We start from the raw sequence: 131,633 nt of genomic DNA, 5'->3' as shown, positions 1-131,633 counted from the left end.
GGCTGTTGTCAGCCCCAGTGGCTAACAAAGGGGGGGGCACAGCTGGGTGCACCATTGCCAGGTGGCCAGCAGGAGCGTATGTTTTCCATATGTCAATGGTGGGGAGGGGAAGCGCTGTGAAGCCAGGTAAAAGGAGGAGAGGGACAGGATTGTAAAGGATGGGTTAGAGCAGATGCAGGGCTGTAAGGTAGTAGGAAGGGTGGTTTGGGGGAGGAACGAAGCTGATAGGGGTGGAGCAGATCCCAGAGCAGGAAGTGTCTTCTGTGTGGCTCTCTCCTCCCTTCTGCTGGGTGTACATCTAGATCTAGCTTTCTGGGGAGACTCACTGGAGCAGGAAACAGTGGGCCAGATTCATCAAGAGATACGACGGCGGATCTCCTGATCCGCCGTAGTATCTGTGAGAGCCGACGGTCGGATCTGTGAGATCCCACGGTCGGAGCTATGCGACTGATTCATAACAATCAGTTCTGCATAGATCTCCCTTAGATCCGACTGGTGTAAGTGACTTACACCAGTCGAATCTTAGGCTGTAATCTCCCGCCGGCCGCTAGGTGTCGTGGCTTTTTTTTACACGTCGCATATGCAAATGAGGAGAACCGCCGATTCACGTCCGTACGCCCGCCCGTCGCTCTTTTTCAACGTCGTTTGCGTTCGGCTTTTTCCGGCGGATAGCTACCCCTGCTATATGAGGGGTAGCTAATGTCAAGTATGGCCGACGTTCCCGCGTCGAGTTTCAAATTTGTTACATTGTTTGCGTAAGTCCGTCGGGAATACGGATGGCCGTAAGTAACCTAGCCGCCGAAAACAATGACACCCTAGCGACGTCATTTGGAGCATGCGCACTGGGCTTTTTCGCCGGCGGCGCATGCGCAGTTAAATCGGCGCGGGAACGCGCCTGATTTAAATTGTACACTCCCCCTAGCCGCGGAATTTGCATTCTGCCGGGGGGGTGTTAGGATCCGACGGTGCAATTTGCGAGGTAAGTGCTTTATGAATCATGCACTAGCCTCGCTAAATTGCACCGGCGGATCGTAAAACACGTAGATCTAGCGGATCTAAAGATCCGCTGATCTACATGAATCTGGCCCAGTGTCTCTTAATGGGCTCAGCAATGGCCCCCGAGCAGGACATCACCTTGCAGAGTTCCCCCTGGCCGCTGCAGCCCCCCCTCCTCTGAGTCAGGTCTGGCCAGCCTGACAGCCCCCTACTTCCTGGACAGCCGGTGTGGCCACCTATTAGTGCTCATCAATTATTATTATTATAATACAGGATTTATATAGCGCCAACAGTTTGTGCAGGACTTTACAACATGGGGGCAGACAGTACAGTTACAATACAATTTAATACAAGAGGGATCAGAGGGCCCTGATCGTTAGAGCTTACAATCAATGCTTCCTTATCAGTGCAGCGTCATCGGTGCTCCCATCAGTGCAGCCTCATTAGTATCATGTCAGTGCCGTCTCATCAGTATCCTGTCAGTGTAGTCTCATCAGTGCCCCTACCAGGGCAGTCTCATCAGAGCTCCTATCAGTGCAGCTTCATCAGTATTCTGTCGGGGCAGCCTGGTCGATGCCCCTATAGGTGCAGCCTCGTCGTTGCCCCTATCGGTGCAGCCCAGTGGCGGCTGGTGCTGAATACCACCACCAATACCACCAGCAGAAAGCTCTATCTGTCTCAAAAAAACGGAAAAAAAATCATTTGGTTAAAGTGTTGCATGTCCATGCAATTGTCATTCAAAGTATGACAGCGCTGAAAATTGACCTGTGTGGGAAGGGGATGAAAGTAACCAGTAGGCAAAAAGTTAAATAAAACTGTCTCTTAACTTTTTTAGCTGGCTCCTAGATTCAAAGCAAATTTGTCAAGCCCTGCCTTAAAGAGGAGTTTATGTAAGGCCTTTCCAGACTGGTAGTTTACAGTTTGATGGAAAAGCTAGTTCTAAAGGCTTCTGTTGGTCAATGGAGGAGCAGTAGAGAAGGGGGCCTGTCTTAGTGATGCACTTTAAAAATTATTTTGTCCTTGGCACCCAGGACTGTCAGCTTCAAGATCCCATTGGCAGCATCTGCATCATATGGTGGAACCATGGGCAAAAACAGACATGGCAAGCTTTCAAGTAGACGAACCACTATCCACTAGGTTTCTGGGTAATGAGAATAGACCGCTGGCCACAACTTGCCCAGTATGCAATTGAGCTGCTGGGCTGCCGTGCATCCAGTGTGCTTTCTGAACGGGCATTCAGTACTGCCGGAGGTTTAGTGACAGTTAAAAGAGCGCATCTATCTACAGACTGACATCACATGAATGGGGTGGGATCACTTACATTACAAGGTGGTCTTGCCCTTGCCTATATAACAGCTGTCACAGGCAAGAGACAGCAGTCGTTGAGAGGCCTCCCATCGAGGCAAAGCTTTTTTCTATTTTTTGGGTCCGTCGGGCGGCGTGATGGAAATTGCGGGACACTTTTTTTTTTTTTTTATAGAGGAATTGGCAAACACTGTCTGTCTTTGTTTTTTCTTGGGTTGCGGTCCAAACCCGGGTCAGGTGACACCACTTAGTTAGGGTGGGGAGAGCCCTGGCAGCTCCCTATGGCAGTTTTTTCTTTCAGACAGATCACCCCCTGTGCTGCGGCAGCAATGGTCTGGTCTGTGTTTTCCTCTTAGCTCCTCCCACCACTGCTCGGCTGCCCAGCCAGGCTGTGTGCTGTGAGAAGAGGGAGGGGTGTTTGTCTGCCTCCCTGAGCTGGTCTGATAACGTGGAAGGGGGAGTCTGCTGTGCCCACCACCACCTCTAATGTACTAACTCACTGCTTTTACTTTAAAGGGTGATTCAGTGATTGAAGTGCAATCATTTTCAATACAATTTACGTGAGAGTAATCTTTTGATTTGACTTTACTTGCTTGCTGTTTCATATTTTGCTTGTTTTTCCAATGCCGTTTAGAAAATGCCCCTTATAGTGGTGATCAGGGATTGTGAGCAGAACCTTTTATACCACTAGTGTGAGACTATAGGTAGCATGAAGTAATTGTGTTCATCCTGATGGGATAAGATCTTCTGGTGCCCAGGGGGAAAATGACAAACTGTCCCCCATATTACAGTAGTTTATTGCAAATTAGTCATGAGCATGTTTTGAACGCAGTGTGGAAAACGCACATAGAAAATGGATTTCCTGTACCAGCTTCTGGTATGAAAGAGCCCTTAAAGGGGTTGTAAAGGTTAAAAAAAAAAATCCCTAAATAGCTTTCTTTACCTTAGTGCAGTCCTCCTTCACTTACCTCATCCTTCCATTTTGCTTTTAAATGTACTTATTTCTTCTGAGAAATCCTCACTTCCTGTTCTTCTGTCTGTAAGTACACACCGTAATCATAGTTGCCAACATTGCAAAAAAAAAACGGGACCCTTTTTTGCATGTAGGTGGAGCCTTGTTATAATTAGGGGCGGGGCATTCATTTGTGGGCGTGGTATAGCGTAATAGAAAAATGCGGTGCGAAAAATAGGCATGGTTTACATGGGATAGTGTGTCCCACATCAGAGTTCCCCCCCCCCCACATTTGTGTCCCACATCAGAGTCCCCCCCCCATTTGTCAACCCCCTCCACACTTGTGTCATCAGAGTCCCCTCCACACTTGTGTCATCAGAGCCCCTCCACACTTGTGCCCCCCCCCGCACATTCCTTTCCCCACTATCGCCTGCTATAGATCTGTGTGCATAGCTTACCGGCCAAGTTAGAAGCCCCGCGACTCCCGCAACTCGACCAGAGACCGTACCTGCACTAAGTCTGATGACTCTGCAGGCCGGATAAAAGCACATAGCGGGCCGGATGATCAATCGTACCTCGGGGACCCATGAACTTTGCAGACCCATGAACTAGGTGGCGGCAGCGGCGGGTAGAGGAAGATCGCATCCCATCCACATGTTCAGTGGATATCGGGGAGGGGCCGCCAAAAGTGAGAAGCCTATTGGCTGCCCCTCTCCTCTACACTGAACACAAGAGGACTATAGGAAACAACACAGTGGCGGCGGTGGCCATTTTGGTGTAGCCGTTGCCGTTTTTTGGCAAAAACATTTTTGAATTTCCCGGGACAAAGTCTTGGGACAAAAACAATCCGGGACAAGGGTCCTAAATCCGTGAATGTCCCGGGAAATCCGGGACTGTTGGCAACTATGCGTAATGTGAGGCTTTCTCCCTGGTGTGTAGAAAGCCTCTTGAGGGGGGTGGGGGCGGGCAGGCAAGTCAGGACACTCTCTACTTTGCAGATAGAGAAAGGAGCTGTGTGTTAGTGGGCGTCCTAACACTCCTGCTCGCCCCCTCCCCCCTCAAGAGGCTTTCTCCACACCAGGAAGAAAGCCTTGCATTACTGTGTGGAGTTACAGACAGAAGAACAGTAAGTGAGGATTTCTCAGAAGAAATAAGGACATTTAAAAGCAAAATCGAAGGATGAGGTAAGTGAATGAGGACTGCACTAAGGTAAAGGAAGCTATTTAGGGACATTTTTTTTTTTACCTTTACAACCCCTTTAATTTACCGTAAATCAGATATCACTCACACATTTTAACAGTATTTTGTTTAGTAGTGCCAATGCTCCCATAATTAGATTTTATTCCTGTTCTACGGATACATAATATGCTGTATATGCCATATATTTGCAGCAAGGCACATGGAAATGAAGCAGGAGTAAAATAAGCCCATTTGTTAATAACCCCCAGCAATGATTTCAGTGGATGCAATATTACCCCCACAGCAATAGTGTCAATGGGGGTTGTGCAATGTAAAGGGATCCAGAGGTGTGGGGGCTGTGTAATGTAAAGGGATCCAGAGGTATGGGGGCTGTGTAATGTAAAGGGATTCTTCCTACATTTCACCAGCAGTTATAGATGCAGTGCTATAGATTTCCCTTAGGTTGCGTATTTTTTTCTGCATTTTCTGGAAGCGCATCAAAAGTCTGCATCTTTGACACACATTCAGAAATAAGGAAAATATATTCTTTTTTTGTGGGGGGTGACACTATGTTTTTTTTATTTTGTCATGGAGTATCCCTTAAAATCTATACCAGACCCGAAGAGCCTGCTATGGACTTTGGAGGGTACCCCATGCTGTTTTTTTTTCTTCTGTCATAGGGTTCCCCTTAATCACTTCAATGCACTGTATATATTGTCTACGCTGAATGCACTGTGTGTATGTGTATGTGTGTGTGTATATATATATATATATATATATATATATATATATATATATATACATACACAGGGGTCAAGTCCTGGGGAAAAAAGTGTGGGAACTCCCACCCAAGATCCACTCCCCCACAAAAAAAATGATACGCTCATATGCATATATATTTCACACCCCTTTACATTACACAACACCCTGCTTCACTGGACCCCCTTTACATTACACTGCACCCTGCACTTCTGGACCCCTTTTACATTACACCCCTTTACATTACACTGCACCTCTGGACCCCTTTACATTACACAGCCCTTGTACCTCTGGACCCCTTTACATTACACAGCACCCTGCACTTCTGGACCCCTTTACATTACACAGCACCATGCACCCCTTTACATTACACAGCACCCTGCACCACTGGACCGCTTTACATTACACAGCACCCTGCACCACTGGACCCCTTTACATTACACAGGGGTGGAGAGAGAGAGAGAGGGGGGTTGTGAGAGAGAGAGAGAGAGGGGGGTCAGAGAGAGAGAGGGGGGTCAGAGAGAGAGAGAGGGGTCAGAGAGAGAGAGAGGGGGGAGGGGTCAGAGAGAGAGAGAGAGAGGGGGGGGTCAGAGAGAATATTTGCCTAAAAGTCTTGAGGATCATCAAGATGTTTTTTGGGAAATGTGAGATGAGCCTTTGTGCTCTTTTTGGTCAGCAGTGGCTTTGACCTTGGAACTCTTCCATGGATGCTATTTTTGCCCAGTCTGGCTTATTGTTGAATAATGAACACTGATCTTACCTGAGGGAAGTAAGCTTGCAGTTCTTTAGATAGTGTTTTGGGTTCTTTTATGGCCTTCTGTATGTGTTGTCGTCATGCTCTTGGAGTAATTTTTGTAGGCCGACCACTCCTGGGAAGGTTCACCACTGTTCCAAGTTATCTCCATTTGTAGATAATGGCTCTTCCCATGGTTCACTGGAGTTCCAAAGCCTTAGAAATGGCTTTGAAACCCTTCCTAGACCGATACATGTACATTACTTTGTTTCTAATCTGTTCTTGTTTTTTTTAGATTGTGGCATGATGTGTGGCTTTTTGTGATCTGTTAGCATGCTTCACTTTGTGAGACAGCTTTTATTTATGTAATTTTCTTGATTCAACAGGTCTGGCTGCAATCAGGCCTGGGTGTGGCAAGTGAAATTTAACTCAGCTTTCCAAAAAATTGTGCTTAATCTCAGTTCATTCATGATTCAGCATTGGAGGGGTCAACTACTTTTTCACATAGGGCCAGGCAGGTTTGAACAGCTTTTTTCCCTTTTATAAATGAAATAATAATTTAAAAAGTGCATCTTGGATTGACTTGGGTTATCTTTGTGTAATATTAAAATGTATTTGATGATCTAAGTCATTTAAGTCTGAGAAATATGCAAAACAAAAAACTGTATTTACCTAGAAAAATGGTGACTTGTTCAATACTTTTTGAAAAATATTCTGAATTCTGTCACATAACACACCAAGTAATTATGGTGTAAACACATTAAATAACAATTTAATGCAATTGTATAAATTCATATAATAACAACAAAGATACATAAAAAACATATGTATTGAATACTATCCCTAGTCTGCCAGAAGATGGAGCTATGGTCACAATATTAGAGAGAGAGAGAGACAGGGAAATACACTTGTAACAATCTAAATGGACTGTAATAAGTAATAAGTTTATCCTACAAAAAGTTTTTATTCTTTTAAATTAAAATATACAGTATGTATTAAACAAAAGGTAGAAATCTGACAAATAGCACCATGAGTACTGTAATTTACCATATATAACTGGTATAATAATATCAACAAAGGGTCTATATGATCCCACAAATATACACACAATAAAATATTATGGGTTTCTTATATACAGCTAGAGGAGGTATAGTTTTATTGTGTGTATTTTCTTAGTGGGATCATAAAGATCCCTTGGTAATAGCAGGTGGTCCAGTTATATATATATCGTATTTATCGCGGTATAACGCGCTCCCGCGTATACCGCGTACCCCTAAAGTTGCCCCCAAAATTCCTGTAAAAAAAAAGTTATATGATTTTATTACTTACAGTTTTGGTGTCTTCCCAGCGTCCGGCATCCGTCTCCGGCCTCGATGGTGTCCTCCCGGCTTCTCCAGCGCGCGCCTCAAGTCGAGTCCCCGCTTCCCGCGCTCAGTTCGAACGCCTCCGCCGACATATACCGAGTGCAGTACACTCGGGTACATTCTGCAAGGCTCGGCGTCGCTCGCGCTCTGTGACGTTTATGCGTGAGCACGAGCGAAGCCGAGACTAGCCGAATGTACCCGAGTGTACTGCACTCGGTATATGTCGGCGCAGGATTTCAACCTGAGCGCGGGAAGCGGCTATCGGCGTATATCGCGCACCCACGATTTTCCCCTTATTTTAAGGGGAAAATAGTGCGCGATATACGCCGATAAATACGGTATATATATATGTGTATATATATGATGATATCTAGAGGACGAAATGTGTTGGTTGGCTTTAGGCACATGCAGTTTCGGTGGAGTATATATCTATGCACAAGTCACGTAATGTAATATTTGTTGTTTGCACAGAAGCGTCAAAGTGGTTGTAAGTCTCAATTTTTTCTGCTGGCTGGCTGCCTGTTCGGCTATCTGCCGGAGTAATTTCTGACAGCTAATGCTTACTCCGTGAGATTGAGTTGGGCGGTCTGAAGCTCCAGCACACAGCCCTTACACATTGAGCCACGGGGTGCGTTAACAGTAAAGCACTGCTAGTTTTAGGGTCACTTTACCGTTGTTTTAGCTGTGCTATTTGGCCGCTAGCGGGGAGCTTTTAAGTCCCACTAACGGTGAAGCAAAGGGTTAATAGCGCCCGAAAAGCAGCGCTTTGGCAGCAGTGCTCATTCATTTCAATCCAATCCAAAGATGCTGCTTGCATGACTTTTTCTAATGTCCTTCAAGCGCACTGCTCCAGTGTGAAAGCACTTGGGCTTTCACACAGGGGCTGCAGAGAAGGCATTTTCCTGGTGCTTTACAGGTGCTATTTATGGGCCTTTAGCGCCTGAAAAACACCTCCAGTGTGAAAGGGGTCTAACAGACTCAGATGTTCATCTTTCCCTGTGTATTTGTGTGAATGGGAGTAGTGTTTCTTACCTGCACCCCTTTTCTCAGAGTACGCTCACTTCTCCTTTCTGAGCTGTGCAGTGTGTGACATCATATTCCACCCGCAATTCAAAAAATGAAAATTGTCAGGCTCAGTTTTGAGCAACGTATTATTGATGCACATAAAAAAAAGCATCTAAAATGCTTTATGCTCCTGTGATGATTTGGGGTATTTTAGCTAGTTGGTAGTGCCAAACAGTAAGTCCAGTCCACTCCACTCCACAAAGTTTGTTTTAAGGCTTTCTCTGTCCACTTTTATTGAAGAAAGTAAAGATTCACAGCAGAATAATTTCTCTTGCAGGGGTTCTCACCATTAATATGTCAAAACAAACAGTACTCCACCTTGTGGCTCTTCTCTGCAATGTCTCAGCTTAGGTACCTCGCCTTGTTCCTCTGGTCTTTCAAACACACATAGGTAGATTCACAAAGAGTTAGGCCGGCTTATCAGTAGATAAGCCGACCTAACTCTGAATCTACGCCGGCGTTTGTTTAAGTGTATTCTCAAACAGAGATACACTTAAACAAAGCTAAGATAGGCCGGCTTGCACCGTTCTATCTTAGCTTGCAATGTTTCTGTTGGCCGCTAGATGGCGCTTCCATTGCGGCCGGCGTATATTATGTAAATGAGGGGATACGCCGATTCACGAACGTACGCCAGGCCTACACCGTCGCATTACGTCGTTTCCGTAAGGGATAGGCCGCCTAAAGTTATTCCACCTATGAGGTGGAATAACAATGTTAAGTATGGCCGCCGCGAGGTTCGAATTGTTTACGTTGTTTGCGCAAGTCGTCCACGAATCGGGATTTACGTAGTTTACGTACACGTCGAAATCAATAGGCCCGTACGGCGTACTTAGCCGCAATGCGCACTGGGAAATGTAGTCGCCCGGCGCATGCGCAGTGTCCAAAAACGTCAAAAAACGTGAGGTCAAGCCTCATTTCAATACAACACGCCCCCCTCCTAGTCATTTGAATTAGGCGCCCTTACACCCGCTCGTTTGAGGCTACGCCGCCGTAGATTAGCAGGTAAGTAGATTGTGAATCACTACTAGCCTAACTAATTTACGGCGGTGTAGCCTAAACAGGCTAGGCTGCGCCGTCCTAAATGTAATCCTATGTACGTGAATCTACCTAATTGTCCCTAGTGCTTATGCAGTAAAGGCTGAACCTTCTTCAGCTCTGACAGTACAGAGTACCATGCTCCTAACAGCTTCCTTGCACAAACTGACCCCCTAGGGAGTATGGGGCCACTAACCTCTACTCCCAACTCTAACATAAGCCCAGTGCACACCTGGCTCATTAGTGTGCCTGTCTTCTGCAAAACATGGCCTAAACGGCCAAAATAAACCGTGGCACAGGCTCGCCCCTCTACACTTCACGTAATTCTAAGCTAGTCTTTGTAAGGGTTTAAGGTTTTGAAGCTAGGGTCCTTCCTTAACTGTTACATATGGTTGTAAGGGGTAAGAGTTTCAGAGTCAGTGTTATTTCACTTGATTTTTAGTAGAATTCTAAAAAGGCCTTACACACATAATCTCTTGTAGTTTTTATCTCTGAACAAAAGATTATGCATGTGGAACATTCCTTACTAATTACTAGAAATGTATCTTTCCTTGTTTTCACAGGTGTTGTTTTTATATAGTCTATTACATGTGAGACATTCCTTATTAATTGCTAGAACTGTATTATATTTTTTATCTATCTTGTACTAGGAACGTTTCCTCCCTTTTTCAATTATATTATGCAGCTGTTGTTTTTTACTTACTAAGCCTTTTTAATGAATAGAAGGTCTGTTTTTAACGAGTAAGTCATAATAACTTATCTTTACAAAAACACGTAGTATTTGTATTAACCAATCACATATTGCCAACATAATAATTCTTTTTTTCTTACCCAAATTAATGTATTTCTTTCCCTCCCCTTTTTTGTAATGCATATAATTGTTTTAAGATTATCAGTAAAGTCACAGAATGATTTCAGATACACCGTGTTCCTGTCTTTACTATTCCTGTACTGAAATCTCTCTCAACGGGGGCCACCCGAACAAACACACTGGGGTGTTATTTAACTCAGGAAAAGAATACTACTGCATATGCATGCTTTCTTCAAATGTAATTATTTATCCAAATGCATTTATTTCAGGTGTGTCAACTTAGTTTTATGCAGAGACTAGATGTTCATCTTCTGGATTAGGACCCATAGCCGAAATTGATGACTGAAATAAAAAAAAAAACACATTTTGGTAATTATTTTGTATTCTTCATCATAACATGGAAAAATAGGTTTACTCATAATGAATAATAATAATGAAATAGGGTGGTTGGGGTTTTAAAAATGTATAAGCAGTAAAAGCAAAAATGTACACTACAGTTTTTTATAGGCTACCCAGTGTTAATGCGGCGGTGGAGACTCAGCTCCTTGCACAGATAAGGCTGCAAGGTTGCAAATGGTTACTACCTTGATGGAATGGTTTAGTCACTTCAATACCGGGCACTTTTACCCCCTTCCTGCCCAGGCAAAATTTTCGGGTTTCAGCGCTGTGGCACTTTGAATGACAACTGCGTGGTCATGCAACACTATACACATATGACATTTCTATTAAAAAAAAGTTCACACAAATAGAGCTTTCTTTTGGTGAGATTTAATCACCACCAGGTTTTTTATTTTATATTCTAACAAAAAAAGGGCAAAAATTTTGAAAAACAAAAAAAAAAAGTTTTTCTTAGTTACTGTTATAAAAAAAATCTTCAGAAGTTTAAGCCAAATTTTATTTTTCTACATTTCTTTGGTGAAACTAACCCAAATCAGTATATATTATTTAGTCTGTAGGAAAGTCATAGTCCACAAACTATGGTATATATCTGAAAATTGATCAATCCTGATTAGGGATGAGCTCGATGTTCGGGTTGAACAAAAGTTCAACTCGAACATTCGCCCTTTTACTGAACATTATGGGGCGTTTGCGGCAAATTCGGAACGCCCCATAATGCACTGCTAAATCTATCTGGTGGTGTACAGTGCAGCCGTAGAGCAGTTGCTACTACACCTACAATTTATAATAAAAATGCCATAAAACTATCCCCTATTTTGTAAATGCTATAAATTTTGCGCAAACCAATCGATAAACGCTTATTGCGTTTTCTTTTTACCAAAAATAGGTAGAAGAATACATATCGGCCTAAACTGAGAAAAAAAAAGTTTTTTATATCTTTTTTGGGGATATTTATTATAGCAAAAAGTTAAAAATATTGCATTTTTTTTTCAAAATTGTCGCTCTATTTTTGTTTATAGCGCAAAAAAATAAAAACCGCAGAGGTGATCAAATGCCACCAAAAGAAAGCTCTATTTGTGGGGAAAAAAAAGACGCCAATTTTGTTTGGGAGCCACGTCGCATGACCGTGCAATTGTCAGTTAAAGCGACGCAGTGCCGAATCGCAAAAAGGGTCAAGGTCCTTAACCTGCATAATGGTCCGGGTCTTAACCAGTTAAAGAAAAAAAGGAGACAACAATCACTTTAAGGAAAATCCAAGTGTGATACTACAAATTACACTGGGAAGATTGCCACCAAGCAGAACTAGTCACCTCTGCTTATGGTAGGATGGCTACATAGGGAAAACCGTGCAGCAAGAAAAAAGTTTGCTACTGATAAGACAGCTGCTAAAAGTTACCCAAACCCAATCTTCATGCTTGAGCATCACCTGTCTGCATTTTAAGAAGCATACATTTGTGTGTGAATCCACCAGTTTTGTTTCCTGTGATCCTTCCCTTGGATTAATTTGAGCTGAGATGTGCTCATATTGTCTTGGCCACATTCACATGGGTTACAAGAGGGAATAGTCATCTGCAGTTTGTGTTATCAGGGCCAGATTACTGACAAGGCCAGCGAGGCGGCAGTGGGGGCAGGGGCGGCGCCAGTTGTAACACACAGCGGAAGACTGCTGTGTCACGGAACTCACTGTGAAAAGTTTGGGCGAGCTGTAACAAAAGTCCCGCCCTCCTCCTAGACCAGCTAGTGTGATAGAGGCAGTGTTTTGTCTATCACACAAGCTGGTCTAGGAGGAGGGTGGGACTTTTATCACAGCACGCCCAAACTTTTCACAGTGAGCTCCGTGACACAGCAGGAGCAGGAGATGCCCGATGTGTGTAATGCACACACTGACTGGTGAAGCTACATTGTTTGGCACAGTAAGGCTGCAATGATGGTGAGGGGGGCTGTAATGATGGTGAGGGGGGCTGCAATGAGGGCACAGTAAGACAGCAATGATGGTGAGGGAGGCTGCAATGAGGGCACAGTAAGGTAGCAGTGATGGTGAGGCTGCAATGAGGACATGGTAAGGCTGCAATGATGGTGAGGCGACAATGATGGGCACGGTAAGGCAGCAATGATGGGCACGGGTTGGGGGACTTTCAGTTTATTTTTGGCGGGGGGGCAGCATTGAAGGACCCGGTTTTGGGGCGGCAAAGGGAGTAAATCCGGGCCTGTGTGTTATAGCAACATGCAAACAGTCGATTAGTTGCAGCCAGTCTATGTGTTGGCAGACTCTGCACACTGTCTGTGTCCAGGGTGTTGTATACATTTTTTTAAGATGTATTCAATATGTATTGTCAGTGTTTTTACCAGTGTTAGTTCCACTTGCGGCTCGCTCACAAGAGCGAACCGGCACTGGTGAAGGACCATTGGTAGTGAAGAGTTTCCGGTGGACATGGAGAGGTGTCCACTCCGCAAAGATATGTCTGCCAGCAAGAGCCCCTGCGTTATGTGCAGACGTTCATTTGGGAGGTATATATTCGCCCTGCGAAGACATTATCGGTTTGATAGCTATCACCCTTTCGGAGGGATGCGCTCATGTCTCTCTATGTGTCTGATCAGCACATGAAGGGACCGTGACGTGTACCTGCAGATAGTCTTGCGTCCATAGTAATGGTAGTATAATCCGGTCATGCATTGTTCTCTAAATAATTCAGAATAAAGATTTGCACCAATGGTAGTAGCGGGAGTGTGTGTGTGCGTTTGGTTGGGACAGCATTCACGATTTCTGAGGCGCCAATCTCACTACATGTGGGTCCCTTTGTTAAACTGTAGAGCAAAGTATACAGATACAAAGAGCGGGAAATTGTACATACTGCCCTGCACAGAAATGACCAGACACTCCCTAGTCATTGTCCTTTTCGATTATACACCTGTCTTCATTGGTTGAGTTTTGTGTAACACCTACTGTTTGAAGGAATGTCTGGGCTTGATTGGCTGAATTAAATAACAACCAAGCCTCAATTGTTATCCCTGTACAACTTAGCTCCTATTGTCATGCAGGACTGTCTGAGGAGCTTGCAATACGATAACAGCTGCTGTGTCTGTTTTACTTGGGAAACACGAATGCACTCGCAGTGCATTACACAAAAGAGCTGAAAAGTGCGCTTATTAGCTCAAGAGAAATTGATTACGCGTAGCATATATATAATTTAATACAACAAGGGTCGGCCAGAGGCTCTATTTGCATGTAACTACTAACAGTCGCTGCTGTTCACATACAGATTCCTAAAATATATGTAAACCCTCAGTTTAAAATAGAAATGAAAGGCAAAACATTTGTCTATATGTATATAAAAAAACATTATAAATACCCTTTTTTCCTCTTTTTTTCTTTTTTCTTTTTCTCTTATGTTCCCTGATGAAGACCTTTACATGTCTGCTGCTGGGCTTAACTTTACGCCGGACGTACAACTTACGCGCACCTCTCGTAGCCTGCGTCGGGCGGGCGCAGGTTCGTGAATCGCCGTATTTTCCTAATTTGCATATTTGAATGGCTGATCAATGGCAGAGCCACCATGCAGCCAGCGTAAATGTGCGGCCACCCTACGCCGGCGTAGACAAGTTACATCAGCGGGATTAAGCCTGTTTTTAGGCGTATCTTAGTTTGTGGGTATGGCGCACAGATACGATGGCGCATATTTGCACTTATGCGGCGTATCTGGAGATACGTCGACGCAAGTGCTTTGTGAATTCGGGCCTATATATTGTGACAGGAAGTCAGGTAAATCTGGGGGTGTTGTCACAGACGGGAGATTGCTGTGTGATAAGAAAAATCAAAAAGACTATTGTTTTCTGCTGGAAGACCAGCAGTGTCTGCCCAGCAGTAGGCTGTGCAAGACTCCATAGGTAGGTTCCTGTGTTGTGAAGGTAGACGGCCCAAGTGGCCAGGGTTTATTTTATGTTTTTTGTTTTGTTTTGTTTATGCTGTTTGGATGCTTGCACTTGTTTCCAGCAATATGGAAGAATAAACCATAACCCTTGTTTTTTCAGCCACCACGGCTGCCTCTCTGTATAATTCAGTGTGTAGTGATCCCACTCAGGAGGCCACACACCCCCGCTACCAAGCTAACCCCTTACAATATTTTAGTAATGGGTTTTGCGATTTTTTACACCACACAGTATGTGCTCAGCCATTTTTCAAATGCAATTTGTTTGGAGAAAATGAATTTTGTTGCACACAAATACAATATAATAATAATATCATATAATACCCAATATTTTGGTAAAATGTAAAAAATGATGTTACATAGCGTAAACAGATACCTAACATGTCACGTTTTAAAATTGCATTTGCCAGTGGAATGGTGGCAAACCACGATACCTAAAATTCTCCATAGGAGACACTGTTAAGATATGCGTGTGAGATTTACCTATGCATTTGCATTTATGAAAACAATTGGAAGAAGAGAAACTATCTAGAGGCTAATCCTGAAAGCCCTTGCCACATCCCAAAAATACTTGAAAGAGATAGAGGGAGTGCCCTAGGGATAGTATGGGCAGCGGGTTCTGCTGTGACCACAATCCATATTCGACTTGATGTCTAGAAATATATTGTGTGTTGCACCTTTTAGTAGCTGTATATTTATATCTTTGCTTTGTTTGTGCTTTTAGATGTTTATGTGCATATTTTTCTACATGGAATAAAGTGTATATATTTTTACATACTCCCTGTACCATTTCTCTGTCCATCCTGTTACGGTCCCTTGCCCATACTATCCCTGGGGAACTCCCTCTATTTCTTTTATGCATTTGCATTTTCACATTAGCCCCAAATTTCTTATCTGGCCTCCAATGCAGCCAATCTTGCACAGATCAGTCTGATCGGCTGCTTTCCTGGCAGCTAATGGGCAGATAAACCGAGAGGCATAACCAGAAGTTACGACATCATTGTCCCTCCCGGTTTATGGGGTCAAAGACAGGGAGGAACAATGCCAGTTCCTCTCTCTCTCTCTCTCTCTGTGCTGTGCAGCTGTTGTCGATGGCCGCAGTGCTCCTGGACTCCAAAATTGAATGAGAGAGCCTAGGGAAGGTGGCGGCGGAGGGAGTGTCCGAATCTTCTTCCCCCACCCACAAAAGTGAACAGCCACTCAAATCACTTCTGCCTCACAGGGAATTGCCAGTTGAAAATACTGATACCGAAGTGATACCTGCAGCTGCAGGCATCATCCCAGTATAACCACTGCAAACCGAGGACATTGAGATTGAGAGAGTTTAGGTCCAACTTAAGACAATATAATCAAACAGAAATTAAAAAATGCTAATTCCCCAAATGTATTTCTATACATTTTTCTGTGAATCATTTATGAAGTACTTACCGTGGCAACTATGCAGCAAGTTCCAAGGCAGACCACGACTATAGTAATACATGCAAGGATGTATTCTACTATTAAGATTCCAAATGCAAATTTATATACAGTATCATCACAGTCTCTAGGGTTGACGTCGTAGATTGAAAACACCCAGACACTTCCTAGAATGGAAAATAAAGTATTAGATCTGTACACATTTTGCTTTCACAAATGGAAATATTTGGTTCTACAATGGGATTCTAGAACAAAACACAGCCAACCAAACATTCAGAATCTATATCTATATTTAGAGATAGATAGATAGATAGATAGATAGATAGATAGATAGATAGATAGATAGATAGATAGATAGATCTATATATACAGTTGCAAGAATGATATGGATTTCTGCACAAATTGGTCATAAAATGTGATCTTATCTTCATCTAAGTCACAACAATAGACAATCACAGTCTGCTTAAACTAATAACACACAAAAAATTAAAGGTTACCATGTTTTTATTGAACACGCCATGTAAACATTCACAGTGCAGGTGGAAAAATATGTGAACCCCTAGACTAATGACATCTCCAAGAGCTAATTGGAGTGAGGTGTTAGCCAACTGGAGTCCAATCAATGAGATGAGATTGGAGGTGTTGGTTACAGCTACCCTGCCCTGTAAAAAACACACACCAGTTCTGGGTTTGCTTTTCACAAGAAGCATTGCCTGATGTGAATGATGCCTTGCACAAAAGAGCTCTCAGAAGTCCTAAGATTAACCACTTCCCTACCGGCCCATAGTAAAATGACGTCCACAAAGAACTTCTGCCGTTCAGAGTGGACGTCATGTGACGTCCTGGGCTTTCCGGGTGGTTATCTGAATGATGCCTGCAGCTAGAGGCATCATTCAGATATCCTTCTAAACTGCCGGCGATTCTGCACAACGTAAGAACGATCATAGCGGCGGTTCCGCCGCTAGATCGTTCTTACAGGCGGCGGGAGGGGACATCCCCCCCCTCCCGCCGCCATCCGGTGCTTCTCCGGGCTCTCCCGTGCCATCGGGGGCCCGGAGAACGAATCGTCCGGCGCTCGCAGGAAGCATAGAGATGACTGGTGACCAGATGGTCACCAGTCATCTCTATGACCGTCGGAGGACCCGGGCGCGATGTGATGACGTCACGCCCGGGTCCCCGTAAGTAAACAAAGCCGCGATTGCGGCTGCTAAGCAACCACAAGCATGAGATCGGTGAATTTTTTTTCACCGATCTCATGGTTTCCAGCCTGGGGGAGAGATGCAGGGTCTTATTGACCCCGCATCTCTCCATAAAGAGTACCTGTCACACACATTCCTATTACAAGGGATGTTTACATTCCTTGTAATAGGAATAAAAGTGATAAAAAAAAAAAAAAAATTAAAAAAAAAAGTGTAAAAAAAGAAATAAATATATATAAAAAAAAAAGAAATAAAAATTAATTTTTTTAACGCCCCTGTCCCCGGTAGCTTGCGCGCAGAAGCGAACGCACACGCAAGTCCCGCCGACATATGTAAACGCCGTTTAAACCACATATGTGAGGTATCGCCGCGTGCGTTAGAGTGCCAGCAACAATTCTAGCACTAGATCTCCTCTGTAAATCTAAACTGGTAACCTGTAAAAAATTTCAAATCGTTGCCTATGGAGATTTTTAAGTACCGAAGTTTGGCGCCATTCCATGAGTGTGCGCAATTTTAAAGCGTGACATGTTAGGTATCTATTTACTCGGTGTAACATCATATTTCATATTTTACAAAAAAATTGGGCTAACTTTACTGTTTTTAAAATTTTTTAATTCATGAAACAATTTTTTTCCCAAAAAAAGGCGTTTGAAAAATTATTGCGCAAATACCGTGCAAGATAAAAGGTTTCAATGAACGTCGTTTTATTCCCTAGGGTGTCTGCTAAAAAAACATATATAATGTTTGGGGGTTCTGCGTAATTTTCTAGCAAAAAAATTATGATTTGTACATGTAGGAGAGAAGTGCCAGAATAGGCCTGGTATGGAAGTGTGTATAACTGCCCGGTATGGAAGAGGTTAAGAATTGTTGACTTGCATAAAGCTGGAAAGGTTTAAAAAAAAGTGTCTCCAAAAGCCTTGCTGTTCATCAGTCCATGGTAAGACAAATTGTCTATAAATGGAGAAAGTTCAGCACTGCTGCTACTCTCCCTAGGAGTGGCCATCCTGTAAAGATGACTACAAAAGCACAGCGCAGACTGCTCAATAAGGTGAAGAAGAATCCTAGAGTGTCAGCTAAAGACATACAAAAGTCTCTGGCATATGCTAACATCCCTGTTAGCAAATCTACCATACGTAAAACACTAAGCAAGAATGGATTTCATGGGAGGATACCACAGAGGAAGCCACTGCTGTCCAAAAAAAATATTGCTGCACGTTTACAGTTTGCACAAGAGCACCTGGATGTTCCACAGCAGTACTGACAAAATATTCTGTGGACAGATGAAACCAAAGTTGAGTTGTTTGGAAGAAACACACAACACAATGTGTGGAGAAGAAGAGGCACAGCACACCAACATCAAAACATCATCCCAACTGTGAAGTATGGTGGTGGGGGCATCATGGTTTGGGGGATGCTTTGCTGCATCAGGGCCTAGACGAATTGCTATCATCGAAGGAAAAATAAATTACCATGTTTATCAAGACATTTTGCAGGAGAACTTAAGGCCATCTGTCCACCAGCTGAAGCTCAACAGAAGATGGGTTTTGAAACAGGACAACAACCCAAAGCATAAAGTAAACCAACAACAGAATGGCTTAAACAGAAGAAAATATGCCTTCTGGAGTGGCCCAGTCAGAGTCCTGACCTCAACCCGATTGGGATGCTGTTGCATGACCTCAAGAAAACGATTCACACCAGACATCCCAAGAATATTGCTGACCTGAAACAGTTCTGTAAAGAGGAATGGTCAAGAATTACTCCTGACCGTTGTGCACGTCTGATCTGCAACTGCAGGAAACGTTTGGTTGAAGTTATTGCTGCCAAAGGAGGTTCGACCAGTTATTAAATCCAAGGGTTCACATACTTTTTCCACCTGCACTGTGAATGTTTACATGGTGTTTTCAATAAAAACATGGTAACATTTAATTCTTTGTGTGTTATTAGTTTAAGCAGACTGTGATTGTCTATTGTTGTGACTTAGATGAAGATCAGATCACATTTTATGACCAATTTGTGCAGAAATCCATATCAATCCAAAAGGGTTCACATACTTTTTCTTGCAACTGTATATATTGTAAGGGGTTAGCTCGGTAGTGGGGTGTGTGACCTCCTGAGTGGGTTCACTACACACTGAATTATACAGAGAGGCAGCCGTGGGTGGTTGAAAAACAAGGGTTATGGTTTATTCTTCCATATTGCTGGAAACAAGTGCAAGCATCAAAACAGCATAAACAAAATAAAACCTAAAATAAACCCTGGCCACTTGGGCCGTCTACCTTCACAACACAGGAACCTACCTATGTAGTCTGGCACAGCCTACTGCTGGTCTTCCAGCAGAAAACAATAGTCTATTTGATTTTCTTATCACACAGCAAAGATATCCACTTCACCTTCAGAAGTCTTCCTCAGCTCACTGCTCTCCTTAACTCAAAAAGCCTCAGGATGCAGCATTGAGTAGTAATCCTCTGGACAATTTATAGAGGCGTTAATTTCCTCATTCTGAACAGCTGAAGCTAACCAACGTCCTTAAACCTTTCTGGCTACGTCTGCAGCCGATACCCGATAGTAATTGGTGAATTTTCTAAAGAAGGCAGAAATGTATCTCCCGTCTGTGACAACACCCCCAGATTTACCTGATTTCCTGTCACATAACCCCCCCCTCTTGTTTCAACCCTAGGGTGGGGACACAGGTTGCCAGGCACGCATGTACTCGGGACAAACCATCTGCATTCCCCATTTTAATACCGGGCGATGTGTTACCACAAAACTAAATTCCTGAAGGGCCAGGAACCACCTATTTATTCTCCTATTGGTCTCCTTGTTTTGTGCCATCCACTTCAATGGGGCATGATCTGTCACCAGTTCAAACTGTCTACCCACGAGGTAGTACTGGAGAGAATCCAAAGCCCATTTCACTGCCAAACACTCTCTCAATGGTGGCATAATTCTCCTCATGGGCCTTCAACTTTCGGCTGAGGTAACAGGGTGTTCCTCTCCCCTAAATAACCTGAATAACCTGGGACAGTACAGCTCCTAACCCCACATTTGGCGCATCTGTCTGAACCACAAAGTCCCGTGAAAAATCAGGCGAATTTAAAACTGGCTGACTACATAAGGCCTGTTTTAAAGCCTGAAAAGCTGTTTCTGCTTCGGGAGTCCATTTGGTCATGACAGACTCCTTCCTTTTGGTCAAATTGGTCAGGGGAGCAGCCTGTGAGGCAAAATGGGGGATAAAACTGCGATAATAACCTGCGATCCCCAAAAAAAGGAACCTGTTTCTTATTGGCGGGACGTGGCCAATCCTGAATAGCCTCAACTTTGTTTATCTGGGGCTTGATTAGACCTCTTCCAATGGTATACCCCAGATACTACGCCTCTTTGTCATGGAAGCATGAATCAGACGTACAAAACAGATAAATGAATATGAAGACTTTATTGGAAACCAAACAGCAAGGTCAAAGTCCACATTGATGATCGAAACAGCCAGAAGAGTCGTCCAACGGTGCCAGGGTCGATAGCCAGGGATGGGAGTCAGCCAAGCCAGAGTCTGTAGCCAGAGACAGGGTGAAACGAAGCCGGGAATCAGGAACCAGAAGGGACGTCCGTAGCTGGGTCGGTGACCAGGAGCAGGCAGCACGATCACAGAAGAAGTAACAGACAAAAGGCCCAAGCGAGGAACTGCTGCAGCTCCTGTCATATATATATGCTGGGAAGCCAGCTCCTCCCAGTGGGAAGGAGGAGCCGCAGTGTGGGGCAGGTTACAAGAACCCTATGAAGCAAGATGGCTGCCAGCACATGTCAGTGATGAGAAGCTTGCAGAAAGGTAAGACCATGACAGTACCTCCCCCTCAAGGGCCCCTCCTCCGCGGCGCGAAATACGGCTTCTGGGGAAAGCGCGCCTGGAAGGCTCGGAGGAGGACAGGAGCATGGACATCTGCGGAAGGAACCCAGGAACGCTCCTCTGGACCATACCCACGCCAGTGGACCAAGAACTGCAACCGGCCACGGACCAATCGTGAGTCCAGGATATCGCTCACCTCATATTCTTCATGATCGCCCACCTGGACAGGACGAGGCCGAGGAACCGAGGAGGTGAAGCGATTGCATATTAGTGGTTTCAACAGGGAAACGTGAAACACATTGGAAACCCGCATTCCAGGTGGAAGCGCGAGGGCATAGGCAATAGTGTTGCTCACGAATATTCGTATTGCGAATATTCGGCTCGAATATGGCATATTCGAGTATTCGCGAATATATCGAATTTCGCGGCCAATATTCGCTATTCCGAATATTCGCATTTTTTCAATTTTATTTTTAAAACAGATCACATCCTAGTGATCTCCATCGACGTCTAAAAGCATTGCTGGTATGATTAGAGACACTGGGCCGAGTAGCTGAAGCGATCATTTTATATTGCCGAATATTCGCAATGCGAATATTCGGCAATAGGAATATTGCGCGATTATTTTCTCCGCCCTTCTTTTGCATCAGAGCCAATCAGAGTTCTCCTACCACAGTTGTCGAAATTCCGCAATCAATTTCGTATTTGCGAAATTTCGATAATATATCACGAATATTCGATTTCAGCATGAGCCAATCAGAGTTCTCCTACCGCACTTGTCGAAATTTTGCAATTATTTTCGCATTCGCAAAAATTTCATTTGGATAAAATATCACGAATATTCGATTTTTGCGAATATTTCTCGAATATTCGGCTATATATTCGTGATATATCGCGAAATCGAATATGGCGTATTCCGCTCAACACTACTGGGTTCACCCTGCGGAGCACACGGAAGGGACCAACAAAGCGAGGAGCCAGCTTGGGAGTAGACACTCGGAGTTTGAGATTGTGAGTGGACAACCATACACGATCTCCGACCTGGTAGGAAGGAGCAGGCAACCGTATGCGATCAGCCTGGAGTTTCTGGCGCTGCGCAGAGACCCTGAGGGACCTCTGGATCTGTACCCATGAAGCACGTAGGGCAGAAAGGTGGTTCTCCACAGCCGGAACATCTTGGGGGAGAATGACTCCGGTAATACGGCAGGTTGGAATCCATAATTGGCCATGAAGGGAGACATCCTAGAGGAAGAGTTAACCGCTGTGTTCCTGGCAAACTCAGCCCATGGCAGAAGGTCAACCCAATTGTCCTGATGATTGGAGACATAGCAACAAAGAAATTGCTCCAGGGCTTAATTGGATCGCTCTGCGGCCCCATTGGACTGAGGGTGGTAAGCCGAGGAGAAGGAGAGTCGAATACCCAACTGAGAGCAAAAGGCACGCCAGAACCTGGACACAAACTGACTCCCTCGATCCGAAACTATCTCCTTAGGCAAACCGTGCAACCGGAAGACCTCCCTGGCGAAAACCCTGGCCAATTCCTGTGCAGTGGGTAACTTCTTGAATGGAACACAGTGGCACATTTTGGAGAACCGATCCACAATCATGAGAATGACCGTATGGCCTCGGGACACAGGAAGGTCCACAATGAAGTCCATCCCTAGGTGTGACAATGGGCGCTCCCCATTGTTAATGGGCTGTAGAAGTCCCAACGAAAGGTGCAGCGGGGGATTTATTCTGGGCACAAACAGAGCATGCCGCTACATACGCGGCAATGTCAGACCGTAGAGAAGGCCACCAGAACAAACGTGAGACAGCCCAGGGCAGCTGATTCTTTCCAGGATGCCCCGCGGTCTTGGAGTTATGGTAGGTTCGCAACAACCGGGTGCGCAACTCCTCAGGCACGAAGCACCTACCATTGGGTCTCCCGGAGGGAGCACCGGATTGAGCCGCCAGAATATGCTCTCCAAGAGGAGATGTCAAGCTGGTGCGGATGGCGGCCAGGATCTGATTAGGAGGTATGACCGAAGTCGGTATCGAATCCTCCTTGGACGGTTCGGAGTATTGACGTGATAAGGCATCCGCCCTGATGTTCTTGGAACGGGTAAGTAGGAGACCACGTAATTAAAGCGTGACAGGAACAGAGCCCATCTGGCCTGACGGGGTGTCAATCTCTTGGCCTCCGAAAGGTACGTCAGATTCTTGTGGTCCGTCAGGATGAGAACCGGAACCACAGAACCCTCGAGCAGATGTGTTATACCTGAAGGGTTTCACATGTACTGGCACTTTAAGGCTGGCTCCACCCAGCAGTGATGACAAGGGTCAAGGGATATAGTAGCCATCTTAGAGAGACCACATGTAAGAAGCAGAGATATGTATTGTCCTGAGATGCATGTTGCAGTGTACAGGCTGTACTGAATAAACATCCATTGTTCCAGCCCAGAGTCTTGTGTCCCTCACAACACAGAGGATATAACAGTGGCGACGAGGATGGGATTTACAAAGTGTCTATCAGTCTGAGAGAGAGACAAAGACATTGTGGATTGTCACCTGGATAAAAGCAATCACAGATCCCAGCAGGAAAATGTCATTAATCGGGACATTAAGTGAGTTTGAGGGAGAACAGACATCCTGGAGTTCCTGGGTTGAGAGACTGGAACAGTATTTCAGTGCAAATGACATCCCAGACAACAGGCAAGTAGCAGTGTTTCTGACAGTGGTTGGGGCCAAGACATATGACACTCTTAGAGATCTGCTTTCCCCTGTAAAACCAGCAGCTAAGACATTGGCAGAGCTGCTGACACTGCTAGAGGATCACTTCCAGCCTAAACCATTAGAGATTGCAGAAAGATTTTGCTTCTATCAGAGGCAGCAACAGACAGGTGAAGAGATTAAAGTTTATGTGCTCGCCCTTCGCAGACTAGCCTCTACCTGCTCTTTTGGGGACTACCTACCTACTGCACTGAGATATAAGTTTGTTATGGGACTGAATTGTGAGTCAACACAAAAGAGACTGTTAACAGAGAAAGACCTTACCCTTACAAAGGCAATTGAGATAGCTTCAGTGATGGAAATGGCTGTGAAAGATACAGAGGAATTGAACCCCCAGAGCAGAAGGGAAGAGGTGAAGCAGGAAGTTTTCAGAACAGTAGTCAAGCCAACTGTCGCAAACTGGAACTACAGACCCCCACCAAGCCGGGAGTCAGCTTGCTACCGTTGTGGCAATACAGACCATGACCACAAAGTCTGCCGGTTTAAGGATCAGACCTGTCATAATTGCGGTAGGACCGGCCATCTGAAACGAGTTTGCCGTAGCAAGAAGGTGCGAGATAAACAACCTCTGAACCCCAAGACTAAGACATATATGGTGGGAAGATATACATCATCATCTGAGTCAGAGGATGAGCACGTGCTCCACAGGTTAGACATACATCATATGCATTCAGCACCCTCCGCAATGACTGTAGATGTAACCGTTGAGGGAAAGAAACTCAGGATGGATGTAGACACAGGAGCAGCAGTTTCAGTTATCACCCAGAAACAATGGAGACAACTTCAGACCCGAAAAACTGTCCGCCCAACACCAATCAAACTGCAGACATACTCAAAGCAGATACTCCACCCACTGGGTTACGCAAAAGTAAAGGTATTGTACAAGGGTCAGACAAAGAGACTGCCATTATATATCCTAGAAAATGGGGGACCCCCTCTCTTTGGGAGAGACTGGATTGCTCACTTTGGTATGCCAGACATCGCCATAAGTCCCTGTAACACCGTTACAATTCCATTAGGAGATAATGAGGGATGGGTGGTGTCCCTGAAGCAGCGGTTCCCAAAGATTTTTGATGACCAGTTGGGAAAAATAAAGCATGACTGTGTGAGACTCAAGCTGAAACCCAACGCTCAGCCTAAGTTCTTCAAAGCTCGGACAGTACCTTTCGCACTCCGAGCAGGTGTGGAAGCAGAACTAAGTCGGCTGGAGGAACAAGGTGTCATCTCAAAGGTAGAGCACAGTGAGTGGGCATCACCAGTTGTACCGGTAAAGAAATCGAATGGGGACTTGCGCATTTGTGGCGATTTCCGCATGGCACTGAACTCTCAACTACCCAGAGTAGATGACATTTTTGCCTCTCTTGCAGGAGGTCAAAAGTTCACCAAGCTTGATCTCAAACAAGCATATTTACAATTTGAGGTCCATCCTTCTTCCCGCAAGTTTCTGACCATCAACACCCACAAGGGACTGTATCAATATAATCGGATGGTGTTTGGGGTAGCCTCTGCCCCAGCCATTTGGCAACGAAAAATGGACGAGATTTTGGCGGACATTCCTTTCACTCAGTGCCTGCTAGATGACATGCTCATTACAGGACGGACCGACCAGGAACACAAGCAGAATGTGGAGCTTGTGTTGGCGAGACTCCAAGAACAGGGTCTGAAAGTGAACTTAGCAAAATGCCAATTCATGGTGCCTAAATTGGAGTTTTGTGGCCACCTTGTGGATGCAGAAGGTATACACACCACGGAAGCCAAGGTTGATGCTTTAGTCAAAGCTCCAGCCCCAACCAACGTCCAGCAGCTGCGATCATACCTTGGCTTGCTGAACTATTACCACAAATTTCTGCCAGATCTGGCACACACCTTGTTTCCGTTGAACAAGCTTTTGGAGAAACACTCCAGATGGGACTGGTCGGCTGCATGCCAACGTGCTTTTGAAGTTTCTAAGCGGAAGCTGTTGGCGTCACGCATGCTCGTGCACTATGACCTCCAGAAGCCTCTCACCTTGGCTTGTGATGCCTCACCCTATGGTCTGGGGGCGGTACTATCTCACATCTTACCAGATGGGTCAGAAAAACCAGTGGCATTTGCCTCCAGGTCTTTGACAAAAGCAGAAAGCAATTACTCACACATTGACAAAGAGGCTCTTGCGCTGATATGGGCAATTAAGAAGTTTCATCTTTACCTGTATGGTAGGGAATTCACCATACTGACGGACCATAAACCACTCCTTCAGATCTTTAGCCCTGACAAAGGCATCTCCCAGACTACTGCGGCCCGCCTCCAACGCTATGCCCTATTCTTGGGGGCATACAGCTACAAAATTCAGTATCGTGGTCATGATGCCAATGCTAATGCGGACGCTATGTCCCGACTGACAGGGAGGTCCATGGACTCTTCTCCACCGGTCAAGAGTTGTCGTTACACCAGCCTGTCCTTCTTGTCTTCTGGGGAGATAGCAGCCCATACAAACAAGGATACCTTTCTGAAAACCATACTCTCCTGGGTACGTTCCGGTTGGCCTGCAACTGTCACACAGGAGTATGAACCTTATTTCCGTAGGCGTATGGAATTAACTGTGGCTGGCAACTGTGTTTTATGGGGAGACCGAGTGATCATTCCACAGACCCTCCGGAGACACATTCTGGACTTGCTACATACTGGTCATCCCGGGAGCACACGTATGAAACAAAAGGCCAGAGGCTATGTGTGGTGGCCAAACCTAGACTCAGATATCACAACATATGTGAATGCTTGTGCTGGATGTGCACAAACGGCAAGAGACCCTCCTCGAGGGTGCGTCCAGCCCTGGACTTGGCCCACGGTTCCTTGGTTTCGCCTACACTTGGACTTTGCTGGCCCGATCAGAGGACACACCTTCTTGATCATAGTGGACGCCCATTCAAAGTGGCCTGAGGTCATTCCTGTTACTCAGCCAACGACTAAGGCAACGGTTTCCATACTGTTACATCTCGCTGCTACGTTTGGATACCCCAGAGAAATTGTCACAGACAACGGTGCACAATTCACCAGTCAGGAGTTTCAGCGTTTCCTAGCTGCCCACAACATCAAGCACAAGTTGACCGCACCTTACCACCCGGCTACAAATGGTCAAGCAGAGCGGTTTGTGCAGACTTTTAAACGCTATTTCAAAGCTACAGTGGCTGCAAGTAAACAACAGTCCCTGTCACCCCAGCAGCTGGACTCCTTCCTTTCTGCTTACAGAAACACACCACATGCAACCACTGGGAAAACTCCAGCAGAACTCCTTCTGGGGCGGCAGCCATGGACTGTTTTGGATATGCTCCGCCCTCAAACAGTCCAGGAACATGTACTACAGTCCCAAGACAAGATGGTCCAACACAATGAGCTCCCCCGATTCACAGCCCAACAAAAGGTATGGGCCCGATCTTATGGGGCTTCCAACACCCATTGGCTTCCTGCTGTCATTGCAGAGACCTTGGGACCCAAGATGTACAAGGTACGCCTGGAAGATGGTTCCATTTGCAGACGTCATGCGGACCAACTGCGTCCTCATTCTCAACTGCCCGAATCCCTGATGCCGGCTGAACCATCAGTGTCTCAAGGATCGGCTCCCAGCGAATCAGGATGCACAGAGACTGATGATTGTGGGGACTCTGAACTTTTGAACTCGTCTCCAACAGAGCCCTCTAGCTCTGGTCCGGAGGTCTGTTTACCCTCTGAGCTGGGGGATCCCTTCTTGGCCCCGCCGGTACCCATTCCGGCCAGCCCTGTTTCCTCCGGTCCAGAATCGCTGGATGCCCGGCCTCAACGACACTGTCGCCCTCCTGACCGGTTTCAGTTGCAAGAGCGGTTACGAGACTTTCGACGGGGCCGACGGAAGTGATCCGATGACATATTAACCCTGCAACGGTTCCTGGAAGCTTGAAGTCCCATAATTCTCCTGTGTTTGGAGGACTGTTATTGGACAGCTATCAGTTAATGTTTTGTGCCTGTTATTGTTTTGTTGTGTTTTTTTTTTTGTTTTTGTTTTTGTTTTTTTTAGGGATGGATGGAAGGTGTTATACCTGAAGGGTTTCACATGTACTGGCACTTTAAGGCTGGCTCCACCCAGCAGTGATGACAAGGGTCAAGGGATATAGTAGCCATCTTAGAGAGACCACATGTAAGAAGCAGAGATATGTATTGTCCTGAGATGCATGTTGCAGTGTACAGGCTGTACTGAATAAACATCCATTGTTCCAGCCCAGAGTCTTGTGTCCCTCACAACACAGAGGATATAACAAGATGCCTCCATTCTTTGAGAGCCTGCACGATAGCTAACAACTCTCTGTCGCCAATCTGGTAGTTGCATTCCACGGGAGACAGCTTCCTGGAGTAGAACCCACAGGGAAGCAGAGGGCCCTCTGGTGTCCGACGCTGAGACAGAAGGGCGCCTACTCCCGTCTCAGACGCATCCTCAAGGACGAAGGGCAACCCAGGATTGGGATGAGACAGTATAGGAGCCGAGGCAAAGGCTGATTTTAGAGCCTCAAAAGCCAGGATGGCCTCGGCCGGCCAATCATGGGAATTACTGCCCTTCCTGGTCAGATCCGTGAGAGGCTTGGCCAGCATGGAGAAGTCCCTGATGAACTTCCGATAATAATTGGCGAAGCCCAAAAAGCGCTGCAGGGAATGAAGACCAGTGGGCTGTGGCCACTGTAGGACTGCCGAAACCTTCTCAGGGTCCATGGAGAACCCCTCCGTGGAAATGATGTAACCTAAGAAGGTTACCTGGGACCGGTGAAATTCGCATTTCTCGAGCTTACAGAAAAGCTTGTTCTCTCGCGACCGTTGCAACACTCGCTTGACGTCCAGGATGTGGACCTCCATGGATTCAGAGTATACCAAGATATCGTCCAAATAGACCACTACACACTGCTGCAAGAGGTCACGAAAAACATCATTGATAAATTCCTGAAAGACTGCGGGCGCATTGCACAACCCAAAGGGCATAACCAGGGATTCGTAATGACCGGTCCTGGTGTTGAACGCGGTCTTCCACTCATCACCCTCCTTGATTCTTACAAGGTTATATGCAGCCCTCAGGTCGAGTTTGGTAAAGACCGTTGCCCCCTTGAGACGGTCGAACAACTCGGAAATCAACGCAATCGGGTATGCATTCTTGATCGTAATGCTATTTAGGCCCCTGTAGTTGATGCAAGGCCTCAATTCTCCACCCTTCTTCTTTACAAAGAAAAATCCAGCCCCCGCTGGAGAGGAGGATTTGCGAATGTGCCCCCGGGAAAGCGCCTCTCTCACGTACTCCTCCATGGCTTCATTCTCAGCAACCGAGAGTGGATATACCCTGCCACGAGGAGGAATGGCACCAGGTTGTAAATCTATGGCACAAATCGTAAGGGCGGTGCGGAGGCAGGGCACCAGCGCGCACCTTATCGAATACATCTAGGTACTCCCTGTATTCAGAGGGCAACACGGAGTCCGAGGAGGCGCACAACACCTTGACAGGCCCATGGATGCAACTAGCCCCACACTGTGGGGACCACGAGAGGATCTCGGCCGATCTCTAGTCGAAAGTCGGATTATGCCTCTGGAGCCAGGGGTACCCCAAGACCACCGAGTAGTGAGGAGACGAAATTACTTGAAGGCAGACCGATTCCCTGTGAACGGCCCCAATGGCTATCTCCACAGGAAGGGTCTCATGAGTCACCTGCGGCGGCTGAAGGGGTCTGCCGTCAATCGCCTCAAGAACCAGCGGAGAAGCTCGAGCCTGCAGAGGAATGGAGTTTGCGGCAGCAAATCTACTGTCGATGAAAAGGCCACCAGCACACAAATCCACCAACGCCTGGGCCGCCACCGAGCCCCCGGCCCAGGAGAGGACAACGGTGAGCAATGGTTTCTCAGCACGGAAAACCGGGGACGAAGAAACACCCAAGATCTGTCCCCGACAGGATCTCAGGTGCGAGCGTTTCCCGGACGGTTTGGACATGACAACCGAAAATGCCCACTGAGACCGCAGTACATGCAACGACCCTCACGTCTCCGAAGTGCCCTCTCCCCCTCAGACAGGCGAGCAAACCCCAGCTGCATGGGCTCACCCCCAGACACGTCAACCCCAGGAGGCGTGGGAGGAGAGGGAGGCACGGGTGGGACCGCAAACGTAGGCGCCAATCTGTTGAGAGGCCTCCGCAGGCTCTCCTTAAAGGAAGGTCCCTCCCTGAGTTTGGTGTCAATCAATATCAGGAAAGAAATGAGAGCCTCGAGCTCCACGGGTAGGTCTTTAGCCGCAATCTCATCTTTCAAGGTGTCCGAGAGACCATGGGAGAAGGCAGCCAGCAGAGCCTCATTATTCCAGCCCACCTCTGCTGCCAGGGTATGAAACTCAATGGCGTATTCGGCTACCGATCGTGAACCCTGTCTGATGGACATGAGGAGCTTCGCAGCAGAGGCAGAGCAAGCCGGCACATCGAAAGCCCTCCGAAGAGAAGCAACAAAACCGGAAAACTCGGCAACCACCGGATTGTTGTTCTCCCATAAAGGACTTGCCCAGGCCAAGGCCTTGTCCGAGAGCAGCGAGATCAGGAAGCCCACCTTCGATCTCTCAGTGGGGAAAGCATGTGGCAGCAATTCGAAATAAATGCCCACTTGGTTAAGGAAGCCTCGGCACTGAGTTGGCTCACCCCCAAAGCGCTGTGGGAGGGGGGCAGAACCAGTCATACCCCGAGACACCACAGGCGCAACAACGGGTGCCGGGGTAGACTCTGGCGCAACAACCGGAGCGGCAGTAGGAGCGGTAACCGGAGCGACAATCTGCCTATCAGCAGCAGGAGCGAGATGAGCAGTGTGTGCAAGCAGGGTTTGCAACGCCTGAGCGAACTGACCCAGCAGGCGGTCCTGCTGATCAAGTCTGGCAACCAGCATGGGTAGTGAGGATGGCCCTGTACCGTCAGGATTCATGGCTTGGGCCTAATGTCATGGAAGCATGAATCAGACGTACAAAACAGATAAATGAATAAGAAGACTTTATTGGAAACCAAACAGCAAGGTCAAAGTCCACATTGATGATCGAAACAGCCAGAAGAGTCGTCCAATGGTGCCAGGGTCGATAGCCAGGGATGGGAGTCAGCCAAGCCGGAGTCTGTAGCCAGAGACGGGGTGAAACGAAGCCAGGAATCAGGAACCAGAAGGGACGTCCGTAGCTGGGTCGGTGACCAGGAGCAGGCAGCACGATCACAGAAGGAGTAACAGACAAAAGGCCCAAGCGAGGAACTGCTGCAGCTGCCGTCATATATATATATGCTGGGAAGCCAGCTCCTCCCAGTGGGAAGGAGGAGCCGCAGTGTGGGGCAGGTTACAAGAACCCCATGAAGCAAGATGGCTGCCAGCACATGTCAGTGATGAGAAGCCTGCAGAGAGGTAAGACCATGACACTCTTCTAACCCAAGGGTAAATTTTTTTTGGATTGGCTGTAAACCCGGCTTCCCAGATGGAATCCAACACAGCCTGAACTTTTGGTAAGTGTGAGTCCCAATCCTCACTGTGGATGACCACATCATCGAGGTATGCAGCAGCATACCCTCTCTGTGCACCTCGAGGTCATCAAACCCTATCGGCCGCTGTTCCTCTTCTGAGGTAGCCGGCTCCTCCCTAGGGACTGGTGTTTCACCTGCTAAGACTGACAACGGAAACTCAGGAGAATCCTCACAGTTAGAGGATTCTGGAGTAGATGGTTCAGGCTCAGAAGAACCACTTACTGGGGAATCTGGGCAATCCCAGAGTTTCCAGAACTTTGGGAAATCCCTTCCCACAATGGAGTCATGTGGCAGTTGGGGAACTAGACCCACTTGTTGACATAAGTTACCGAGGGAGGTTTCAAAGGAAACCATAGTCACCGGATATTCTCGAGTGTCCCCATGTACACAAACTACAGCCATTTTCCTAGGATGTAAGGTTTTTCCCACCACTAGATCACTTTTCACTAAGGTGACCAGGCTACCTGAATCCAACAATACCACAACATCTTTACCATCTAAGCACATTCTACATAAAGGTTTCTCATTCCCCTTTACTGCAGTGCATGTGGTTGCAAAAAGGGACTGTCGTCTCTGTCAGAAAGTCACACTGCATGGGTTCATCAACCGCTGGGCAAACCGCTGCTACATGTCCCTCTTCCCGGCAACGGTAACAAATCATCCTTCTGGTCCTCTCTTGTGGGATGGGTCTTCCAGGCCGCTCTCGCCAACCACTAGCAGTGGTTCCGATAATACCTCTAGTTGTTCTTTGGTAATAAGTGGCTTACCCGAAAAGTCGGTATGTTACTGGCCTGACTCCCAACCTCGGCCTGCTGTCTCTGAAGCTGTTTCACGATGGCCTCCATTTGCTGCTGGTGTCTCTGTTCCAAGCATGCAATGCTCTCTTGGTGAGCTTGTTGTTGAGCTGCAATGCTCTCTTGGTCAGCTTGTTGTTGCGCTGCAAGGCTCCGCTGCAAACCTGCATTTGTCTGCTGTTGATTTGCATTTGCTATAGCCAGCTGCTTCAGTATCTCCTCCATTTTGGGTTTACTTTAACTGCCCGCGGCACTCCACCATGTGTAAGGGGTTAGCTCGGTAGAGGGGTGTGTGACCTCCTGAGTGGGTTCACTACACACTGAATTATACAGTGAGGCAGCCGTGGGTGGTTGAAAAACAAGGGTTATGGTTTATTCTTCCATATTGCTGGAAACAAGTGCAAGCATCAAAACAGCATAAAATAAACCCTGGCCACTTGGGCGGCCGTCTACCTTCACAAAACAGCCTACTGCTGGGCAGACACTGCTGGTCTTCCAGCAGAAAACAATAGTCTTTTTGATTTTCTTATCACACAGCAAAGATATCAACTACCACTTCACCTTCAGAAGTCTTCCTTAGCTCACTGCTCTCCTTAACTCAACAAGCCTCAGGATGCAGCATTGAGTAGTAATCCTCTGGACAATTTATAGAGGCGTTAATTTCCTCATTCTGAACAGCTGAAGCTATCCAACGTCCTTAAACCTTTCTGGCTACTTCTGCAGCCGACACCCGATAGTAATTGGTGAATTTTCTAAAGAAGGCAGAAATGTATCTCCCCCAGATTTACCTGACTTCCTGTCACAATATATATATTATATATATTTGCATCCACGTTTATACCCCAATGGTATAAAAAATGGTAATATGTTTTCCTGGCTTTACCCCTGCCATAAACACACATACACATACCTGGTACTAAGATCTTTGAATTTCTTCAATGTCCCTCATGGTACTGAGCTTCCTGCTAGGTAACAATCTCTATTACTGCAACTCCCTCCTTGTTGGCTTACGTTTACATCTAGACTATCCCTCATTCAGCCTATATTGAATGCTGCTTGCAGACTTATTCACCTTACCAACCTTTCAGTGTCTACCACCTCTCTCTGCCAATTCTCTGGTCTGGCTTCTGCTCTTCTAATAAATTTCTAATTACTAACACAAACATATAAAATTATCCACAACTCTGCCCTCAGGTACATCACCAATCTTATCTAAAAATATCACCCAAACTGTACCCATCACTCCTCTCAAGACTTTCTGCTTTCTTCTAACCCCCTCCATGTTGACCTCCAGGACTTCTCCAGAGCCTCTTCCATCCTCTGGAAATCCCTACCCCAATTGGCTGTCTTCTGTGTTCTATCACTTCAAGAAAGCCTGTTTCACCTAAAAACGTCTTTTACATTCTCCATAAAATCATCCTTCACAGTTTTTAACTTTTATATCACTTGATTTACCCTTTTAAGGTTGGGGCCCACTGATCCTTGCAGTCATTTTTACAGTGACGAAAATGAAAAGTATAGCACATTTCCGTCCACTGACTAATACTATGACGAAAATCAAATCCATATTTGTTAACAAATTAAATGGGATGAAAATGACAAGGAGGGACGTTTATCCTCATGGACTAACATTTCGGTTTTCACAGAAGCTTTGCCTGCTTCCGCTCCCAGCATGGAAGCAATCGGCTGTGCCCGCAACTGCCAGAGACCAGAGCAGCACTGTGCATAACAGACAGCCAGGCCTCCCGAGTCCAGGAGAGACTGTCCCACTCCCAGGTCTCGATTCATGAGATGACCGCCAGCCAGGCACCCACGTCCAAAGCAGAGTACAGAGCAGAGCAGACTGTGAGTGTGTAGTACATTTCAATTACAGCAGGCTGGAGGCTTCTCCTCAGACCACCATTCAGCACTGTGTGTGCATTACAAAGGCCTCCTCTGACCAGTGGCATCCCGGGCACTGTGCATTACAGGCCATCAGACCTGAGACCACCATTCTGCACTATGCAGCATTACAGGCCTCCACAGACCACCGTCCAGAGCACTGTGCAGCATTACTGGCCTCCTCAAACCACTGTCCAGAGCACTGTGCAGCATCACAGGCCTCCTTAGACCGCCCGGCTAAATCTGTATCTGAGTTTGTTCAAACCTTAATACCATAAATAATAACAACATGATATTAGATTTTTAGTAAAAAATTTGTTTGAAAGTTTTTGAGAAATGCTTAAAAAATATATTACAATTTAACTAAACCCCTTTGATTTTACTTGACTAAAATGCACTGGAGATTTTCATAGACTAAAATACAATGACTAAAATGTAACGAAAATGGCATTTTAGTCAAAGACTATGACTAAAACTAAAACACTTGCAGAAGACTAAAATGGGACTAAAACTAAAATGCTTATTTAGTCCTAAGACTGCCAAAATGAACACCTTAACCCTTGTACTGTAACCGTACAGTCTCCCTTTATTTTGTAAGGCACTGTTCAAACTTGACATATAAAAATCATATATTATATTAACAGAAATAATCAGGGATGGAATAGTCAGACTGTGGTCTCTATATTATAATATAAAATGGGCCTAAGTCAGGGGTGCCCAACCAGTGGCCCGGGGGCCACATGTGGCCCGTGGAGCCCTCTGATGTGGCCCGCGACCTCCTGCTCTGGGATGGCTGGTTGGCAAGCCCAGATTTCAGGTTGCCGACTTGCCAGCTGAGAGCATCGGTGTTGTAAATGAAGCCGGTGGTAGAGGAAGCAAGTGGCTTTTCAGAAAGTGCACCACACCTGCAGGATATAATAGACATCTATAGCAAAGTGCAGCTAATCGGCGGGAAAACCACAGGTACACTGCGCCGCAATAGATCATAGACCATCAGTGTAAAAGCAGCCTTATGTCCCTTTCACATGATCGGTCCAACCCAATTGGACCCTCCATTTACCTCTATGGAGCGGCAGATGTAAACAGACTTTTGTCCATTTACACCTGCCTACCTCCAATTCGATCTGCTAAAAAAAAAATCAGAAGTGGATCTGCCCCTCCTATCTGATTGGATCGGAGGGCCCATAGAGTAGATTGGCTGTGTCTGTGTCTGCTTTTCATATGCAGACTGGACACAGACCTGTCATCTGCCCACTCCGCTCACTGTGGCCCGCGACTGGTTACTAAGTCGCTTAAGTGGCCCTCGGCCTTCAAAAGGATGGGCACCCCTGGCCTAAGTCAACAGACTATAACCTAGTGTTGATGATGACATTAGTTTGACATCAATTCAAGACTATTTTGAGGTCAGTCATTTACTGACAGGTGCACTTGACCTGCAGTTGGCCACCTTCTGGTCTGCAAAGAGTTGTGGGTTAATGCATGTGGTATCTGGTTTGCTTTATGGAATTGTTTGCTTTTTTCATTGTTTATTTATGTTAGGAAAGAGACCCACATGGGCCGCAACGGCAAAAAAAAAGGTATAAAAAAACAAACAAAAAACTGGCATATAGACACAAACATAACTCTATATACCCTGCTATGACATCAGGGACAGTACAGTCAGCGTAGGAATACAGCCATGTATGCAAAAACAATATACAACATAATGTATTTCCACTTCGCCTCCGGTGTATCCTATATCTGGTCTTGGTCTACTGCCCTGTAGTGTGGTCAGGAACAAAGGATGTTCTCCCCTCTTGGAGAGATCGTGTTTGTGCCATCAGCATGGTGAGGTGTGATAGTGCAGCCCCGTGGGTTCCGTCATGTCCTTTTCATTTTTCTATATGTCTCCCCAGCTTGGGAGCCAGAAAAATATAAAAGGGGGGAGAGACATAGTCTAGAAATGGAAAGAAGGGAGAAGACGGGGAAGGGGGTGGGACAAGAGGGATGGGAGTGCATGTACCCACAAGCTGCTCTGCAGTGCCTGGCCCTTATCCAAGAATATGAAAATGTTCTACAGTTGCCAGGTTTTGGAGAATGTCTCCTGTCTATTTTGCGCTGTTAGGATGAGATCTTCCATAGGTTTAATGTCTTCCACCTTTTTGAGCCACTGGGCAACAGTCGGTGGTAGAGGGGACTTCCAATGAAGTGGGAAGCACGCTTTAGCAGCATCCAGTAGGTGGCGAATCACAGACTTTTTGTGAACCCTATCAGGAATTGTGGACGTATTGAGTAAGAAGAATGCTGGGTCATCAGGAATGGTGTGGTCTGTGAATTTCTGTGTCGTTTCCCTGACCACTCGCCAGAAGTGTGCTAGTCTAGGACATGACCAGAAGATGTGAACCAGGGTTCCCTTGTCTTCCAGGCAGCGCCAACAAAGATCAGACTTCGTCCGAAAGAGCTTGTGTAAAAGCGTTGGGGTCCTATACCACCGCGATAATAGCTTGTAGTTGGTCTCCTGAATTTTGGCGCATATGGAGGACTTGTGTGTATATCGGAGTATGTGTTGTCTCTTGGTGGCGTTGAACCAACAGTCCAACTCCCTTTCCCATTTTAGAAGTCCCGGGGGCACAAAGTCAGTAGGAGGTGTGTTCAGAAGATCGTAAGTCAGGGAGAGCGTGTGGGCCTGTATTCCTGTTGCGATACAAAGGTCTTCTAGCGGGGTGAGTGGTAGGCTACTGTCCACCGGGGGCGGCCTAGAGTGAAGAAAATTACTCAGTTGAAGCGCTCTTAGGAAGTCCAGACGGAACGTGCCTGAGGGGTCAGTGAGCTCCGTGATAGTTTTCCAACGTCCACCAAAACTAAAATGAGAGGTTTGGTGCAGGCCCGACTCACTCAGACCCCGAAAGACCGCATCCTGCATGCCCGGTGCAAACTGAGGATTTCCCAGTATGGGACACAGAGGGGAGTTCGGTGTAGACTGAGATGACCGAGAGAGGAGTCGAGAGCAGACTCTCAAAGAGGCTCTGATCAGTGGGTGGCGTTTGAGTTCGGCTGACAGCGCTGAATAGCACCATGGAGCACCACTCAGGGGGACCGCACTCTGAGCCTGCTCTGGTTGAGTCCAGAGCTTGGTCTCCCGATGTCAGCACCAATCAATATGTCTCCCTAGATGTACTGCCTGGTAATATGCACGTACATCCGGTTGTGCAAGCCCCTGTGTAGTTTGTGGAGGGTGAGCAATTTGTGCGCGAGCCGGGGTCTTTTCTTGGCCCATACAAATAAATACATTTTTTTTTTAATTTATTGTTAATTTTACTTACATTTTACTAGTTTGATACTTTCTTTTTACATGTATTTTTTATTTTTTGATCACTTTTATTCCTATTACAAGGAAACATCTCTTGTAATAGAAATATGACAGGTCCTCTTTACAGTGCTATCTAAGGTCAATAAGTCCCCAGATCTCCTCTAGGCTGGGAAGCCTGAAATAAAAAAAAATGTTTTTCAAATGCAGAGCCTGGGCATGACGTCATAACATTGCGCGCGGCCTCTGAACGACCATACAGACTCCGGGAACCATCTGGCCCACCGGAAATCTCTATCGTCAGCATCCGGCACCAGCATATCATCATCATCATCATACGAACGAAGGGGGATGCTCTCTCCTGACACGTTCCTCTGTTATCAGCCAGATTACTCCAAAAAAACACATCAGATAAAAGCAGCCTAAAATTTCTTTCCGGGGAGGTTGCTATAAATACTGTAGATTAGCAGGGAGCTGGCCCTGTTACAAAACATCTCTGAGAGTCTGCCTATGTCCAGAGGCGGTATGTGCCTTTCCTCCAATCAGCAATTTCAGCTATATTGGCTGTATGCCCGGACATCACACTCTGTGTTAAACAAGTTGGCTTTTTTTTAACCTATGGTTAAATAACCTATGGGGCCCACACACGATTGGTTTGGACGGATAAAAAGGGTCCATCAGACCGTTGTCCTCTGGTTAACCTATAGTGTGTACGAGGCCTTAGTAGGCACAACCATTGGTTAAAAATCTATGCATGGTCAGAATCAAGTCAACGCATGCTTGGAAGCATTGAACTTCGTTTTTTTCAGCGCGTTGTTGTGTTTTACGTCACCGCGTTCTGACACGATCGTTTTTTTAACCGATGGTGTGTAGGCACGACGGACCATCAGTCAGCTTCATCGGTTAACCTATGACAACGGTCCATCAGACCGTTCTCATCGGATGGACTGATCGTGTGTACGAGGCTTTAGTGTATCATCTGAGGGTGTTCACTTCACTGGATGTATGGAGGGTTTACATCCACTTTAAGGTTTTTCACCTTCATGCATTCTTTGCATGAAGGTGAAAAACCTTCTGTGCTGCAGCTCCACCCCAGACCCCCCCCCCCCCCTTTTTTTTTTCTTACCTTAGCCTGATCCGATTCAGCGATGTGCATGAGTACAGTGGTTCCAGCTACGGTTGTTCTCTACATTGGACAGATTGGTATGTTTGTTTGTTTTTAAATAAAAATAACAAAGGTTTAGTATCACTTTCAGTTTGGGGGGGGGGGGTCCTCAAACCTCATTATATTCACATGTGACAGGAGACAAATTTCCCTATGGAAGGAGAAAGGGGAGCTGTCCTATGTGGACAGTATGTAAAATTCTTGTGTGGAAACAAAGGTGGCCACCTTCGGAGTATCACACATTAATCCCAGGACCACCATTGTGTCTGAATGTTTTAGATCTGCAGCCTAATGCCCCATACACAGGATCACTTTTTGTGATGAAAAAAAATGACATTTTTAAAAACGTCATTTAAAATGACCGTGTGTGGGCTAAACATCATTTTTTGTCTTCTGAAAAACGACCAAAAAAAATTTCGAACATGCTTCAATTTTTTAAGTCATTTTTTAAAATGTAATTTTTTGTGACATAAAAAATTATCGTGTGTGGGCAAAAACAACGTTTTAAACCCGCACATGCCCAGAAGCAAGTTATGAGACGGGAGGAAAAACTACCATTCATAATGGAGTAAGCACATTCATCACGCTGTAACAGACAAAAAAGCACGAATCGTCTTTTACTAACAAGTAACCAGCTAAAAGCAGCCTCAAGGCGAATAGAACTTCCCCTTTAGAGTGCCGTCACTTTGTTCATCATTTTTCAAAAACGATGGTGTGCGGGCAACATCATTTTTAATGATGAAGTTGGAAAATTTTCATTTTTTTTCATGATAATAAATTACATTTTTGTTTTTCATCACAAAAAGTGATCGTGTGTACGCGGCATTAGCCTTTGTTTTTTTCATGGTCAAAAAGTCCTTGCTAACTTGGTATCCAGGATGTGTTGCAGGCCCTGAGCCAATGTCGCCTTGATTATTAAAGGGGTTGTAAAGGTCCCTCAGCAGTGCTCTTGGCTCCTCCTCTTCTCGAGTGCCCCCACAGAGAGACACTTTCCATGGGGGCACTAATACGGGTCCTGATGCTATCAATCATTTCAAAGAATACCCGAGATAGCGGCTGGTGCTGCTGTGCTTGTCCCAGTCACTGGAACAATCGGGTTCAAGTAAGTAAAAGGGGGGCTCTGGGGGACTGCTGCACTACAGAAACCCTTTAAAAGGGATTGTAAAGGTTTGTTTTTTATTTTCTAAATAGGTTCCTTTAAGCTAGTGAATTGTTGGTTCACTTACCTTTTCCTTTGATTTCCCTTCTAAATGTTTTTTTTCTTTGTCTGAATTTCTCCTCAGTAAGCTTGCCTCCATCATCCATGGGGGTTAGTCAACCAGAACAGCTTACTGAGGAGAAACAGGAAGTGAGAAATTCAAACAAAGAAATCAAAAAACATTTAGAAGGGAAATGGAAGGAAAAGGTTAGTGAACGAACAATGCACTAGCCTAAAGGAACCTATTTAGAAAAAAAAAAAAAAACTTTTACAACCCCTTTAAGCTATCAAGGTTCCAATGGTACCTTGGTTCAGAGCTCTGTCAGAAACTAGATTTTTGGTATACACTGTGGGACCTGTGTTCAACTCAAAGGGGAAATGCCATAAACTGATTACTTATTGCAAAGCATAGAAAATGTTGGTATAATATGGGAAAAACAAGGATGTGTAAATGAACATCTCATATATCTACCAAGGTCAGAAAATCTTTGTTGCAGAGATCACCACTGAATTTCATTTAAATTATGGCATACAGACAAAAGCATTGAGCGCCTTGAAATCCAGGATGGGACAGACCGATCAGTCTCGTTTTAATACTATGAATACGTTTAAATAAAAACCCCAGCATTTTCTGGGCAAAAAGCCTCTGTAATGTCTTAAACTCAGTCACAGATCAGTGAAAAAGGAAGATTTAACCACTTCCATACAAGGCACTTATACACCTTCCCGCCCAGACCAATTTTTAGCTTTCAGCGCTGTTGCACTTTGAATGACAATTGCGCGGTCATGCTACACTGTACCCAAACTAAATTTTTATAATTTTGTACCCACAAATAGAGCTTTCTTTTGGTGGTATTTGATCACCTCTGGGATATTTATTTTCTGCAAAAAAAAAAAAAAAAATGATCGAAAATTTAGAAAAAAAACGTTTTTTTTTTGGTTTCTATTATAAAACATTGTAAATAAGTACGTTTTCTCCTTCACTAATGGGCACTGGTGGTACTGCACTGACGGGCACTGATAAGGCGGCACTGATGGACACCGATGAGGTGGCACTGATGTGGTGGCATTGATGGGCACTAATATGCAGCACTGATGGGCGGCATGGATAGGCGGCATGGATGGGCTTAGATAGGCGGCACGGATAGGTGGCACGGCTGGGCACGGATAGGCGGCATGGATGGGCACGGATAAGCGGCATGGATAGGCGGCACGGATGGGCACTGATAGGCGGCACGGATGGGCACTGATAGGCGACACGGATGGGCATAGATGGGAACTATTGTATGTGTTTTACTAATGGATGCCAATCAGTGCCAAACAATGCCTGCCAATCAGTGATGCCCATTGTGGGCACTGATTGGCATCCATTGCGGCACTGATTGGCATCCATTTTTTGTGTCCTCATCCCTGGTGGTCTAGGGTGGCATACCTTTATTTTTATTTTTTTAATCCCTGGTGGTCCAGTGGGCATCCCTGGTGGTCCAGTGGGCATCCTCGGGGGGGCTGTGCTGATAATCGATCAGCACAAACCCCCCCCCCTGTCACAGGAGCAGCCGATCGACTCTCCTCTACTCGCGTCTGACAGACGCAAGTGAGGAAAAGCTGATTACCGGCTTTTCCTGTTTACATCGTTATCAGCCGTGATTGGACACGGCTGATCACGTGGTAAAGAGTCTCCGTGAGAGACTCTTTACCTTGATCGGTGTTGCGGGGGGGCCAGACTGACACCCTGCAACACCGATCGCCGCGAGTGGGCGCGCAGCGGCTCAGAATCCTGAGGACGTCATATGACATCCAGTCAGGATTCTACAACCATTTTGCTGACGTCAATATGTCATTGGCGGGCGGCAAGTGGTTAAAGTGAAAAACCTATCTAGGAGGAAATAATACACTGTGTCTTATATCCTGTAGATGTTACTTCCCTCGACCAACCATCTAGAATGAAATGCCCACTGTGACCTCGAATAATGCAGGGACCTGGAAAAAAAACTCCTGGAATTGTCAGTTTCTGAAGAAACGTCAGCCAAAGATTTATTTTCAACTAGCTGAATACCCGGCGTTGCCCGGTCTTCCTATCTTAACCTTTTGGGGAGGAAAATCATAGTAATATAAATATACCCATCTTTTATATAAGGGTGTAGGTAAGGGTTAATTTAACTGTTATATATTTTTATTTGGCTATATAAGTAATATGTGTACCAGGTATTATTGAAATATCTCCAGGCGTACAGAAGTTATGTGGGAACATACATTTCCCATTGATTTGCATGGGACTTTAAACAAAAACCCTGACCCTCACAAATGGGGGTAGTTAAGGGATAAATTAACTGTCCTATAGTTTAAGTGGACATATAAGTAACATGTGACCAAGTGTTATCGAAATATCTACAGCCGTTTGGAAGTTATGAAGTAACATGTATTTCCCATAGAGTTGAATGGGACTTTAAAGGAAAACCCCGACCATGGCAAATGGGGGTGGGTAAGGGTTAAACCACCTATCCTATGTTTGTTGCTGACATATAAGTAACATGTGTGCCAAGTTTCATGTTAATATCTTTAGCCGTTTGGACGTGATGCTGGAACATACATACATACATACATACACACACACGTTGAGTTTTATATATATAGATGGAGTGGGGCTTAGTGGCATTGAGGGCAGAGAAGGTAAGAATTTACTAGCTTCTTACAAGCACATCTTTTGTTTGAACCCTCACTTTGGTGACAGGTCACTTTAAAATAAAATGTATAAATTTGGACAATAATAAGTACCAAAAAATAAAAATTTGCTATGGCAATACAGAAGGCTGTCTAACACTTCTGGGACTGTCAGGTTGTCCAGTGGGGGATGCATTTTCTGGTTCCCCTTGAAGGCTTCAATGTCACTACAAGACACCTTGGTAATTTAGTAGACAACTGGAGAAACCACAATGCCCAGGGGAGGACACACTATATGACAAATGTGAAAATACTGAAAAGTGGTTCCTGTAACTTTTAAAAACGGTGAATATTAGAATAGCTGACACAAAAGAGGGTCTGTTCCATGTTGGATATGTCTACTCTTTTCCATGAAATATGGGAACCGTGGATGAAATTTATGGGAATATCTTTTATCCCATAAAGGCTGTGGTGATATTTATATCCTTAGGACGATGTTGTTCGTTGGCAGGCAGGCTGCCATCTCTTTTTCCTTTTACTTTCCCCTGATCTTCTTTTTTTTTTTTTTTTTTTCTTTTCTTCTCTTTTTTCTCTTCTTTTCATTGATTGTTATTTGATTTGATAATTTTGTTTTTTACACGAGGATAACATCCTTGTTATTTCTCATTCTCAGAGTGTTATGTTTAGAAAAAAAAAAGATATATATAAACATTTGTATTAGCCTATGTTTGGGTTATCAAAAGATTCCACCAAATTTTTGGGGATATTAGGTATGTTAAGGGTTTTGAAAATATATATTTACAGATACTGGTGGGTATTGGTGATAATTTTTGGAGGGAGGGAAGGGGGATTGAAAGGATTGCTTAACCTCTTGGACACAGACTGTTCCCAGTGGGGGTGTCAGAGAGGTCTTTGTTATCCAGAAATCCTGTCCTTTATTCGTTCCGGGAAATCAGACCCAGTACACACATGGGGTTTTTTATTGTGTGACAACAATAAGCCTAAGGAATTATATAGTATATGGAAATATCCTTTTATTTATTTAATTATAAATTATTGGTTATACCTAGCTTTTCTTTTTAACTATTACAATCTGTTATACTCTCACCGTATGGTGATAGCATATGATATGGCTGTATATGATAGTCAGTTTCTATGATAAGACCATCTTCTATGTAAAGCAATGCATTGGATTTATTATTTACTGTGTATTACTGAATTGTATACTGCTGTTATAGTACAAATGTATGTACTTTTATTGAAAATAAACATAAATTTGAATGAAAAAAAAGAATAGCTGACACCCAGAAAAGTGTGCATTCAATATATTCTTTAACAGCGTAACTCTGCTTACATTTTTTTATTCTAGTAGCATCATTACTTTAAAACAAGCTATATACATTTCTATAAAATGTGCAAAAAAAAAATGAGAATATACACACATCAATGTTATCTGCAGGAGAATATTGCAATGTTTTAACGATTTTAAATGCAAAAAAAAAAGTATCTGCTTTTTGCTTAATGCTCAACTCCAGACAAATTATTTAATTTTGCTTTGGAAAGAGTGTAGAAAGGTTGGAATCCTTATTGTCAAGAGATGAGATCTATCCAACCTGACACATTTTTAGTAAATGGTTAGGGTGGGAAATTCTTGCAATACTTTAATTACTGTCTGTGCTATTCTGCTTCAGTGACAAACTCACCCCTCATTTTTGTCTTCTGGTGTCACAAAGACAGTGAAGAAAAATCCCTCGAGTGGGGTCATGGACATCAAGGAAAGGTACAAAAATGTTAGTTCTTCCCCGTTCTCGCTTCAAAATTAAAAAATAGCTGGAGTTAGGCTTTAAGGAGAAATTGCAGTTATGCAAGGGCTCAAGGGATTTGGAAGACTGTTAAGTACAACTTATGTACTTATATTTTACTTTATCACACAGCATATCTTTCATACATATACCTGTAATGAACCAACACAGTGAAAAGAGACCCAGAATTCTCCCCACGGTATGCATTGCCTTCTCAGAGACAAACTTCAATGGCATGAGCACAAATCCAACTAGATAAACTGCCCCAGCCACTATAAGGAAAATGGGGATATTGGGGTCAATGCTGCATTTATCGATGTATACGGCCCCTGTTGGCAAGACAGAATACATAAATCACACACTGTCTATAAAACGAGCAATACAATTGTTTCTATTTGTAATTAAAAACAAATTATATATTTAAATTACCTATGACAATCATAGCTATGTTGAGTGGTGTGAAGATTACCAAAGTGCATATCTGTAAACCTGAAATTGTATCAAATGACATGTTAATTGTGGACAATTATATCACAAAGCTAATAAACTGGAAAAAAAAGTTAGCTTATTCTAACCATGAGTTTGTTTTTATTTAAAGGGAAACAAACTGTGCTAATAAAAGGAAAATAAAAAATACAATCCGGATAAAGCAGCAGCTTAATGTGAGATATACACTGTAACGGGGTCACTTTGGGTGTGGGGTTTGTGCAACTCTGCTAACCTTGGAGAGCTCTGGAAACTCCGTGCCCAGCTTCCCCAACCCTTCTTAGGCCTAGTACACACGACCCGACATGTCCGATGAAAACGGTCCACACCATCAGACCAAATTCCCCGCGGACAGAATATGTGGTGACGACGCGGTGACATGGCGGCGACGATGGCGCGGCGACGTGCGCGAACCCGGAAGTTCAATGCTTCCACGCATGCGTCGAATCACTTTGACACCATGCGCGGGTTCTCGGGCCAGCGGACATGTCCGATGAGTCGTACTGACCATCGGACATGTCCGACAGACAGGCTTCCAGCGGACATGCTAATAAACTTTTGTCCGCTGCAAACCTGTCCGCTCGGCCAGGAATCCGGTCCGGTAGGCCCTACACACGGTCGGACATGTCTACGGAAACTGGTCCGCGGACCAGTTTCAGCAGACATGTTCGGTCGTGTGTACGAGGCCTTATGTGTAAATCACCCTGTGTCTCTAATAGGGGCACAGGGTGAATGAGAACCTCACTATGATCAGTGCTAGTCAGACTCAATGTTGTGTGTGTGTGTATATATATATATATATATTGTGCGTTGTCTCATGCTGTTGTGGACCCTTTGCTGTGGTTGTTTGGGGTGTGACTGTATTCTTTTGTTCTATTGTGTCTGTCTGCCTCAACTATTATGGGATGTGTAAGTGTGTTTGCTGTGATTAAAGAGGGAGGGAGACTCCTCCAACAACCCCCTGCTGATAAGACTGTTTACTGATGTGAAGTTTGAACACACCGGACCTGTGTGTCCATTGTCATTGGACAGTTTAACCCGCCCTGTTTTCTAAGGGTGGGGGGAAGTGTTTTGAAGTGGGATATCTGTGTAACATGTGCTTGAATAAAGTAGTCTGCTGGTTTTTACTCTACACTGTGTTGCGACTGGTGACTGGGTGGGCTAAAGAGTCCTGAATAGTGCTGGTCCTGGACAGAGGAAGCATTGACGGCAGACATAGTCCTGGGTTTGTCACAATGGGTTGGCAGCAGCGGGATCGTGCTTCCTGGCTGTGAAGACACCCAAAACTCCACCTTATTTCCAAGATCGGGATAGCAGACTTCAGTCACCCCAGCGGAGATATGGCTCTGACATCAGAGTTCCTGGGGCTACTGCAGATCGTCCTTTCAGCATACAACAGGTTTGTATCTGTGGATAAATACCTGGAGGCCAGGCAGCAGATTCGGGTAAGACACTGGATTAGAGTCCTCCTGGTATGCAACAGAGCAAGTGCTTTCCAACCCCAGAACAGCAGGCCAGTGAACAATGGGAGTTACGGATCCAATTCCTCTGAGAGAGGCCCCAGGGGCAATGGGTGACTGAGTTGGACAGGCTGGTCCAGCAGGAGATAGAGCTGGACAATCGATATAGGGGTCTGGAATGGCACGCGGAAGTGGAATATTTAGGGGAGACAACAGAATGCTCTCTGGAGGGATATTGAAAATATTAATTGTATCAAAACACAGAGTGGTCCTGTGGATACAGAGAAAATAAACAGTGCCACGTCCTATAAATGTAACTACCTTAAACTTTGGTGAATACAGTCGTGGATTTTCCAAGGTTTATTCTTATAGAATTATATTTTGTCTACTCTCTCTCAGGCATATTACCTATCTCCCCAATCCAGGATACACCAGCATTCTCACTTTTATGGCTCCCTTTTATCAGGAATGGGCTGAATGGTTGAAAAAATCTTCATTTATTCATTGTCCTTATCTGAGAACTGATTTCCTCACCTATCTACATTTATATTAATTTCCTTCCCTGGCCCTCCATTGTTTTAGGAACCATCTACAATATTGGTGAGTGTTATTACCAGAGAACTCTCTGGTTTACCCATTATATATATTGGTTGATGCCTCCGTACTGGTATTTATACCATCCCTTTTATGCTTTCCATTTTAGGTATTTTTCAGTTCTGTGTAGTCCTTTGAGACAAGACCATTACCCACTGTATCCCCTAGCAAGCTTGTTTGTTGCCTGTCCAGATACGTAATCGGCTGTTTTTAAACTGCATCATAGATCTTACTTTAATTAGTAAGTTCTATTCACTGTCACTTCGCTTCCATGCCCCATTCATCAATATATTATTTGGTTTGATTGTCAGTATGTTCCTTCATAGTTTGTTACATCCCTCCACTAGGGTCTTATTACTATTTTTCTAGGTCATTATCAGCTTTTTTCCCCCTTTCCTCCTCCCCCTATTCTCTCCTTCCCTCAGTCTTTTTATACACTCAACATTCCCCCCCCCTTCTTTTGTATGATGCAAACAGATCCTTAAGTACATTTACCCTTCTCTTTTAGGGATACCTAGCTTTCACTTATTAACACTAATTGGATCATGATATATACGTTCCCCTCGTTTTTTGGTTGATCTGATCCATTCCTGACCAGATATGGGCATCTGGGTCATTATTTAATATCATATTGTTTATGTATATTAATATTTTTTTTTTATTCATATTTATTTTTATGTGTATTTTCTATTCATTTATGTTTTTCTTTCCCATTTTTTGTTAGTCAACTCTAAAGCCCCTGAAGAAGCGCATAAGAGTGCGTAACATGTAGAGCAAGTATTTGAACATCCCTTCCTCGCTCTTCTGTAAACCTAACCACACTCTTGGACTGATTATTACGATGGAATAATTACTATTTATTTTCCAGGTCTCCGTGAAGTTTACTGATGGTTATTTACAGTAGCGGTATTTTAAATCCATTTCTTGTAAAAAATAAAAATAAGAAAAAACATGCATAATTGATTGTGCCATTTAAACCTGGGGTGATTATTGGCTTTTAGTCAAAAAATCCATCTACTTTGTTGTTGAAGTATAACATTGTCAAAATGAACATGAAGGGCACAGAAAGGCCATTTAGGCATCTTTTTGTGACCAAAAATTACATGGTGTGCCCCTGGCAGTGGCGGCTGGTGCTCAAATTTTTTGGGGGGGCGTAAACAAACGAACAAAAAAACATCAATTGCAGCCTCACTGTGCCCATCAAATGCAGCCACTGTGCCCATCAATAGTCTCCACTGTGCCATCAAACGCAGCCACTGTGCCACCAATTGTCGCCACTGTGCCATTAATTGTCGCCACTGTGCCATGCCATCAATTGTCGCCACTGTGCAATGCCATCAATTGTCGCCACTGTGCCATCAATTGTCGCCACTGTGCCATCAATTGTCACCACTGTGCCATGCCATCATTTGTCACCACTGTGCCATGCCATCAATTGTCACCACTGTGCCATGCCATCAATTGTTGCCACTGTGCCATCAAACGCAGCCACTGTGCCATGCCATCAATTGTCACCACTGTGCCATGCCATCAATTGTCACCACTGTGCCATGCCATCAATTGTCACCACTGTGCCATGCCATCAATTGCCACCAGTTTGCCCCCACAAAAACCGCCAGTTTGCCCCCCCCCCCCCCACCCGGCATTTACCATTCTCGGGTCAGCCATCCTCCTCCAGACCCCAACACTCCCTCGATGTCTTCTCCCGACCTTCGATGTCGCTTCAGCCAATCTGGTTACCTGTAACCAGACCCGGTGAACCTGATTGACTGAGAGGCGTGTGGCTGTGTGCCCTATGGTTAACTATTTGGAAGTATATATACTTAGTGGGCGGCATCGTGCAATGCATGAATGTATGTATTGATTGATGGGTGCAGGAGATAGAGGGGGCGTCGCTCCTGTGCCCACTATGGACGCACCGCCACTGGCCCCTGGTGATCTAAGATTACCAGATGCAACATCTGGCATGTGGTCAAAAACTAGTACTTTGTTTTACTGAAATAATACCTAGCACGTTCACTTTTGATAAGATATATTACACCCTCTACGTTACAGTTACCACAAAGTGAAGTCTTGATAATTTATTGATTGGGTAGTTGGCAAGTGAACTAGTGATCTGATATAGACACAATTGCTGCTTCTCTGTGCACCCTTAATTTTGAACATCTGATGAAATTATATATTTATAGCATATACGGCTTACTTAATCTTTTACAGATGGAACTTATTGAAAAATCACGACAGGGTCAAATTGAGTAATTTTAGAATTTTGTTTCTTTCTACAACCAAAGCCATTTGGAAATAAAAAGTTATAATTAGGCAATTTTCACTTCCCTCCTCTCGTTCTTTTTTTTTTTTTTAAGCAGAGCTAAACCCAGAACTGTTGCCCAAAACAGTTACAATCAAAAAATGCCATAAATGCTGACTGTCAAAGTTGCTCGTGCTCCCAAGTGAATTGTTAAGTCATTAAATGTCTGGTGTCATAAATGATCAAATGTGCAGCACCGTGGCAACTGCAAGTCAAAAAGGTGCCAACATGGCAGTTTCCTTGCCCGTAAAGGATAGGATGGTTTATTTCTCCTTTTAAGAATGAATCTGTTATTTTGGGAAGCCACAACCCTTTTGCTTTAATCAAATGCTTATCTTTTATCCTTTGTTTCAAATGGCTGCAAAGTGAATCTGCCTCTCTTTTGGCATATTCAAAACGTGTTCAATTTCTAGTGATTTTTAATACTGTCTATCCAGAATATTGCATATAATTGCCTCCACATGTGCATTCTCTGCATACCAGATCCTGTTTCCAACTGTTGGACTTTTATATTGCGTAGTGGACAGATTGCCATCTCTTTCCTTATAATTAATATCCAGAAAGAATATGTTCTTATTTAAATTAAGGGTACATTTTATATTCTGTGTATTGTTGTTGAGGGTCTGAAAATCCATGCAAAACATAATTTGCACCATTCTACAAAATGTCATCTGTGTGCCTGTGTCAAAAAAGAGTGTGGCATGTGTATATAGACAAAGCCTCATGGCATTCATAAAAATTGGAGGAAATTGTGTAGAGGGACATTTGAATTGTGTTTGTTGTGCTGCACATGGGCTTTGAACATTGTCTATGACTTCCTGTTTTTCCCTCATCCCACAATTACATCAAATTTGTTGAGACCCCCAAACACAATACATAGAATCCCCTACTTTCAATGGGAATGACATATCTTTTGGAGGATATTTCAGTCTCATTGAGCACACAAAGATAAGCATTTGAATAAAGCACAAAAAAACGACTGACTTCCTTTGGTGACAGTTTCATCCTGAAAAAGAACAGAGTGATGCAAGGTCTGAAGAGGAAGTAAAATGACCAGTTGGAACTTTTTCCCATCAACAAATGTAAATCTTGTAACCTGATCTTAATTTCAGAACTATATTCTGATTTCTAAAGTTATTTTATTTAATCTTGCCCTCACATATCGAAGAGCTCCATCTTTTAAAAAAAGTAATTCATGATCATTACAAATACAAGACATAGATGTCCATATCTCAATACTGGTCAACTTATCAACTTATCAAGGTCTCGATTTTTTGATAACTGTAATACAACTTAACAAAGGTGAATGTGATAAATATTATGTTGGCAAAACAAAGCGTTGGTTTAAAAGAAGAACTTTAGACCGCCTGTTGGATGTTGCATCTGGTAATCTTGGATCTCTAGTTGCAATGCAATTGCATTTGAACGTGCGTTGAATTGCGTTGAACGTGTGTCTGGCTGGGCGTACGTTATGTTCACGGCGTACGCAGTGATCCGGCGTAGCTTAGGCAGTTGTGCCGGCGTGGTTGTGAGCAGGTGCATGGGTGTGCTGTGCTTGCGTCCACGTCACGGCGCATGCGCAGTTCGTGATACGTACCTGTCTGGCGCTCGGCCCAGCATTTGCATGGGGTCACGCCTCATTTGCATGGGTTCACGCCCACTTCCACCTACGCCGACATGCGCCTTCGAAACCCACATTGGCGCAGCGTTGGGAGCACTGGCTTGCTGAATGCAATGCTTGCCTCTCTGCGCTGCGTTGGCGTAGCGTACAGTGTTTGCTCTACGGCGGCGTAATGTGCGCCTTGCTCTCTGTGAATCTGGGCCTTAGTGTGCAAAGATTGCCTGAGAAAAGCTTCTGACACTAGCTCCTGAGGAAGTGCAGTAGCAGTGAATTTTAAACCTTCCAGCACTGGTGGCCAGTGGTTACTTGCCTGATCACACAATTTCATGCTGTTCTTTCTCTCCCCAAAAAAGCAGGTACTCTCATTACTTCATTGCTTAGATCAGGAGTGGGGAACCTGCGGCCCGCGGGCCGCTTGCGGCCCGCAAAATCATTCCATCCGGCCCCCTCCCGCAGCCGCAAGTTCCGTTTCCGTTAATGTCCGTTATAGGACAAGATTCCCCATAAAAAAAGCCATGACCGCGTCGGCTTTAAACTGCGCAGTTTCCCGGCGCTGCCCGAGTCCCGAGCTGAGCCTCCGATCCTGTTTCCCCCCCCCCCCCCAGGCCCAGGGGGCGGCCGCGGATACGACAGAGGTGGCGATGCGAGTGATGTCATCACGCATCCCGCCAGGCGCGCCAAACTTTAAAAATAGTCACGAGAGGGAATGGATGGATGGAGCAGTCTTGCCTTCTTGGTGCCGGCTCCAGGCGGTGGTCTATCCGGACTCCAGACAGCCCTGTGACAGCCCAGCAGCTGCCCAGGCATCCACAGCAGAAACGGACCAGACCAGCTCATGGCAAGCCAAGCCTGCATTCTCAGACTTCCTTGCCTCAAGGTAATAAAGGAGCTGGTAGTGGTGGCAGGACTCAGGAGGTGATGGCGGTGGTGGCAGAAGGATATGGTTATAGTGGCAGGAGGAGCTGGTGAGGGCAGGAGCTGGTGAGGGCAGGAGGTGATGGTGGCAGGAAGAGCTGGTGGTGGCAGGAGGTGAAGGGAGCTGCTGGTAGCAGGAGGTGGTGGTGGCAGGAGGAGCTTTTGGCAGGAGCTGGTGATGGTGGCAGTAGGTGACGGTGGTGGCAGAAGGAGCTGGTGATGATGGCAGGAGCTGGTGATGGTGGCAGAAGGAGCTGGTGATGGTGGCAGGATGAGCTTGTGGCAGGTGATGGTGGCAGGAGCTGGTGGGGCAGGAGGTGGCAGGAGCTGGTGGGGCAGGAGGTGGCAGGAGCTGGTGGGGCAGGAGGTGGCAGGAGCTGGTGGGACAGGAGGTGGCAGAAGCTGGTGGGGCAGGAGGTGGCAGGAGCTGTTGGGGGCAGGAGGTGATGGTAGGGACATGAGCTGGTGGTGGCAGGAGCTGGTGATGGTGGCAGGAGGAGCTATGGAGGACAGGAGCTGGTGAGGGCAGGAGGTGATGGTGGCAGGAAGAGCTGGTGGTGGCAGGAGGTGGAGGGAGCTGCTGGTGGCAGGAGGAGCTTTTGGCAGGAGCTGGTGATGGTGGCAGAATGAGCTGGTGATGGTGGCAGGAGCTGGAGATGGTGGCAGGAGGAGCTGGTGATGGTGGCAGGAGGAGCTTGTGGCAGGTGATGGTGGCAGGAGCTGGTGGGGCAGGAGGTGGCAGGAGCTGGTGGGGCAGGAGGTGGCAGGAGCTGGTGGGACAGGAGGTGGCAGGAGCTGGTGGGGCAGGAGGTGGCAGGAGCTGGTGGGGGCAGGAGGTAATGGTGGCAGGAGGTGGCAAGAGCTGGTGGTGGCAGGAGGATCTGGTAGGGACATGAGCTGGTGGTGGCAGGAGCTGGTGATGGTGGCAGGAGGAGCTATGGAGGACAGGAGCTGGTGAGGGCAGGAGGTGATAGTGGCAGGAGGAGCTTCTGGCCGGAGCTGGTGATGGTGGCAGAATGAGCTGGTGATGGTGGCAGGAGCTGGAGATGGTGATGGTGGCAGGAGCTGGTGGGGCAGGAGGTGAAGGTGGCAAGAGCTGGTGGTGGCAGAAGGAGCTGGTAGGGACATGAGCTGGTGGTGACAGAAGGAGCTGGTGATGATGGCAGGAGGAGTTTTGGAGGACAGGAGCTGGTGAGGGCAGGAGGTGATGGTGGCAGGAGCTGGTGGTGGCAGGAGGAGCTTCTGGCCGGAGCTGGTGATGGTGTCAGTAGGTGACGGTGGTGGCAGAAGGAGCTGGAGATGGTGATGTTGGCAGGAGCTGGTGGGGCAGGAGGTGGCAGGAGCTGGTGGGGGCAGGAGGTGATGGTGGCAGAAGGTGGCAAGAGCTGGTGGTGGCAGAAGAAGCTGGCTGAGGCAAGGTTAATGACCACTACTGTGTATTATAAAAAAAAACAGGTAAAATATGGTTTTGAGTTATTTTAAATGAGCCATGCTTGCCATCTGACTTGCATTGGTGCTGCCCTCTGTTCATGTGTTCCCAAAGTGGCACCCTCACTGTGAAAGTGCATAAAATTGGAGTATGAACTGTATGCGAATTAACCACTTAAGCCCCGGACCATTATGCAGGTTAAGGACCTTGCCCCTTTTTGCAATTCGGCACTGCGTCGCTTTAACTGACATTTTGTACGGCCCCCGAATGATGTTACAAAAATCCAAATGGCCCTTGGCAGAAAAAAGGTTCCCCACCCCTGGCTTAGATGAACAGAGCATTTCAGCACCCCGCTGTGGCTCTGCAAAGTTCCCCCAGGTGTCCAATGGGTGGACCAATCCAGGACATGGCAAGCCTCACATAGAGAGCTGCTGGACTGCATGTTGGGCACCAGGGATTTAGATTCCTTAAATCTGACTATTTCAAAATGGCCTTTAGGCTGGATTAAAATCTGCTGAATATTATGATCGTTACATTCTGGTTTGAAATATGTATAACAAATATGAAAGGTCAGTGAGAATATCTACACACAAATCCATTTTCTTGTCCAAGCCACTACGATCGAGCCAATCTTGCTTGCCGATCACGGACCAGCCCATATGGACATTTAAACATAGTGGCTGCAAGGACCTGGTCTTGGAGGCTTAATGGTACACTGTTAAAGGACGCTATTACTATAAATGGGGCACTCCAGGGCCTAGAAGAATATTTCAGTCAGAATGATCAACCTAATACGTCCCCGACAGTACTGTGGGAGGCGCACAATTTTTTTATAAGAGGAATATTTCTTAAACATGGAGCGAGGATGAAGAAACTGAGAAAATTATCTTGCTACTTTTTAGAATTCGAAAACTTGAGGCAATACATAAAAAAACACTTGCTTTACCAGACACAGACAGAATTACTCACCTTACGTAAGCAGTATAATCAAATTGTAAATGTAGAAGTGAGAGAAAAATTGTGCCGATAAAAGCAGACCATTATGAGTACGGAAATAAACCTGGGGTTCTCCTAGCTAGGGCTCTAAAAGGGTCACAAATTAAACCGCATATCACTTAAATTAAGTCTAAATCCGGCACTAAGTTGTCAGGCTCAGAGTCAATAGCCCAGGAACTGATTTTTTTTACCACAAGCTTTATAATCTCCATAATACTCAAAATCAGCAATGTACATCTCGGGCAGACTTGATATCTGCTTTTTTGTCATCCGCAGGTATGCCTTCCCTCTCGTCAGAGGTAATTGAGGGAATGGATGTTCCCATAACAAAGAAAGAATTGGTCACAGCGATAGATTCTTCTAAATTAGAGAAGGCCCCGGGCCCAGACGGGCTAAATCTTTATTTCAAAACCTTTCAGGATGTTCTCTCTCCCTATTTTTTACGTGCCTACAATTCTATTTCAGATAACTGTAAGTTAACAGACGATGCCTTGAGGGCTCATTATATGGTCATCCCTAAGCAGGACCAAGACCACAATGTGGGAATTATTGGCCCATAGCACTCTTAAATGCCAATTTAAAAATATTTTCTAAAGTCATAGGCCCAGATTCAAGAAGCTATTGCGCCCGCGCAACCATAGGTTGCGCGGCGCAATAGCTGTTTTGCTCCCGCATAGCGAATGCCCCTGATTCAGGAACATCGCTACGCGGACTGCAGCCTAGGATATGACAGACATAAGCCTCCTTATGCCTTCATATCTCAGGCTGCATTCTTGCGTTGGCCGCTAGGGGGCGCGGCCATTGTGATCGGCGTATAGTATGCAAATTGCATACTACCACCGATTCACAAAAGTTGCGCGGGCCCTGCGCACGCAAGGTACGGAGTTTCCGTACAGCGACTTTAGCGTAAGGCTGCTCCTACTCATAGTAGGAGCAGCCAATGCTAAAGTATAGCCGCCCTTCCAGCTCGTGAAATTTAAATTTCACGTCGTTTACGTAAGTGATTCGTGAATGGTGCTGGACGCCATTCACGTTCACTTAGAAGCAAATGACGTCCTTGCGACGTCATTTGCCGCAATGCACGTCGGGAAAGTTTCCCGACGGAGCATGCGCTGTTCGCTCGGCGCGGGAGCGAGCCTAATTTAAATGATTCCCGCCCCCGGCGGGATCATTTACATTAGGCGCCCTTACGCAGGGCTAATTAGCATAGCGCCCGCGCAATTTACGTAGCTACTGCTCCGTGAATCGCGGGCAAATCGAAATATTTGCGTGGGCGCAGAGAAAAATCTTTGCTCTTTGCCCAAGCAAATATTGCGCGGATCTACCTGAATCTGGGCCACAGCAAATAGGCTATTGCCATATATTCCCCATCTTGTCCACACAGATCAGGCAGGTTTTATCCCTCAGAGAGAGGCCAGGGATAATACTATAAGGGCAATAGATCTGATCCACTCTGCCCAATCAGAGGCCCGACCCTTTTTACTTTTATTAACAGATGCTGAAAAGGCCTTTGATCGGGTAGATTGGCAGTTCTTACGATCCACCCTTAGACATATAGGCCTGGGGTTACGAATGCAGACCTGGATCCATGCATTATACACTGGCCCTACAGCCGCTGTGTTGGTGAACGGGACCCGATTAGAGTATTTTACTTTGTCCAACGGGACGAGACAGGGCTGCCCTCTTTCCCCATTAATTTTTGTGTTAACCCTAGAACTTTTTCTGTGTAAAGTTAGATCAGAACCCCCGATTAGTGGAATACAGGTATTAAGCATGGAGCATAAAATCGTAGCGTTTGCAGATGATCTTTTATTTTTTCTCACTGACCCAGAGGTCTTGCTACCACGTTTATTTCAATGTTTCGCTCAGTATAAGGACGTCTCTAATTTTTCTATAAATGATTCTAAAAGTGAGGCGATGAGTATCCTTCTTCCTGCAGAGTACATCAAAAAGCTACAAGGTCTTTTTCGGTTATAATGGATCCAGTCTTTTGAAATATCTGGGGGTTAAATTAACACCGGATACAGGTTCACTATACGAGATTAATTTCTATCCTTTACCAACTAAAATACGATCACATCTCCAACTTTGGCAAACTCTTACCCTCACGTGGTTCGGGAGGTGTAATGCATTTAAGACAGTGCTCCTACAGATTCTATATCTAATGCAAGCGCTTCCTATTAAACTATCCCAAGCATTTTTTCCTTCGTGTCCGACACTGTTGCTTAAATTTCTGGAATTTTTTGGAATAATAAAGTCGCAAACTCTGTTACTCATTGTTAGTTCTGCCTAAATCCCAGGGGGGCATCGGTTTACCCGACTTGATCTCATACTATCGGGCCCTACATTTGTCTAGAATAGTGTCATGGTGTACTTCCTCGCAGACCAAACCCTGGGTACAAGTAGAACAACAAGCCTCGCTTTGTCTGTGCTTCCTTGGGTCACTCATAAATACTGTCAGAGTTTAAAGAAGCATCCTACAATTAAGGCTACTATTACAGTTCTTACTCAAACATTGTTAATAAAGGGCCTCTCTTCTAATCCATCCCCATTAACACCAGTGATCCAGAATCCAGATTTCACGCCAGGGCTTGACAACAAACAGCTCCGGGGTTTGGTAGGACAGGGCATAACTAGTTACATGCATTTTGCTACACCTCAGGGATGGAAGTCTACACAAGAACTATCTATTCTCTCACTGCCCCCCTTGAGTCCCTGGTCAGCATTTCATTTGGCACATTATTTAAAGTCTATACCGGACGGAATTGTATGTAAGGCCATTGACACCCTTCGAGCCCCTATGTGCGGAGGGAAAATATGTACCACATCTGCTGTCATTTTTGTATAAACTGATTATTTAGCCTCTAGAAGGCCACGTCCCCTTTGAACATACGACACTGGAAGGAGGACCTCCAAATCTCTTTCACAAGCATGCAAATTAAAAGGATTATATCATTGACACATAAATCTTCAATAGCAAGTCGCTTTAAGAACAGGACTACAAGTTGCTAGTCAGGCGGTCTAGGGTCCCGGCCCTACTTAATAAACTCTATCCGCAAATTTCCAGCCTATGTTGACATTGTAAGAAAGCGCCAGGGACAATACATATATTTTTGTTGTACTGTCAAATATTATATCCCCAATATTGTATACCATTGTCAGGTTTCAGTAGTAATGAGCCATTACTGTAGAACATCAACATGGGATTCCCTGCAGTCTAATCCCCAACCTGTTTCTTCACCAGGGCCCCTAATGGACTTGCAGCAAGCTGGAACCAGGTTGCGGCCCCAAGGTACGCCCAGCTGACAATACGGATACAACTCGCCTATTCGTAGTACAGATGGCAGGAGACTGAAGAGGATCCAGGAAATGAGATGAGGTCAGGAAGGGCAGCAGACAAGTACATATGGAAGACCAAGCTGGGGACAGTACATGGGAAGTATTCAGACACTGAATGCACAAAACACTAGGCAAACAGGAGTTCTGAGAAACAGGCAGTTGCTCGGGCAACCTGGGCTGCACTGAGTATGTCTACATCTAGGGAAGTAGACTGGGAGACGACCAAGGAAGTGATAGAAGGGAAAATTATATAAATCCATAGTAGAGCATGCGACGCCCACCTGTGAATAGTGAAGCCAGCAGCACATGTGGATGGAATCACAGATCTAGCAGAACCACTGCAGCAAGGAGGTAAGATGTTCACAAATGTTGCAGGCTGCACTGTGACCCAGAAACATCACAGAGCCACTCATGGCTCTGGAAGGATCCTGACAATAATGTCAAGCTTCACACAGATGCCTGATTAGCAGCTGACTCAGCCTCTCAGCATGCCACTGAGAGCCTGAGCCAACCGCTTTTGCCCCAGCCCTGTGCTCCACTGAGTGCTGGAGGGGCAGAGCAGAGAGAGGTGACTTACAGTCAACGCTCTTTACCCAGAGTGGTTCTCAGGCTTAAAGACAGTATCCATAGAGTTGAGTGTAGGTGTTTGTTTTTTTTTTGCATTCTCATACTTCTCCTTCAGGCTTTCTATTACATACTCCTGAATTTGTAGGATATGTAGTTACTTTGAAATATTTAACTGTACACATTTACATACTTCTGAATGCTGTATTCTGTACAGTGTACAGTACATTCCATACAATTAGGCAATGTGCATTAGAAGCTTTATTGTCCTGACTGCTGCACTTTGCAATCTGTGCTGCACATAACATATTCCTTACCAAAGTGTTCAATGTCACTTGCTGGTTGCTTAGGAGTCCCCAAACATGTTATCATCACCCTATAAAGTCAATAAAAATTGTATGTCATCTGATGTTTATGGATACCTTACACATACAGGTGAAACTCGAAAGGAATACGACATTTGAAGCTCATGTCCAGGATCCGTCTGTTTGTGGTGGCTCTTGATGCACTGACTCCAGTCTCAGTCCATTCCTTGTGAAAGTCCCCAACACTATTGAATGGCCTTTTTCTGACAATCCTCTCCAGGCTGCGGTCATTCTTACTGCTTGTGCACCTTTTTCTTCCACACTTTTCCCTTCCACATAACTTTGTATTAATGTGCTTTGATACAGCACTTTGGGAAAATCCAACTTCTTTGCAATTACTTTTTGAGGCTTTCCCTCATTATGGAGGGTGTCGATGATGTCTTTCTGCACAACTGTCAGGTCAGCAGTCTTTCCCATGATTGTGATTCCTACTGAACCAAACTGAGAGACCATTTAAAGGCTCAGGAACCCTTTGCAGGTGTTATGGCTTAATTAGCTGATTAGAGTGGGTCACTTTGAGCCTAGAATATTGCACCTTTTCACAATATTCAAATTTTCTGAGATTGTGGATTTGGGGTTTACATGAGCTGTAAGCTAGGCATGTGCAAAAGGGAAAATTTTGTTTTGTTTTGTTTTGTTTCGTTTTATTTCGTTATTTAATTATTTTCGTTAAGTTAGGTTCGTTACATGTGTTAAATTCGTTTTCGGAATTCCTTCGTTTTCGAACGAATTTCGAAAAATCCGGTCGAATTCGAAAATATTTTGACCGGATTCAAAAACAAATAGTCTCTTTTCGAATATAATTTGTTTTCAAATTCGATTCGATTTTTTTTCGAATTCCGATCGAATTTCGTCCGCGGGTTTTCGATTCGGAATCGAAAACGTTCGTTCGGATTCGGTAAATTCATTAATATTGCAATTCGGGAATTCGTATGCATCCGAATGTCCGAATAATGAAAAATGTGTCCGAAAATGTGTACGAAATGCACATCATCACAATTATGAAAAATCACGGCTTGAACTATCTTGCTTTACATGTAATGCGTCTATCTCATATATTAGTTTCACATTTTAAGTTGCATTCGTGAAATAAATGAACTTTTGCACAATATTCAAATTTTTCAAGTTTCACCTGCATGTGGGAATTTAAATAGCTGCCTTGATCACTTCTGCTTTGTAACCCTTACCATATCAGGATTCAGCAATGACTGAGGGATCTAAGTAGTATACCAATTTGTGGTTTTCTTTGTTTATGGTATCCTAGAATGTGCTGAGATGTTTTGTACTTATCAAAGTCTGTTAGCAGATAAATAATCTGTCACTTTTACTTACCTGTGGAGTGTGTATTAGGAGATGGAGAATCAGACATAGTGAGGATTTCTGAAAGAAATGTATGATGAAAATAATAAATATGACTTGCTTAAATAGCCACTTTATTTTGGACTGTATGTTATACTTTTCTTTAAAGTGATTGTAGTCAGAAGATTTTTTAACTTCATGCATCCCAAAAATTGAACTTCCGCTTTAAGGGAAGGTGACCCCCTGACATGCAACATTTGGCATGTAATTTATTTGGGGGGGGGGTTCCAGCTCCCACTTCCTCCTGGGGCACCGCGGCGCTGGAAGGAAGTTCACCTCTCCCCCCTCCCTCTCATCAATCATCTGGGACACATCACAGGTCCCAGATGATTGCCCAGCCAATCACGACGCGCAATGCGGTTTGCGAATGCTCAGTGCGTGCCCGGCTGTAAAGCCACGGCCGGGGCACCCACAGTCACGATGCCGGTGCTGCAGAGAGGAGGGGGAGACGAGCGGGGCTTTGTACGCCTGCATCTCTGGAACCTGAGACAGGTGACTTTTTGTAGCTGCTGACTTTTATATTGGTGGAACTCTGCTTTAAGATAAAAAGCCTTCTGTGTGCAGCAGCCGCCCCAGCACCCCCTTATACTTACCTGAGCCCCCTTTTTATCCAGCATTGTCCAGGACTGCCTCAACCATCCAGGATTCCCCTCCTGACTGGCTGAGGCACAGCAACAGCACCATTGGCTCCAACTGCTGTCAACCAAAGTCAGTTAGCCAATCAGGAGAGAGGGGGCGGGGCCAAATCAGAGCTCTGTGTCTGAATAGACACACGGAGCTGTGACTCGGCTCGGTTACCCCAAAGCAAGCTGCTTGCTTTTGGGGCACTCGACACGAGGGAGGGGGGCTGAAGAGGTACCCGAGAAGAGGAGGATCCAGGCTGCTCTGTGCAAAATAATTTCACAAGGCAGGTAAGTACACTCACTACTATGAAAAAGGATAAGGACACAAAAGGATGGGGGAAAGTGCTGCTCACCCCTAAATAGATAATGAAAAAGGACAGGTTCCCCAGTGGGGTTTTTAGGCAGCAAAAATTGTTATTTAGTGTAGAAAATTACAAAGGCGTACCAATAGTTTGTAAAAAAGTAGAAAGAATATTTTAATAAGTAGAAAAAATTTGATTGTAAAACAATGAGCTCTGGTACAGTTTAACATTGAGAACACATACATATGACGATATAGCATCAAAATTACATGACATTGATCAACATGATTGGCTGATCTTCAAGTCAAATTGTTCCTGACGCGTTTCGACCCCTACATATGGGTCTTCTTCGGAGGAAAAGATATATGATGCAAACTATAACAGAAAATAAATATATAGTAATGGGATACATAATGCATAGTACAGTCTGAATAGACATATATTTTAAATTTTAAAGTGTATAGTTACCAACTCACAGATTGTGTTTCTCAGTTCTATTTGGACCAGAGTATGATTAGAATCCTGAGGATCCCTGATAGCTTGTCTCCATACGGGTGGTTTGTGCCCCCACAAGAGTCCTCAGAAATGCCCCTCATAGGTGGCCTACAGGAACCCACAGTGTGAATGGGAAGGATTCCAGGTCCAGCCAGGGAGCGTGGGCCGGGCAGGTGGACAGGGGGCCCAGCAAAGCAGTTGCCTGAGTGGTGCCTATTTAGGAATTCAAATATAGAATGGTATAAATACCAAGTTTAAATATAATTTTGAAATGTAGAAGTAATAAATTATATAGATAGGTGGCGCTAGACTTGCACATACAACCCATTATGATAGTATGTATGTAAAGACATGTATCTAAAATGGAACTACCATATGAGATTTAATTATATAGGTGCATAAGAAAAATTCTATAGTATAAGGAAATTCGGAGTATAAGGGGTGGTGAAACGTAATTATAGTTTATGATGTAAAATACAATGTAAGTTAGAGTACCAAAAGTATGTTGGTATAATGTGTAGTAATAAAAATTATTATTGGGTGAGAATAAATTAGTTGCGAGTGTGTGATGTGTATGTGTGGATGAAGGTATGAGAAAAAAAAAAAAAACGTGATAGAAAGTAATAAGTAAGATAAAAATGGGTAAATAAGTGAATAAGATAAAGATGTGTAAGAATGATAAAAGATGATAGAAAACTATGGGTTGGAAAGTGATTGGGTCACCCAATCACTTTCCAACCCATAGTTTTCTATCATCTTTTATCATTCTTACACATCTTTATCTTATTCACTTATTTACCCATTTTTATCTTACTTATTACTTTCTATCACGTTTTTTTTTTTTTTTTCTCATACCTTCATCCACACATACACATCACACACTCGCAACTAATTTATTCTCACCCAATAATAATTTTTATTACTACACATTATACCAACATACTTTTGGTACTCTAACTTACATTGTATTTTACATCATAAACTATAATTACGTTTCACCACCCCTTATACTCCGAATTTCCTTATACTATAGAATTTTTCTTATGCACCTATATAATTAAATCTCATATGGTAGTTCCATTTTAGATACATGTCTTTACATACATACTATCATAATGGGTTGTATGTGCAAGTCTAGCGCCACCTATCTATATAGTTTATTACTTCTACATTTCAAAATTATATTTAAACTTGGTATTTATACCATTCTATATTTGAATTCCTAAATAGGCACTACTCAGGCAACTGCTTTGCTGGGCCCCCTGTCCACCTGCCCGGCCCACGCTCCCTGGCTGGACCTGGAATCCTTCCCATTCATACTGTGGGTTCCTGTAGGCCACCTATGAGGGGCATTTCTGAGGACTCTTGTGGGGGCACAAACCACCCGTATGGAGACAAGCTATCAGAGATCCTCAGGATTCTAATCCTACTCTGGTCCAAATAGAACTGAGAAACACAATCTGTGAGTTGGTAACTATACACTTTAAAATTTAAAATATATGTCTATTCAGACTGTACTATGCATTATGTATCCCATTACTATATATTTATTTTCTGTTATAGTTTGCATCATATATCTTTTCCTCCGAAGAAGACCCATATGTAGGGGTCGAAACGCGTCAGGAACAATTTGACTTGAAGATCAGCCAATCATGTTGATCAATGTCATGTAATTTTGATGCTATATCGTCATATGTATGTGTTCTCAATGTTAAACTGTACCAGAGCTCATTGTTTTACAATCAACAATTTTTTCTACTTATTAAAATATTCTTTCTACTTTTTTACAAACTATTGGTACGCCTTTGTAATTTTCTACACCAAATAACAATTTTTGCTGCCTAAAAACCCCACTGGGGAACCTGTCCTTTTTCAGTACACTCACTACTTTACTTTGTAGCAAAGTTTCATTTTTTTCAGTGTTGTCTCATGAAAAGATATAATAAAATATTTGCAAAAATGTGAGGGGTGTACTCACTTTTGTGAGATACTGTACATATAGCCAGTACCTCGGAACTGATCTATTTTTATATATATATATATATATATATATATATATATATATATATATATATATATATACCATACTTTGTAGACTAACTTTTACAGACTAAATACACTGCTTTGGGTTATTTTTTACCAAAGACATGTAGCAGAATACATTTTTGCATACATTTATGAAGAAATTTGAATTTATTTGATATGTTTTATAAAAGAAAGTAGAAAATGTTGTTTGTTTTTAATCTTTTTTGTTTACAAAATAAATTATATTAAAAAAAAAACAGTGGTGATCAAATGCCACCAAAAGAAAGTTATTTTTCCGTTAAAAAAAATATAAATTTCAGATGGGTACATTGTTGCATGACCAAGCACTTCCCAATTAAAGTAGCATAGTGCTGAGTAGAAAAAAATGTCCTGGTCATGAAGAGGGTAAAACCTTCCTATGGACAAGTGGTTAAACTTTCAGTACATAAAAAAGAATGCTGTTGCTAATGGAACTATCATTCATACCCCACTTCAGTCTCCTGGGACTCCACAGCAATAGGAATAGAAAATAACTTTGCAGAGCAGCTAATACTTCTGTCACAAAGTGAATAGAGTGCACTGGATTCTACCCTGACTACAACTGCATTTACCATAGAGGAGAGTCTAGAGCACAAGTGTCAAACACAAGGCCCACGGGCTGAATCCGGTCCACCATGCCCTCGCAACCAGGGCATTTTTTCAGCCCCAAACTCTGCACTCTGTGCCTAGGGCACTGGTATGGTTTGTGGTCGAGTTCCTGCACTTATGCTCTGAGAAAAAAAGCCACAGACACTGTACACATATATTCTTACAGAAACAATAGGCCTTTGACGTAAGACATTCATGCTGATGCGGCCCACAATGAAATTGAGTTTGACACCCCTGGTCTAGGAGTTGGGTGGTATTCATGAAGGGGTTCAACTCAGCTGAATCTTGCACCCAGGTCTCTTCCCCAGATACTAGCAGATGCAGGGAGATGCAATAGGACCCCTGGTGACTAGTGAGAAAACGAATGCCCGGTACACACGATCCGATCATCGAACGAATGATCATCTGTTTTTTTTGTATGCTAATCTCACGTCAAATCTGATGAGTTTACTAAAGTCACGAAAATTCTCGTACGACAGAATAAACAATCGGAAGTGATGTCATGTGTTGTACTGCATTTGTATTGCATTTTCGAACGACAGCTGTACTGATTAAACAAAAATCGTACCATCTGGCATCGTACAAAAAAATATTCTGTGCATGTCCGATAGAATAATATTTGATGAACTGTCCTGATTGGCTCTCGAAAGCTCTGTACTAATGATCCGATTATCGTACGATTGTTTCAAAAGCGGCATTTTTTGTGCGATTTTCGGATCGTGTGTACGGGGCATAAGGAAGCTGCTGAGAGCACCAAAAAGATGTTCAGAAGTGTTTGGCTGCAAGGGGTTGAAGGAGTAGATTTCAGCAAACAGAGGGTATCAGCAGTAGCTGTGGCCAGCTAGGCTCCAAGCAGCAGAGTATGGAGAACGGAGCAAACCCAGAATAACTGTAGGGATAGCTGTTCCCAGCTGCAAGGGTTTAAAGGACCTGAGTTTGGCAAACAGAGGAATAGAGCTGGCGACCATAAGTGATAGGTAGATCGTACCAGGAACAATGCCTGTGATCAGGAGCAACAGGTGGAGCATATCAGAATCAATGCCTGCAGCCAGGAACGACAAGCATTGATACCCGCATTGGTCCTGATAACAAGGACCTTAGACTGCCAGAGTGTAGGGGAGAAGAGGCTGCAGGAACGGTCTAATAGGGCCAGATTCAGAAAGAGATACGACGGTGTATCTCCTGATACGCCGTTGTATCTCTGAGTTCTGCCGGTCGTATCTATGCGACTGATTCAGAGAATCAATTACGCATAGATATTCCTAAGATCCGCCAGGTGTAAGTGTCTTACACCGTCGGATCTTAGGCTGCAATTCCAGGCCGGCCGCTAGGTGGCGTTTCGTTTTTTTTACGCGACGAATATGCAAATGAAGAGTTACTCCGATTCAAAAACGAACGCCCGCCCGGCGCTTTTTTTTACGTCGTTTGCGTTCGGCTTTTTCCGGCGTATAGTTACCCCTGGGTCTATGAGACGCAGCCAATGTTAAGTATGGCCATCGTTCCCGCGCTGAGTTTTGAAATTTTTACGTCGTTTGCGTAAGTCGTTCGCGAATACGGATGGACGTAATTTACGTTCACGACGAAAGCAATGACGTCCTTGCGACGTCATTTAGAGAAATGCACACTGGGAGATTTTACGGACGGCGCATGCGCCGTTCAAGTAAAACATCAAAAACGCGGGGTCAAGGGAAATTTAAATAAAACACGCCCCCCTACATCCCCATTTGAATTACGCGGCCTTACGCCGCAACACATACGCCACGCCGCTCTAACTAAGGGCGCGAGTTCTTTGTGAATAAAGAACTTGCGCCCAAAGTTAGAGCGGCGTAGCGTATCGGAGATAAGTTACATGGGCCGGACAGATACGCCAATGTATCTGAATCCGGCCCATAGTGCGTAGGAGACTCTCAGTCCCCTAGGCATAAATGAGCAGGCAAAACGTACAGTGCCAGCACAGCCCCACTGCAAAGAAGATCTCAACTTTAGGAAAATAATCTATGAAAACAAAAAAAAAATGAATGTGCTAGATTAGGTGTGTGGGGCCTCACAGAGGCAAGAATGGTCATAAAAGCTAAAAGTAGTTATTTAAACCCAAAATAACACAAAATACTTTATCAGCGTACGCTATTACGCTGTATAACAGGATTATGCATTTCATGTACAGTATATAAGAAACCAGCTTTTTAGAAAGGAAAGCAAATATAACACTATGCAATCGATGTTTCATTATGATTTGTCAGATTGTTGTAGAGGGATGGCATGTTATTAGAAATACATTCTAATTCAACTATTAACAAGATTATTTTTCTTGTTCCAATGTTTCTGATTTTAAATAGTAGAAATTAAAGTGAAAATATACTATAAACTATATGTGAATAACAGAGTAGATGTCATGATGCTGTCTGTCTAGTAGAGTGTTTCTCTCCCCTCTGATTTTGTAAACCGTTAGATGCCTATAAAGACAAATCATCTTTGATACTTACGTTTAGTTATGAGTTGTTTCTCTGCTTCATCAGTTAATCACATCCACTTCCTTTTGTTCTGTCATTATATATATCTTTGGCTTACCCAGGGACCTCCTTCTCACTGCAACAAACTGAATTAAAAAGTGAAAGTACATCTAAAGCCAAAACTTTTTTCAGGAGCCTTGTGAGTACCGACAACCAAGGAGCCAAAGACAGTTAACCCCCTCTTGTGCTTTAAGTCAGCTGAGGGTTCACACAAAGAGAACACTGGCTAGTGTTCTTAGAACTTTGTCCAGGACCAGGACTGTCCACTACTTTACTAAGGGACATTGCTAAGTTCTGCAATCAGTGTGCTGCTGCTATGAAGAAGTCTGTATCTGCCTTCTTAACCACTTAAGCCCCGGACCATTTTGTTGCTAAATGCCCAGGCCAGGTTTTGCGATTCGGCACTGCGTCGCTTTAACAGACAATTGCGCGGTCGTGCGACGTGGCTCCCAAACAAAATTGGCGTCCTTTTTTCCCCACAAATAGAGCTTTCTTTTGGTGGTATTTGATCACCTCTGCGGTTTTTATTTTTTGCGCTATAAAAAAAAATAGAGCAACAATTTTGAAAAAAATGCAATATTTTTTACTTTTTCCTGTAATAAATATCCCCCAAAAACATATATAACATTTTTTTCCCTCAGTTTAGGCCGATACGTATTCTTCTACCTATTTTTGGTAAAAAAAAAATCGCAATAAGTGTTTATCGATTGGTTTGTGCAAATTTTATAGCGTTTACAAAATAGGGGATAGTTTTTTGGCATTTTTATAATTTTTTTTTTTTTTACTACTATTGGCGGCGATCAGCGATTTTTTTAGTGACTGCGACATTATGGCAGACACTCCGGACAATTTTGACACATTTTTGGGACCATTGTCATTTTCACAGCAAAAAATGCATTTAAATTGCATTGTTTATTGTAAAAATGACAGTTGCAGTTTGGGAGTTAACCACAGGGGGCGCTGTAGGAGTTAGGGTTCACCTAGTGTGTGTTTACAACTGTAGGGGGGTGTGGCTGTAGGACTGATGTCATCGATCTAGTCTCCCTATAAAAGGGATCACTCGATCGATGCAGCCGCCACAGTGAAGCACGGGGAAGCCGTGTTTACATACGGCTCTCCCCGTTCTTCAGCTCCGGGGAGCGATTTCGACGGGGCGGCTATCAACAAATAGCTGTGCCGTCGTCCCGTCCCACAGGAATCCGTCCGCCGCACGCAGCGGAGGGGGTCCCGATCGGACCCCCGAACCGCTAGAAGGCGGGGACGTATATATACGCCCATCTGCCTGTACGTGCCATTCTGTGGGCGTAAATAGGCGTGCGGCGGGCGTTAAATGGTTAAAGTGGTTGTAAACCCTCTGTGGTAAGTTACACCTACAGGTAAGCCTAGATTAAGGCTTACCTGTAGGTGTTTGCAATATCTCCTAAACCCACATGGTTTAGGAGATTTTTTCCAAAAGGAATACACCGTGGTCTACGGCGCTGCGCAACGTAGACAACAGCACAGGCGCAATGAGAATGACGGTTTTCTCAATGGCTAATGCCGGCTTTGCCATCTCCTGCGCGCATGCGCGAAGTGATGTCTTTGCCGCTCCGGCCAATCACAGCGTAGCCTTCAGGAGAAATGTCTGCGGCCGGAGGGGGAGACAAGGACGGCTTCGGGGGCTTCGATCTAAGGTTAGTAATTCATAATGAGCTAATATGATAGTCATACTAGCTCATTATGCCTTTTTCTTGCAGGTTTTTATTTTTATTTTTTTTAATTTTGGGGTTTACAACTGCTTTATAGGACTTCAGCCAAGTTTCACTAGAAAAGGAAGTTAGAGTGTGAATAGTTCAGTTTGGCATATACCACTACAATATATCCCTTCCCTATCCAAGTTCTCCAATAAAACAACAAAATAAAACCCCTAGACTGGTCATTGTAGACATTGAGCAGAAGTGTGTGTGTGTGCACTTGGCTGTGTGAATCTACCTTGCACTTGGCTGCTGAGCAAACGTGGCAAAATACAAACGGCTCCTGTGGGGGTAGTGCTACACTTACAATGGCAAGACTTGACATACAGCGAAGGATTACAGTCTTTACTGATACACTTTGGTATGGTATCTACATAGAGATGTCAAATTTCTGGAAGTTTTGGAAAAACTGAAAAAAATGGAGACACAAGAAAACTTACCCAAGCTCTACCACTATATTGGAAGGTGTATGAGTGGAGTTGGTGCACTGACCAAGTCGTTCACTGCAAATCCATAGTAGAAAAGATAAGCCGAGAACCCAGTAGCTTCTTCATTCAAAGGATTTTTATTTTAGTACAACAGCGGTCACAGGATCCAATACAATTACTAACACATTTCGGACAAAGCCTTCCTCACATTGGTAACATTAAAACCAAACTTATATAATAAAGAGGCTCCCATTGAAACGAGGAGGCGGTACAATGTTAATTGAGAATCATTAGGTTGATCAACATCACTTGTGGATAGACCACCTGAGGGAGAAAAGATAAAGTGGGAGAAAAGACATTCAGAAAAAAGAAAGAAGGTATTAACCCTATGCATACCAAATAAAACATTAAACATTTCTAAAAAAGGTTTGCAATAAATTCTGTTATTCATTCCCAATGGGGTCCTGGTATTAAGGGTACAAATCCATCAAACTTCTCTGAACTCTGAAGCAGGGCGTGATGTGTCTTTAAAGGGGTTGTAAAGGAATTTATTTTTTCCCTAATTAGCTTCCTTTACCTTAGTGCAGTCCTCCTTCACTTACCTCATCCTTCCATTTTGCTTTTAAATGTCCTTATTTCTTCTGAGAAATCCTCACTTCCTGTTCTTCTTTCTGTAACTACACACCGTAATGCAAGGCTTTCTCCCTGGTGTTGCAAGTCAGGACACTCTCTACTTTGCAGATAGAGCAAGGAGCTGTGTGATAGTGGGCATCCTGACACTCCTGCTCGCCCACTCCCCCCTCAAGAGGCTTTCTCCACACCAGGAAGAAAACCTTGCATTACGGTGTGTAGTTACAGACAGAAGAACAGTAAGTGAGCATATAAGGACATTTAAAAGCAAAATCGAAGGATGAGGTAAGTGAAGGAGGACTGCACTAAGGTAAAGGAAGCTATTTAGGGGGGACATTTTTTTCCTTTACAACCCCTTTAAACCTGTTCTAAGCCAAAAAAAAGAAAAACAATCAAGATTCCCTGCATGTACTGTTCTAAAGTGATAAGATACATTAGACATATTCTTAGCATTCAGGTTAAATTTGTCATTATAGTGTTTTCCGATATCCTGACTCTCAATGGATGATGGTACAACCTATGTACTGCATCCGAAAAGCACTGTACTCAATAATGTAAATCACGTATTTAGAGTTACAATTGATATCATTTTGGAGGGAATGTGCCTTTCCGGTAGAAAAAGATGTTACTGTTTTGCTTTTTTGTGTCTGCAACACTGTTTACACGTATTGGAACCTCACCGATACGATCCTCTGACACTCAACCATGTATTGGAAGTCTGTGAAGTGCAAGAGCAGAAGAGGCTAGGAGAGAGGAGGAATCCCAAAGTAGATGCCCTCCTGTTGAAAAATGACATCCCTGTTGGAGAATATTATAAAGTGTTTTGTCTGTATACAAAATAGGAAGACACTGTCTAACAATGCTCATGATTCCATTATATTGCATATAATAGGTGGCTACAAAATGAACCGCTCTACTGTGTGATGAGGATGTTTGGTTGTTTTACCATCTGCTGTTTACCGATAAGATTATCACGATCTCTCCTCTCTGCCAAACTCTTGGGATTTCCCGTTGGGAATGAATAACAGAATGGATGTGAACCTTTTTTTAAAATGATTGTTTTATTTGGTATCCTTATGGTTAATAACATGTCTTTTTTCTGAATGTCTTTTCTCCCACTTTTAGACTATCTACAAGTAATGTTAATCAATTTATTTAATCTTAATTAAGATCGTACCACCTCTTCTTTTCAATGCGGCCGCTTTACTATATAAGGTTGGTTTTAATGTTACCAATGTATGCTATGAGGAAGGCTTTGGCTGAAACACGTTAGAATTTTATTGGATCCTGTCACCGCTGTTGTGCTAAAATTAAAAATCCTTTAAATGAAGAAGCTACTGGTTTGCCAGTTTATTTTTTCTACTATGAAAAAATATGTTTTTTATGAAAAAATTAAAATTTTCAGTAAAGTAGCTTTACAATTCTTTTTTTTTTTTTTTGTTCAATACGTTTTTTAATGGAAAAACAATAGAAGTACATGCCAACAAAAAAACTGCAATAAAACATACATACATACATACATACATATATTCCGAAACCTCAGGTTACAGCAGATGACAGGATACAGCAGATGAATAGATTGTGGTATTATGCGGTCAAAAGATGATATTGTCTGTAGCTTACTATGCAGAATACATGTGTCCTGCTACATGTGGCCTGTTAGTTGCATCCATGACACAGGAAGTACAATCACAGGAAGAAAGGGTGGAACATTACATACAAAGGAAGTGTGTCATACATCAGGGAAAAGACATGGAAAAAAACAAGTGCATTACCACATGGCAGCATGTGAACTAAATATAAACATCCATAGAAAAATGGTTCAGGGAAACAATCTATAACAATCTATATAAATTCTATGCCCCATTGGGATGACACACTCCAAGTCTGGCATGGTAAATGTCACTGTATACATCAAAACGGTAGTTATGCAACTGCAAATAACAGTGCAATTTGCTTTGATGACCAGAAAGACATAAAAAGAACATGCATATAATGCAATAACAATAACTCTTAATTTAAGGCTTCAAGTTATGTCAACTAAAGTTCAAGACACTTTCTTCTTAAAGTCACGGGTAGGATCCAGCTGCGTAAGAAAACAAGTTCATTCTCCAAAGGGGAAGAGCAGAATAAGTTCCGTGATAGGTCTGATGAAAGTCTTTACAGTCCCTTGTCTTGAAACCTTTACCTCCACCTTGCGTACCTTACCGTCATCACTAGCAACCCTCTTTACAATAAGTCCCATGGGCCATTCGATTCTTTCAGCTTGCTGGTCCTTAAGCAGAACGAGATCTCCAACTTGTATGTTAGGGTTCAGGCGTTGCCATTTCCTGTGTCCTTGCAGAGTAGAAAGATACTCCATCTTCCAACGATTCCAGAAGCAGTTGGCGAGGTGTTGTACTCCTTTCCACTATTCATAGCACAGATTTCCTAATTTAAAGTTTCCAGGTGGAACAGGAACGGACCCAAGATTCTGGGTAAGAAGAGTAGCTGGGGTAAGGATAGTTGGGGTCTCTGGATCTTTGTCAGGTTCTAGAAGACTGAAGACATCAGCTGTGGTTTCTTCTGAAGGATCCAGCAGGAATTCAGGACCTGTTAACCAAGAAGAATTTGTAAAGCCTCTTGCAGACACTGGCCTGGTGGCATGATCTGCAGGGTAAAATTCCAATTCCATAATGCCATTGTTCAGGTTTTAGATGATTTCCTAATTCTCTCTACACGGTTGCTTACATAGACATAGAAACGTTTAGTCTGGTTGTATATGTAGCCCAGAACAACTTTGCTGTCTGTGTGGAATTTGATGTCATCCATCTGAATGTCTAGCTCATGCAGTATGAAGTCTGCTATTTCTACAGCTAGCACAGTCCCACAAAGTTCAAGCCAGGGAATCGTGTGTTCAGGTTTAGGTGCTAACTTGGCTTTCCCAAACAGAAACCCTATGTGGGCTTGATTAGAAGAGTCTCTTACCTTGAGGTAAGCGACAGCTGCTATGGCCTCAGTAGATGCATCTGAGAAGATGTGAAGTTCATTCCTCTGACTTGTAGCAAAGGAGGCAGAAGTGTAGCAGTGTGGTATACGGATTCCATCTAAGGCATGTAGAGATTGTTTCCAAGACTCCCACTTTGAAAGCTGGTCTATTGGTAGTGGAGCATCCCAATCTTTAATAGTTTCTGAGAGCTTTCTAAGTAAGGATTTACCTTGTATTTAAACCCTGTGGCACGATCGCCAGGTTGAAAGGCTTTCATAACAGCAACACTATTTGAGGCAATCTTGTGTAGTCTGAGGTTGGCCTCAGAACGCATACCTTGTGTACTTTGAAGCAGGTCTATGTCTTTTTCATCTGTTGGCAAAGATTTAAGTCCATCGTCCACATAGAAGTCCCTCTCAACGAAGTGTCGAGCATCCACACCATACTTCTTTTCTCCATCAAGGGCAGTCATTCGTAAACCGTATGTTGCAACAGTGGATGAGGCACTATTTCAGTATTCAATCATCTCATTGTCCATGTTGTTGTCATGGTGACACAGAAACCTTAGGAAGTTCCTATGGTTATCACGTACAATGAAGCAATGAAACATTTGTTCAATGTCAGCAGTTATGGTTATGGCAACTGGCTATCTTATAAACCTCATAAGTTCACCTACAAGGTTGTTGGTTAGGTTCGGACCAGTGAGAAGAACGTCGTTCAGGGATGCCCCTTGATGCTTGGCATTGGAGTCAAGTACTACCCTGATTTGCTTTGGCTTACGTGGCTAATACACTCCGAAGAAAGGTAGATACCAGCACTCATCGTGTCTTTTATATTGGTGTAGCTGGTGTGGCGTGATCATTGTCAAAGATCCTTTTTATAAAGGTGATGAAATGGTTCTTTATTTCAGGCCTGTTCTTTAGAGTTTGCTGAAATGGGTTGAATCTGGATAGAGCCTGTTCACGATTGGTTGGGAGTTTAACCCTTGTAGCACGAAGATGTAATAGTGCAACCCGGCTGTAATGCCCTGTACACACGATCGGTTCGTCTGATGAAAACAGACCGTTTTCATCGGACGAACCGACCATGTGTGGGCCCCATCGTTTTTTTTTCACATCGGTGAAAAAAAATATAACCTGTTTAAAAATTTTCTAATGGTTAAAAAACCGATAGAAAAAAAAACGATTGTGTGTGGGGAAATCCATTGGTCAAAAAAACACGCATGCTCAGAATCAAGTCGACGCATGCTCAGAAGCGTTGAACATAAATTTTCTCAGCACGTCGTAGTGTTTTACGTCACCGCGTTGGACACGATCGGATTTTTAACTGATGGTGTGTAGGCAAGACTGATGAAAGTCAGCTTCATCGGATATCTGATGAAAAAATCCATCGGTCCGTTTTCATCGGATGAACCGATCGTGTGTACGTGGCCATTAGACTCATCCTGGAAGAATTCTTTGTCCATTATTTTGATGAACTATCTGGGCCAGATTCATGTAGCACTTACACCGTTTTTTTGGGAGATGCGCGGCATAAGTGCAGATTTGCGCCGGCGGATCGCTGCGCCGTATCCAGAGAACCAGGTTACGCCTCCAAATAGACTTCATCGCCTCGGTGTAACATTTCCACGCCGGCGCGGCGTTGGCGCAGATTTACGCTGGTCGGATCTGGCGCGGCCATGGTTTTTGTGTTTTAAATATGCAAATGAGGTTGTTGGGCCGATTCATCAACTTAAGCTTGACCGGCGCAGGCTACTCCTGGTGCACGGAACTGAAAATTCCGGCGCCAAGTTACCCCTCATAAAAGCAGGGGTAACTTTGCACCAGACTTGCACAGGTCAGCTGGAGAGCAGCTAAAGCAGCAGCGTTACAGACGAGCTGAGCAACAACACTTGCTGGACAGCTGTGGTCCTTGCACTATTGCGTCGACGGGCACGTAGAAGGGCACGGGAGAGGATATTCCGCACGCGCATTGACGTCTTTGCCATGGGGGAATTGGAGGTGTATCGCACCTACAGATTCAGCCGTGAAGTCATCCTGGAATTAACCAGAATCCTGCAGGATGACATCACCAGCCCAACACACCGCATACATGCAGTGCAGCCACTGGTGAAGGTCCTGGCAACCCTGCATTTCCTGGTCACTGGATCTTTTCAAAGAACAAGTGGATTGTCGGCTGGGATGCCACAATCCACCATGAGCAGATGTGTGCACCAGGTTATCCCTGCAATCCTGAGACGCATGGCCAACCAAATCATAAAACCCACCCAGGAGGTCCAGCGGCTGAAGACAATGAGAGATTTCTACCAAATTGACAGATTCCCACGCACCGTGGGGGCCATTGATTGCACCCATGTGGCACTACAGCCCCCCCATGACATGGAGCACATATACTGCAATCGCAAGCATTGGCATTCAATAAATGTACAGGTGATTGCCGATGCCCAATGCCTCATATGGCACGTCCGTGCCAAACACCCCGGGTCCTGTCATGACAGCTTCATATACCGTCAAAGCGACATCCCTACAGAATTTGAACAGAACGTGTACAGGAACAGCTGGCTAGTTGGTGAGTGACATGGGTGTCAGGTATGACTGTCCCCCCCCATGATGCAGACATCACGAGGGGCACATGCATGACTAACATCCTCCTGTCTTTTCCCTTCCAGGTGACGCGGCATATGCACTGGGACCCCATATGATGACTCCATTCCGGAACCCCCAGACCCCAGGAGAGAGAAGATACAATGAAGCACACGCACGTACCCGTGGAGTGGTGGAACGCACATTTGGCCTCCTAAAGTCCCGTTTCCGGTGCCTGGATAAGTCTGGGGGTACCCTGTTGTATTCCCCAAACTTTGTGTGCCAGATCATCGGGGCATGTTGCATGCTTCACAACTTCGCCATGAGAAGAGGCCTGGAGATTGACATACGTGATGACCTGACCCCCGGTCCACATAATCCCCCCCTGCCAGAGGCTACCCCGTCTGCTGATGGAAGAGCAGTCAGGACACGCCTCGTGGAAGGCTTCTTTTCACGTTAAACACCCACATTAATCATGGCACAATGATAATGCACGCATGTACACCACTGTGGTCCCTAGCACATACACCCCACATCCACATTCAATTGGATTAGACCGAAGTACCCCCCATGGTACTAGGGAGCAGCAACGCCGCGCCAAGGCTCCAATTATGTTGCTGTACATTCATACACCTTTCACACGGGTCGTGGGGATCACTTCTCCCCAACGACTGAGGGTAACAAACCTTAATGGCAGGAGTGTCACCCCCCCCCACATTCACACACCATTCACACTGAAGCCTGCACTACCCCCCGTGTGCAGGAAAAAAAAAAGACTCATAACCTGAGTATACAATAAATAAAAAAGAATCATAACCTGAGTATACAATAAATAAAAAAGACTCATAACCTGAGTAAAAAATAAATAGTCCAAAAAATCAACGGCCCTGGCGTGGGCTCTTTCTTGTCCCTAGGGTTTTGGGGCGCTGTTGCCTGGTGCGAGCCGGGGCTGGTGGGGCAGGTGGAGCTAGGAGGGCTGGTGGTGGAACCTCCCCCAGTCTCTCCAAAGCTGCCTGCCTGCCCTCCATTGCCACAGCTAGCCGGTGGAGGTACCTATTGGTGGTAGCCTGCATCCGCAGCCGGCGGGTGGTAGTGCTTCGCTGCTGGAGCCGTGTCAGCCTCCCCTCCTCTCTGACAGCACCTGCCAGGCTCCGGACCTCAGCAACCAGCTGAGATGTGGTGTCCTGCAGGTCCCCCAGACAGGACAGAAGGGCTGCCCCGTTCCCCACAACGTCCTGCAGGCTCTCATTGATGTGCCGACTCTGCCCAGCCTGCTGCGTAACAGCCTCCTTCACTGCCACAGTGCAGGCAGCCTGGCTCTCGGCAGAGGACGCCAGGCTAGCTGCGACCCGTGTCAGATCCCCCGCTAGAGTCCCAATGTGGCAGGTCTGCCTGGTTTGGTCCCTTGCAAGATTTAACTCCAGCTGATCAGGGACTCCCCTCGTTTTTTTTAAAGCCTTCCTCGGGGCAGGAGCGGCTTGAGGCCGGGTGGAGGGGCTGGCCCTGGAGGGGCTGGGGTCCCGTGAGGGGCTGGCCCTGGAGGGGCTGAGGTCCCGTGAGGGGCTGGCCCTTTAGGGGCTGAGGTCCCGTGAGGGGCTGGCCCTGGAGGGGCTGAGGTCCCGTGAGGGGGAATCCCTGATAGGGATTGAGAGCCCTGAGGGGGAAACTCTCATGAGGGGGAGGCTTGGGAGGGGGAAGGAATGGGGGTCTCCACCAATAAATAAAAAGTCTCCTCCTCTACCACGACCTGCTCCTCCTCCACTTCCTCTATCACAGACGTAGGGGCAGTCTCCACCCTGGATGTGGTGGGTTGCCCTGCAGCCGATGATGGCCCAGCTCCATCCTGCACATCTGTGGAGGACACAAAACATTCAGATGTTGGTGGACCCACACACTTGACACTTCTTCCCTCCCCCCCACACACACTTACCTCTCCTCAAGGGCTGATCCCCAGAATCAAAGCCCTCCAGGCCCTCCACCAGCTCCCTAGCCAGGAACCTGGCCACAACAAGGTCCTCCGCTGTCAGGGTGATCCTTCTGGCTGGTCCTCCTCCTGTTCCACTGGCATGCTTTTTGTTGGCCACCAATTTTTCTTTTACTAAGCGACGCAAATCATTTATTTTCTTCCGGATGTGCTTTGGCTCCCTCTCCGCCACCCCCAAAGCATTCACCTGCGCTGTGATCTCCGCATAAATTCTGAGTTTGTCAGCCTTGCCAGTGTAGGCACTCTGTGGCCCATAGAGGCGGTCCCCATGTTGGGAGAGGCCCTCAATAATTACAGCCCTCTCCTCTGGGCTGAAATTGGTCATCCGCCCACCTGAGGATTCCTGATCAGCCATAACTGCCCCACCACACTGCAAACGACCTAGCTTGGAAAAAAAAAGCTTCAGTACATTTGCACCTGCAGGGCGGAAGTCTGGGCTGATTTATGGACTGGGCATTGGTAGTGGGCCGGCGTAGCTCAGGGGTCACGCCGGGGCGCAGTTCTGAGCATGTGCAGATTGGGGCATTTACCCCTGGATGTCACTGCGCATGCGCGGTCTAAGATGCGCCCCGGCGTGACCCCTGCGCCACGGTCGGCACTTCATTAGCATAGGGTGACTCCCATTTGGCCTTACCCCGCCTTACGCCGTCTAACATCCGCCCCGCTGGCCCATCTTACACAGAAAATTTTTGGTGAATCACCTAACTGCCTCTCCGCGCTGGACCGGCGTAGTCTAAAAATAATGCGCTACGCCGGTCCAAATCTGCGCCATTGTACATGAATCTGGCCCACAGTCTTCAACTGACAAGGCTACTTTGTTAAAATATATACCAAAAAAATGGCGCTTTGTGGGGAAAAGAACATATAAACCAACAACTGCCCCCTTTAAAGTGAACAAATCACTAAACTGTGTAGAATTATAAAGAATAAGGTGCTTTACATGTTCATGTGAAAAACTGGCACAAAGAAAAACAGTGCAGCAAACTTAAATGTGCATATAAATGAAAAAATAAGCAAGCATAAAGTCCATTAGCTAGATTCACAAAGGCCGCCCTAACTTTGCGGCGGCGTAGTGTATCGTGTTTACACTACGCTGCCGTAAGTTAGCGAGGCAAGTACATGATTCACAAAGTACTTGCCTGCTAAGTTACGGCGGTGTAGCGTAAATCGGGCGGGCGTAAGCGCGGCTAATTCAAATTTGGCTGAGGGGGCGTGTTTTATGTTAATGGAGGGTGACCTGACGTGATTGACGTATTTTATGAACGGCGCATGCGCCGTCCGTGTACATATCCCAGTGTGCATTGCGGCAAAGTACGCCGCACGGTCGTATTGGTTTCAACGTGGACGTAAATTACGTCCAGCCCTATTCACGGACGACTTACGCAAACGACGTAAAATTTTCAAATTTCGACGCGGGAACGACGGCCATACTTAACATTACTATTCCAGCTATTTGATGGAATAACTTTAGGCTTGAAAGTGCGTTGCGTAAACGGCGTATCTTTACTGCGTCGGCAAGCGTACGTTCGTGAATCGGCGTATCTACTCATTTACATATTCTAGGCCGACCGCAATGGAAGCGCCACCTAGCGGTCAGCCTAAAAAGTACACTTTAGGATACGACGGTGTAAGACACTTACGCCGCTCGTATCTGAGCCTAATTTAAGCGTATCTGGTTTCCCGAATACACTTAAATTTGCGTCGGTGCAGATTCAGACTGATACGCCAGTCTTTCTGAATCCACTTACATAAGTGAATAAATCCCAAGACCAAAATGGAATGCTCTGAGATAAAACTTCTAGATCTTCCACCACGAATGCTCAGTATGAAGATGGCCACTCACCAGAGCTGTTTGACCCCTTTTTACAGGACGGTCAAAAGACGCTTTGGGAACACCAGATTGGTTACGCTTATGGCATAAATCCACTCCAATGTCCACTCAGGAAGGGGATAGAATGTAAAAAATTACTTCACAGGAGACGCGAATAAAAGTCTCATAGTGTAGTAATTTTTTTAAAAAGTAAAAACAACAGCAATAATGGCAGTTACACTCGCATGTTGTAGTGCTTGGTCTGGCACTAGATGTACACAGCGTGTGAGTCAGCTGATCCCTGGGGGTGGCGTGCTTTCCATTTCTCACTCTGAAGGGCAAAGCCTGATGTGGGGTATCAAATATGGACCCGGAAATGATGGATCCTCTGCTCCAACATATGTTTCACCGTGATTGGACTTCCTGAAGCTTTACTTTATAAAGCTATTTTGTTGTCATCGCTTGTAGTACAAAACACTGTGGTGCCTAGGTTTTCATCACAAAGGTTAGGAGTGACATCAGGTACTTGGATGATTCTTCATAATGGCGAGGGCACTGTTTGAAGTGGGATGCACATCCATTTCCTAACATGTATGTTTTGAAGGAGTGGATCTTGGATGGCATACGCATTCTATCCAAGCATACGTCGCCCATGATTACCCAACCTAGATTACGTTTTTGTGCGTAAGGGGCATCATCAGGTCCATTGCACTGCTTACGTACTTTATGTACTCTGAGAATGTCTCTTCCTAGCAATACCAAGATTTCAGCATTCATGTCCATTATAAGAATCTCATTAACAAGGTGCCTTAAGTGAGGATGGTGATATGCAGCCTCTGGAGTAGGAATTTCTTCCCTTTCATCTGGTATCTGGTCACACTCAACTAATGTTGGTAGGGGTATGCCCTCTCCCTTACTGATATGAGAGACCATGAACCCATCAGCCCTTCTGCCAAAGGTCTCTTCACGACCAGAACAGGTTCTGAGAGTATACAGTGATGCATGTCCATCTATACCAAAGATCTCAAAGAATTTAGGCTTAACCAGGGATCTATTGCTCTGTTCATCTATTATGGCATACATCCTAATAGCTTCCTCAGGTTGGCCCTTTGGGTATATCTTGACTAGGCATATCTTAGCACAGCATTTGTGATCTAAGTCTTCTCCACAGACTTCTGTTCATGCAAAAGAAACCTTAGTTGTGGCTGGAGCATGACCTTGTTGCTCCCCGCCTTGACTTGAAACAGTGAATTGTGGGCCCACAATTGTGGGTCTCTACTGTATTCTGTGCACTTGATAACAACTTTACAGTCTTTAGCAAAATAACAAGCACAGCACCTGTAGCATATTCCAAGTTTCTGAAGAAACTCCCTGCGCTCTTGTAACGTCTTTGCCCTAAACCCACAACATTTCTTTAGGGGGTAAATAGGGCTTCTTGTGAATAGGGCACCGATAATTAGGGTCTTTATCTCTGTCATCACAATCTCTCTGGTGAGCAGGAGAAGATACAGGTGTTGAGATGTCTGTCCTTTTGATTGATTGATTGATTGATTTTAATATTTCTTTACAGCGCCACATACACCCTGAAGGGTGTGTCTAAGCGCTGGAAGGAGGTCCGCTGGTCTATTCTGGACCAAAAAGCAATCCAAGAGAAGAAAGAAAAAAGACTTCGTAGACGAACTGATGGCTCGTGTACATAAATAAAAAGAGAAACCATATAAAGTATCAACAATAAAAACAAACGGTAGCAAGGGGGTTTGGAGTGAGGGGGACATAGGGTGAGGGAAGGAGGGGCCAGGTCAGTTTAATTAGGCGTGGTCATAATCAACTTGCCCCAAAGAGGAAGGTTTTAAGAGCCTTTCTGAAGGTAATAAGAACAGTGTACTTCCTCAAAGACAACGGGAGAAGGTTCCAAAGCGAGGCGGCTCTGGCTCTGAAAGATCGGCCACCAAACGAAATCAACCTTACTAGAGGGATGACAGCAAAGTCCTGATCGGCCGATCTCAGTGCCCTGGGGGGGTGGTAATGTATGGCCATGTTATTAATGAACAGTGGGCCATGTTGTTTGAAGGCCCTGAACATAACACACAAAGCCTTGAATTCAATCCTCCTTGCGCATGGGAGCCAATGAAGTAGTCTGAGAACGGGTGATATATTGTCCCATCTTGAGGTCCCCGTAATCAACCTAGCTGCCTGGTTCTGCACCAGCTGCAGCTTGGAGAGCCATTTAGTAGGGAGTCCAAGGTATACCACATTGCAAAAGTCAAGACGTGAGATGACTAAGGCCTGTACTAGTGTATTTCTGTGTGTTTGGGAGAGCAGATGTTTTACCCGTCGCAGCATCCGAAGATAGTAAAGGGCATTCTTGGTACAATTCCTCACCTGTGGAATCCATGAAAGTTTATTGTCAAATATGACGCCCAGGTTTCTTACTTGGCTGGATGGAGTGGGGCACGGGCCCATTGATACGGGCCACTCTGCAAGCAGGTTTAAACTTTGTGTTGGACCTGTAAGAAGTACCTCAGTTTTAGATACGTTCAGGGCCAAACGATTGTCCTTCATCCATGTCTGGATAGATGAGAGGCAGCAGGAAAGAAGGTGGGCTGCCGTGGGGTTGAGAGCATCACTGGCCACAATTTGTATGTCGTCAGCGTATACCTGAGTGGCCAATCCCCATGAAGAGATGATATCTACCACGGGCCTCACATAGCAATTAAACAGCCACGGTGAAATTGCCGAGCCCTGAGGGACCCCGCAGAGAAGGGGCACCCTCGCTGACCTAAATGGGCCCAATATTACTTGGAATGTTCTGCCTGTCAGGAAATTGCGTATCCAAGTAAGGGGTACGCCTGTAATATAGAACTCGTCCTGCAGCCGAGCCAGGAGGATCTTGTGGCTGACAGTATCGAAAGCCGCGGAGAGGTCAAGCAGTACCAAGGCCGCCGACCCCCCCGCGTCTCTCGACTCCAGCAGCCTTTCTCTAGTGGCCAGGATGGATAGCTCGATCCCTCTTTTGGGCCTAAACCCCGATTGAGCATCGTGAAAGAGATTTTGTAATTCACAATGTGCTTGAAGTTGCATAAGAGCCTCATGTTCCACCAGCTTAGCCAGAAAGCATAGTCCTGAAATGGGGCGGTAGTTGGACATAACTTTGGCATCCAGCGTGCTTTTTTTCAAGATTGGTGTGACCAGGGCATGTTTCCAGTTATCTGGAAACTCTCCAGTTGTCAAAGAGAGGTTAACCATGATCAGAATCTCATCGATGACTGTGTTGATGTTATCCTTAAGCAACCATGCTGGGCAGGTGTCATCGGCATAATAAGAGGGTTTTAGATGTTTAATGGAGCTGAAGAGCTGAGTTTTCGTTACTGGCTGAAAGGAGCAAAAGGGAATGATGTGATTGGGCCGGTTGATCTTAATAGTGAGGTTTGCTGAGGGGACAAGGACTGGGGGACCTAGGCCAGCTTGGATGTCACAAACTTTGTTGACAAAGGCCTCAAGTAGATTGTCACATAGAGCTTGAGAATGGACAATTTGTTGGGAGGCCAGTGGTGGATTAAACAGCTCCTTACTGATTTTAAATAGTTCCGCTTGGCTATTGGCCGCTAATTCGATGCGGGATGCTAGGGCTATTCTCTTATGCTTCCTTACTAACTGGAAGTAAGCACGGGCCTGTATTCTATAGAGGATTTTATTAGCCTTAGTTTTATTTTTTTGCCATTTCCTTTCTAGCTTCCGGCAGTTATTTTTGAAGGTGGCTAATTTGGGGGTGTACCAACGATTGGATTTGTACATTTTTGGCCTGAAGTTCGATTGGGTGAAGGGTGCCACTATGTCCAGCATGGCCTTAAGTTTACCATCAAAAGCATTGAGTTTCTCATCTAACTGCTTGATGCTTTCCTCGAAGTCGTCAGGTAAAGCCTCATAGCTGTCTTTCTCAAGAGGGTGTGTGTAGGATTCGAGGTTCGAATAAGTATTGTGGAATAAATCAGGTGTGATTTTTTTCAAATTTCTGTACGGGAGGGAGGGTTGCATAAGGGCTCCTTTTGGTTTATCCGTGGTGTTTAGGGTAAGAATTTGAAATTGCACTAGGTAATGATCAGACCAGACCACTTGCTTGATTGTGGGAATGGTGGATTCTCCCACTGCCGAGAATACTGCATCAAGCAGATGCCCCTTTTCATGTGTATGTTCCCTTACTATCTGTTTGAGGCCTAAGCTGTCCATGTCTGCTAAAATCTCTTGAGCTGATAGATCGAGAGGGTCCTCAAACCAAAGGTTGAGGTCACCCATGACAATTAATGAAGGGTATTTAGTAGCACAGTCGGTAATAAGGGTCATGAACTCGCTAATAAAGCGGGAATCATAGCCTGGTGGACGGTATATGATAATTACCAACATGGAGTTTGTAACCTTTGTACTGCATTTAATTGTCAGATGTTCAAAAGATGGTATAGTATGTGAGGGGATCACAGTACAGGTAAGCTCCTCCCGATGGACCAATGCCACCCCCCCACCTTTTTTAGTGGGTCTGCTGTTAGATGTGATATTATATCCCTCGGGAAGGAGTTCGTCAATTATGTCTAGACAGCCTGGTACAAACCAAGTTTCCGTAATGGCTAGAAGGTCCAGCCCTGTTTCCAAGATAACATCGTAAATTTCCGTTGCGTGCTTGTTAGCGGACCTGGCGTTGATCAAGCCAGTGCAGAGACCCTGCTTCGACCCAGTGGGCCTACCGAGAGACATCCTTGATTTTTTAACAATATGTAACATTTGACATATGTCAATGATGTCAGGGTGTAGGGTAGTTATCGGATTAATTAATTCAAGTAGGCGATCTTTAGTGTAGAATAAGTGTTGAGACTTGATGGCCCCCCTACCTGTAGGACTGATACACAGCCTGGGCGGAGATGTTATCGTGAGTGGAGCAAGCTTCCTGGCCCTGGTCCGAGCCGTCCGGGCCCGGACGGGCACAGACGGGCTTGCCTCGTGCGCGCCTCCGGCGCGCACCCGGCGCGCCTGCCGCGCGCCCGCGGGGCGCGGGGCGTCCATGTCTGAAGAGCAACCCATGGGTGGGCGGGGCCTAGCCAGCCGGTCAATCAGCACACTGGAGGAAGGGTTGCCGGGTGTTGCCGTAGCAAGTGCAGGGTCACAGAAAGTCACAGAGAGCAAAAACGCACAGCTGTGCAAAACAATCCAGCAGGCTATTTAGGAACAGCAGATCGGAGCAGCAGATCAGCAGCACAGTCCTTCACTTCCTGGGTAGGGGGCGCGGGGCGTCCATGTCTGAAGAGCAACCCATGGGTGGGCGGGGCCTAGCCAGCCGGTCAATCAGCACACTGGAGGAAGGGTTGCCGGGTGTTGCCGTAGCAAGTGCAGGGTCACAGAAAGTCACAGAGAGCAAAAACGCACAGCTGTGCAAAACAATCCAGCAGGCTATTTAGGAACAGCAGATCGGAGCAGCAGATCAGCAGCACAGTCCTTCACTTCCTGGGTAGGGGGCGCGGGGCGTCCATGTCTGAAGAGCAACCCATGGGTGGGCGGGGCCTAGCCAGCCGGTCAATCAGCACACTGGAGGAGGGGTTGCCGGGTGTTGCCGTAGCAAGTGCAGGGTCACAGAAAGTCACAGAGAGCAAAAACGCACAGCTGTGCAAAACAATCCAGCAGGCTATTTAGGAACAGCAGATCGGAGCAGCAGATCAGCAGCACAGTCCTTCACTTCCTGGATAGGGGGCGCGGGGCGTCCATGTCTGAAGAGCAACCCATGGGTGGGCGGGGCCTAGCCAGCCGGTCAATCAGCACACTGGAGGAGGGGTTGCCGGGTGTTGCCGTAGCAAGTGCAGGGTCACAGAAAGTCACAGAGAGCAAAAACGCACAGCTGTGCAAAACAATCCAGCAGGCTATTTAGGAACAGCAGATCGGAGCAGCAGATCAGCAGCACAGTCCTTCACTTCCTGGGTAGGGGGCGCGGGGCGTCCATGTCTGAAGAGCAACCCATGGGTGGGCGGGGCCTAGCCAGCCGGTCAATCAGCACACTGGAGGAGGGGTTGCCGGGTGTTGCCGTAGCAAGTGCAGGGTCACAGAAAGTCACAGAGAGCAAAAACGCACAGCTGTGCAAAACAATCCAGCAGGCTATTTAGGAACAGCAGATCGGAGCAGCAGATCAGCAGCACAGTCCTTCACTTCCTGGGTAGGGGGCGCGGGGCGTCCATGTCTGAAGAGCAACCCATGGGTGGGCGGGGCCTAGCCAGCCGGTCAATCAGCACACTGGAGGAGGGGTTGCCGGGTGTTGCCGTAGCAAGTGCAGGGTCACAGAAAGTCACAGAGAGCAAAAACGCACAGCTGTGCAAAACAATCCAGCAGGCTATTTAGGAACAGCAGATCGGAGCAGCAGATCAGCAGCACAGTCCTTCACTTCCTGGGTAGGGGGCGCGGATAGATATTGCTCTATTAAAGTCTCTACGTTTAGCTGCTGTGTTATCATACTGTAACGGAACGTCCCGCACTCCGCTTGAGTGCTTGCGTCATATACCACTTGCTATCAGTCTGGATATAGATATCAGATATTCCAGCTTATCGGAATCTGGAATCCCCCTTTAAAAAGGGGGCCACCAGATCTTCCCCCATGTGAATGAGTACTATTCATTTACCAAAAAAGTGTCAAAAAGTAATAAAAATACACACAAAGTTTTTGACAATTCCTTTATTAAAAAATAAAAAAAAAGTTTCTCCTGATGTAAATCCATTGTCAATCATGATGCCCGCCCCACCGCCGAACCCAAAAAAATAAATAAAATGAATCACTCCGCTGTCAACTAGGGCAAACCGCTGAATGCCTGGCTTGCCGTTTAACATTTCTTATATAGGTAAGGGCAGGGCCATCTGGTGATGTCACCTGGTGGCACCACCCCTTGTGATGTCTCCAACCCAGTATGTACCAATCGGTGTCGTCACAAGGGGGCAGTGCCACCAGGTGACGTTGCCAGGTGGCTTTGCCCCTCATAAATAAAAACTGTCAAATGGCAAGTCAGGCATTCAACGGTTTGCCTGAATTGACGGTGGAGCAATTTTTTTTTCTTTTTCAGGTGGCGGCAGCATCATTGACACTTTTTTGGTAAATAGGTAGGGGTACCATACTCATTCAAATAGGAAGGTGCTGGATTTGGTAGCCCAGATTTCGATAAGCCCCCTGCCCACAGATCCCCACAACCACAGCTCAGGGTTGTGGGGATGAGACCCTTGTCTCATCAACATGGCGGGCCATCTACAAGGATTGCCTTGTGTTGGGAAAAACTTTTAGAAGCAGAGGAAAGAGAGAGCTCAATTCACCCTGATCCCGCTACAGCACTTCTTAACCTAAAGCCTGATACACTCACCCATGCACAATTTCAACTCCTCATTCAACTTACCACAGCAGCTAAACAAACTATTGCCAAAGCATGGAAATCCCAAACTCTAATTCTAGCAGAGACTAAACACAGAATGAATAGAGCGCTTATTTTTGCTAAGACGGCAGCCATAGATGATAATAAAATAAATACATTTCGTAAGGTTTGGCAACCATGGGTTAAACATTACCTCCCCACTGATTTTGACCAGTCTTTGCTATTACCACACTAGGTTACTTACAGTATTTGCTAATTATTTGTCTTTCTCAATCGTGAGCCAGGCCATCACCTCGGGAAATTCCTCCTCCTACCCCTCCCCTCTCTCTGTCACTAATGTTTTGCTTTTAGTTTTCTTTTTTTTTCTTTTTTTTTTTTAGGTTGGTATGTTATAATCAAACATGTCAGTGAATCTCATATTTTTTTCTCTCTTTTCTCTCCTTCCCTATATGTTACTTATAATATAGGGATACCTATTTCTCTCTTTTTTTTTTGAGGCATATCCTACCACTGAAGATTTATATGTAGACGGTTTGATAGATCAATACTCTTACGTTTTGTATTTCCACTTTCAATTTATTGTTCCCACAAGTCAGTGGTATGATAGCTATAAACTCTCCACTATAGAAATTATAATTTGTTAGGGGAACATTTTATCCCTTTTCCATAACGCATGGTTTACTATTCAATTAAGTTAATTACTCGTACATTTACTGAGCGTGCCCCCACTCATCCACAGTTTAAACCCATTTGGGGTGGTTGAGTGGTCAGGAGGCATGCTCTACAGAAATTTACCAAAATATCTGACCCATTATTGGGTCCTCTCATTTGTTGTTTAACTATGTGCTACTCATGAAGTTTTCTTCCTACTCCCCTGTTAGTTTTGAGTTGCATGGAGTTACGGAAGCATTGACATGTTTCTACTTACTGTATAAGTATCTCATAATATGTTGCTTATTACATTTTGTTTGCTTTTTTTTTTTTTTTTGTTCTTTTTCTTCATGTAAAACTCAATTAATATATTGAACAAGGAAAGAGAGAGCAGGCAGGATCCACATTAAATGCTATAGATTGAGGCAAGTACAACCATTAACACTCAGTTTACTACAGGTATAGGGTGACCTTGTCAGCATTTAAAGTAAAGGAATATCCTGTGCCAGTAAAGCTCCTACTTCTGATATGAGTATAGGATCTATGGTGAGAACCTCCTGGAAGCAATATTAACGTGTGCTGAAAGTCATGTGTTTCTTTTGTTTGTTTTTTTGAGCCATTGGTCAATAGTTACTGCTATAGAAAAAAAAACATTTGTTCTAAATTTGTGAAAGTTAGAACATTTTTATTATAGTTCCACATATTATGAACATAATAAAGGAAGAACAAATTATTAAATGAACAGTATAGTGTCATATGGTCACATTTTAATTTTTAATCTATATTTTAGGCCATGAAGTCTTATAAAGATAATGAATTACTAAGAATAATGCCAGAAAATGTAAACCATTCAGCAGCAATTAACCAGTTCCCTACCGAGCCATAGTAATATGACGTTGCCAGGAACCTTGTCTCCCTCCGGGTGGACGTCATATGACATCCTGGGCTTCCCGGTCGCTACACATTTACAGAGTAATCGGTGCAGTTTTATAGCACTAATCGCTGTATAAATGTAAATGGTCCCAAAAATGTGTCAAAAGTGTCCGATATGTCCTTTGCAATGTCACGTTACAAAAAAAAAAACGCAGATCGCCGCCATTACTAGTAAAAAAAAAATGCAATAAAACTATCCCCTACTTTGTAGACGCTATACCTTTTGCGCAAACCAATCAATATAAGCTTATTGCGATTTTTTCTTTACCAAAAAAAAGGTAGAAGAATACGTATCGGCCTAAACTGAGGAAAACAATTGTTTGTTTGTTTTTAATTGATATTTATTAAATCAAAAAGTTAAAAATATTGTGGGGGTTTTTTTTTTAAAAAATTGTCGCTCTTCTTTTGTTTATAGCGGAAAAAATAAAAACCACAGAGGTGATCTAATACCACCAAACAAAAGCTCTATTTGTAGGGAAAAATTTGGGTACAGTATTGCATGACCACGCAATTGTCATTCAAGTGCCACAGTGCTGAAAACGAAAAATTGGTCTGGGCAGGAAGGGGGTGAAAATGCTCTGTATTGAAGTGGTTAAAACACATTTACCTACAGTATCTGCAAACAGAAATGCTTATCTAAACAAATTGTGATCATTCTGATTTTCACTCTATTGGCGTTTTCTTTCCAGTTTTCTTTATTATATGATTTCCACAGATTTCGTTCCACTGATTTTACACTCGTCACTCTAATCTGAAATAAAATAATAGAAGAGCATTAACTGAAATTAAGAGTAAAGTATGCAGTAATTCAACCCACAATACAACTACATACATAAACTAAATGTTTGCAGTATTCAACCCAAGCAAGCAAGCAAAAATGATCAGTTCACTTAGGCCTGATTCACACTTATGCATTTTTTGGCGCTTTTTGCAGAAACGTACTATAGTTCATTTAACATGGTTTCCTATGGGACATGTTAACATCTATGCTTTTTTCGGCCACTGTATTTCTGGAAAGGGAGAAGTTGCAGATGTAGTGTGTTTTTGCCACGATTGTGCAGCGATTTACGCCAAAACACAAAGCATGAAAAATGTAAAATCGTGTGTGTAAAAACGCACAGCAAAAAGCACTGCAGAAACGATCAAAATCAAACTGCATAGGTATGAACCAAGCCTAAAAGAGATTATAAAAGGCATGCCCTAGCTCCCTTGCTTAGGTGATTCATTACAGATACACTTTATATATGCCCTTTCAAGCACAGAAAACTTGAAAAACTTGAAAAAGTGGCTGTAAGATAATTTACGGTTTATCAGTATGCCTTGGAAACAGCATCCCCTGTACTGCTACATCGAATACTGTGGATAGACATGTGCAGTTCGTTTCGTTCCAAATTAATATTCGGACACATTTTTATTATTCAGAGTTTCGGATATGTCCGAATACCCGAATTACAATATAAACAAATTTTAATGAATGCTTCGAATAACCTAACAAAATTCGAACTGAAATTAAAATCGAATTTTACATTGAACTCCAGTCTAATTCTCACTACACATATATTGCTGTAATGAAAGACTGTGGGGCAGATCCACAAAGATCTGCACCGGCGCAGCGTATCTAAGATACACTACGCCGCCGTAACTTATTTGGCTTTGTTTTAAATCCACTATGAATTTGCGCCGTAAGTTACGGCGGCGTAGTGTATCTCTCGCGGCGTAAGGGCACGGAATTCAAATGCGGCGGGTAGGGGGCGTGTTTCATTTAAATGAAGCGCGTCCCCGCTCTGAATTAACTGCGCATGCGCTGTCCCTAAAATTTCGCTGTTTTTGTTAAGCCAAAGGTGATTTAAAGAGTCATTGTAATCATTTGTTTTTTCATTTTGCTGCATTTGAATCGAAAACAATAAAAACATTTTCGTTTCGACCAATTAGAAAAATGTATCGATTAAGGCTAGAATGTGTGGCAACAGCAGCCATTCATTAAATACAAAGCCAAAATAAATCTTCAGAAAATTAACAATGCTAATATTAAATAACCAAAATTGGATCAAGGTTTTTGATTGTCATCTTTAACACACCTGTGCAATTTGTAGAGCACAACAAAGGTATGGACATTGCTTGCTATGGGCTAGTTCACACCTGTAATGCATCGGGAAGAATAATATGGGTTCTTTTTCGGTGCATCAACACATGTTTTTGGCCCAATAGACTTCAAGGGCAGCGCATAAAAAAAGCATGAACATTGCATATCAATATATAAAAATGCAGACGCAAAGGTGTGAACCAACACAATGCCTTAGGCTGCGTACACACGATCAGTCTAAACCGATGAAAACGGACTGAAGGACCGTTTCATCAGTCCAAACCGACCGTGTGTGGGCCCCATCGGTCAGTTATCCTTCGGTCCAAAAATTTTAGAACTTGCTTTAAAATTCAACCGATGGACGCCTAACCGATAGGTCAAAACCGATGGTTAGTACGCAAAAGCATCGGTTAAAAACCTGCGCATGCTCAGAATCAAGTTGACGCATGCTTGGAAGCATTGAACTTCGTTTTTTTCAGCACGCCGTTGTGTTTTACATCACCGCGTTGGACTTGATCGGTTTTTCAACTGATGGTGTGTAGGCACATCAGACCATCAGTCAGCTTCATCGGTTGGACTGATCGTGTGTACAGGGCTTTAGGGATATTCCCAACACAACTGCAGTTACCAAATGAAACATAACATGACATATTTCCACAGGGATGCCATACCTGAGATGGCTCCCCAAACTCAGTTGAACATTAAAGGGTTTTCCTGACAGACTCCATGGCAGCCTACGTGTGGGTTAATCCCGCCTCCTCTCCAATGCTATAGGACCCCATACCCATAAAAGTCAGCTCACCTTCCAGTACTGTGTTCCTTTTTTGTCCTCCTCCAACAGTCCTGGGATGCACAGTAGTTAATTTCTCCAGAATGGAAGCACACTTACAGCGGTGCAGCTCGGAGCCCAGCCATGGGCGGGTGGTGAGCTTTAGCAACTTGTTCCACGGAGGGACGTTGCTGCGGTGTGCCTGCATCTCCATCCTCGGCTGGCAAGGTCTGATCTTCTGATTCATGGCAGTCACCTCTGTGTATTTGTTTTGTCTGTTATATTGTGCTGTACACTGCTCGTTTTTTGCCCTGTGAGCCCCTGCCACTTCCTGTATGGCGGCTGGAACGCTCCTGCGCTCCAGCTCGCCGCTGCAGGCTGCGCAGGCGCCGGCACCTCGCTCAGATCGAGGCTTGGTTAATGCCTGGGCAGTACAGCAGGACCCGCGCCGGCCACACAGGCGCCGTTGGCGGCTTCCCCACTGAGTGGCAAATTTAAAGCTGCTGCTCGCCTGTAGTAACTGGGATCTCCCTGACAGGCGAGCAGTACACTATAGGATTTACACAGGTCAGTGTCTTATCATGTTTTAAGACTTATTATAGTCATGCATGGGGGAATGTCTTTTGGTAACATTTAACCAGCCTCCACTGCATGGCTGGTCTCTCTCTTAAAGGGGCAGTTCATTGATTGCGTTTGCGTTAAGTACTTGTTTTCAAATCCCGTCCTGCTGTGACGCTTGGGTCCTGGTGCTTTGGACCAATCGCCACCCACAAGTGGCCAGCCCCTTCGCACAAGGTATGTGCAGGGGAGGGGAGGGCTTAAGGGCTGTAGTTGCAAGTATAGGTTTACTTGAGGCCTTATTCTTTTTCCCCTCAAATCTCTCTCTCTAGCCCTTCCGGTTCGGATCCTCGCATTACAGTCCAGACCAACTCAGACCTTGCCAGGCCATAACGCCACTCGTTTTCTTCAAAGTCAAAAAGCAAACGCAGTTCTCCGTCTGCATCTCACCACCAGAGGAGAAGATCTCGTTCCTCCTCCAGACACCGCTCCCACCGACATGACAGCCGCTCTGGTCGAAGAGCCTGCTGGGGCTGCGCCACACAAGTCCCTGAGGGCAAATCATTGTGTGACCGCTGCTACGCCCGCGCTGTTGGGGAAAAAGAGACTAAAGAGCAACGCATCGTGTCTCTAGTTGAACGGGTGGTGTAACGATCTTTAAAAGAGAAAGTGTCTTCCCACGCACAAAGCCAGGCCAGTACCATCTGGTCTGGTTCTCCGGCCGACGAGGTCCATGAAGATCCAGGTCCTTCCCAGCCATACACTTCCTTACCTACTTCCCCGGAGGAAGAACTGGAAAGTGATGAGGAAAGCGTGGAGTTTGATTTCTCCCAAGTAACTCCGCTCATTAAAGTGGTTAAGCAGGCCCTTTTGTCTACTCCCCCAGCCAAGCAGAAAAAGTACTTCAAGCGGCTCGGGAAGGAGTGCCCAAGTTTTCCGTTACTGACTGAACTGAAGGGGAGCAAGGTGGACAGGAAGTCCTCCATGACAAACAAAGCCTCCAGAATGTATCCTTTTAAAACAGATGAGGTTAAACATCTAGAGAACGTCTCTCTAGTAGACGCGGAAGTAATGCGTCTGGCCAAGCACGTTACGCTCCCATTGGCCAAGACAGTCTCCTTCAAGGATGGTCTTGACAGAAGGATGGATCAAGATCTTAAAAGAATTTACGGTCTTGCTGGTACAGCTTGCAAACCTGCCCTAGCCTTGGCAGCCTTATCGAAAGCCATGGAGGCCTGGATGGAGAATGTAGACTCTTTCCTCAAATGAGTTTCAGAAGATCTGGCCAGGAATTCGGCAACAGCCTAAAGCTAGCAGTGGCCTTCCTGGGTGAGGCATCCGTTGATTTAATCCACCTATTGGCGAGAATTATGCGGTCTTCAGTTACAGCCAAGCGGGCCCTGTGGCTGCGCCCTTGGGTTACTGACCCATCATCAAAGCAGAATTGGTGCAAAATTCCCTTTAAGGGATCGTCTCTGTTTGGTAACAAACTAGACTACACCATAGCTGAGGCCGCGTACACACGGTCGGTCCAAACCGATGAAAACGGACTGAAGGACCTTTTCATCGGTCCAAACCGATCGTGTGTGGGCCCCATCGGTCAGTTATCCTTCGGTCAAAAATTTTAGAACTTGCTTTAAAATTGAACCGATGGACACCTAACCGATAGGTCAAAACCGATGGTTAGTACGTAAAAGCATCAGATGGACTGATCGTGTGTACAAGGCTACAGGTGGTAAATCGGGCTTCCTCCCCCAGGACAATCGTCAGACCGGAAGGAAGAAACCTCAGTTCCGAAGACATAGCCCGGAGCGTTCAAGGGAAGCTCGCTCCTACAGACCACTCAATGAAGCCCTTGAGAAACTCAAAAATTGTAATTCACTGACAATTAAACCATCTGACAAAGGTGGAAATATCGTCATCCTTGACAATGACCAATATAGGAACATGTGTCAAAAAATACTCTCCAATACCGAGTGGTATATGTCGATACCTATGTCAAGTATTCTTAAATTTGAGACACAGTTCTATGCACTTATGGATGGAGCTTTTGCTCAGGGTGCGATCAATCAGGACACCTGGGAATTCCTTCGGACCAAATACCCAAAAATACCAACGTTTTATTGTTTACCTAAGGTCCACAAAAACCTTACTGACCCCCCAGGGAGGCCTATAGTGTCGGGCAATGGTGCCCTCACCGAAGACCTCAGCATTTTTATCGACACGCATCTACGGCCCTTTGTAATTAAACTCCCGTCCTATATTAAGGATACTATTCATCTACTTCAAAAAGTTGATTCCCTGCATACATCAAGTGATACATTATTGGTAGCCATAGATGTCGAAGCTCTATACAGCTCCACCCCCCATACCCTTGGGGTGGCGGCCATCAGGCATGTTATCTCCTCCATTTTTCAAAGGGATCGCAAATTAGGCGAATTTCTTGTGATGGTACTTGAATTTGTCCTCGAACATGGTGTTTTTTCATTCGATGGCTCCTACTTCCTCCAGGTGCAGGGGGTTGCGATGGGGACTTCTTGTGCCCCATCGTATGCCAACCTGTACCTGGGGGAGTGGGAGCACTCCTTCCTTTCCAGCAGGGGTGCCAGGCCGTGGATTCATCATGTATCGGCTTGGTTCCGATACATTGATGATATCCTTATGCTGTGGGAGGGATCTGCTGCTGAGCTGGATCTATTTATGTCTACTATGAACTCTAACGACTTCAACTTGAAGTTCACAGTATCTAGTAGCAACTCCGAAATTGCATTCCTGGACGTGCTCCTATCCAAAAACCCTGAAGGTGGCCTTTCTACTGGTCTATACAGAAAACCCACAGCGGGTAACACAGTGCTACACGCTACCAGTGCACACCCGGCAGCACTCATTAAATCAATTCCCTACAGTCAGTACCTGCGCCTCAAGCGCAACTGCTCAAACCAAGATGTCTTTCTATCGGAAGCTGCTGCATTGAGAGACAGACTCCTACTAAGAGGATATTCCATGAAATCTTTGAAAAAATCCTTTAAACGCGCAGATGGACAAACCAGAACTAACCTGCTATTTAAGCCCAACCAACAAAAAAAGACCACGAGTGATACTCTTAGGATTATCACTAAATACCACGGCCAGCACCAACAAGTCAGGTCAATCATTAAAAAATTCTGGCACCTTCTATCTATTGATCCTAACCTGAGTCCATTTGTACCAACAGAACCTGCGATCACGTATCGACGAGCATCCTCCCTCAGGGACCAGTTGGTCTCCAGCGAATTCAGGGGTACCTTCCGTAAGGACCCTTGTAAACGCTTTGGAACCTTCACCTGCGGGGGATGTTCTATCTGTCGATACATGAACACGAAAGCTAACGTCACCCTACCCAATGGTCGATCATACCGGCCTCGACATTTTGCTAATTGCAAAACTGCAGGGGTGGTATACCTACTCACCTGCAGCTGTGACAGATTTTACATCGGTAAAACCAAATTATGATTTCACATACGTGCCCTAAGACACATTCACTCAATGAAAACAGCTAACCCAGATCTGCCTCTAGGCAGGCACATTTTGTTGCACCATGGAGGCAAGTTCTCGGGAGCTAATTTTCTTATTCTGGACAGAATCCACCCAAACGCCAGGGGTGGTGACTGGAACAAAATATTACTTCAACATGAGACCCGCTGGATCGCTAACCTTGGTGCGAATATCCCCCCAGGTCTTAATGATCTGATTAGCTTCAGACCGTTCCTGGAGGGTTTTGCATCCGGTGGCTGTGAAAAAGATTAAGATCTCATGTTCCTTGACAGTAACTAGGTATCTTTTCATTTTGTCCATATCATGGGCATTTGTTTTTGGATTTTTTAGATGTTGTGATTTTACATGCTTTGTTCAATCATGTTTAGGGGTGCTTACCGGTGTTCGCTGCTCATGTGTTGTCATTTTGGGACCCTGTCGCTGTTCACGCTAAGTGTCCCCTCAATTTGTTGCTGTTTATTTCATGTGAATTGTCTCTTTTAATTTACATTTATTTTTGGATTGTCCCTGTCCTTTATTTAGTATTTTTCCTGGTTTTTTTTGAGAATGTACCTTACCACTTTCCAAACTAATCTAATATCTCCTCCTAGATCTGTCATCAATCAGCCTCTTTACTCTTTATGCACATGCCTCTGCCTGCCTTCTAAACACCTTTAGAGCAGCCCCGTGTTTTTATACTTTATTGGTTGCCATGACAGCGCTCCCTGTCAGCAACGCCACCTGTGTGTGTATTTTTTCCACACAGCGTGCACTCTTCTATCTTCCGTATATGCTGGGCGTTCCTTGGAGAAGGTAGGCACTCCCCCCCCGGCCTCCGTGCTGTCTCCCCGCCCTTGTTGGGCGATCAGCTGCTCGGATGGGCGCGGTGACGTCACACGCCGGGAACCATCGTGTTCTGAGCCCGCCCACCTGCGTGTCTATACGGCGCACAATGTACCCGGCGCCAATCAGATGCAGGGGGCGGTGTTTTCCCCTGTCCCTCCCCTATTACTGGACAGCTATTTACCCACACGAGCGGCCGCACTAGTAGAGCGCCGACTGCTGATCGCTAATTACCTCTATCCTCCTTGTCCTGGTAAGACTGCTACTATCTTCCTGTTGCTGTTTTTTTATAAGCTCTTATCATAGTAACTTGTTGGGCTCTTACCTCCCAGGCTCTGCCCTCAATGATTTTAATATTCATGTGTTCCCCACAGAGTTGGATAATCTGTGCTGTCACACCACTGACCTCCTGAACCCTTGGGATCGTCCCTGGCTTACCCCTTGCTCCATTGCAGGTATGCAGTAATTTTTGTGCTCACAGTGCAAGCCACCTTCATTGTCTTCTTTTACATGCCAAATTAACTCTTTATTACCCATCTATACTTACATGTCTCTCCCTTGACTTTCTCAGGAGTCCCATTGATACCAATAATTCCTATTGGGGTAGCTTGTGTTTCCCTGCAGGTATGCCAATATCATGGGTTTTTAATGTTGAATACATTTACGTGCAGCATCATTCGTTACGCACTGCAATTAACCCATGACTTTCATTTTTTACCATCCTTTTCCTGCTTGATGCCTTTAGGAGCCCCACCAATACTAATATACTCCAGTTTGGATCTCTCCTTCCTTGATTGTTTGTTTATGCTTCAAACACTGGGATCACACCTTTTGCCTCTTGGCTGCTTTCCTGCTCTACTCCAAGCATTTTAAGTTTCATTACAGGTATGTATCCCCCTTTTTTCCCAATAACTTTTATACAATTGACATTTTTTGTACATCGACATTAGTTATGTCCACCTTTATCATACTATATTCCCTTTTTTTTCTACTCTGCAGGAGCCGTGTGGCTCTGCTCCACATCTCCTCCTGCTTGCCCAGGGTTTGTCTTCAGGAGTTCTGGGACACGATCCTGTGTCCCCTTGGTTGGCTCCCTATCCACCTTAGGGAATTGGTGCCTAGGTGCTCTTCGGTCCTTTTTGGTCTACACAAGTGGTGATGGGTACGTGTTTAATGTAACGTGTAGATTTTTAATTTTTGCCTTCCCCTCTGATATATGAATACATGTTAATCTGCTTTACGATATATGAATACATGTTAATTTGCTTTATCATAATCTTTTACTGCATACAGTATAACTGTCGCATGGACTCCGGCCCCTGAAGAAGGGACTGAAATCCTGAAACGCGTAGGGCCTGAACTCATCCCTGCGGATATACGCACCACTTAGTGACGTACCTTGTTTTTACAATAATGTGTTGCCTATCATAATTTTTGCTTTGTATTCTTTCATAATAAATTTTACTATACCTCATACTTTTTCTTATCATTGTTACCGTTAAAGCCCCACCCTGGGGGAATCTCTCCTCTTTCCACAGACCTGGTAGGGACTTCAGGAGGAACTGGAGCAGAGATCAAATGTCTTTCCGCAAGCCAGCCACAAGCCAGGCGTCAAGTGGACGTGAACAGGCAAAGTCTTTTTGAGATAACGCCCGCCCAGGCGGGTCGGGTGGGAGCCCACCTGCTACTCTTTCGGCACGTCTGGGCGGCCTCGATCGCGGATTTTGGGGTCAGGACAGGACAGTGTCATCAGGTCACGCATGGTCCTTCTCCAACACTCCTCCCCCCAGATTCATTTCCACCCTACTCCCAAGTACGGCAGAACAGAGGCAGGCTCTACTGTCCTACGTGGGCCTGCTAAAATAACAGGGAGCAGTAGTATGTGTCATGAAGTATACTTCCCCCCCTCTTCTTGGTACAGAAGAAAAGCGGTGCCTGGCGTCGTTATAGATTTAACTTACCTGAACAGGTTCATAAGGCACGGGAGGTTTAAAATGGAAACTCTGTCAACAATCCAACAAGCCATACAGCCAGGCGACTGGATGATCTCTATAGATCTAAAAGACGCTTATTTCCACGTGCCAGTGGCAGAGGAGTTTCAGAAGTACCTTAGATTCCACATCGGGCAGGAACCCCTTCAATTAATTTGCGCTTCGGGTTGACGACTTCCCCGCGAGTCTTCACCAAGACATTGGTTATAATGTGTTGCTGAGCCATGGGGTACTAAAACACAAATGGAAGGCATATAATACAAGGCAGTAGCTTACATGGACAGGCAAGACCAATGGCAGCTGATGGTGAATAATCTCTGGAACAAAAAAAACATCCTGCAAAAGGAAAAATTAGTCAGGTAGAAATCTGTAGGACCAACCGGATCCACAGCAGCCAAAAAAAATATACAGAAAAAAACAAAAAAAACTGTGTCCACTAGGGACTCCGATCAGGGGGGCTATATTCAGTAGCCGGCATTGAAAAGTCAGCAGGCAACAGGCCTTTGAAGGTAAACAATGACTCAGGTGTTATCATCAAACCCTGTGAGCACAGTCTTCCGCTTAATCAGGAGCATGAGACACAAACTGTTCCCTTTCCAACAGTAAAGTAGATCAGGTGTTAAAACAGTCATTCAAAAAAGGATCATCAGGTTGCCCTCCTTCGCCTACCCAGATCATCTCGCAGGGAACGTTCTTCCCTATAGAGCCATTGCATTTCAAGAGAAGGTTTCTCAAAGAAGTGAACTTCATCCCTAGCCACCACTCGCAAGCGTGCAGGATAGCGCATGGCATATTGTAGCTCCAAAGAGCGGAGCCTTTTCTTTTCATCATTAAACTCGACTCTCATTTTCTGCACCTCCGCAGAAAAGTCCGGGAACAAGGAAATCTTTGAATTATCCATTGCCAGGGCATCACCCAGGGTGCGGGCTTTATAGAGAATAACATCACGGTCCTTGTAGTTGAGTAGCTTAAAAAAGAAGGCTCTTGGAGGGTTGCCAGGAGGTAAAGGCCTAGAAGGGACCCGGTGCGCACGCTCAACAGCAAACATTGGAGAAAACGCATCCTTTCCAAACTTTTCAAACAGCCAATGCTCTATGAATTGGACGGGATTCTTCCCTTCCATCTTTTCAGGGATACCAATGGTTTTGATATTATTTCTGCAAAGCCTGTTTTCTAAATCTTCGAGCCTTGCGGCGTGTTTAGCTACCAACAATTGCTGTACGTGCGACTCCCTCTGCATGGGCGCCCATTCATCCTCAATAGTGCTGATGCGCCCTTCCACTGCAGTAGTACGGTCTCGCAGCTTCTGCATGTCCTGACGCATAAAGGACATCTCAGCTTTCATCCCCTTTATTTCTGACGCTAAGACAGTAATAGACTGGTTACATGACATGACTGCAGAGAAAATGTCCCGCAACGTGGGTTCAGGATCAGGCAGGCCTGATGACATGGCCGCCCGCATACTGTCAGCCACAGGGGTATTACTCACTGCATCCCACGGCAGCAGCACTGGTGCTGATGGATCTTCCAGAGGCACAGTATCGTCCACATCCGACTGAGAGCCAGAGTGATCCTGCGTCCCACCTCCACCCGCGGCCGGCAGATCTTGTGTGCCGTTAAGGGAGAAGAGCTTCTGTGCGGCCTCCTTATACTTCTCCTTAGCCGTCTTCCCTGCAGTGCCGCCATCTTGGATCGTGTATTGCGAGGCAGAGCGGGCCGCAGATCCCCATCTAGACTTTCTCCCGGCGGCAAACACTCCCAGCGGCAGGTGGGCAACGATGACAGGGAACACCGGAGCACAAGGAGAGATCGTTTGCAGGCAAACAGAGGTGTTTAGCAGGATAAGAGCACGGATACCCGGCAGAGCTCACACAGTGCACGTCTGCCTACATCCGCTGCCAAGCCACACCCACTAATTCTACTTTAAGTTTTTAATTATCTATATATATTATGTGAGTGTTTTTCTCTTACTTCTCTTGTCCTTTTCTTTAATTACATAAACAAAATGTAAGAATAATAATTTTGGAAATATTACCTTTCGTAAAATAATGCTCTAGGGGAACCGCATAAACATGGACAAATCAGGGCTAATCCAAGCAGCACATATTCAAATATCAGGATTCCGAAAGCAAATAAGTAAAGATCCTTGTCACACAGTCCTTCATATACTTTGTACACCTTAAAGACCCAGACACTACCTACATTTGGGAAAAATGTAAAGTCGTTAGTAAAATGAATACAGCGTATATACTGTAAACATGAGCACACAAACACAGCCTAGATACCTAGCTTGAGAATCTTTGTTCCTAATGAAGTGATTGGATTACTCACACCATGTAGCAAGTGTTCTGATGCCTGTTCTCTCCTAAGACGCTGTTTTTAATGTTATTGCTATTCTGTGCTTCTCTTGTAATTGTAATTGCAATTGCTATTTTATTTCTGTTTCTATCTGTAACCATTTAATTCAGAATAACATTGTAAAATATTATATTACACTTCAAGTGAATTGTAAATCTGTTATTTGACTTTTTTCATGTTTGATTTCCTTAAGTTTATTGCATTGTATTGGGATTTAGCTGACTTTGGCATTGACTCCTTGACGCCCACCCACAGTGCATTTACTGTGGATGGGAGGCACAGCCAGGCTAGGCGATGTACTGGTACGTTGCCAAGCACATGTGCACTAACTCGCCCACTGGGGTGTGCAGTGGTGGGATCCCTTGACGGTGCTTGGTACCCTGCCGCTGTGAGTGGGCATAGTGATCACATGATTACAATGTCAAAAAAATGACTGTATTGTGATGCTGTGATTGGCTCACAGCTATCACGTGGTACTTGAATCATGTGATTAGCTGTAGCCAATCACAGCATGTCAACAGTAAGCAAGCTGTCGTGAATGGAAAGTTAACTATTTCTTATAACAGTAATGATCACCCTCTAGAACTACTCTGATGAAAGTATGTAAAAAAAAAAAAAATAGTTAAAAAATTAAAAATGAAATACACTTTTTTTTCATACTGTCACCAGTCAGTATTCCTGATCCATGCCACACCAGTCATATGATGAGGCTGTACTGCACTGGTGACAGTGTGTAAAAACAAATTCTGAAAAAAAATTTTTTATTTAATTTCTTCATTTTCCAAAAAAGTGTGAAAAAAAATTACAACTTCAAAAAACACACCATGCCTCTTACTAAATACCTAGGACTTTTTTGCAAAAAGAGAAAAAGCCTATTTTAATGTGCATATGTCGCGTGGTGATACCGCGAATGCACTTGGATGAAAAAGCTATTGATTGGGCTTTGAGGGCACGTCATCGTTTTACTGGGGACACGCTTGGATTTAGGTGCGGTCTAGGCTACAGGATTCTGCTCTGGCAGCATCATATAATATCCTCTGGCACTTATACCTAGGATCCAAAGACTGCCTTATTGGATGTTTTCATCTACCCTACTTAGCCTAGCACATTGAGCACTCAAATACTGCACGTGCAGATCCCCATATCCGAATTTAAGTGCTTACCAGCACCTGACTGTTTGATCACCCTTTCTTACATTTCTTTATGTGTTTTTTGATATTATCCCCACGTTAGGCTGGATTGACAGATTCTGTCCACTCAGCCACTGTGGGGTTAGGACACCACTGTCGCTTGTCTACCCCCAATGCGACTTACTTTATGCAATATCTTATGCTCCTGAGGAAGCGCTAACGCGCGTAACATGTAGAGCAAGGCCTCCATTAAACCTCCGGAAATACCACATGGGATACACAACTCAACACTATACTTGTAACTGTGCTTGTCAGATAAAGCTTGTATATAATAAGATTGTACATTGTTGTCACTACCCTTGTAGTATTAGTCACTGACCTAAATTTGTTTTTACGTCTGTTTGATTTTATGATATTTCATATTCAATAAATACCTAGGACTGTCTACTTTCCAAAGAATTGTAATTTAGGGAATATTTGTACTATCCTGTAATTTTAAGGCCTCAAGAAATGAGATAGACCAGGGATATGCAATTAGCGGACCTCCAGCTGTTGCAGAACTACAAGTCCAATGAGGCATAGCAAGATTCTGACAGCTTCAAGCATGACACTCAGAGGCAGTGGCATGATAAGACTTGTAGTTTTGCAAAAGCTGGAGGTCCGCTAATTGCATATCCCTGAGATAGACCATCAGTATATCAGAATCGATCCATTTTCAAATATATACCATTTGTAGACGCTATAATTTTCATACAAACCAAGTCATATACCCTTATTGGGATTTTTTTTTTTTTTACCAAAGACACATAGCAGAATACATTTTGGCTTAAATTTATGAATAAATGTGATTTTATTGGACATGTTTTATAACAGAAAGAAGAAAATATTGGGGTTTTTTTTAAGTCATTTATATAGCAAAAAATAAAATAAAAACAGTGGTGATTAACTACTGCCAAAAGAAAGCTCTATTTGTGTGAAAAAATTATAACAATTCCATTTGTGTAGTGTTGTATGACTGCGCAATTGCCAGTTAAAGTAGCACAGTGCTAAATTGCACAAAATGCCCTGGTCAGGGAATAAAACCTTCCGGAGGTCAAGTGATTACAGCGGTAGTTAACACCACTTGCTCGCTTTTACCTGCAGGAAAGCTCATAATAAAGCTTGCCTGTGGGTACAAGGAATATCTCGTAAACATGCACCATTTAGGAGATATTCACTACTTCTACAGACGGTGACATCACAGGTACATGTGCACCTCACTCTGAAAGGACGGCATTCCGTCCCTTCAAATCTGTGTCCTGCAGACATGACTCATGTGTGCCGGAGCCCACGAACATGGAAGGAAGACCAGGTGAAGATGGAAGCCCTGCCAGTGGTGACAGCACACCGCTGGGGGGCTTCGTTTTAAGGTAAGTCTTTCATGGTATGCATGTATGCAGATCATACTAGCACATTATGCCATTAACTTGCAGGGGGAGGTTTTTTTTTTGGACACATAGGGCCAGATTCACAAACATTTGCACTTGCGTCGCGTATCATTGATACGCTACGCCGCCGTATCTTACCTGGCGGAATTTCGAATCCACAGCGAAATCGCACCGTAAGTTACGGTGGCGTAGTGTTTTTCTAGTGGCGTATTTGAAATTGGGCGGGTTGGGGGCGTGATTCATTTAAATGAAGCGCGTTCCCGCGCCGAATGAACTGCGCATGCTCAGTTTTGAAATTTTCCGCCGTGCTTAGCGCAAAATGACGTCGCACCAACGTCATTTTTTGAACTTAGACGTGAGTTACGTCCTTTCCTATTCACGGACGACTTACGCAAAAAAAAAAATTAAAATTCGACGCGGGAACGATGGCCATACTTTAACATGGCAAGTCTATCTATACGCCAAAAATAGCAGCTTTAGCTATACGCCAGGAAAAGCCGACTAGCGACGACGTAAGAGAATGCGACGGCCGCGCGTACGTTCCTGGATCGACGGAAAAAGCTAATTAGCATACGCGACGCGGAAAACGACGCAAACTCCACCCAGCGGGCACCAAAGTATTGCACCTACGATCCGAAGGCGTACGAAGCCGTACGCCTGTCGGATCAAAGCTAGAAGCCGTCGTATCTTGGTTTGAGGATTCAAACTAAAGATACGACGCGGCAAATTTGAAAGTACACCGGCGTATCAGCAGATACGTCGCGTACTTGCTTTGTGAATCTGCCCCTTTACTACCGCTTTAATAACATCTGAAAATACAACAGAGAACTCACATAAACTAGATAAAGCGGGATAAGAAACAATAATGACAGAAGAGACCAAAGAGATAAAGAAGAGACTGAAAGGGAGTGAGGAAATAGTTTATTATAGCAGTGAATAGGGGAGGGATCAAGAAAAATCTACAGAAATATAGTTTTGCTTTTTTAGTGTCATTATATAGAATAATATGCTTTATGTACAACACTTACCTGTTATAAACCAGGCAAAGCTGAATGTTCCTATCAAACCTTCTAGAATCATGCTGCATGTCTCAAATATAGACCTGACAAACAACAGAGCAACAGCTACTAAATGTGTGGCTCCTGTCACCAACAGAAAGGTGGGGATGTAGGGCTGGATGGGGCATTTGTCTTTGTATATGACACCTGGAAAAAAAAATAACTGGTAAGATGACTTACATTATTTGAAAGCACTGACTTTTCTTTCAGTATCTCTGGTGAATCTCTGTTATGGTATTTATTTATATATCAATTCTTAAAATACTCAAATAATTTACATAAATTAGAAGCCATACTTAATGGTTTTTCTCGATTTTCTAGATTTTATAGATATACAGTAGTTTAAAGCAAAACTGTAACCCACAAATTATGCTTATCAAAAACCCTCACTTCATTCTTGGTTTACCCTGTCTTCTTGAAAAGGTTTGCACTATATCTATTATAATTCACTTGTTATTATGTACTTGCTAATGTCCACATCCCTGCAGTTACAGCAAGATATGCCTAAAGTGACTCTGTTAAAATTAAATAATAAAAACAATTCAATGTGTTGCTCCATGTAAAGAACGCAGTTGCTACATACCTGCCCTTTCCACTGCCTTTACTGGCAAACTGTTTTCTGAAGATCCAAGCTTTGCTGTACAATGTTCAGAATTTAACACTTCCACAAGTATTGGATGCTGACATCCTTCATTGCACCCTGTGGTTTCCTCCAGTGGCCCCTGCCTAACAGAACACAGGGGCCGGTGAATGGAACCACAGAGAGCTGTAGGGGACCAGCATCCAACACATCTGACAGTGTGCTGGACGGTCAGCAAGATTAGACGCAGGGCCGATCCGCCCTATAGGCTCACTATGCAAGCCGCTTAGGGCCCCGCAAAGCTGCGGAGGGCCCCCCCAAATTACTAGAGGCCACGCCTAGTGAGAAGCCATTTTCGGCCCCTCACCCTGCTTCTCAACTCACTGGCTGCATGGGAGAAGAGGTAAGTCAGCACCCGCCGCTTCTCACTTTAATGTAAGATATCATTTCTGACAGCAGAACACCCCCTCCCCACGCTTCTCAAATGTAATCTTCAATGTGACATGTCACTGTCGGCAGCGCCCCCCCCCCCCCCCCGTTTCTCAACTTTAATGTGACATGTAATTTTGCTTAGGGCCCCAGGGAGGTCAGGATCGGCACTTGTTAGACCTGTAACAATGCAGAGGTTTGTGGGTGTGCGGTTTTCCTTACAGGAAGCTGCTCTTTCCATTTTTTTTCCCCCTAAATAGTGGGATAGTTGTTTATAAGAGGACTATACAATGCCAGGGAGCTATAGTGAGTTACCTCAGATACATTCAGAGTCCATTTGACAAGTCCTCCTGTCCTTCCAAGCATGTAATCTTCCAACTCACTTGGCATACCCCCAGGGCTTACATAATTGCTTTTTGCAATATTTGTTAATTTTATTTGATTTTATGAAACCTAAATCTTCCTAAAGATTTTGTTTCCTTAGGACATGTACTGTTAAAGTATTTTCTTAACAATTTTCACATAGGTTCCTCCTATACACATGAAAATGGGTAGAACAGTTATGTGGTCTGGGCACCTCAAAACAAGGTCAAAAACACCATGGATGCCTTATTCTGTTAAAATTTGGCAGTCTGACACACGCTTTAGAAGGCAATCTAATGTCTGTAGGGTCAGCAGAGAATTGGCAAAAAAAAAAGTCACTTTAAGAGTGACCAGGCGCCGGACACACGGCGGTCTATGGGAAGCTTCTTAGCTTGCAATCAGCTGATTGCAAGCTGGTAAGCTGATTTGCCCACATTTAGGGCGTGTTCAGGGCGCAAGCTCTGTGCCCGCAAACACTCCCACACCCCACTCATTTGTCTCTGGCTCCTGACCTTTTTTTTAATTGGCCCGGACTGGAGGACAACTAGGCGGTGCTTTTTCGGCACCATTGCGTCACTTCCAGTTTCCCCTTCCAGTGTTGTGGAGTCAGAGTGGAGTGTGGAGACACCAGGACCCTGTGTCAGGCGGGGAGCAGATCACTAATGCAGTGCATGGGCTCGGAGCTGACAGTGCTGAGCCCAAGTGAAGTGAACGAGAGCCTGAAGGTAAGTGTGGGGATCAGAGGTTATTTCTCTCTATCCAGCTGAGAGAATTCATTTCTCCTGAAGGCTCCAGATTTTACAAAAGATTTTGTAGTGCAGACAGATGCTTCAAGTGAAGGGTTGGGAGCGGTCCTGTCTCAGGAAATCAATGGAGAGGAGCACCCCGTGGTTTTTCTTAGTAGGAAGCTGACGGCAGCTGAGAGAAACTACGCGGTGGTGGATCGGGAGTGTCTGGCCATCAAGTGGGCTTTGGACTCCCTACGCGTATCTAGTGAAAATAGCGCCTATGGCAAGCACTGAAACTGCACCCCTGTCGAAACATTTGAAACCCATCTTTCAGATAACCTTAACAAAAAAAAAACAGCTAACAAAACTAGTGATATTTATCATCCCTTGTGATACCTTGGGTAGTGACATATCCTATTTATGGAGAAATCTGGGGTTTATTAGACCCCTGATCCCTCCTCTGCCCTTCAAGGCCAGGTAAATGCAGAACCAATACTGGAAGTGATGAAATCTTCATCACTTAAAGGAGTTGTAAAGAAAAAAATATATTTTGCTGAAATGACTGTTTACAGGATATAGAGACATAATAGATTCCTTTTAAAAATGATTAAAAATAGATAGAAATCAATCATATAATGTACCTGTAGTTTCAGTTTCGTTTATGCATCTAGTTTCATGCTTCTGTGAAGTACAGAGACACAGAGCCAATAGAGGGCAGTGATGGTTTGTAAAACGAAAGTGATTGGTTCTGAGGGGTTTAAGACACACAGTAATCACACCTCCTTGATTAGTGCCACAGAGAGAAAGCTCCCATGACTTTTTTCATCAGGAAACAGACTGTTCAGAACAGAGAATGATTACAGCAACATCATAGCAAAAACGAACAATGAGGACATGAAAACAGGACTGCAGAAAGGTAAAGGATGCTATTTAGCTAAAAAAAAAAAATTCCTTTAGTGACCCTTTAAGGCCACAGTTTTCACAGAGGAGAGGGAGAAACTGATGTTCCTCCTTCTTCTTTGTGCGCTGCCAATCCAACCAGATGGAATGGGAGGGCCTGGGAGAACAGGGGAGGGCTATGGCTAAACGCAGCCGGGATAGCGCTGCCATTGTCCATTAGCAAAGGTGCTGAAAAGGAGATCCTGCCTATGCTCGGTTGAAGGGAAGAAGAGACCCTCAGACCCTGGTAAGTGCCTTGCTGCCCAGCCACTCAACAGCGCCCCCTTCATATGACGTCCATGGCACTTGCCATGGCTGCCATACCCTAGATACGCCACTGGACCACGCTCCCCTTACCTGGATGAGACAGAACAAGCACACCAATTGCCTCCAACAGTCAGCACACAGGGAGTTAACACTTCCAGAGAACAGCCCATAAAACAGGAAGTGGTGCTAGAGGTGTGTGGAGGAGTATGGGATTTGCACCTGTGAAGATGAGCTGGGAGTCTGCAGGGAGCTGTTAAGAATACAGTGAGGACTTTTGAAATCCGGGGGGCGAAGACCCATCTACAAACAAACTGTATGTGTTTTTGTTTTGACTTATTTTTGTGCTGAAGATAAGCAGACTTTTATTTGATGCCGAAGCTAAGCAAACTTTTGTGTTATGCCGCATACACACCATCACTTTATGTGATGAAAAAAAACGACATTTTCTGTGAAGTAAAAAACGACGTTTTTGAAACTTCAATTTTCAAAGACGAAGTTGCCTACACACCATCGTTTTTCTCACAATGTTCTAGCAAAGCGAGGTTACGTTCACCACGTTTTTCCATTGAAGCTCGCTTCATAAGTAGCTTCTGGGCATGCGCGGATGAAAAAACGTCGTTTTAAACGACGTTTTTGCTACACACGGTCAATTTCTGTGAAGTAAAAGTTGACGTTTTGAAAAACGACACATAAAATTGAAGCATGCTTCAATTTTTTTTGGTCGTTTTTTAGAAGACATAAAACAATGTTTTCCCCCACACACGGTCAATTAAAGTGACGTTTTTAAAAACGTCATTTTTTTTCATCACAGAAAACGACCGTGTGTACGCGGCATTATAGTTTTCCCTGTGTGCTGAGCAAAGCCTTATTTATTTATTTTTTTCCTGTAAATAAAAGCCTTTTATTTCTGGCCAAACGGTTGATGTACTTAATCCCGCTGAGCTATAGCCCACAAACTTTACAATATATATATATATATATATAAATATATATATATATATATATATATTTATACACACACAATGCCTGGGATGCATATATATACTAAATACACTGACTGAAGCTACCTGAATCGCCTGCCTGCTCTATCCAACTGAAATGAATTGACACTCTGACTCTCTCTCTATCTCTCTCACAACGCCGCAACACACTACACAAGGCCAACGCACAGGCGGCCCTATATAGTGTGGGGCGTGTACTTAGTTCCAAAATTCGGCAAACACTCGAACAGCGGATGTTCGAGTCGTACTCGTGTTCGACTCGAACTCGAAGCTCGTCCCTAGTAACCAGTCTTGAAAATCTGACTGTAATAAACTGTGTCACTATTTTGCCTGAACTTGAGGAGGATATTTGTAGGCAGGTGGCCTGCTGTATTGCCCAGGTCAGGGAGAAGGCATTAATGTTTCTTGCCGCCTTCCCTGAATGTGTTTGTGGGCTTTTTTTGGGGTCCAGCCTCCCTACTGTGTATTATAAAAGGGAAAAGATACGGATCCTAGGGGGCTCAGGGCTTAAAAAAAGAACAGGCCTGCTGGCACCCGTGCTCAACCTTTGGAGCTCCAATTCATCGGGACACCCAAAAACATGGACATATCCATTCGAGTTTTGCCAAGTATGAACTTTTCTCATAGAGACTTCACCAGTGCAGCCACAATTAGTTGTAGTTAGGAGAAGAATGTTTATGGAGCCTGGCCTGAAGTTATTCAAGGGGTGCTTGTTGGGTCTTGGCATATTCCTGGGTCTGTAATAGCACTTTGGGGTATGTGTCAAACAAGGCTAAGAAGAGGAGGTAGATGTCATGAGTAATTGAAGGGAGGAACCACTACAGCAACCGGTCGTTCAGGTGGTACCTGGATAGGTGACATGCCCTCCAGTAGCAAAGGGGTCGGTGTTCTGATTCCCTCCCTAGCTATCCATCTCCTTCGGTCACAGACAGCAGACTAGCATCACGGAGGTATAAGACCCGATCATTGGGTATGGGAAGGAACAAGTTACCTAGGACATGCATAAAACCTGCGCTATGTGTCCTGTGGGGTTTCATTCCATTACTGTGTGAGGTAGTGGAGGTATGCTGGACTGGTGGAATAGGCAATGGCTTGGCATGTCCTTTCCGAATGAAACATATACATCAGTTACAAGTGTGTAGCAACATGGGACAAAACATCTTAAGGTGGAACTCCGTACATTAGTGCTGCACACAAGTGGCTCATCTCTGCCTTAATGTTTGATTCTTTACATGACAGCAGCCTCCACCTGGTCCCAGGCATTGGTGAGCACTCCTTCGGGCAAGGTATTATACCATGTGCATGGGGCACAGCTAGACCCTGCCCGCAGTTTGTATAGTCGACAGGGTACACCCACTACATGCACCCGAAGACCACCACTGAAGAGACCATGGCTGTCTTAGCTAGTTCCTTAACTTGTCCAGGCTTGCCCAGTGATAGTCCACGTGAAAAGCATCTACTTTATGATTGGCTCCTGCACAAGCTACCCACATCAGATTGGGAGAGATATTAATGAGGGGTGTATACAGTATAGCAACTGTTCCCGAAACGATGTTTGGGTCCTCCACGTGAGTGCTACAAGTCATCATGTCTGGACAGCAGCTGCCATGGAAGAATCCGGTCATGGACCACATATTTATAGCCCTATTTTAGAGGTACCTCTGAACTTCCCACTAGCAGTCGTGGTTGGAGTCAAAGGAAACTGCCCTAATGCCAGAGACAACTGATATGACATGGTAAGCTAAGATGATAGGGCCTTACAGTGCAGGATCCTAATTTGGCAAATCCATGGAAAATTGTAAAGGTGATAAATAGGGTACCCATATATGTGCGCAGCCTATTGCATTAGTGCTCAGACCATACGCTGCACACTGCTTCAAATTGGTCTGCATGGCTGTCATCCCAGAAAGAAGCCTCTTCTAAAGATGATGCACAAGAAAGCCTGCAAACAGTTTGAAGACAAGCAGACTAAGGACATGGATTACTGGAACCATGTCCTGTAGTCTGATGAGACCAAGATAAACTTATTTGGTTCAGATGGTGTCAAGCGTGTGTCGTGGCAACCAGGTGAGGAGTACAAAGTCAAGTCAAGTCAAGCATGGTAGTTAGAGTGTCATGGTCTGGGACTGCATGAGTGCTTCCGGCACTGGGGAGCTACAGTTCATTGAGGGAATGATTAATACCAACATGTACTGTGACATACTGAAGCAGAGCACGATCCCCTTCCTTTGCAAACACACCTCCAAGAAGATCACTGCCTTGCTAAAGAATCTGAGGGTAAAGGTGATGGACTGGCCAAGCATGTCTCCATACCGAAACCCTATTAACATCCTCCAGCTCTGTGATGTCATCATGTTGGGCATCCTCAAACAGAGGGTGGAGGAGCACAAGGTCTCTAACATCCACCAGCTCCATGAGGTCGTCATGGAGTGGCAACCTGGGAACCTCTGTTGAACTCCATGTCCAAGAGTGCTGGAAAATAATGGTGGACACAAAATATTGATACTTTAGGCCCAATTTGGACATTGTCACTTAGGGGTGTACTCACTTTTGTTGCCAGTGGTTTAGACATTAATGGCTGTGTGAGTTATTTTGAGGGGACAGCAACTTTACACTGTTACACAAGCTGTACACTCACTACTTTATATAAATATTTTCAAAAATGTGAGGGGTGTACTCACTTCTGTGAGATACTGTAGATTGATGATTAAAGATCGGGAGTCTTTTTGTATAGTGAATTCATATAGTGTGTGGTTGTGGGTGACCAGCCGTGGTTTACTTTACCTTTACATGTGAATATACAATATATTCATTGCCTTAATATATTGGGACCTTCTTGTGTCAGGATATTGGGGAGGGCTTTTGGATTTATAGATTTTTTGTTTTCGTTTAGTGAAGATGTTTTTCTGGGATTTATTGTAACGAGTATGTGCTGATTGTCATTCACTGTTCTTAGGTGGTTTTTAGTTTCATACCTATTTTTCTGGATCAATATGGAAACTGTTTATTTTATATTTTCCATTATATATGTTGTATTTGATCATTTATATGAAATGTTTTTATTTGCAAGAATTATGGTCGCGCTGGGTTCTTGAGTTGTATGGGTTGGGATCAGGGCTCAAGTCCTGCGGGAACGCGTGGGAACGGAGATCCTGCACTTTTTTCACAGCAGGAACGCAGTTCCCTTTGCAGGACTAGAGCAGCCAAGAGCAGCCAAGAGCATCCAATCCTTCACTAAGCGGCGATGCCCAGCTCGAGTCACTGTCAGGGGCAGGCGAACCTTAGTAATCCTTTATGTTACTGGCCGCTTCCTGTATATGGATTCGTCGGGTAGTGTGCGGGTATTCTGTCACTTCCTCGATGCCGCAATGTCTCCTGGGAGCTTTTGTCATTGTTCCCAGGAGACATTGCGGAGGTCTGCCACGAGTTATCGCGGGATTTAGAAAGAAGCAAGCTCTTTCTAAATCCCGCTACCCGATGAATCCATATACAGGAAACGGCTAGTAACATAAAGGATTACTAAGGTACAGTGGATCGAATAAAAAACAAACATGCGGTTTAGTAATTATGCATATGAGCGTATCATTTTATTTTTTTTGGTGGGGGAGTGGATCTTGGGTGGGAGTTCTCACACTTTTTTCCTCCAGGACTTGACCCCTGGTTAGGATCATTCGTTGTGAATTAATTTCCCGATGGATTGATCTAACCTGTTGGCTTGGAGCTATAAGCGAGTGTCCACACTTGGGGCAATCAGAGATGATTAATGCATCTACTGATCCCTCACGGGTGGTGTCTAAGTGCCGGCTGTTCACACTATTGTGATGTCAGACATTGCATGTGATTCGCACCTCACTGCTGTGCAGATTACATGCGATGTCTGTGCGATGCAAATTCAGCCATACAGATTGTATTGCTGAATTTGCATCGCATTCGGAACCAAAATCATGCAGGACCCTTTTTTTTGTCCCCACCTGAATTGGATGGCATGGGTTCACACCCAGAGCCCGCAAACCAGGAAGACAAAGTGAAGATGGAATCCCTGTCAGCGCTGACAGGTGCCTCTAGAGGAATCTTTGTTATAGTCAAGTCTGTCATAATGTGCTAGTATGCGGTGCTCCCTAGCAAATTGTGGCTTTTTGCACAGTTTACTACCACTTTAATCCTTATCATTGTTTTACATACAAATTAGTAATCAATGTAGTCCTGCAATTTGGCCACATATACACAACAAAAATACCTAGAGCAGTTCCAGATAAAAAAAAAAGATTTCCTTACCCATGACGATCATAGCTATGCTTAAACCAATCCAGATTATCAATGAAAATATTTGGAGACCTAGAAAAAAAATAGAGTTACATTTTCAGCCAGATGTAGTAGTAGATAAAGGTAAACAAATGGATCAAACACAAGAATAAAAGACCAAAATCAACCCTCAAGCATTATTTTTTCTGTGGATAGAGTAGGAAAGGGTTAAAAAATCTTTACAACGCTTTTCTTGTTGCAGGTTTTCTCACTTCATGAGACCTAGTCACACAGAGGGGTTGATTTACTAAAGTTAAATACTATGGGCCGGATTCTCGTAGAGCGGCACATCTTTCTGCCGGCGTAGCGCATCTCATATGCGCTACACCGACGTAACATAGAGAGGCAAGAGCAGTATTCACAAAGCACTCGCTCCCTACGTTGCGCCAGCGTAACGTAAATTACCCGTAAGCCCGCCTAATTCAAAATAGGTGGACGGTGGGCGTGATCCATTTAAATGAACCGCGACCCCATGCAAATGATGGTCCGAACAAACAGCGCATGCGCGCGCATGCTCAGAATCACGTCGAAGATACTCCCTAAGATAAGACGGCTCAAGGCCTACGACGTTAACGTAACCTACGCCCAGCCCCATTCACGTACTACTACGTAAACAACGTAAAATACAACGGCTGTTCAGTCGTCCATACCTTTGCATGGGATGTGCCTCCTATAGGTGGAATAACTTTACGCCGGACGTACGCCTTACGTAAACGGCGTATACTACTGCGACGGGCGCAAGTACGTTCGTGAATCGGCGTATCTCAGTCATTTGCATATTCGACGCGTAAATCAATGGAAGCGCCCCTTGCGGCCAGCGTAAATATGCACCCAGGCTCCGATGGCGTAGGAAACTTACGTCGGTCGGATGAAACCACATTTCAGGCGTATCTAGCATTAAGAATCAGGCGCATAGATACGACGGCGCATCTGTGCACTTACGCGGCGTATCTAAAGATTCGTCAGCGTAAGTGTTACCTGAATCCGGGCCTATAGGTTTTTCACTTTGCAAAGGACTCTGCACATTAAGAGGGAATTTGCCCCAGAGCTTAGTGAATGAGGTGTAGCTCTGCTCATGGGCGTAGGAACCGGGGGGGATGGGGGGGACGCATCCCCCCCAGGAAATAATGCGGGGGGGGACAGGTATTGTAAAATCCCCCCCAGGTAAAACGGCCGCGGCGCTGTCTCAGCCTGTTTTTTGCTTGTGCAGCGCGGCGGCCCAGCCCTCTACATTGCCGCCCCCTCCTACTATTCTCCTCACGAATGCTAATACCGCCCCGCCTCTCCAGCCCTCTGCTTTGCCGCTATACTCACGAATGCTGAGGATAGTAGGAGGGAGCGGCAATGTAGAGGGCTGGAGAGACGGAGTTCAATGTGGAGGGCGGGGGATAGTACGGAGCGGCCGATGACTAATGGATTACAAACTTGACTGGCAGAGGCGGAGCCTAAAGCTCCGCCCCCCCCTCCGTGCGGCTGTTGTTCACTGGTTCCTCTCCTGGGGGGGGCGGGCTGTCTGATGACAGCAGGAGGAGAGAGAGAAGCACGAGGGGAACCCCCTGCAAAGGACAGAAGGTACAATTGAATAAAATACTGTTATCATGATATACAGATCTTTATTTTGCAATAAAGTGATCCATGCTGCAAACTCAACATTCTCCCTTTAGCGACAGTTCAAGTTTTGCAAACTTTCACTGAAGGTGGAGACTGTTTAATGAGTTTGCAGCATGGATCACTTTATTGCAAAATCATGATCTGTATATCAACTTTTAATGAATGTGGTCTGTTTAACGAGTTTGTATTGATTTCAGCATGTGCAAAGTGTTCCATGCAATGCATGCTGAAATCAATGCAAACTCATTAAGGAGGTTGAGGCTGCACTCATTGCCACTGATTAGGCGGCACTCTAAGGGCCCTTTCACACGGAGCGGATCAGTAATGATCCGCTCCGTGTGTCCGTACAGCTCAGCGGGGATCCTTCGTAAAATCCCTGCTGAGCTGTCAGCTGGCAGGGCGGTCCCCGCACACTGTGCAGGGACCGCCCTGTGTTTCCTTCGCTCTCCCCTATGGGGGATCGGATGAACACGGACCGTATGTCCATGTTCATCCGATCCGCCAGACGGAAGAAAAATAGGATTTCTTCCGTCTGCAAATGCGGATCTTTGCGGAGGCGGACAAATTACGGGTGTCAGCGCATGTTCATCTGCTGACACCCGTAATCACATAGGGACCCATGTATGTCCCGTTTTCATCCGCAAACGGACGGATGAAAATGCGGACATACGGTCCGATAGTGTGAAAGGGCCCTAAGGCTACTTTCACACAGAGGCATCAGCGGTAAAGTGCCGCTATTTTTAGCGGCGATTTACTGTCGTTTTGCAGCGCTATTCGGCCGCTAGCAACTCCCAGTTTACTGGATAAGAATATACCTGGCGAGTAAAAATGCTGTCCCCCCCAGATTTGTAAGGGTTCCTACACCCATGGCTCTGCTCACTCAATTTTTTATTTTTTTTCCTTGCAGATCATTGGCTATCCTTTGCAAGGTGCAACTTGCATAACAAACAGCCAATTTGCCTTTAGTAAAGTGTCAACAGGACAGGAAGGGAGTAGAAAAGTCCACAGTGGGGAGATTAGACAAGAATAAAAACTTGAAGTGGGTTATAGCATGGCTCCACTCTACTCTGTTTCTAATGCTGGTTTTGTTTATTGGTCCACTGCAAGGTCTACAGTACTTCAACAACTTTTTTCCAAGTAATTTTACATACTGTATGGGCAAAGTGCAGCAACCAAACGGATTTCACTAGTCAAAATTCAGACCAAATAAAGAAGAAGTTATATTTGTTGCTATTTATCAGTGCACTTTGTATATGGCTTTAGGGCCCTTTCACACGGGGCAGATCAGTAATGATCCGCTCCGTGTGTCCGTACAGCTCAGTGGGGATCCCCGTAATATCTCCACTGAGCTGGCAGCTGACAGGGCGGTCCCCGCACACTGTGCAGGGACCCGCCCTGTCTTTCCTCCGCACTCCCCTATGGGGAATCAGGTGAACACGGACCCGTATGTCCGTGTTCATCCGATCCGGCAGACGGAAGAAAAATAGGGTTTTCTTCCGTCCGAAAATGCAAGATCTTTGCGGAGGCGGACAAATTACGGGTGGTCATCCGCTGACACCCGTAATCACATAGGGACCCATGTATGTCCCGTTTTCATCCGCAACGGACTGATGAAAATGCGGACATACGGTCCGTAGGTGTGAAAGGGCCCTTATGCCTTGCTAATAAAAAAAAAAAGAGAAAGGCTAATATGTAGTGTAGGGAGTCTCCAAACTTTCTAAACAAAGGACCAGTTGATTGTTCTTTTAGGCCCCTTTCACAAGGGTGGACCGTTCAGATCTGCCTGACAGTTTTTTCGGCGAACCTGAACGGGCGCTCCATACATCTCTATGGAGCGATGGATGTCAGCGGTGACATGTCCACTGACATCCGATCCGCCCCGATTCGCTAAATCCAGACGGATGGAAACCCAATTTTCCATCCCACTGGCGGAGCGTTTAGATGAAAACAAACTCTGCGGTCCGTTTTCATCCGATCCCCCCATAGAGGAAAGTGGGGATCCGACCGGTCCGTTTCTGCACAGTGTGCAGAGATGGATTTGTTATCCGCCGCCTCAGCGGGGATCAACGGAGCGATCCCCGCTGAGCAAGCAGATGTCTAAAAATAGATCCGCCCGTGTGAAAGGGCCCATAGACTGTGGCCAATGTGAGCAGACAATGCCTCATCATCAGGGAGAAAAAACAATGCCTCAGGCTTGGTGGTCAGTGGGAGTAAAAAAAATGCACAGCACATGTAGTCAGTAGAAGGAGGAATAGTGCTACATCATTGGTTTCAGTGTAAGGAATAGTGCCCCATCATTGGTGTCAATTGGAGGAATATGTCCCATCGTTGGGAAGCATAATGCCTCATCATTAGCATCAGATGGAGGAATAGTGCCCATCATTGGTGGCACTGGGAGAAATGATGCCCTATTGTCTGTGTCAGTGGAAGAAATAGTGCCCCACCATTGAATAGATGGAGGTAGGAGGAAATATGCCCCACTATTGGTGTCAGTGGAAAAAATTATGCCTCGTTGTTTGTGTTAGTAGGAGGAATAGTGTCTTGTATCAGTTGGACGAATGGGGCAGCAAAGACCAGATTAAGGCAGGCAAAGAGCCGCAGTTTGGAAACCACTGATAAATAAAGCACATTATATAATATAATTAATTTATAAACTTACCTATATTACAGGCTGAGCCATTTTTTAAATGTCTGTAAAGCAAGAGTCATCATGGTCAACATCATCACTCATATATATTTTCTCAGAAATTATGATAAATAAGGACATAAAATAGGCAGTAAAATGTATGAATTACAGTGTACAGTAGAATGCAACGGATGTATATTTAAAAATGTAAAAAATAACTACAGCGCTAAATTAAATAATCAAAAATATACCATTAATAAATCACCAAATAATAAAAGCTGCAAAAATATTTTGTAGTGGGTCAAACAAAGTAAAAATGTGTATAATATAGAAATATTGCGCTAATTATTAACTTAATTAATGATGCCAACCGTGCTAAACAGTGATTCAAACTTTAAATATAAAGAAACAATATAGGAACAAATCCACAAACTAGTGTCCAATTGTGTTTGAAATGTGCACCAGTGTTTCAAATAAAGACAACAACACCCAGTTCAGTGCAGTGATAGGAATATCCGATGTAATCACAGGCACACTCCTGCTTCACAGATGGGGGATCTCCTCCACACAGACACCGCTCATGAAAAAAGAGAGGAGAGGAGACAACTCATTGCACAGATGGTAAGGCACCAAGGAAACAAAAGATATTCCTCTAGAAATAGCACACTCACGCTACCGCCGTTCAAACAAAGCATAGATATCCAGTGCACCAATCCTCCATAGAGCCGCTCAGCTGATGTTGTATCTACTCATTCGGATCCACTGTCCGTCCCGCTCGTAGCTCCTCCCCCACGCGTTACGTCAATGGTCACTTGACTTAATCATGGGTCATGGGCACATTTCAAACACAATTGGACAGTAGTTTGTGGATTTGTTCCTATATTGTTTCTTTATATTTAAAGTTTGAATCACTGTTTAGCACGGTTGGCATCATTAATTAAGTTAATAATTAGCGCAATATTTCTAAACGGATGTATATTATCTATAAAAATACAGATTCACGTAGCTCGGCGTATAGTTTGGCCGGCGTAGCGCATCTCATATGCGCTACGCCAATGTAAAATAGGGCGCCCAGACCATTAATAAGAAAGATCTGGCGCCGTACATTGCGCTGGCGTAGGGTAAATAGGCAGGCGTAAGCCCGCCTAATTCAAATGTGGAAGGTAGTGGGCGTGTTGTATACAAAGTAGCCATGACCCCATGTACATTTTTTCACTAACGATCCGCGCATGCTTAGTCACGTCGCATATACTCCCTAAGATACGTCGGCTCAATGCTTTCGACGTGAACGTAACCTACGCACATCCCCATTCACGTACCACTTGCGTAAACGGCGCAAAATTTGACGGCTGTTCCCACGTCTATACTTTAACATTGGCTACGCCTCATATAGCAGGGGTAACGTTACGCCGGATGTAAGCCTTACGTAAACGGCGTAGCGGGCGCAAGTACGTTCGTGAATCGGTGTATCTAGGTCATTTACATATTCTACGCGTAAATCTACGGAAGCGCCCCCAGCGGCCAGCGTAAATATGCACCCTAGATACAACGGCGTACTAACACTTAAGTCGGTCAGAGGAAGCTAGAATTCAGGCGTATCTAGCTACCAGAATGGCACGCATAGATATGACGGCGCAACTTTCTACTTACGCGGCGTATCTATAGATACGCCGACGTAAGAGCTACATGAATCTAGCTCATTGTTTTTAGTGCAGTTCTGACTGAAAAGATATAATGCATGACAGAATAGCAAATTGCCTAAGCCCATGGAAAATGTAGACTTAGGGCCCTTTCACACGTGGCGGATCAGTAATGAACCTCCGTTTGCTCAGCAGGGATCGCTCCGTTGATCCCCGCTGAGCCGGCGGATGACAGGGCGGTCCCCGCACACTGTGCAGGGACCGCCCTGTCTTTTCTCCACTCTCCCCTATGGGGGGATCGGATGAACACGGACCGTGCGTCCGTGTTCATCCGATCTGATCCGCAGACGGAAGGAAAAATAGGGTTTTCCTCCGTCTGCAGAATCGGAGGAATGTGGAGGCGGGCAAGATCGGGTGTCAGCGGATGTTCATCCGCTGACACCCGCAATCTCATAGGGACCTTTTTCATCCGCACACGGATGGATGAAAAAGCAGACATATGGTCCGCAAGTGTGAAAGGGGCCTTAAAATGTATGAACTAGAAAAAAGTACAAATATGAGATTTGTTAAAGACAACAACTGTTATTTACAAAGTTCCAAAAGATAACACTCTACTGCAGGAAAGGGCAAAATTGTCCTTTGTAGTGGGGCTGTGACCATATTGCAAGTGTTGATAGCTTTTATTGTATAGGGGAGAGGAGAAACACTTTTACTTACCTGATCCTCAACTCTTCTGGCAGGTGGCGTTCCACCAAGATTTGGCAGTGAACTGTCCCTCGGCATCAACATGTCCAATGCAGGGCTAGCTACAGACCCTGCTTTGGTCTTGGTTATGTCAGAACTCTAGACTGCTGGAGCATTGGGGAGAAGAAGCTGCAGGAACCAGTTTAGCAGTGTCGGGTAAAGCCTAGTACATGCCACTAGTTGTTTTGTTTTTTTTTCGCTTGTTCGGTCTCCCCTGCTGTGCCCCTGGCTGGTGGTTTTCCAGCATGCTCCTCCGACAGAAGCAGGCCAAACGGGCAGACCGGCTGCCATGCACACAGGTTGAATGTTGGATGTTTTGCTGCAGGAGAGCTCCAGCCCTCCTCTGGTCCTCCTCCAGACCCCAACTTTCTGTCAAGCAATGCATCCAGCTTCTTCCCAGCAGCAGCATATGGAAAAAGGGTGCACTGTGATGTAATGGAGCGTGGGGGACGCAACGTCTGATGGTGGGGTGGCTATGTAAGGGTAGGGGATGCGCTGGACAATCTTACAGATACAACCGGCCCTTTTGAGAACAATCATAATGCTGATGCGGCCCGCGATGAAATTGAGTTTGACACCACAGCTCTAGATCTAAACAAGCAATTAACCCTTGCATGGCAGGCACAGCAAAAGTACATTTTTTACTTGCCTGGAGTTGGGCTTAAAGAAAAAAAAAAACCTGCTGATTTTATGTACAGTCGACATGTATTCTTTTCTACAGCAACTGCCGAAAGCACTCTAGATTTGGTCTACAGCAACATGGTTGCGTTTTAATTATGCATTTTAAAAAAAGTCATGTGATGGTACAGTGATTTCTATTGTGCGACTATTGGGAGTATTTCAGACTAATTTTTCAGAGGATCAGTCTCTAATGCCACGTACACACGATCGGAATTTCCAATGAAAAAGTCCGATCGACTTTTTTCATCGGAAATTCCGATCGTGTGTGGGCCCCATCGGACTTTTTTCCGTCGGTGTTTAGAAGTGTTTAGAAATAGAACAGTTGAAATGTGCAACTCTGACGCATGCTCAGAATCAAGTCGATGCATGCTCAGAAGCATTGAACTTAATTTTTCTTGGCTCGTCGTAGTGTTGTACGTCACTGTGTTTTGGACTGTCGGAATTTGGTCTGACAGTGTGTATGCAAGACAGCTTGATTGGAATTCCCTGACGAAAAATTCCATTGGATTTTAGGCCATCGGAAATTCCGATCATGTGTACAGGGCATTACTGTAACTGTTCAGCATTCACTGAAAATCCGAAATGATAAATATTGCAAAAAAAGTAACTTTAAACAACTAATCAGATTTAGTAATGGGGTAAATGCTATAAATACCCACAATGTCACTGATTTAAAGGATTGTGACACTTTCTGAATTTTCTGATTTTCTGAATAAATATCACTTATTAACTGTAAAAAACAATGGGGTAGATTCACAAAGACTTACGACGGGCGTATCAGTAGATACGCCGTCGTAAGTCCGAATCCCCGCCGTCGCAACTTTAAGCGTATGCTCAAACTGAGATACGCTTAAATGTTGCTAAGATATGACTGGTGTAAGTCTCCTGCGCCGTCGTATCTTAACTGCATATTTACGCTGGCCGCTAGGGGCGTGTACGCTGATTTACGCCTAGAATATGTAAATTAGCTAGATACGCCTATTCACGAACGTACGCCCGGCCGTCGCAGTAAAGATACGCCGTTTACGTAAGGGGTTTCCAGGCGTAAAGATAAACCACCAAAAACATGGCGCAGTCAATGTTAAGTATGAACGTCGGAACCGTGTCAAATTTTTCAAATTTTACGTTGTTTGCGTAACTCGTCCGTGAATGGGGCTGGCCGTAATTTACATTCACGTCGAAAGCATGACGATTTGCCAACGTCATTTGGAGCATGCGCACTGGGATACGTCCACGGATGGCACATGCACCGTTAGTTGAAAACGTCAAATACGTGGGGGTCACTAGTATTTTACATAGAACACGCCCCCAACCAGCCTATTTTGAATTAGGCGGGCTTACGCCGGCCCAGTTACACTGCGCCGCCGTAAGTTTCAGCGCAAGTTCTTTGTGAATACAAGACCTGCTGCTCAAACTTACGGTGGCGTAGTGTATCTGAGATACGCTACGCCGGCCAAAATCTATGTGAATCTACCCCAATGTTTTCCAAAGTAGGCAATCAATAGCATATCATTAATTTGGGAGGGGGGGGGGGCTACAAAATTCACCCCTGAGCTCTACCCTGGGGACAGCATTGTTATGTATATTATTAGAAGATAATGCTTTGGGTATTAAGGCAAACACAGAAATCTGTTTCTAATGTTATTATAGGCATAGTTCTCCAAATCAGCATAACTGAACCAGAAACAGGGTCCTAAATCCAGTTTACATATGGAATTAATCATGTGATCAGCCTGTTTCTGTAACCAAATTGTTTGACAGTGTCAGAATTTTTTTTTTTTGTTTCAGGCCCCAATACAGAAAAAAACTGAAAGCATAAAGTAGGTTATATAAATAAAATTAAGCAGTCACATAGAGTGTTTAAATAGTTACCGTTTAAGTTCTTCACCCTTTTCAGTGCCTAAGTTCACAATAAAACAAAAAAAATTATTGTTATTTGTATTTTAAATAAAAAAAAGTAAGTAAGTACATTGGTACTGACTTGTCTTATGGAGACTTCTCTGCTGTGTGACATACCCGTGTATTTTTCTGAACTAAAAGTAAAACCAGAACAGGATATTATGAAATACTTACAGTATATGTGGTCAGGGCAGTATTTGCATAGTTATTTGGGTGGAAAAAAGACACTAGTCCATCTACCATTAAAAAAACATACACACTCACAAATAAAAACAAAACTGTTCTAGTCCAGTGAATAACCTGAAATGGTACAAAGGTAAGCGTAAAACTTCCAGAGGTGAGAACCAACGTATAACCAAAAGAGAAATGGAAGAAAAGAGGGCGAACCAACCTGTGCATTATCCTTGGATATATTTTATTATTTAAGGAGAAAATTAAAAACTACTCACAAACATATGGAAGAAAAAAAACACAATGCAAATAGCATTCAGATGATGGCAATTGGTCTTAACGACAACAGACTCCAGATGGAAACGAGAAGATTTTGAGGGCCACTGCCATCTGACGCATTTCGAAAAGAAATACCTTCTTCCCCAGAGCAGAACGTATAACCCCCTGAGGAAGACCTACAAGTTGAAACACTTTGGGTTTCCTCATGTACCGTATTTATCGGCGTATATCGCGCACTATTTTCCCCTTAAAATAAGGGGAAAATTGTGGGTGCGCGATATACGCCGATAGCCGCTTCCCGCGCTCAGTTTGAAATCCTGCGCCGACATATTGTCACGGAAGCATGAATCAGACGTACAACAACAGATAAATGAAATAGGAAGGCTTTATTAAAAACCAAACAGCAAGGTTAAAGTCCAAACGGGTGATCAAACAGTAAGCAGAGTCTTCCACCGGAGCCAGGGATCAGGAGCCAGAAGCATAGTCCGAACAAAGCCGGGGATCAGGAGCCAGAAGGGTAGTCCGAACGAAGCCTGGGATCGGGAGCCAGAAGGATTGTCCGTGGAAGCCGGGTCGGTAACCAAAAGCAGCAGCACAATCTCAGGAGCATGTGTATTCAAGAGGACCAAGCAGGGAAATGAAGCAACAGACCTCCTATATATATGCAAGGCATCCAGCTCCTCCCAGTGGGAAGGAGGAGCCGCAGGGTGTGGTAAGTTATAAGAAGCCCAGGAACCAATATGGCCACCAGCACATGTCAGATGAAAGAAGCCTGCAGAGAGGTAAGACCATGACACATATACCAAGTGCAGTACACTCGGGTACATTCGGCTAGTCTTGGCTTCGCTGGTGCTCACGCATAAACGTCACAGAGCATGAGCGCGAGCGAAGCCGAGCCTTGCCGAATGTACCCGAGTGTACTGCACTCGGTATATGTCGGCGGAGGCGTTCGAACTGAGCGCGGGAAGCGGGGACTCGACTTGAGGCGCGCGCTGGAGAAGCCGGGAGGACACCATCGAGGCCGCAGACGGACGCCGGACCGGACGATGGACGATGGGAAGACACCAAAACTGTAAGTAATAAAATCATATAACTTTTTTTTTTACAGGAATTTCGGGGGCAACAATCGGGGTGCGCGGTATACGCGGGAGCGCGTTATACCGCGATTAATACGGTATTTATGTAGATAAAAATATTATGAAGTTCCAAGACTGTACAAAAACTGGTGGTTATGACTAAGGCCTTATAGGCTAAAATGCGTCAACCTTTCCTATTGCGTTTGTCTACTGTGGCTTGTCAATAAATACGTATATTATTTAAGAGCAACGACCGGAGTGCGGATCATCTTTTCCACACCCCAGCATATAGTATAATTTCTACTTGCTTTTATTATTATTTTTTTATGTTTGCAATACCTTTATAGCTCTGAGCTTTTGAATGTTCTAATTTTAATAACGTTTTGTAATCTCATAATTATAATATATACTGTATGTGTATATATATATATATATATATATATATATATATATATATATATATATATATATATATATATATATTTTTTTTTTTTTGGTCTATATACTTTGTTATTTGGAATGTCCTTGCTCCCCTTTGTCTCCTTGTGGTTTTCTTACTTCAATACTATTGGGATGTGGTACCGCTAAGCATTCATTTGGGTATAGGACCATGTTGTAATTACTGTATTTACCATAGTTGGTCCAGAGGAAGGAAAAGAAGAAAGAAAAAAATAAACAATAAAACATGGTCCAATTCACTGGCAGAAAAAGAAAATTCCTTCCTGATCCCCAAGGAGGCAATCAGATATTCACTGTATCACTGTATTAGTGTCACTGGTCCCCAAAAAGTGTCACTTGGTGTCTGGTTTGTCCGCCGCAATGTCGCAGTCCCGCTATAAGTCACTGATTGCGGCCAATACAAGTAAAAAAAAAAAATACATAAAAATACCCCATAGTTTGTAGAAGCTATAACTTTTAACTTTTACCAATCAATATACGCTTATAGGGATTTATTTTTTTTACCAAAAACATGTAGCAGAATACATATTGGCCTAAACTGATGAAGGAATTAGATTTTTTACATTTTTTTATTGGGTGTGTTTTATAGCAGAAAGTAAAAAATATTTAGCCGGATTCAGAAAGACTTACGCTGGCATATCTAATGATACGCCGCGTAAGTCCATGGATGTGCCGTCGTATCTATGCGTCGTATTCTTGTATTAAGATACGCCTGAATTTTGGCTTCCTACGACCGACGTAAGTTTCCTACGCTGTTGTATCTTGGGTGCATATTTACGCTGGCGGCTAGGGGAGCTTCCATTGATTTACGCATTGAATATGTAAATGAGCGAGATACGCCGATTCACGAACGTACTTGCGCCCGTCGCAGTAAGCTACGCCGTTTACGTAAGGCGTACGTCTGGCGTAAAGATAAAACACCTCTATAGGTGGCGCAACCCATGCAAAGGTATGGACGTCGGAACAGCCATCGTATTTTACGTTGTTTACGTAAGTCATACGTGAATGGGGCTGGGCGTAGGTTACGTTCACGTCGAACGCATTGAGCCGTCGTATCTTAGGGAGTATATGCGACGTGATTCTGAGCATGCGCGCACATGCGCCGTTCGTTCGGGAATTCATTTACATGGGATCACGGCTAATTTTAATACAACATGCCCACTACCTTCCTAATTTGAATTAGGCGGGCTTACGCCAGCCCATTTACGCTACGCCGACGTAACTTAGGGAGCAAGTGCTTTGTGAATACTGTACTTGCCTCTCTATGTTACGTCGGTGTAGCGCATATGAGCTGCGCTACGCCCGCTTAAACATACGCCGATCTACGTGAATCTGGCTAATTGTTGTTTTTTTTCAAAATGTACGCTCTTTTTTGGTTTATAACACAAAAAATAAAAACTGCAGAGGTGATCAAATAAATACACCAAAAGAAAGCTCATTTGTGGGGAAAAAAAAGACACCAATTTTATTTGGGTACAGCGTTGCACAACTGCGCAATTGTCAGTTAAAATAATGCAGTGCCGTATAGCAAAAAATTGCCTGGTCATGTAGGGGGGCAAACCTTCCGGAGCTGAAGTGGTTAATCAAGATCACTTTATATATCCTCCAATAATAAAGATTATGAGTCTGTGTATGGACCAACTGTAGCACTACCCCCTAAGGATCTGCTGGTTTGTTTTGGGTGGCATGTTACCTCATGGCTCCTCCGCTGTCCTAGGGGTGAATAAAGTAGTAACGGAATGTCCACGACAGGTGTCTTTTTCTGTGCTCTTTATTACCCAGCTGGGTAAAAACAATAAAACTTGTGGTGATAGAAGAGTTGAAGTAAAAGGAGAAATGGCAGGTTCAGGCGTAACAATAGGGAAACAGTCCTGCTTCCAACAACACTTATACGCCGCGTACACACGATCGGTTTGTCTGATGAAAACGGTCTGACTAAACCGATCGTGTGTGGGCCCCATCGGTTATTTATCCATCGGTTAAAAAATTAGGAACTTTTTTTAAAATGATCTGATGGATAAAAAAACTATAGAAAAAAACGATGATCTGTAGGCACGTCCATCAGTTAAAAATCCACGCATGCTCAGAATCAAGTCGACGCATGTTTGGAAGCATTGAACTTCATTTGTTTCAGCACGTCGTTGTGTTTTACGTCACCGCTTTCTGACACGATCGTTTTTTTAACTGATGGTGTGTAGGCACGACTGATCATCAGTCAGCTTCATCGGATAACAGATGGAAAAATCCATCAGACCGTTTTCATCAGATGGACCGATCGTGCGTACAGGGCATTAGTCTTCTTCGCCACTCCAGCCGGAGTGGGTATAGCGTACCCGGACAGGCCTCTCTCACTGACCTGGCAGCCGGAGTATCACTCGGAACTTAGAGGAAAAGTCTCTGCCACAGACCCTCCTTAGGATTGAGGTAGCGGAGGTGATTCTCCTTAATAGACTTTGGCCTGGATCTCCTTCAGGTAGTTTGCGGGTAGGCATGTGCAAAAGGGAAAATTTTGTTTCGTTTCGTTTTAATTCGTTATTTAATTAATTTCGTTAAGTTAGGTTCGTTACATGTGTTAAATTTGTTTTCGGAACTCGTTCGTTTTCGACCGAATTTCGAAAAATCCGGTCGAATTCGAAAATTCTCTCTTCGAATATAATTTCGAAATTCGATCGGAATTCAAAAAAAAATTTCGAATTCCAAATCGAAAACCCGCGGACGAAATTCGATCGGAATTCCAAAAAAAAAAAAAAAAAAAAAAAAAAATGTTTTTTTTCGAATTCCAAATCGAAAACCCGCGGACGAAATTCGATCGGAATTCCAAAAAAAAAAAAAATTTTTTTTCGAATTCCAAATCGAAAACCCGCGGACGAAATTCGATCGGAATTCGAAAAAAAATTAGAATTCCGATCGAATTTCGTCCGCGGGTTTTCGATTCGGAATCGAAAACGTTCGTTCGGATTCGGTAAATTCATTAATATTGCAATTCGGGAATTCGTATGCATCCGAATGTCCGAATAATGAAAAATTCGTCCGAATTTCGATTCGGAACGAAACAAAATGCACATGCCTATTTGCGGGTTACCGACCGACAGGTGACCAACGTCCAACCTCTCAGTAACCGATTACCTTGATCCCCGGTGGATTGTCGAGACCCTATTGGATCGCCAGCCTCTCTTGGCTCTCCTCAGATGGACTCCCCACCGAACAGCTTCCTCACAAGGGAACAATGCTTGGGATCTTCTTAACCCCTTCCCGACCGCCGCATTTACATATACGTCGGCAGAATGGCACGTACAGGCACATTGGCGTACCTGTACGTCCCTGCCTTTCCGCGGGTCGGGGGTCCGCGACATGCGGCGGTCGGGTTCCCGCGGGGAGCGATCCGGGACGACAGCGCGGCTATTCATTTCTAGCCGCTCCATCGCGATCGCTCCCCGGAGCTGAAGAACGGGGAGAGCCGTGTGTAAACACGGCTTTCCTGAGCTTCACTGTGGCGGCGCATCGATCGAGTGATCCCTTTTATTAGGGAGACTCGATCGATGTTGTCAGTCCTACAGCCACACCCCCCTACACTTGTAAACGCACACTAGGTGAACCCTAAATGTTACAGCGCCCCCTGTGTTTAACTCCCAAACTGCAACTGTCATTTTCACAATAAAGAATGCAATTTGTGAAAATGACAATGGTCCCAAAAATGTGTCAAAATTGTGCGAAGTGTCCGCCATAATGTCGCAGTCACGAAAAAAATCGCTGATCGCCGCCATTAGTAGTAAAAAAAATAAAAAAAATAAAAATGCAAATAAAACTATCCCCTATTTTGTAAACGCTATAAATTTTGCGCAAACCAACCGATAAACGATTATTGCTATTTTTTTTACCAAAAATAGGTAGAAGAATACGTATCGGCCTAAACTGAGGAAAAAAAAATTTTTATATATGTTTTTGGGGGATATTTATTATAGCAAAAAGTAAAAAATATTGTTTTTTTTTCAAAATTGTCACTCTATTTTTGTTTATATCGCAAAAAATAAAAACCGCAGATGTGATCAAATACCACCAAAAGAAAGCTCTATTTGTGGGGGAAAAAGGACGCCAATTTTGTTTGGGAGCCATGTCGCACGACCGCGCAATTGTCTGTTAAAGCGACGCAGTCCCGAACTGTAAAAACACCTTGGGTCTTTAGGCAGCATATTGGTCCAGTTCTTAAGTGGTTAAAGGGGTTGTAAAGGTAAAAAAAAAAATCCCTAAATAGCTTCCTTTACCTTAGTGCAGTCCTCTTTCGCTTACCTCATCCTTCGAATTTGCTTTTAAATGTCCTTATTTCTTCTGAGAAATCCTCACTTCCTGTTCTTCTGTCTGTAACTACACACTGTAATGCGAGGCTTTCTCCCTGGTGTGGAGAAAGCCTCTTGAGGGGGGAGGGGGCGAGCAGGAGTGTCAGGACGCCCACTAACACACAGCTCCTTTCTCTATCTGCAAAGTAGATAGCGTCCTGACCCTCCTGCTCTCGCCTCCTCCCCCTCAAGAGGCTTTCTCCACACCAGGGAGAAAGCCTCGCATTACGGTGTGTAGTTACAGACAGAAGAACAGGAAGTGAGGATTTCTCAGAAGAAATAAGGACATTTAAAAGCAAAATCAAAGGATGAGGTAAGTGAAGGAGGATTGCACTAAGGTAAAGGAAGATATTTAGGGTAGGGTTGTCCCGATACCGATACCAGTATTGGTATCGGGACCGATACTGAGCATTTGTACTCCCGCAAAAGCCCCCAATGCCAGATCCGATACTAAAACCCCCCCCCCCCTCGCCGCCATCGCCGCCGTCGTCGCAGCAATGCCGCCGCCGCCTAGTTAATCAGCGTGCGGGGAACATTACAGCTTTAATTTGAATAGCTGTGTGTTCCCCGTCGCGCCGCGTATAGACACTCCCCCTTGGACAGGTGATCTGTTTATCAAAGTGCAGATCACCCGTCCAATCCCGAGCAAGGGGGAGTGTCTATACGCGGCGCGGCGGGGAACACACAGCTATTCAAATGAAAGCTGTAATGTTCCCCACGCGCTGATTAACTAGGCGGCGGTGGCGGTATCTAGGTATGGGGAGACATGGCTGCATATGTGGGGGGACATGGCTGCATATGTGGGGGGACATGGCTGCATATATGGGGGACATGGCTGCATCTGTGGGGGACATGGCTGCATCTGTGGGGGACGTGGCTGCATATATGGGGGGCATGGCTGCATATATGGGGGGCATGGCTGCATCTGTGGGGGACATGGCTGCATATGTGGGGGACATGGCTGCATATGTGGGGGACATGGCTGCATATGTGGGGACATGGCTGCATATGTGGGGGACATGGCTGCATCTGTGGGGGACATGGCTGTATCTGTGGGGGACATGGCTGTATCTGTGGGGGACATGGCTGCATATATGGGGGACATGGCTGCATATGCGGGGACATGGCTGCATATGTGGGGGAAATGGCTGCATATATGGGGGACATCGCTGCATTCGTGGGGGACATGGCTGCATTTGGGGACACATTTAAAAAAAGTATCAGTATTCGGTATCGGCGAGTACTTGAAAAAAAGTATCGGTACTTGTACTCGGTCCTAAAAAAGTGGTATCGGGACAACCCTAATTTAGGGAAAACATTTTTTACCTTTACAACCCCTTTAAGGATAGGGACCCAGTCGATTACTGGGGCCCAGCCACAGCTTTAAATGTTCCAGACCAACGTGGTCCCGTAACCAGGAACACCGCGTGGCACGTGCACCCTGGCCTGGAAGGCTATTTCACTGGGGAGCCGTGATGCAGTCACCCTAAATATGGTTGCCGCATTCAAAGAAGGACCCAGACCAATGACGTTTGTCCCATAAATACCCTCCCCCAGCATGCACAGCAAGGAGAAACCCTCCTGATAGGCTGCTGGGGAAAAGCACCCAAACCTCGACTCCACTGCTGCCACCTATTGTCCTGGGGTGGGAACAGCACCCCAGGAACAACAGAATGAGCCCACAGCACAGCCAAGCTGAGACAGAGACCCAATTTGAACAGATTAACTGGATCAGAGCCAACTTACTCTCAGATCCCCCTCTAAATTTACGTATACCCTTGAATATCAAATGGAAGGTATAGAAGGTTTTGGGCCCATGAAGAATATTGGTACCTTATGCTGTTATTGCATGATTGCTTCTATTTTTTAAATGGTCTGGAAACTTGATTCAACTGCCAGATGGCAATCTTTAAAGCTGAACTCCAGGCACAAAAACAGTTTATACAAATATATTCTCCAAAAGCAACAAAAGTAAACCAGTCCACATTGTGTGCACCAGATTCCTTTGAAAACCCAGTTATTACCCTGTAAATGGAGAAATGACATTATCAGTGTACTGTACATAGTCTGTACAAAAGAGATGTGGGAGGGGCTACACAGACACACCCACTACAGGCAGCCTGCAGAAAGCTATAGGAGAGGTGGAGACAAAACCAGCCACCCTGCACAAGGAGTGATCGGTCTTTATTACAGAAAGCTCCTGCACAGAGACAAAGTTTCAAGCTGAATTACTGCTCGGATATGGAGGAAATACACAAAGCACACCGAGATTAAAGGAAGAATTCACATTATGAATATCAATATTTCCTTATCCCGGAGTTCAGCTTCAAGTAACAATTTGTGATTGTGAATCTAACATGGTAACAACTTGGTGCATGTATAAGGGGGACTTGTGATTGGGCAGATGTTGGCACCAAAATGTACCAGTCCCACCCCCGCTTCTTCTTGGACAGACCACCATATTGGACACATGTCTTCTGGCTAGAGACCCGCTCACAAAAGAGTCCTACTCTTGATAAACAATAGGTGGATTGCGCTAACCTCTGAAAAATAAATTGTGTCCAGCTAATTTTACACTACCGTGGGAAATTAGTATTATATATGTAGCACTACCCCAGAAGGAGCTGCTGAGTTTTTCGATTGGCACGTTACCTCTATCTTCTTGCTGTTCAGGGTAATAAAAGAGAGTCCGAGAAATTCCAATGTCCACACAGTGCACTTATTTTTCTGTATTTTATTGCAGAACTTGATAGAAAAGAAGTTAAAGGGGTGGAAGGGTAGGTAGATAGGTTCAGGTGTATAATCACAGATAGGAAACACTCCTGCTTCCAGCATACACAGTTCCTTTCGTAGCCACTCTAGCCAGAGTGGGTATTGCTCACCCGGATAGGTCCCTCTCATTGGCCTAGCAGCCGGAATGGTGCACAGAATAAAGTACAGTCTCTGCCACAGACCTTCCTTTAAAAGGAGACACTTTCGGTCCGGAATCCCCTGACACAGGATTTAGCACCCGGATCTCTCCAGCTTAACCTTGATAGAACTTTGAATCTGACAGGCGACTAACATCAATCCTCTCAGTATATGATGCATCCTTCGATGAAGTTTCCAGGCCTTTTCCCAAGATACCAGCCTCTTGCATGGTCCTCCCCTGGCTCCCTTCATCAAGTAGCTTCCTCCCGCAGGACAGACAGAACAGGATCAACTTGACAAATGCAGGCCCCAGTCTAGCTACTGGGCCTACCAGGCGAAGTCTCGACTCCGGACCAGCATGGTCCCCGAAGTCAGGATTCAGGACACGCACCCCAGGCCAGGTGGGCCACGAGGCGCGTGGGAACAACCCCCGCCAATGGTGTCTGTTCCTTAAGTACCCCTGCCCAGCATGCACAGCCCGTACAATAATGTTGGCTCTCTTTGCGGCCACTAGGGGCACGCGCGCCCCCCGCTCGTCCCTGACTCCCGTACGGGTGCCCGGCGGGCGCGATCGCCGCCGGGCACCCGTGATTGCTCGTTACAGAGCGAGGACCGGGAGCTGTGTTTGTAAACACACAGCTCCCGGTCCTGTCAGGGGAGAAATGCCTGACCGTCTGTTCATACAATGTATGAACAGCAATCAGTCATTTCCCCTAGTGAGGCCACCCCCCCTACAGTTAGAGCACATACTTAACCCTGATGTGGTCTAATTATTTTCCTGACACAATTTCTCAGGGAGGAACCCATTCTACCGCTTGATTCAAATTACTATGGTGAGACATATGCATATGCAATCTACAGACAAAAAGATTTCACATCCTCACCTTTTCTCAACTCAGTCCCAACAGGAAGTTACTAGAGCCTGCTGGCTTTTTATTAAAACCACAGAATCACAAAACATGCACACCCACTCTACCCTCCTCCCTCCCTGTGTGGCTTGTCCTTGACATGAAGCTTCTCATTGGTCAGTTCATATAAGGGATGGTTTCCTATTCCATGTTCTTCTTGAAAATCCACGTGTCATAAAAAGTCCATTGTCAGCTCAGCAAGTTTCCTCCACAAGCTTCACACAGGGGGGGAAGGGGTGGTTTTCCTCTTACAACTGAGTCCATACAGAGCAAGGAACGAGAAGGGGGTTTTGGAATAAAAGCCTTCTAGGAATGCAGTGGGGGGGGGGGGGGAAGGGCCGGAGAAAACATTTGAAAGATGAGAAGCAGAAGGAGAAAATGTAAGCTGAACTCTCCTTTATCCCTTTTGTATATCCATCCAAGTTGAAATATACTTAAAAAAAACATATCTGACAAATCTTATCAAGGAAAATAAGCATTATTGATCATTCCCATACATACATATGCATAATGCGTATGAAACAAATAAACAGTATAAGGAATATAGAAAAGAGAAACATTTCAGTGATTCTAATAAAAGAATTCAAAAATTAGTCTTAACATAAAATAGGCATATTATTATAATCTATCACAACCCCTTCCCCGCCCCTAGTGTTAACCCCTTCACTGCCAGTGGCATTTTTATAGTAATCAATGCATTTTTATAGCACTGATCGCTATAAAAATGCCAATGGTCCCAAAAATGTGTCAAAAGTGT

At 44.8% G+C, this 131,633-nt stretch overlaps 2 protein-coding genes across 3 annotated transcripts; both read right to left on the bottom strand.

Annotated features, from left to right (window-relative positions):
* Positions 1-10,079: 10,079 nt before the first annotated feature.
* On the bottom strand, positions 10,080-66,383 carry LOC120917508 (transmembrane protein 272-like). Of its 2 annotated transcripts, XM_040328846.1 has the most exons (7): positions 66,069-66,383; positions 59,466-59,513; positions 58,086-58,144; positions 44,486-44,545; positions 44,209-44,385; positions 15,953-16,107; positions 10,080-10,541 (listed from the first exon to the last, which is right to left on the bottom strand). In XM_040328846.1, exons 3-7 carry the CDS (start codon positions 58,138-58,140, stop codon positions 10,485-10,487), a joined length of 504 nt encoding a protein of 167 aa, XP_040184780.1. In that variant the 5' UTR covers positions 58,141-58,144; positions 59,466-59,513; positions 66,069-66,383; the 3' UTR covers positions 10,080-10,484. The 2 variants fall into 2 exon arrangements, with proteins under 2 accessions (XP_040184780.1, XP_040184781.1); XM_040328847.1 differs by lacking the exon at positions 58,086-58,144 and having other exon boundaries at positions 66,069-66,379.
* Positions 66,384-87,728: 21,345 nt separating this feature from the next.
* LOC120916819 (transmembrane protein 272-like) lies at positions 87,729-121,396 on the bottom strand. The gene is made up of 8 exons (XM_040327761.1): positions 121,325-121,396; positions 120,822-120,873; positions 120,713-120,740; positions 115,809-115,840; positions 111,512-111,571; positions 102,900-103,076; positions 98,992-99,154; positions 87,729-87,950 (listed from the first exon to the last, which is right to left on the bottom strand). Exons 1-8 carry the CDS (start codon positions 121,394-121,396, stop codon positions 87,941-87,943), a joined length of 594 nt encoding a protein of 197 aa, XP_040183695.1. The 3' UTR covers positions 87,729-87,940.
* Between the last annotated feature and the right edge of the window lie 10,237 nt (positions 121,397-131,633).

This window comes from Rana temporaria, chromosome 11 (genome assembly GCF_905171775.1).
Source record: "Rana temporaria chromosome 11, aRanTem1.1, whole genome shotgun sequence".
Taxonomy (NCBI): domain Eukaryota; kingdom Metazoa; phylum Chordata; class Amphibia; order Anura; family Ranidae; genus Rana; species Rana temporaria.
The sequence above is the reverse complement of the archived record's forward strand: the minus strand, read 5'-3'. Positions and strand labels throughout refer to the sequence as shown.

Excerpts from the sequence above, each read along its gene's own strand:
- LOC120917508 (XM_040328846.1), bottom strand. The coding sequence starts at position 58,140 with ATGATAACATGTTTGGGGACTCCTAAGCAACCAGCAAGTGACATTGAA. Across the intron at positions 44,386-44,485 it reads CATAGCTATGATTGTCATAG|GGGCCGTATACATCGATAAA; the intron begins GTAATTTAAATA and ends TCTTGCCAACAG. Across the intron at positions 16,108-44,208 it reads ACTGTGTTGGTTCATTACAG|GAAGTGTCTGGGTGTTTTCA; the intron begins GTATATGTATGA and ends TTTCCATTCTAG.
- LOC120916819 (XM_040327761.1), bottom strand. The coding sequence starts at position 121,396 with ATGAGGAAACCCAAAGTGTTTCAACTTGTAGGTCTTCCTCAGGGGGTT. Across the intron at positions 111,572-115,808 it reads TGGCTCAGCCTGTAATATAG|GTCTCCAAATATTTTCATTG; the intron begins GTAAGTTTATAA and ends TTTTTTTTCTAG. Across the intron at positions 99,155-102,899 it reads CTTTGCCTGGTTTATAACAG|GTAGTGTCTGGGTCTTTAAG; the intron begins GTAAGTGTTGTA and ends TCCCAAATGTAG.